This window comes from Rhyacophila brunnea, unplaced genomic scaffold, assembly GCF_057557595.1.
Source record: "Rhyacophila brunnea isolate RB1 unplaced genomic scaffold, BYU_Rbru_1.0 scaffold_3, whole genome shotgun sequence".
NCBI classification, from domain to species: Eukaryota; Metazoa; Arthropoda; class Insecta; order Trichoptera; family Rhyacophilidae; genus Rhyacophila; species Rhyacophila brunnea.
Genome location: NW_028232965.1, coordinates 29367555 through 29498730, shown reverse-complemented (window position 1 = coordinate 29498730; position 131176 = coordinate 29367555). Strand labels below are relative to the sequence as shown.

The window sequence follows — 131176 nt, the reverse complement described above, 5'->3', positions numbered from 1 at the left end:
TGGTTGCCATCGATGTAGGTACACACAAATCCGTAATTTTATAAAGACTTTTTAAACAAGAACCGTAAAACGGGTGAGATTATGCCGTTGTTATTTTCAGTACCTACCTAAGAACTTTGGTAAAAATCAAAGAAATTGCATGGTGCCTATTTTTACGTGGTGCAGTACTGCCGAATAGGTCTGAATCCCAGTAGGATATGAAAGCGCATCCCCATCATAGATAATAATTCTATACGTAATCCCTATTCTCGCATTTCTGAGTGTGCAGTAGGTAGCATATCGTGGCCATTCTGACAATATGGCCTATCTGACATTTTTACAGAAATTCATGTTTTATATGCATTCAATGTCAAATGATCATGCGGATAAAAATATAAAATATATAAGGAAAAAACAATTTATCCTATCACAACATTAAATAAAATTGGCGGTAACATGTCCTTTTGTAAATTTTTTAAACTATAATAAAACACCAACTAAATAATGAAAGGAGTTTTACCTACCAATAAAACTTTTATTATTCATGTTGACTTTGAAGTCCTTGAAATAGGGTTTGCTCTTCTTTCTTCGCGTGAGGTGTTGTTCTCCTAATTTAATTTCCTTTTTCTTGTCGTTGGTCATTCCTCCCTTTTTATTTACTGGTCATACCCGCGCGCCCTTTTTTTTTGTAGGGAGTTTGGAACTCCTTTGTCTTCATTATGATATGGCTGAAGGAACCAGGTAGAAGTTACCTGGACTTCAAAGTCAACATGAATAATAAGAGTTTTATTGGTAGGTTAAACTCCTTTCATTATTCGAATTTGACTTTGAAGTCCTTGAGATATCTGTTGTTATTCGCTATTGACTCTGAAGTCCCTTGAGATGTTGATCGTATTTTTCGCCTTGTGTTCTTCTGTGATGGCCCCCTTTTGCCCCCTTTTCTTCTCGATTACTTATCTCTCTGGTTGCTCATCTTGTTTTACCGGCTGGCAGGACTGACGCTTCTATCGTAGCGTGCTTTGTCTTTGGTTCTTCATTGTTTTGATTGGTTTTCCCTTTGTTCAGAAGCGAAAAAAAAATTGTCAAGCGTTTAAGTGCAGTTAAATTGTGAAATTTGTGCAATAATGGAGTGTAATGAAGCCAGCAACGTCGCGGAGGGACTAGCGATGGAGACCGACTCGACTGAGTCGGAATTGCTGTTGGACGATCTAGTGGGTGAACTGAGGGCAACAGTAATGGGCAACAGTAATGTCACTTGATAGACTTGCTTCCTAGCGCTCGGACCAAACACACGTATCCGCAAATCGCTCCGACCCGAATTTTATTTCTCTACCTGAATTTGCTCTCTAGCCGATAGCCATTTGAACCCAGCCGCCTCGCTCTGAGTTGAAAAGTTTGTTTTAAAATATTCGACTTTTGTGTTCGGCTTTCGCTTCATTTATATTGCCGCGAATACCGTGCATCCTGACGAATGTTCTCGCGAGATTGCTGTGAGCCCAGGAGCGGCTCCGGGATAAGTCTGAAATAAGGAGACGCGCTCATCGTGTAAACAATATATGACAGAGCATTCTATAATTTCCGGCTTGCCCGTGTAAATTGCCCCAGTTCTCGCGGAGTCTCCAGAGATCGCCTCCCAGGATACTCGGGATCGAAAGCTAAGTAATCTAACAAACAATAAAATTGCACCATAGAACCATTACCTTAAATCAATCACTATTTAATACCTAAAGTTCATAAATTACAGTCTCAATTTATCTCACTAAAATCATTTCATACAATTAGTATACTAATTATCTCTGTAAAACCACTTAATTGACCTAACTTCAAAAATTAATTAAAAACGAAGCAAGTCCAACACACTACCGATAGCATACAATACGTTACCTTGATAGAATACCATACCTACCGCCCGCACATAGCTATCACAATAAGAATATTATTCGTACGAAAATGCTAAATTCTACTCTATTCTATTACCAATTCGCTCTTAAATAATTCCATTGCAATCAGTATAGGTACTATAAATTATTGAGCTCCATCAGCATAATTTTCTAAAACCATAACTCGTTATCAGAAACTTTATACTAAACAGCACTCGCCTAGTGTCACAACCTGCAGGTAGGCGGGCGTATACGCATAGTAAATTAATTAGTAATAAGCCGACATGTAAACCTGATCTCTAACTATACGGCTTAGTAAAACGCCTAAACGCTTTCCTTGTCTAGCCATATGTAAATTGTTTGTTTGTTCACAGGTTTTTACGTTCCCCGTTCGGTAGGTAAACATATCGGACGGGACACAAATTGCTACGAACAAGGTAATACGGAATGAAAGAATGATGTATGCTAAAATTGCCTTGTTCTGTACATAAAACCTGTGATAATGTTATTATAAAATGTTAGGTATAAGTTTATTAATATTATGTATCTATGTACTAGTATAAAAGAATAAGAATGATTGCTAACATAAAGAGGACGAACGCAGTAGCAAGAGATTAATAATAAAGTGTATAGAAATAATTAAAATGTTATGTGGAAGACACTAATCGAATAATATTTCAATCCGTAAATTCAGTAATCGCAAATTAATAAATAAAGAATAAAATATTCCAGCGCGTAGCAACAGCCAAATTGATGGCATAACAACACCCAACGGCCAACCAATGCATTGGTATGTGTGTGCGTCGATGTGCGTATGAAAAATGTTTCCCGCTAGAAAAGATTTAGGCGCGCGGGAAAAACAAATGGAATAACGTTATAGAGTCCCCTAAATTCAACTTTTCTGAAATATTATTTGATAACTGTGTTCATAATAATTATACCTGTCGTCTGTAATATAAATCATAAGAAAATTCGCATATTTAATAAAATAATAAAATCTTGACACGACCAGCGCGGGCATCGCCGATTTCTAATCAAATGAATTAAAATCCTGACCTTTATGCAGCTGTGCGGTATAGAAACAGCGGCTAAAATTAAGGCAATGCGGGAATAACATCACCGTTCGATATACTCCTCGACATTGAATCCGAATTTCCTCTGTGAGAAGTAATATTTTGCTATTTTGTGAAAATAGTAAAATATTATTTCATATTACTATATAAAACGTAATTTTAAGATAAAATTGTCATTATAAGTAATATGTATTTGTAAAAGGTAAAGGCAACAGACAGGTTTACGTCGTAAAATCACAAATATTTATGTGAAGGTCGGTGGATGACAATTACAGGGCCTATTATTATGTCAATAGGTACCTAGTAATTAGTTGTAAATGCATATAATTTAAACGCTAATCAAATCGTGTGTTTACTCTTGGCATAAGACAATAACCGCGAGTTTATGCCGGAGGACAAATGCCCTAGATAAATTCATGTAAAATCAATCGAATTAGATAGACGATATTTTATAACGTCAAAACATCTATCCACATGCATATAACATATTATCTCTTGGTACTTGGTCATTTTGACAACTCAGTAAATTCCTATTAAATAAACAAGAGATGACACGTAGTACGAATTAACGAATACATTAGAATCTTGGGTCACCCTTTCTTATTATCTCTTTGGACCAATTAGAAACAGGGATGCTGATATAAATAGAGATACATCCGGGCAATAAATCATCAGTCTCACGGATCAGCCCTCGGGATCAGTCTCACGGATCAGCCCTCGGAAACAGTCTCGCCGACTAGCAGCCTCTCTTCAACTTTGGACCCGCTCCATCAGTATCTCGCCGCTCATCTCTTCTCGTCGCTTCCGGAACTTCCAAATCATCTTGTACGCCGAAGTACTACCCGGTGAAAAAATCTTATCCCGTTTACTTACGGGTAAAATAATTTCTCGCGCATTCGCTTCGTATCAAATCGGTCGCTACATCTACATGTATGTCGCCTTCACCTACATTGCCTGTATATTGTACGCTGAAATTGAAAACTAAACGTTGTATATTGGCAGAGAAAACAATAAACAGAGTCATAACCGCACTCTCATTTAAAGGAAATATCTTCTTTTTTTATTGATAACCCCTCACCGACTGAGCTAAATAAATCGACGAACTACGCAGTAGCGTATCGTTGAAGGGGGAGTTATTACTGGCCCTTTCAAATAAAAATTCAATTCAAATTAAATTTTAAAATAAATTAATTCAGTACATACCTAGTCCTGTACCACAGGTTATCAGTAGGTAGCTCACAAAATATCCAACACTATATATGTGACTTAAAGCCCCTTCAAACAAAGCACCAGCCTTTACTTTATTTATATAATATATAAGCATATACTTATTAATTTAATTCTAGAAAGCACGATCCGACCGCCCGATAAATAATTATTCCATACATACCTACCTACAAAAATAATCGTCAACTTAACAACCTCGCAGCCTTCAAAAAATTTATCTATTCACAAAAGTCTTCGCTCCAAACACAAAGTTACAAATTCTCAGAACTGCAGCCCTTAAATTAACCTTTTTTTTTACCTACCTAATAACAATATCCTGAAACAAATTGGTTTTATATTCTTCATTTCAAAAAATATCTGTTTGGTGGTAATTATTGTATGCGACGATTATTGTTATTGTGATGTTCTGAGGGAATTGAGTTAGCAATACTAGTAACTTGTAGTAATTAATAGTACCTACCAACGTATGCTCTAATAACATTTAGTAACGTCTGTCTACCTACCCTAAATCGCAGCGTTGCCAAACTGATTTGATCCAATTGCTTATTTTGAAATAAAATTGTTAAAGTAGGTAACGTCTTTGTTCTAAAATGGGTAAAAAATCGACTGCAAAATCTGCCGAGGGCTCAACGATTAATTCCACTTGTCAAAAGACGCCTCCGTCTCTGACGACAGTGACCGTGACAGCCGTTACGTTTTTGGTGACCATCATCACAGAGGTCACGAAGGCTTCCGCAGAACTGGAAGCCCTCAAAAATGTCAGTCGGTCAGCGAAGGAGTCGATATCGAATAGTCTGGGCGTAATCAGGCTCGCGTGTCAGGCTGCAGAGCTGGAAAAACGCGAGCTTGAGAGCGCCCTCATCAAATCTAAGGCGCGTGCTGAGGCGACCAGAGATCTGCTCAATCAAGAAAAGCGTCACACAACGCAGCTCTCAACTGATCGCCGACCTGTCACAAGAATCTTTAGCGAAGCACCTGCGCACATGGAGAGTGAACTGTCACCGCAAATCTTTACCCCTAAAAATTCGCGTAGTGCTAGCAACATTTCGCTGCGGCCAGCACAGCCGCATTCAGCCAGTTCCGCAAGACCCGAAACTGTCATTCTCAATAGACCCGTACCGGCAAAGCGTTCCTTTGCGGAAGTTTTCGGGGCTACACGATCTTCTGGGAAGCCTGAGATTACACCTGTCTTGGAGTTCCCGGCTTCGACTGCAGCTGCATCGGGGAAAGTTTGTTCACGTCATGCTGTGATTTTAACAAGCAAAGACAATAATAAGACGAGCGAGGAGGTTGAAAAATGTATCAGAGAAACGGTGGACGTCTCCGGTCTAGGGATCGCTGTCGTGTCATTGGCGAGGGCGACTCACAACAAGTGCATCGTCAAAGTCATGAGCGAGAACGACTCCCGGAGACTAGTGGACGCTGTCAGCGGCTCGGAGGTTCTCACCGCATCGGTCAGCTCACTAAAAACGCTGAGGGTTGTCCTAAAGGGTATTGAGGAAAATTTTGATGGGGAACAATTGATAACAGCACTACGTTATCAAAATGCCTTCATCAGAACGTCACCAAACGATTCCTTCAGGGTTGTGTTCAAAACAAAAGGTCGCATCCAGGGCAAATCCAATTACATTCTGGAGGTGGAGTCCTCCTTGTATCATCAGATGGTGGAAGTTGGTGGCCTGAACGTTGGTTTCCAGCGGGTTCGAGTGCAGCCATGCTCTAGTGTTGTGCATTGCACGAAATGCCTGGAATATGGGCATACTGGTCATACTTGCAAGGAAGCCTTTGCGTGTCGGGGATGTGGGGGGGACCACAAAATTGTGGAGTGTCCCAAAAAGGGAAAGTTGACATGCATCAACTGCGTCCGGAAAACTAGGCGGCTCCATCTGACGGCTCCGACGGGTCACAGCCCTCTATCACGCGCATGCATATTGCACCGCCAACAAGAAGCCAAGTCTACTTCCGCAACTGACTTCGGAAACCAATAATGGCTATACACCTAAAAGTTGCACAAGCGAATCTTGCACGGTGCGAGGTCGCCACAGTCTCTTTCATCGGGTATATGGAATCTAATAACGTGGACCTGGCTATAATCCAGGAACCGTACACTGGCAACACGGGTCAAATCCGTTCGTCGCTTTTTTCAGGTAACTTTTTTCAGAAGCCGAGCAGTCTGTATCCAGTGAAGGCAGCTATTCTTGTGCGTCGAACGTTATCTCTAGCCCACTGCATTTTACTTTTCGAGTTTAGCTCATATAGTTGCGCTGTTCTAGAACTCGACTACTTAGGAGAAACGCTACTGGTCGGATCACTGTACTGCGCGCCGTCGGTGCACATCGGTGAATCGCTGACCGGCATGAGCAGGCTAATGAACACTTCAAAGGGTCACAGGCTGTTACTCGGAGGTGACGTAACGCAAAGAGCATCTGGTGAGGCAGTCGACGTACTGATAGCAGAGGCACAGCCGTGTCAGATTTTTTAGCACAGCACGACCTAAACGTATTAAACGAGGGTTCTGTCCCAACGTTTGAAACGATCAGAGGAACTCGTAAGCTGGAAAGCTATATTGATATTACTGCGTGTTCCAACGCTCTGCTCACGAGAGTTGAAAATTGGAGAGTATGTCGTGATGCAGCGTTGGGATCCGACCACAATGCGACTTTTTTTCATTACAGGCTGCAGATAGCTACGCTGCAAACAAAACTTCAAATGTCAATCAACAGCGACCAGGTTTGTTTAAGACGTCCAAGGCTAACTGGATAGATTTTGGGCTTGCACTTATTTCACAGATTCATGATCGCGGTATCACTGTAGATAGTTTGGATAGTGTCACAGACTCACATGAGCTCGAAAACATTGTCAAAGAATGGTCATTGGGGAATGGAGTCAGCATGCGAGAGCACGATGGTGCGCTCTTCGGGCGAAGGATTTTAAAGAAAAAGTAATCCATGGTGGAGTCCGAAACTGGATACACTGAAGACGGCTTTTAGAGTAGCAAGGACAAAATTTCGAAATTCAGGCGTGGTTCGACGGCCGTTCACTCGACAGATTTTTGAAGCCGCAAAGAATAAGTATGAAACTGCGATTGCGGAAGCGAAATTAGAAAGCTGGAAGAGCTATTGCTCGGCTCAGGGAAAAGAGAATGTATGGTCTAGTCTTCAGAGATTGCTCAAAAGTAAGGCGTTCAAACCGCCTGAAACTCTGACAATCAACGGTCGCATGACCTCTTCGGCTCTCGAATCTGCAGAGGCTCTTCTTGCGTATTTTTTTCCAGACGACAGTATTGCAAACGAAACGGAGCAACAGACATTGATCCGAAATGCGGCCTCGATTCCTTCAGAGGAAGATGACGACGAGAACTTCACTCTTGAGGAGGTCGAAAGAACAATGAGGCTGTTCAATCCAGCTAAAGCTCCGGGACACGACAGTCTTACGGCGGATATCTGTCTTAATTCATTCTTAACTGTTCCTAGCATAGTTGTCGCTCTTTATAATGCTTGTTTGCGAATTGGTCATTTTCCAAAAATCTGGAAGGTAGTTAGAGTGGTGGTCATTCTCAAACCGGGAAAGGACGACTACGCTAACGTCTCGTCTAATCGGCCCATCGGATTGCTGCCCGTGTTCGGTAAAGTACTCGAAAAATTATTTATTAATCGAGTTTCCTGGAAACTTCAGACTAAACATCTGCTCAGCGAATACCAGTACGGTTTCACCCCTCAAAAGAGTACTGAAGACGCGCTTCATGCAGCAATTGATAGAATCAGGGGGCTAATTGCGATGGTCAGCTCGTAGTGGCGGTATCTCTTGATATCAAAGGCGCGTTTTACAACGCATGGTGGCCATATCTTCTTCAACAGTTGAAATCTAAAAATTGTCCCGCTAACATTTTCAGGCTCATCAAAAACTATCTATCCGACCGAGAAGTCTTCGTCAAATATGCTGGAGCATCTGCTACCAAAGAGACATCAAAGGGATGCATACAAGGTTCGTCTTGCGGCCCTGTACTGTGGAACATAGTTCTCGACGATCTTCTCTCTATGCCGTTTCCTGAAGGTGTACACGCACAGGCCTTTGCTGATGATGTATTGCTAATTATGGAATCCAAAGAATTGGTTCTCTAAAAACCATGACTAACAGCGTGCTGGAGAGCGTCGAGGCCTGGGGAAGGAAGGTCAAACTGTCTTTCTCCGCGGAGAAAACGAAGGTCTTATTCTTTACTAGGAGGCGCGTCTCTCCGCCTTCGCTGGTGATGAATGGGCAACCTCTATCTTTTTCTAGGGATTTTAAACTTTTAGGGGTTGTAATCGATGACAAACTAAATTGGTCAAAGCATGCGGACAGCATCTGCAAAAGAGCAGCAGTGAATTCGCTCAAACTAGCAAGAATGGCCAAACCCACATGGGGTGTATCTTCTGAAGCTCTTCGAATTCTCTACACTTGTGCTATTGAGCCTATGATCACGTATGCGGCCAGCATATGGCATGAAGCTGCCAAACGGAAAAACATAGCAAAAAAACTCAATACGGTTCAGCGAGCACTAGCAATACGAATATGCAGAGCTTACCGAACGGCTTCGCTCAATCCAACGCAAGCTCTAGCAGGACTTATGCCTCTAGATTTACGTTTAAAACAAATCGCTCTCATTTACAGAGCTAAGAAGGGCGAGGAGGGCCTCGCAGGTTTTCTGCCTGACGACAGGCTTTACGAAAAACCGGTGGACTATAGAAGGCTGCCACACCCGGCTAGACTATTTTCTGAAGTGGTTTCTTATCCTGCAACGTTGGAAATCAACGAATGCAATAACATGCCGATTTTCACGGATGGGAGCAAAATTGATGGCGGTACTGGTGCAGAGTTTGTGGCATACATTAATGGCGGTGAGATAGCGGCTCGTAAGTACCGCCTTGCCAGCTATTGTACGGTAATGCAGGCCGAACTCTATGCCATCCAATGCGCTCTGGAGTGGGCAGGCTCAGATCCAATCCAGCGAAAGCTCACCGAAAACCATAGTATTTGTATTTATTCAGACTCCAAAATCTCAATCCAAGGAATTGGAGATCCCTTGTCTACTAATCCGATTGTCTTTTCTATTCACAGTGAGTCCGCTCTACTGAGACGGCGCCACCCCGAGGTGCACTTCAAGTGGATAAGAGGACACACCGGGATAGAAGGAAATGAAAGCGCTGACAAATTGGCTCGGCATGGTGCCTCTGAACCCAAGACCGCGATAGCTTATGACAAATTTCCTCTGAGCTACGCGAAAATTACAAATTCAGATATGGTGAAAAACGAATGGAACTCACGATACATAAACTCATCGACAGGGGAGTTGACCCGAAAGTTTTACCTTCAATTTTAGCAGCACGAGACGTCAGGGTGCATAAGGGGCTGTGTTTTGAGATGACTCAGATTCTTACAGGTCACGGAGTCATGTGAGCATACCTGCACCGGTTTAAAATAACATCTGATAAAAAGTTTCCATGCGACGACGGAAGCGACCAGGACGTCTTACATTTACTCCTAGATTGTCAAATCTTTAGCAAGGAGCGGCACAACCTGAACTTTTTATTACAGATGGCAGATGCGGACATTTGAGACCTTCCGGGTACCATGGCAAACGAGACCGGAAGAGATGCACTTTTTAATTTCTGTATCGATGTAATAAAAAGAATAAAAATAATAAATGGTGACATGTAAAGATGATTCATGCCTTTCAGATCCAGTGACTGCAATCATATAAGATAGGATAAGTATATACTTAGAATATCAGTCCTATGCGACATTTCTTTTACCACGGGAAAAAACTCGACTACAAATCGCAGTCCTCAGTTCCCAATGAATACGACAAAATATTCATGAGAATCACCTCCGCATTGCGCTACTAAAAAATTTCCAGGGTTTTTATAAGGCGGTTTCATAGGCCCTGGCCGAATTCAAATTAGCAATACTCGATGCGGGTAGAAGAACAGCTTTCAATAAGGCATATTCTCTCAGCCGGCACAATTTTCATTTGACTAGCATCAAGTAGAGTAGTTTGCGTGCCAAAGTCCTTAAGAAACCTCGATAGTAAATGCGAGGTATCCATAAAGGCATCTAGAAAAAAAAAATGTCACTTGATAACAAGGTATCACAGATTTTTCAACCTTGACCCAACAGGGTCTGCCTGCAGTGGTGCCTACTCAACAGAGGCCGACGGTAAACATCGACTCTCCGGTAAGTTTTTTACGGCCACCCGCAAGGCCTGAAACAGCGGAAAAACCCAACAGGATTCCGTTGCCTGTATTTAGTGTCATAGTTCAGGAGCCTGCTTTTCCGACGCCAGACAAAGCTCGGGTAGCGGAACTTACCAGGCTCCAACTGTTCGACACAGATAATTGGGCGGGGGTTCGCTACGCTGAAACCCAAAAACAATGTTTGGCGGCCCCGTCTTTCGTTGAGTTGGGACTCAAAGATGAATTACGCTCCTACGATCGTTCATCGCAAACGATACATCTAATGGAGCGTACGATCGCCGGCCTCCAAAATGCGATGCTCGCTCAAAAGGAGTGTATTCGGGACGCGTTACAGCGAGTGGTCGACTCTGTCACCGACCACACCATCGGTACGGCTCTTTTTGAGACGGTCGTAAAGGAGTTTGGGCCTTCTTCAGCACTCAACAAAGTGTCTGAGGATGTCACCCGAATCCTTTGTGGAAAACGGGCAGAGTTGGTTCAGACGAGGCGGAAGAAAATCCTCCCCGGTATAAAAGACACCTTCACCCGAGAGGCTCTTAACAAGATCCCAACTAGCGCCGACCATATCTTCAATAAAGATAAACTGGCGGGGTTCCTAGAAAGAGGTGGGGGTCGTGAGAAGGTCTTCGATCAGACCACCAAAGTGGTTGACCAGGGCAGGGAGAGTCAACCTAGCACTTCGTCAGGTGGACACAGGGACACCTTTCTGAAGCAGGGATACACGAGGAGGATACCAGACTAGGTTAGGGGTGGCTTGCCGAGAGGCCCACGCCCATCCAGAGATAACCGAGGTGGTGCGAGGGGCATTTACCCTAGACGCAGGTGACCGGGTCTCCCTCACCACGTTCAAAGGGGGACGCCTCCAGCATTTCCAGGAAATCTGGCAAGCCAAGGGTGCACCACCACCATTATTAAAAATAATAACGAGAACCCGTATTCCGTTTATAAAGAAACCCCCTCTAATAATGCCTTCCGTACAATTCTAGAAGGATTTCCAAACGCGACAATCGCCGGAGATCACTTCACAAATCACGGAACTGAAGAAATCGGGAGTATTGGAATTGGCAGAACCATCTCCGAGCTTCCTCTCAACTCTATTCCTAGTAAAGAAACAAGACGGCAGTCAACGACCCGTCTTCAACCTAAAACGCCTAAACGGTTTCCTACAACCAAGGCCGTTCAAACTGTTCCACTATTTCAAGGTCCCAACATTCCTGCAAAAAGAAGAGTGGTTAGTAAAAATAGACTTAAACCAAGCGTACCTACATGTACCTATAGCTATACAACATCGCCGATTTCATCGGCTAGTTTACCATGGAGAACTCCTTCAATTCACGTGCCTTCCGTTCGGACTGTCAGCAGCACCAAGACTGTTTGCCTCATTAACAAACTGGATGGCCGAACACCTCCGGGGAAAGGGTATGAGAATCGTCACTTACTTAGACGACTTTCTGATGGCAAATCAGTCCAGAGAGATTCTTCTGTCGCAACTGACTTAAATGATAGATTTCATGCAGGCACTAGGCTAGATAATCAACAAGAAAAAATCTTGTCTGATTCCAAGCCAACAGCGGGAGTTCTTGGGTTTCACGTGGGATACTCACAACAATCGGAAATATCTATCAACAGAGAAGTGCACATCACTTCGTCACCACCTGCAATTGCAGATCCAAAAAGGCAGTTGGTCGCTCAGGCAGGCCCAACGCCTCCTCGGGCGACTCAACTTTGCAACCTTAGTCACTCCACAGGGAAGGTTGCATTGCCGACGTCTACAACGTACGAGCGCTCAATCATCAAGGACCCACCCTCACAAATCAACATCGATTCCACCACAAGCTCGAGAGGACATCATGTGGTGGATTCGAGCGGTGGGCTCCTCAGGAAAGATTCACAGGGCAACCTACAATCATTTCCTCACCACAGACGCAGCCGATTTAGGCTAGCGCAGTTAGACGAGTGCGACCTATCAGGTACATGGGCAAAACGCCAATCCACGTAGCACTCCAACCGAAAAGAGCTGTATGCAGTACTCTCAGCCATACAACTCGGGGAGCAAACGCTCAGGGGATCAGAATTGCTCCTACAAACCGACAACAAAACAGAGGTGGCCTACATCAACAACGAAGGGGGCACAAAGTCTGCAACCCTACTAAGTCTTTGCCGACAGATCCTGGAAATTGCCAACCAGGCCAAAATATCATTGACTGCACAATACCTTCCAGGAAAATATAACTGCGTGGCAGACCATCTATCACGCAGCAAAATTATCCCAGAATGGCACCTAGTTATGGCGGCTACAGCTCCCCTATTTCAAAGATGGGGACTCCCAGACGTAGACCTGTTCGCGTCCAACATAGCCCATGTTGTCGCAACGTATGTCTCACGAAATCCGAACGATGCCCTTGCACTGTTCCACGATGCCTTCAGTCGACAGAGGGACTTCAAACTAGCCTGGATATTCCCGCCACCGAATCTAATTCCACAAGTATTGGCACACCTGAACATGGCAAGGGGAAAATATTTACTAGTGGCCCCATTGTGGAAGAAGTGTTTTTGGAGCGCAGACCTACAGCAGAGATCATTGAAACCCCCTACCCGATCCCGCACTTGGAGTCAATTCTAGTGGATACGGTGACAAACCATCCACCTCCACAAGTCCGGGACCTATCACTCCAGTTATGGATAATTTTGGGTGGGCAGAGTTAGTTTCTAGCTGGTCGGTAGAGGACAGATCACTTCTCACTTCCGGCTGGCGACCATCCACTTTGAAGACTTATAGACCTACATGGGACAAATGGAAGACATTGTGCATGGACAATACGACAAGCTATAATACCCCCGAGCCGATTGAAGTGGCTAGATACCTGGGTCACTTATACAATAAGGAAGGTCTTTCATATAACACTATTCTTGTACATAAGTCAGCCATAGCTACTTTTTGCAAACCTATGATCAGTAAAGACATCAGCAGTAACATAGTAGTGCGTCATATCGTCGCTATAGGATTTGTTTCCCGAATATCCATTTTTGTAGAAATCGACATTTTAATGCAGTTCAATTTCTTTTATCGAACTCTACCGAAATCATTTATAAAAACAATATATTTTTATCTAGGAACAGAGAAATTTTTTAAAAAAAACCCGAATACGCCATGTTAAGTTACAATTACTCCGTGGTGTTCTCCCGAATGTCCAACTATTCGTACCTGAATATCCAAGTTAATTTCGGTCGAAATATATCTCTGGCTGAGTGATTATTTCCCGAATATGACTTTAGCCAATCAAACCGCGCTCACACCGTGCATCTCGCTTTCACATTCACGCTGTCTAGCTCTAAAACAATCACGCCCACTTTCATATTTTTCGGCCGTCCTGAGACTTCTTTCAAATTTCGTCTTATTGATATTGTTTTTAACGTTACTATTGTTTTAATAGTGAATTCATCAAATTTGAAGAGATCATTCATAGCTGATACATCACCAGTTTGCCCTGAACTTACAGTAGAGTTGTGGAAGTGAGTATTTTAACCTAAATAACTGCATTTTGTTTTGATAAATGACACAAAATCCCAACGGTTATATGAATTCTACAGTATGACCCGGCAACTACTATGACGTAAAAAATAATCATTATTTCAAATTATTATTATTCAAACATTGTTTGTCTTTATTTTACTTTTAATCTAGGTATTTCTATGAAAATAAAGGAGATGCTATTATTTATTTTTGAATGCGCTGATAGTTAATTTAATTTAATATGTATGTTAGTAACTATTTATTTGGTGGATATTATATACTTAGGATATTGGTACCTACCTAATATTAGCAGCCAATGGTAATTAATTTATACATGCTATTATTTTGTGTTGTTATTCCTTACAATATGTAATAAGTTTAATTGTCAATTATAGAAATATATAGATATAATAATATACAGATATATATAAATAGATTTTTTTTTTTTTGGAAAAAGTATTAATATAAAATTGTTAGCAAGTACGAGTAAGTACCATCATAAAATATTGGAGAAATGACCGTGACGGCGGTTAGTAATTGAAGTAGTATATACCTTATAATCAGCGGCGGCTCCTCTAATACCATGCATGTGCGCTGCACTGCTTTTTCCTAAACATCACTCAATGTGCAACAATTATATATATATAAGTCATCACTCGTTTATCGCAATTTAATCCATGTAAATTTATACCAAAAGCATATACCCAGTAAACAGTCACTGAATTTGTGCACTCGTCGAACGCACAAATATGGATCTTAGTTTGCCGTTCATATTACATTGGGTAATAACAGTTTAAGCCGACACGTGAAAACGATAAATAACTCATAAATACACAAAATTTTATGACCATTAGGGACGGAGCTCAAAATTTACGCGGAAAAATATAGTAACTGAGATTTAGCAGGATTGATAAAAAAATAGATTTTTTGTATTTAAATCTCATATAAATTCATTGAAAATAGGCTGATATTGAATAAAAATTGATTATCAACATAAATATTTTGGATTGATCCTTTATTCCTTCTATATTTGCAAATATTTGAATATAATTTATAAAAAATTAAAATGTTAGTTACGATGTTCTTTCTCATAGTAAGTGAATATGTATAGCATGATGTCATATTTTTAACAATGCAGGCATTGTGCTGGAGTTTTATTGCTTTTTGTAGACGAAGAAACTGACGATATGTCGAGAGTCGAAAAATACGTACCTACCTATTGTTTTGTTTTTTTAATATTTTCTTCCAATATTATTTCTTACATACAATTCAGTATGATTTCTGCGGTCGTCGAATACTCGGCTCTTTTAGGTGTTTTGTCACCTTATTTCGATAGTTTTGTTCATAAAAATAAATTCATAACAATAATATTGTATAAATATATTATATATACTTATTGTTTAATCAGGGAAGTGTATGTGTTTTAAAATGATAAATTTTGAATAAAAGATTTATAATACTTAATACTTATAATTATAGTTCAATCAGTGAAGTGTATGTGTTTTAAAATGATGTCGGTAAACGTAGACTTTATCAATAATAATAATAAGAGTCAGAATAAAAAAGGATGGTCCGATGACATCTGTGGAAATTGAAAAGTGTTTTTCAACCATTAAAAGAATTAAATCGTCTTTCAGAAATACTTACCATGAATCAGGACTGACTTAACATGTCTACCTGTGTTAAGCATTGAGAAAAAACTTTTACAAACAGTTCAAGACTTTAATGAGAAGTGATTGAGGTGTTTGCTAAACAGAAACAACGCTGAATTGATATGCTTTTTAAATAAGGTAAGAAAATTTTGAGTGCACCCCCAATGAAAGCAATTTTGGAAACCACCGGCCGCCACTGCTTATAATATATTTTCTCAGAAGTGATTTTAAAAAATTATATATTCTAATTATATGTTCAATTATTATAATGGTACATTCTTAAATCTTGTGAATTATTCGTTCAATAAAAAAATAGTTAATTACTTAAAAACTATTTTATTACTTAATCTGAAAAAAAACCGAAAAAGCGATTGCCGCATGTTATTATTACATACGAACTTGGGTAATTACGATCACTAAGTATTTAAATAGTAGAGGTAATTATTAACAATTATCGTGTAAATAAATATAACATTTGAGGCGCGTACTTTTTGACTACTCAGTAATCTGTGGGCCGTGCAGCAATACGCTACGGTCTTAAATCCAGAACGTCCATGTTTTGTCCCGAATATCCATTATTCTGAGAGAGCGCTAAAAAATTCCCGAATATCCACAGTGAGTACTTGTAAATAAAACGCATTTTCTGTGCATTTAATGATTTATACCGAGTATATTATTCTTGGAATCTATTCTTAGATAATGTTGCAATCATACAGTATAGAAAGAATGATTGATACATCTACTGATATTAAAATATACGACAATGAAATTTGTTTTTCGTCTCCTGTAAAATTGACATTTGGTCTATTCGGGAAACAAATCCTATAGCGACGATATGTTAAAAGCCATATCCACCCGCAAGACTAGACCTACAAAACCACCGATTTGGGATCCAAGAATAATCGTGGACTACCTCAAGAAAACAACACCACTAGTATACAACCTATATGAAGTTTCACGCAGAACAGCTATATTATTATTACTCGCATCGGGACGACGGGTTCATGAACTTACCCTACTCAGTGTAGCGGATAATGGCCTAGTCGATAATGGCGACCATATAATTCTATGGCCAGTGTTTGGTTCCAAGACACATCAAGGCACCGCCAATCTCGATGGAAATTAAGCGCTTCCAGCTGCCAACACATCGATCCAGTATTTTGGCTACGAAAACTTATCTGCGTTTCCAATGAGAGAAGAGAAGAGGGTAGTAGTATTCCGGCATTATTTATCTCGTCAAGAGGCCCCTCAAAACCTGCGACTCGAGCAGTCATCGGAAATTAGGTGAAGTCAGTATTCGCTGATGCAGGGGTACAGGAATCACCAGGCAGTACTCGATCAGCAGTCGCCTCTCTAAATTGGTTAGAAAACTACCCCCTAGATGACATCCTGCAGAGAGGTAATTGGCGACAAGAAGCTACTTTTAAAACATTTTACCAGAGACCGATAGACACACAGACTTCTACAGCGGGGGAACAACATATGTTGACCTCTCTGTTCAGCCCGGTGCACTGAGCCTAAAAGCAAGGATATGTTATACCTAATTCTCATGTTAGGTTCATCCACCTTATCTTGCAGGATCTATCTTGCTTTACCAGGTGATAACAAACAGATATCTCAAGGGACTTCAGAGTCAATAGCGAATAATGAAAGGAGTTTTACCTACCATTAAAACTCTTATTATTCTTGTTGACTCTGAAGTCCAGAGAACACCTACCTGGTTTCCTTGATACATATCAAATTGAAGAACCAAAGACAAAGCACGCTACGATAGATGCGTCAGTCCTGCCAGCCGGTAAAACAAGATGAGCAACCAGAGAGATAAGTAATCGAGAAGAAAAGGGGGTAAAAACGGGCCATCACAGAAGAACACAAGGCGAAAAATATGATCAACATCTCAAGGGACTTCAGAGTCAACCAGAATAATAAGAGTTTTAATGGTAGGTAAAACTCTTTTCATTATCACCTGGTGTTTGGTATGCCAAATTCCTGTATGTGACAAAGATACATTGACGAGGTATAGACCATCGTGACGCTCAATGTATAGGGTTGAATAGAGAAGTTAATTGGTTCTTTTCCCCTTCTGATGGTTGTGTGTCCATCGTTCTCTGGTAGTTGTCGTGAAATGTCGACTCACTACCAGTGTTGCCATATTTTGAAAGTGGAATTATAGTACAGTGCCTTCAAAATTATAGTATTTCGGCAAAAATATAGTACGCGTTGACTGACCGATAATTTTCTGCATTTTCAAAAAATTATACATGAAGGGTAATTAACGTCTTGTTTTTTCAGACAAAATTCAAATGTTAAGTCAGTGGTTTCCAAACACCTTTTTAAATAGTCAACAGTGTACCTACCTACTTTCGAATACAAAAATGAAAAAAAATAAACAAGGTTTTACTACTTACATTACATTAATTTTTGATGAATGTGCTTGTTTATTAGCACAATCAATTTCAATAGTAGTCAATCCAAATTCATCTTCGTTCATTGACAAATCGCGAGTGGAGAACTACAAGGTTATAAGTGTTTGTCCTTGACGAAACAAAAGTAACAATGTGGTAGCTTAGAATACTACTTCATTGTTGAGTTTCGTCGTTGCACAAAAAAAAACCTCCGATGTGCAAAAATCTTGTTTTGAGATAAAGACAAAAAATAGTTTTAAAAAATCAAGAGAATGATTTTTAATTTAATAGTACTGCAGTTTATCGGAGTAATATTAATTACACTATTTCAGTTGTTAAAATGATCGATACTTTTTATCAGTTTTACAATAAAAGAAATAACGTATTTACACTGTCACATAGGAGGTAAGTGTTGCACAATTTTGGCACATTGGAGATATTTATTATGCGTTGTCATTGTTGTTTTGAGATAAAGACAAAAAACAGTTTTAAAAAATCATTTTGAATTTAATAGTACTGCAATTTATCGGAGTAATATTAATTACACTATTTCAGTTGTTAAAATGATCGATAATGTTCATCAGTTTTACAATAAAAGAAATAACATGTTTACACTGTCACATAGGAGGTAAGTGTTGCACAGTTTTGGCACATTGGAGATATTTATTATGCGTTGTCATCGTTGTACAACATTTTATACCATAACTTTATAAAAAGAATCAATGAGAAAATTGAAAAAAGCCATACTATTTTTTTAAATTGTAGATTACATTATCCTTATTTATTCGATAATTTGGAAAGGCTCATTGTTAGCGGAAATATCGAGTGTCGATACGGGAGAGGAATGTCGCCAACAAGATGGTCCGACCAAGTGTAGGACACTACGCGGCTTTCAATACCTTCAACTATGCAAAGCGCAGGGATCGCTTAAGGGATATTACTAGGACATTTCCAAAGAGTCATGATCTTAAACAATGAGGGATACGAAAACGAAGAATGTATTACCTATTCAAAAGTATTGCTCTCGTTGCTAAAATTGAATAGATACTAAAAGAAAAATTGAAAATGTGAATTTGAATATTAAAAGAAAAAATCTAATATTAACGGAATACTGGAAGTTATCTATTTTTTCTTATCTGGCTTATATTTTAGAGTGTCATAAAAGATGTGATGGTTTCTATCAATTACATCCTTCAACTCTTAAAGGTGCTCATATTTTGATTCAGATATGGATAGAGGCTCAGTATACAATGCAGGTGACTCAACAATTGGACATAATTTGCATCTTTGAGATAAAGTTTGCCACTCTTCAGAGTAATTGAGTTTAAATAAAATATCTCCACTCGGTAGATATTTTAAGCCACGAATGTCAACAACTGCTGGATCACCAACTTTCATTGCTGGGCGAAGTGAAGATAGATTTGTTTTTAAATCGTCATATTTTTTGAAACAATCGTAATGTGTAGAATTTACTTTGTATGGCTGACAAGGCCGAGCTAAATGCATTCGCGCAATGTAATCGGATGGTGAGAAAATTGGCGGCTTAAAATAATGTTCTATAGTTGAATGCACAGCGTCTGCCTCCATCATAGTGTACCTTTTTTCTAGATACAACTGTTCTATCACTTTATTGTGGGATTTTGCGAAATCGCTCAATGCACTCCCAAGAACATTGTTTCTATTTTGATAGTTACAACCATCCGACATCATTACAATTTCTTCGTATTCGTTGGACAATTTCCTTAAATAGTCAATAATGCAAGATGTGAATTTGTTACATTACCATCTGCTTCATGCCAAGCATAAAGAATTACATCTGCATCATTTAACTGATAGATGGTAAAGTTGTGAAGTTGTAATATGCGGATTGCAATATGGATTGTTGAAATATGCGAAATATTTGTAATATGCGGATGACGCTAATATCTTCGGACATAGCAAAACACTTTGCAAATCCATGGTGATAAACATTCTTTTGCTGTTGGCACATTCTTTGGCTTCAGCTTTGGCAATACGACGTTCTTCCTTTTTTCTTTATGTGTAATTCATAATATTCTTCATTTACATTGCCAAGGTTGAATCCGAAACATAAATTACACTGGTCTTTTCTAGGCCTGTGTATTCAGGATTGACAATTTTTCTTCATGTAGTTTTTTACTAAAAACATTTCGATTAACGGCGTCAAGATTATTCTTCAAACACCATTCTTTATATATGTTATGCATATGCAGAATGGATATAAAATTTGACTCCACATACTTTCTATTGGAAGAAGCTCTACAATAGTGGCTGGGTACTAAAGGTATAAGATTGAGCCATTTTCTGACGTCCTTGAGTTTATCTTGTCGATGTCCCTTGGTAAATGATACTTCATATACACTGCTTGGAGTACTGTTTTCTATTATAGTTATTTGGAAGACGTATTATATCATTATGTTTAGTCCATCGTTTATAAATATTTTCTTTTATGCCAAGTGTGTTAAGGAAAAAAATCCGACACACTTTGTATTTTTCTCCTTTTCGTTTGGAAGGTAATTGTCGTGCCCATCCTGTTTGTTTTGCACAAGGATGATGACGTACCCTTCGTTTTTTTTATATTTCGAGTGCATGCGAGTCCTTGGACATACGACTTTTTCTCGGGCCATGATTTAATAGCCCGAAAGAATTTTAATATTTTTTTATGCTGTTCGTCAGAAATATATCCTCAAAGTAAAGAATATTTACTTTTAGGTGTGGTCATAATACGACCACAATGGCCCACAAGCCTTCTTCACGGTATATCTTCTGTTTTTTTCCCTTCACAACTTTCTGTCCGGTATACGATTTTCCGAGAAGTCTTTTCGTTTGGTTTTTTTTTAACTTTTAATATCCAAATTAAGCATTAAAACAAAAAGAAGGACGACGAAATTGATGAAGAATACATGTAAATCATAAAAATAACTTACTTCAAAGTATCTCATCAAGTAGTATAAAATATCTAGAATGACAGCTTATTTATATCACGAATAACACACATTTAGCAACTGATAGTTTACCGGCGCAATGTTAGCGTATAACTCATTAGCTCCGATGTGCCGAGTGCGTGCACAACAATACCTCCAATGTGATAAGTCAGCACATCGGAGATTTATCCACTTTTAAATATGAGACCCATCACATTAGAGGTTTAGTTTTTCGAAAATAACTTTAAAGCAAAAAGTGATATCACATTGGAGGTTCTTGTCAATGATGCAGAAAAATCGTAGAATATTTTTGCATCAAAAACCAATTTTCGTAAAAATGGCACATTGGAGGTTTTTTTTGTGCAACGACGGTTTGTTTTTTCAAGGACGAACACTTAGAACCTTGTAGTATTAGGCTCGCGAAATGGATTCTATCATGGACCCCACATCTCGAAGCGGACCCCCCGGGTTAAGATTTTACAACCACATATTTTTTTTAGACTTTTTTTTGCTATTGATAACATAATGTGGAAAGTGCATTAGCAAACTAACCAAGAACTCTGGCGTAGAAATTATTTAAAAATAATGGAGACATGGAGGACTTTTTTTGTCATTTTGATTTCCTAAGCTCCAATTTTTTATGAATGCCTTCACTTTGTTGTTTTAAATCAGTGAATGTATTAGTGGTCCTTGGATTGATTTATTTACACTTTTTTTTTTAAATTTCAACCAAATAGACAAGTTTAACAAGAAAATTATCGTTCCTAAACAAATTTCAACATTATGATTAATTTGACCCTTTTATTTCATTTTTTACGAGATAGCCATTGCGCTTCACAATAGTATAGAAGTGAGGGATTATATAATTTATTATGCAGAAAGGTTAGGAAACAACCTTTTATAGAACTGTTTTTTTGTGTTGTTTATAACTAGCGGCCGTTTTATAAACTATGCATTTGCAAACTGCAAAATTGTGGCTACATTAATTGTGTTAAATTTTTCACGCCTCCCTTTGCAACATTCCGCGCCTCCCAGTTTGGAAATCGCTGTGTTAAGTAATTAACTGACGAGACCCCGGTCCCGGAATAATCCCAAAGGTACTTTATCTTCAACCGGACCTGCCCTTAGACCGATTAAGAACCTTTGCTTAGCTAGCTCAGTGCTATTTGGGAGAGGGTAGTCACCTAAAGTTCTTGCCCGACACTTTAAGAATACACTATAACGATATTATTTAACTCTATAATGTTTAAGGAATCACCACCTAGTAATAGGTTGGCGTCTAGGTCGTTAATTATTTAATTAACCTCAAATTTAAATTTATTTCCGTAATATATACGTGAATGTCAAAGACAGCTGACTATTTGTCACTTTCTTTTGCATCAGATGTTTTTCGTAAAATACTTCGCAGATTATTTTCAAAATAAAAACTTCTTGCAATAATACTATTTAAATTATTTATTAAATTAATCTCAATAAGTAAATTTATTTTATTTAATTGTTTATTGACAATTATACACTTTATTTTAATTTCAAATAATTACCTAATTATTTTATAAAACTTATTTAACTTATTTATTAGATAAAGTTAACTAATTATAATTATTTTATATTTATTTTATATACGATTACACACTTAAAAACTATGAGCCGCCGATTATAAACTTTGGAGAACTTATGCTCCTAAAAATAAGATCGCGACTAATGACGCGAGACTGTGACGATATGTTGTTTACAATATCCACTGACAGCTCGAATCACACGTCACCCGTTGTGACGTCTTAGAGCGGAATGCACAATCTAAGATTTCGTTCCTAAGGATAAGTTGCCGAAAAGCATGACTTAACTATAGACAATCCTGAGTATAGAGTTAAGAAATCCTTAACCATAGACTACTTTTGTTATGAACACGCTCCCTTCTGTATTACCATTTACCACTGACAGCTGCTGTCAAAATAAATTCGCATGTATCTAACACAGTCCATACACTCAAATTCATTTAACAATGTATCTCAATATGGATATTGATAGTGTTAATTCGTTTGGCATGTACTTGCAGAATATTATTTTATTTTTATACGCCAGCCCGCAGAAATACAAAATACCAGATGAAGAATGACAATTGATGCTAGTGTTACCATGTTAAAAAAAAATCTTGTGGTGCCTGTGGAATCACATATAATGACTTATAACGGAAACATAAGAGTATTATAATTAAATATTAATATGTATTTATAGTTATTGCATTTATAAAATGCAGTTGTCATATTTTTGTCATCGTTTAACAATTATAAAATAATTTACCTAACGACAATTTTTAAATATGGTATTATTTTCAATAGAAATGATCTTAACTAAGGACAGTGTTTCTGCATAGTGTTTTCTGCTAAGGAAATTTTAGTTATGACAAATGTTTCTGCATTCCGCTCTTAAGGCCTATGGGTTCATTCGTAAGAATCAAATTTGACGTAAGCGCCTCAACAATTAGCCATAAGCTTCAGCGCATATCAAAGTAAAAAAACAAAAATCGCTTCGCTCGGCGTCTCCGGGAGTAGATACGAAATCAGAGGTTTTAAAAGTGTTGAATTAATAATATTTTTTTTCTAACATATTTTATAAACATTTTTGTGGTAGGTAGAATAAATTATAATAATAAAAATAGTAGACCTCCAAATAAGAACCTCATATTATTGATATGCTGAATTTGTGAAGTGACACCTTTTCTTGAACCTATCATATTGTAGGTTCAAATTCAGTCCAAATATTTTTCAAAAAAAAATCTAATACTTATGTATGTTTCTGAGGTGTTTCAAATTGGTATATTATTTATATATATCGGTGTGTATGAATACAAAAGTTATTCATTTTTTCATGAGCTAACATTACAAATTATAAGTTTAAAACATTCAGAAGATGGCATAAAAGATGTCTGTTATTATTGCGTTTTTATTGAATTACAAAAACATGACTCATAAAAGAAAGCAATTCAATGAATATTTGTCGAGGCACAATTTTTTTTAAATTTAGTACGCAACAATCAAGATTTAAGAAACCATTATTATAATAACGTGTATTTGACGGCAGTACGTTTTGGTCGCCGCGGAGGATTTCGGAACATTAGTGTATATAAAATTAATAATTGGTTCTTTAATTAGTGTACAGGCTTAACGGTATGTAATGTATTAGAATAACTATTATAAATTATTATTTTTTAATTTTTTTTTTCTTCTCTATTGAAAGCATCTAATATAATTATTATATTGAGGGTTTCTTATATCCATCAACCGTGTTAGTCTAGGATCAACGAGTTCAGGCAATATACAATTCATATACACCTTGTCAGTTGTGATGTAACGAGTAATATTGTTTTTATTATTCAATGAACTAGGTTCTTACCTCAATATATTTTTTACTTGTGTTAAATAATTACTAATAAATGCCTAAGGTGATTCCATTCAATTCAACTCGGCATTAAATATATTAAATTCTAATGGATTTAAGTTTTGTACTATTTCATTTGAGTCGTTTTATGCGATCCTGGTTTCGCCTTTCGACATCGTTAGGCACTATGCGCACTCATCAAATACACACTGACAACGAAAGCAGCTAATTCTCACTTAACAATAAATTAATACAATAAAGTAAGGTAAAAACTTTATCACCTACCTATTAAGTCAAAGATCACTATGAAAAATTTAACAAACAATTAATTATGAATAGTTGAATTGTGGCAGTATGAAAAAAAAGATTTTACCACAAACCATCTGAAAAATACATATATCATAAAACATATACGTGATTTTGTGCCCCAAAAGACTTTTTTTATTATTATTTTAACGATTAATAAAATTGTGACACATGTTTCAGTGGCCATTACGATGACAGCATTAGAAAACGTATTTTACTTTAAATTTTCGGTACTGTTCGGTTAAAGCGGATACAGCGGAAAACGCATTTTGATAATGCCAATAAACATACAACTGGATACGTACGTCCCTTTGAAAATAACAAAACATGGCCACCCAGGTACATAAAAACTGTATTAAGTACATGCAAAGTTTTTCAAATCGCTTAAAGCCTAACCAAGTAGGTACATATTTATCAAAACAATTAAAGTCCACCTATATTTTATCTAAACTGCTCAAGACCAAAATATTTTTTTTTATAAATGGGTCACCGAACGAATACCTTCAGTACTTCCTTGTAGCCATCGTGGTTATTAGATTCAATTATCTTACAATATCTCACATGCTGTAACCATTTCAATAACAAGATAATAAATAATATAATAAATATAATAAAACTACATTTTTTTCAGTTTGACATTCAGTGGTACTATATGATGTTTGATATTTTAGTCAACACAAATTATAGCACCTGGCATGCTTCCTGTGTTCGGAATAGAAGGATACAAATAATTGCGACTTGCCAATTTGATTGTTACTGCAAAGAGAGTAGAGGTCATTTTTCCATGAGTCAAATAATATTGCTTCGGGCTAAATTTTGGGAAAAAAAAGACGTCCTTACCCGTTGAAATTCCAGATCGTACTAACGTTAGAAATAAGAAATTAGAAAAACTGTATAGATTAATCGATCAAATGGTCTCTTTTTGTTAATTTTGCAAAATAATTATATTTCTAAATTGTCTGAAAACAGGATAAATACATGAAAATGTACGACGTGTTTTGGTAATATAGCGTCACTAATTGTACCGAATTTATGGGGTTTTATTTATTTTTTTATTATAAATTATTATTTATAGTATTACGGAAATGTTATATTATAATAAAAAAATATTTTTATTGTGCAGTATATATTATTTTGTGAGAAAAAATCATTCAAAATTGGCTGATGTATACTCAAACTAAAATGGCTTTAAAATCTTTATTTTTCTGAAATTAAAAAAAGTACGTAGGTTAATCAATGAAATGTATTGTTTTACTCATTTCTCTGATACAATATATACCTGCAAAACTATTATTAAGTCCAACATTCATTGTGGCGTGACAGTCGTTTTGACCAATTTCGAAAACAGGACTTACTATTTGTCATTTATTTTAAAAAGTAAAGTGATTCGAAAAATTTTAATGACACAGAACGTTTTAGTTGAATACTATTTATTAGATTTTAAATAAATAAAGAGTTTATTGTGTATCAATTCGTTTTAAATATGCTTATCATTTCCGCGATTCCGAGAAGACAGGAAAAAACGGGTCCAATGGCCTTAACTGGTGACGCGTCGGGAGTATTTCGTAAAAGAAATATATCGCGAAAATATTTAAAAACTATACGGATTCGATCCGCTTTCAGACAAGACCTCTCGGCACTATTGGAAAATCGACGACTGAAGTAGATGGAAATGTATGGCGTTTTATAGGCTCCGAATGGGGATCACCCAAGATTTTGACGTCATGTGTGCAGACTTCCCCCACTCTAAATTTATGTTTTCTTTGAATAACTAAAGAACTACTTATATTTTTAATCTTTTATGTTTACGTATAAAGATTCAAATACTTGCTATCGAAGTATAGATTTTATTAACTTACAATGTAAAAAGGGACCTGAAAGGTCTTAAAAGACTTTTCTAGGCGTGTTCACGCGCGAAAAATGGACCAATGAGGTAGTTTCCTACCTCTTCCACAGAGCTAAAAGCCAAAGTCTTGGACCAATCACAGAAAAGCTGTTTATTTCCCGGCTTTTCCGGAAAATTATGATCATTTAATAAAATAAAAATAAGCAATTTATAAATACTTATAATCGGTACAAGTTTAGTGACAATCGTAAAAGTCCTTATAGTACTTTTGACATAGATTGTCCAAATATCTACTAATTCATTTATTAGGTTTGCGATTAAGAAAAATGAAAATATTTCCGTTCATAATGAAGCGTAACATGAACGAAAATAATCAAAACTACCGTTCGAGTACGTGGGCATAATGAGAATGGCAGAAATCGAATTTGTTCGTTTCTTTTATACAAAACTTCGCGCGCCGATTGTGGTCAGCCGGAAGTGGTTACGATTAGAATTTATTTAATTATATTTATAGAACATCCCAACTTAAAGATATAACATTAGTTCGAATCTAGATTTCTACAAGTATTTATTTATCGAGTTTGAAAATTACCTATTTCGGGTAATTTAATATTGATCTGTCGGGGTTAATTGACAGATCTAAAGAATAATTTTTATTTGTAAATTAGGAGAGCAACCGAGTCCTTGGACTTACATTGTTAGAATTTCTATTTCCGAAATTCCTTCATCTATCTTTTACAAAGGTAGGTACTTAAATTCGTACCCTTTTATTATAACTCAAAACATTAATTTATTATTTAATTTAGACGTATGTCATCAGTACTTACAAAACGTATTCATTAGATTTTAATTACGACAATATCTGATATCATAATTTAATTTTTTAAGATATTTCGTTTTGGCGTCGGTAAATAGATCGCGACCAAATTTGAAAAATAAAATTTATTTTTATATAATTCAAAATCAGATTAAATACAAATGGACATTTATTTACAATGTTTAGCAAATTACATCACATAAGTCGTTTACAATTTATTATCTATTTTTAACCTTAATCCTATACATTTTAATTACTTACATTTCACCTTATAAGACCGTTTGGCCTTCTTGAAAGAAAACTCATCCATAGTTCACTCTGAGTGGCTATAAGTCGCTCAGATTGTACTATGGGACTTAATACATAATTGTTATAGCTTTGTTTAGAGGTAGGCCACGTATTTGCAAGTAAGAATCGACATTTAAGGTCGGACCGAAAAGTTGTGACGTCACAAATTTATCGAAAGAAAATGTCGGCTGATGGCCCACATTTTATGGCCGTGTCATAACGTCACCTTTTTTAGACATGCGGATTATTTTTTTTTGCTTCTCACGGATTATTTTGGCGTTGTTTTTCTTCTATTGGCAACTATTTTTCCGATTTCTCAAAATTATAGTATTTTGAGCGTACTATACCTGTTTTATATCGTACATAGTACGCAGACGAAAATTATAGTACAAATACTATAATTATAGTACGGTTGGCAACACTGCTCACTACGCCAGTTACCTCTCTGTAAGATATCATCTATTGAGTATATTTACAGTTTAAGGAGGCCACCACTGAGCGGACACTGCCTGGTGGTTCTTGTACCCCTGCTTACAACAGTACTGACCTTATCCAATTCCTTATAACTGTCCTGGTGGCTGGTTTTGGTGGTCCTCTTGAAGATATAAATAATTCCGAAATATCCCCACCTTCCTCTCTCCTTGGGTTTGACATGCAGACGAGTTTCCGTAACCAGAATACTGGGTCGATGTTCTGACACGTGGAAGCGCTTAGCTTCCATTTCGATTGACGATGCTTGGCTGTATCTGTCTTTGCGCCAAACCTTGGCCATACAATTATGTGGTCACCTTTATCGACTAATCCATTGTATACTATTACTGAGCAGTGGCGGCCGGTGGTCTTCAGAATAGCATTTTCTGGTAGTGCGTAATGGTTTACCTTCTATACCAAGCATTAGAGCATAGGGCAAGCACAAGTTCGCCCCACTTCCCTCGGTCCAACGCCAACTCTTGCGCCTCTTGCCATGTCTGACCTGCAGCATGTAGCACCGCTGCAGGGTAAGGGAGGGCCGGCCATGGCAACGGAACCCTTGAGGCTGTGTCATAAGGGTACGAAGTGTCACACTCTTTGGCGGCATCAGGAACACTTGTCCTAGCCACGTAAAGGTCGTAAAGCGTCTTTTCATGATAACCTTAATCACCGAAGGCTGCCGTGTCAATAAGCTAAGATAATATCTTAGTTTATGATGACTGAAACGTCGAACTTCTCGGAAGGTAAATTAAATATGTCTTTGTTTATTTATTCTATTTCTAAAAAAAGTTTTTAAACAGAATGATTTAATATCAATAGGTAAAGAAAAATAAATGTCACGGTTTATGGCTTTACGATCTGAACAATGAATGCGTCAGTCAAATATGGACCGTCGTAAAAACGGAGACGTACGCTGAGTCACCTTGTTAATAATGCATAGCAGTATGTTTATTTCTTAAATTTCACATTATTATTAATTTATGTGAAATTATAAAATGAGCTAACATAGCGTGGGCAATATTTATATTGTAAATCAGCGTTCCTTCGAACTCAGATTTATTTCTGATTTAAGTATTTATATGTCATTAAAAGTATGTTTCTCTTATATTATCGTTCTTATTTATTATTCAGCTACGACCTACTACACATGTAGTGCTGCTGTGTTTTTTTATTATATTGAATGTATTTGAGTGGTTTAGAAATAAATGCGGCAGTTTTTATTTTCGTAAAAGTTTGGCGATTCTTATTATTATCGATTAAAAATTAGCTCGCCAACATTGCTATAAAACAGAAACTGGCGTTTTTGTTTCTAGAGTCCTAATTTCGTGCGCCGATCATAAAGTGTGTAAAAAATGCTACACAAAACCCTACCACAGGACATTGGACTACCGTTTAAGAAGTATACAATGGCCTCATTGTAATACTGTGCAAACTGAAAATCCATTTGGACGCAATCGCTTTGCGCTCATGAACGGAGTATTGTTCATAATACTGCTACATGTTCTACTTCGCGAAGTGAGTGATACACATATGAATAACAATGAAAAGTTGAGTGATGTCTTCAAAAATGCAGGCAGTGCGTAGCACTTGGATGGTATTAGAGGAGCCGCCGCTGTTACTGAGTAGTGTGAGGTCATGAACCCTTCGTCCCGCGTCCCGATGCGAGAAGCAGCCGAGTAGTTGTCCTGCGAGACGTTTCATATAGGTTGTACCCCACCGGTGTTGTTTTCTTAATATGATCTAGGTACCATTCGTCCTGGATCCCAAACCGGTGATTTGACGAGTTTGGTTTTATGTATCGAAATTGCCTTTAACATATTGTGTTGTACTACCACGTTGATGCTGATATCTCCAATGATCATCGGTTTGCAAAATGTGGCTATGGCTGACTTATGCACCAGGATGGTGTTGTACGACAAACCCTCCGTGTTGTGCAAGTAGCCTAGGTATCTGGCCAATTCCATTGGTTGAGGGCTATTATGATCCATTAGGTTCGTGTTACACCATGTCATTGTCTTCCATTTGTTCCAAGCTAAGTAAGCTTGTAAGTTTTAAGAGTCGAAGGCCGCCATCTGGAAGTAAGGCGTGCCCTTTCTTCCACCATTCAATTTGATGTTATTTTACCCCACCCGAAATTATCCATAGTTAAATGGACAGGTCCTGGGTCCTTGGAGATGGACGGTTGGTCTACGTACTGACATGCCAATGGACTTCCCATCGTAAATGGAAAGTCGGAAATAAGACTTTGTAGGCCTAAAAAGCGGCTCTTGACCTTCTCAGTCAATTAGCGGAGTGGAATACATATGACCGTACCACTTGGTTATTTTGCGGGATTCTGCTGGTGTAAGGGATGAGCGGAAGCAAGTAATTAGATATGTATTAAGTATTAGGAATAGTGAAATTGTAATTTACTAATATGTGATTTAATAATATGTAAGATTAGACTAGGAATGTACCGTATAAGTCGGTGTACAAAAAACAGCTAGAAACGATTTTTAAATCGATCGTAATTCTGCGAGCTCGTAATTTTCTTAAAATCTGTAAACGCAATTCCTTCTGGATTAAAAGCATCTATCTTTTGACACCTTAACGAGCTGATTCCGAGGAGGTTAATTTTTTTCGGAATATTCATCTGACAGGTGGGGGTAGGAAATTTTCAAAAAAATTTTAATGAACATTTTCCGGATTTTTTTTTGGTATCAAGTACACCCACTTATACGAAGGAAAACAAAAAAAAACTACAGTCTTGGAAATTGTCTGATTGCCGTATAAAGTGGACAAACGGCTGAGCATTTTGCAAACACATGTACTCTGTGGTCGCCATTTTGGATAATCGACCAATCACAACTTTGCAATGGCCGCTGCACGTGAAGAGACCGCCCCTTTATTTGAATAAATCAGTTAGAAATTCACGTTCGGAGAGACATCACGTATCTATGTTGTCTCCGGGAAAAATAAAGATAAATAAAACGTAGCCATTTTGCACACTCGCCGCGAGATAATTTTATTGTGGTGGTCGTGTCGCCTCCCGTCCGAAGTGAAGTATCGTAATAAGCAGTAACAAGTGTCGCTAAATACGTTACCATACTTCACGTCGAAAAAAAATTTCAAGTAATTGGAGATATAATAATATGCAATAAATTAGAAATACACAACGGAATTTACGTATAACAGAATTCTGATTGTTCTAAATAATTAAATATACATGTTTTAAAAGTGAAGAGTGCTACATTTGATACTCACATAGTATACAGTTCTGTCTTTGTTACCAAGGTTGTGTAACGTTCTGTATTTGATCCCAAACAATTGTGGATGACGTCACTAAGAAGTAGTTCAAATTTACCAGTGCTACATACCAACTTCCCATAGCAGTTAAGTGACGAGGATCGCGATTTGATGGCGACACAAGGCGCCCAGAGTTGTCTAGATAATTTTTAAAAAAATCGAGAAATTAACTTAGATAACCCTTCTATAAATAATAGTGTAGCCGTGCGATCACTGCGAAAAAAAATATAAATGAATCGACTCGTAAAAATTTAATTAATATTCAGCAAACTTTTAACCGACCTTTTATCTCGAATGTGCCTGTAACTTTATAAACTGTGTAAAACTTAATAATTGTGTGTACCTGTGTGTTGTGTTGTGTATGTAACCTTACTGTGAACCATAATTAATAATAAAAACCGTTGACCTTTGCGTCGATTAATTGGTGCGTTCATCATTTTTATCATCCCGGCATCCTATATTTACCCAACTGTCAAGACTACCTTACACTGAACGTGCTCTACCACACCAAACCCAGCTTCGATTGACCGCCCTGAACAATTTACCATCACTGAGCTAGTCGAAGGGTGGAAGCTGGTCGTGTGACTCACACGTATCGACCGGCGGCGCGCTACCAAGGGCATCATTAACGTCAGGTCGACCGGAGAGCTAAGGTCGGATCGGGCTGTGCGGCCCCGACTCCCCTCCCTACCCGGACTTCCGGGGTGTCACATCGATACTATAGGTCTATTAGTTATAGGACAATAGAATCAAATTTTATGTTATTAAATTATTGTTTTTTTATTTATAAAAAACAAATGTACAATAAATGGATAATATTTATTTGTTTAATTGATAGGTAAAATCAATCCAAGACCATCAACTATCAGTTAGAATATTATTAATTAGCATCAATGATTTCAAAATGCAAAGACGCTCAAAGGTAGATACTTTTACAGAAAAACAATGTATACCATACAAACATTTTGAATTATTTAAATCCATTACTAATTTCGAAAAAAAGTTATTCAAAATATCAGAGACTGCAGTATAATCACTATTTTTCGACATCACGTCTTCGATTTGGTTTGATAAGGCACTAGGCAAATTCACACCACTAAACGATACCATTTTTTGTAATGACTTGTAAGAGTCACAAATATATAATCCAGGTATTATTGGCACATTAATATCAAATACTTTGCATTGATTTACAAATTTTTCAAAAATTTTGGACTCATAGACTACTTGGGTTATCACAAAGTCAGCTCCTGCGTTGATTTTTTGCTTCAAATATTTGAAATGATTTGGGTCGTCCAAGTGGTATGGATCACCAGCTACGCCAATACAGAAGTAGTTCCCAAATATTTTTCTTGCATAGTCAACGATATCAAATGCATATTTGAAATCATGACATTTACTAGACGCAATTCCATCTAAAAGTAAACAAAACTTGTATTCATACAATATTTAAATATTACATTCAATGACAATGATTCTAAAAGGTTCAGCTTTGATAAAATCTTATATTTAAAGATTAGGGGCCGTCCATATATGACGTCACACAATTTTGGCTATTTTTTAACCCCCTCCTCATCGTCAAGTAACCTTTTACTAACCTGTCTATAGGTATAACATCACATTTTTGGCAATTCCCTTAAATGTTAAAAAACAAAAAAAATGTTTTTTTCAATATTTATCCATAAATTTTGTTTACTTGTGACGTCAAATTTTCTCTGTTACCCCCTTCCCCCCCTTTGTCACAAATCATCACATTATGTCAGACCCCTTCCCCCTAGAGCGTGACGTCATATGCGGACGGCCCCTTACTGCAGAATTTTTGGTTTTGGTTGTACTGACAGTTAACAAAGATATTGAACTATCGGCGTGTTTTATTTCTTTCTATCATATCTGAAAGCTTCGAGAATGAATTATTTCGCAATGAGGTAGAAATGTCGTACTTAATAGAAAGAGAAAATACACAGTGGATATTTAATGCGGCAGGCATGTCTGAGCTTGTGATTTCACATTTTTTTATTTCACAAGATTTGAGAATTCTCGAAATCAAAAATATTGATTTTTTCTAGAATTTTTTCAGAATTGTCGAGAAATCGACATTATTACGAAATTACCTCTTGCAGATATTTTTGTTCAACCTTTTAGACAAATTTAAGAATATCATTCAGACCTTTTTAGACCTTCTGGCAAAAAAAAGTAATTTTCACTCAGAATCGAGACAATACTTGTGTCATGAAAATATATGAAATATAACATGATTTCATTGAGATTTTGAAGAGAAAGCGTCAGCCATTCTTATTTTTATTGCCATAACCAACTTACATGAAATTCATTTTCAAGTTAAGCACGAAGATGCTCAGACCTCATCATATCGATTGATTCGTATTGCATCACTCACAGCCTACTGCGGGAGTGAGAGAAAGAGAAGATGTAAATCACCAAATTTTAAAGTGAGACGCAGTTCTCTGTCGTGCGGTAGGCTCTTTACACAGAAACTGGAGGAATCTATAGACGCCAGTGACACATTACTGGTTGAGCAAACTATTTCTTGAAAGTGAGATCCTACTTACTAAGTAATCATAAAAAAATATATATTTTTTATTTTGGGTAAAATACTCACCTCCTTGTAAAACTAGAATATTTTTAATGCGCAAAGTCCGCATTTTTTTCAATATAATATGTAATGTCTGAAATGACATATCAACGCATGTAATATGCATCAAGACCACTTTACCCATGTCACATAAAATTGAAGCAAGCTTTAATGCAGGAATGGAACCAACATTATTTTCATTTACTTCTAGAAGAGAAAGATCCTTGGGAATTTTCCAAAACCACACTATAAAATAGAGGTGTCATTATTTGATCATCTTTTTCAAAATCGTTTAAATTGAAATCATTTGGCGATATTTCGATCGAGCTAAATTTCTTTGGTGTAATTTCATCACAATATTCATTTAGAAGGTCTATTATTTTTGATTGAATTTCATAATATTTTTGTAACCTATTATTTTCCATTACTTTCGATAAGTTTGTACACTAAAATGATTTGAAACTGGCTGGTAGGTAATTAGAATAATGTAGATCTGTACGCTGGTATTTTTAAGATAAACTATTAATTGCAGTTAACCAGATAATAAATTGTTATAAATGTGCAAACTGTGAATGTATTCATATTTTTTCGAGAACACCGTACATACGAATACAAAAACACTATTTTAATGACATTGACGTTTCCATCGTTCCATAGATTATACGTAAATGGATTTCTTGAGTGCCATCTTTTTGTCACTGAATTATAGTACGTGGTCCAAACAATTATTATAGTACGCATTGTCATCAGCTAATGTTTAGGTTTTTTGTTTCTCACGAAACAAATAACAGAGAATTCGAGCAATTCCAAATCCGGGTCTTGTGACTAGTTGTCCGCCGTCGCGCGCTGCCATCTCGTCGCTGTAGGATTGGCTTGTCGAATAGACCAAATGTCAAATGTTCAAGACATGAAAAACAAATTTCATTATCCTATATTAAAATACATGGAGGTATTTAAATTGTTGTTTTTACAGCATATAAATGCTGTATTTATTACAAAGCAATTTAAATAAAAGGATGGTTCTGGTCCATTTAGATACAAAAAATCATTCTGCATTAAAAGGTCGATTGCGACAGACACAGATGTTCGACAAACCAATCCTATGGCGACGATCTGTCAGTGAACGCAGTATTGCCAACCGAACTATAATAATAGTACATTTTTGGTCCGCGTACTATTAAAAAATACTTTTAAAAATAAGTACGTCAAAAATACCACAATTTTGAAAAATGAAATTCATTGAATTCGCCGGTTAAGGTTCAAATAGACTATATGATGAGCGGGCACATATATGTTAAGAGCGTTTTAGTGTATATGATCAAATCTATGCCATTCCAACCAGTGGCGCACCCAGGAATTATTATTGGGGGGGGGGCCCAAGGAGGAGAATGTAAATTAGTCCTATAGGCTCTTTTTCTTCTTCATATAAATATTTTTACATATTTTCACAATACATGGCGATATACATAGGGACATTTTCAACTAGTCGAAAATGTCCCTCTGAGGCGGACGAAACCGGTCCTAATCTATTTAATAAAAGTGGAATAAGTACTAAAAAAAAAATTATGTTTTATTAAATTAAAACAACAATACAATATTTATTCCGAATTCCACCGTAAAAAATGTTCTTTTGATTTACACCACCACCGTAGTGGGTGTAGTCGTTCTTTTCGCAGAATGTTGAAGATTTTTGGTTTTTTAATATTGAGGTTTCAACATATTAATTGAAAATGGACACAAAAAGTATTATTGCCTTTAAATTATACACAACCTACTCAATACAACACAGCCTTATATCTCGTTTATCGGTCTTTTGTCTATTGCACTCGGTGTACCTACACCATGGCTCCCACATCCTGAAACGGGCCCTCAGGCTAGGGCAGTGGTCGGCAAACTGCGGCTCTTTGGCCCCTTGAGTGCGGCTCTGCCACAGATGCTCTCTGTCATATTTGACATGGCTACAAAAAAGAAGCAAAGAAAATGGAAGAGGATAACCGTAAATACAATGTTGAATAGACCGAGACTTCGCGTTTATTCAAAACTTAAATGGCTTCCAGACCTGTATTTATGTGTCGGGAAAAATTGACGCATTCAAATTTAGAGAGATACTACAACTAAAAACTCGTAATTTTGCGCTAAATATTCTGTCGATGATGCAAGGAAGAAAGCAGCTGAGGAGAAGAGTCAAGAAAAATAAAGTTCTGTATTTAATTAGGTACTGAATAAAATCTTTCAACAATGTTAATATTGCAAGTTTTGTGGTTAGTAAAAAGATTTCCAAGAGAGGAAATCAAGAGTAAATTGAGAAATCGATTTATTGATGAGAACCTGGAATCGTGTTTAAAATTAAATCAACAACATACGAACCCAAACTTTACAAGGAGATGCAAGGCCATTATTCACATTGAGTTTGTCAGTCATTGTCATGATTCAATTTTATGGATACCTTACAATTTAATTTTTATTAATAAATAAGATCATTATTACGTATGATATTCAGTTTTATTCAGTGTACCTACCTATAATTTAATTAGGACTTTAACTAAATTACCTACGTATATAATTTAAGTTTAAGAAATTTGGCTCTCAAAAGAAATCTCAATCGTTGTACTCTTGATATTTGGCTCTATTGACTAATGAGTTTGCCGACCACTGGGCTAGGTTATTTGACGGGCCCCCTATCCACCGCTTAGATTAAAGGCAGTGTGAAACACTACATTAACGTTTTTCAAATTGTGTTTTAGTTCAAATTGAGGGTACTTATACAGTGAATTATTGGCGATTTTCAGTGCGTCATCTACTTTAATAATGGAGCTGTCGACACATAATAATCAGAAAATATATTGGACATTTATATAAATTAAAATGTTCATAGTCATGAAGTATAATACTAATTACTATTAAAGCTTATTTATGAAATGTGTTTATCTCACTTATCTGGTCAACCCGACACGCCGGGCCCCCCATAGCCTGGGCCCCCAGGCTAGACCCCTGTCAACCCTCCCCAGCCATGACCACCACCACCACCACCACCACCACCACCACCACCACCACCACCACCGGAATACCACTCCGGAATTCGGGTGGACACCGAGAATTTCATTAGGGAACGGGTTTCTAAAAAAACCTGACATTAGTGTTTCGAAATTTTTGTATTAGAAATTAAAATCTAAGAAATATTACTAAAAAGGGTGCCGGAGAATTACAAATCATTTTTTGCCGTGTTGTTTGTCTAAGCCCAAGGTATAGTTTATTGGCTTTCGATTTCAATATGTAAAATAATTCTGATGATTTTCATATTTTGGGGGGGGCCAAGGCCCCCTGGCCCCCCCCTGGGTGCGCTACTGATTCCGACATATTATACATACATATTGTATGAGAGCTATGACATCGTATTTACACTCTGTGACACCCTGTGTCACAGGACGCCAACATAAGAAATGGGTTTTTCGACATATATATGAACGATCGTCATAGAGTGTATTTGAAGCATCAGCATATTTTTACGTTTTTAACACGTCCTATAATTTTTGTCGAAATACTATCATTTCTTGGACCACGTACTATATTTCGATGACAAAAAGATAGCAGAATTCAACAATGGCGACTGACAGCCAAAGACGGCGGACGACCAGTCACAAGCACCCCAAAGCCATTTTATAATAAGGTACCTCTTCTGACTGAAAATGTTTACCGGCGAATTTAAAAAATTCCATTTTAAATCAAAGTCGAGGGTTTTTTTACTTTACTTTTTTCGAACATTTTTTTCTCGGCACATCAATTTTTTTTCTATTACGAAATCATTACTTTACATCAATTTATAGTACGGAAATATCTAAATTTTAGCATTTTGTTGGAAGTCTTATGCAGTGACGTCCCAAGAGAAAATGCCGCCCCCAGGCAGTACCAAAATGCCGCCACATTTTTTTATACAGTAGGAATTTTTATCATCTTTTCATGACTCCAATATCTAAGAAATGTGTTGTATGGATACATTATTAACAACATATATAGGTACCACTAAATCTAATTTAAATGCCATCTCTGCTTCAAAAGACAATATTGCGAGTCATTTAAACATACACCTGACAACTTCCTAAACTCGCGAGTGGCATATTTGGATAAATTTTAAATTAGGTATGCACGTGTCATTGCTGTTCACGAAGAACGTGACGTCCAATGACAGCGGAACTAAACTAGACATCGCGAACCCGACAAAAAATAAAGTCCAATCAGAGAGCTTAGTTTTTTTAATGGAAAGATATTTCCGTTATTATTATTACTAAGTTTAGGTAGACATTTCTATAGATTCTCCTCGATTTGCCGCCCTTTGAATAACTGCCGCCCCCAAGCGAAGCTCAATCTGCCTACCCCCGCGGGACGTCACTGGTCTTTTGGATAATAAATACTTTTTTCCGATATTCTAAATGTTTCAGGCGTACTATTTAATATCATACATAGTACGCGGATCAAAATTATAGTATAAAATAAATATGTAGTGCAATAATAATTCAATACGTTAGCGGTTAGAGCATTAACCACGCAAGTCACGTTTAGACTTTTGTTCAGGAGAGTGATTTTAGTGTAGATTAAATGTTTGAAAATCTATAACTTTTTTAATAACTATAATAATTAGGGTCTGTAAACGGTATCATTCATATTTAAATTTATTTTTGACCATAGTATGGATAGAAAGACCAAATCATTTAGAATTAATCAATTAATGGACTTCCGTGTTTTATGTTCTAACACATAATGTAGAAGTCCCACTAAGCAATACTCACCTATAGATATTACACGGAAGTCCATATAGGTATAAATTATATAATAAGGATTTTTTTTTTTAATTTACATAAGTACAACATTATTTGAAATTTATTATTGCTCTAGAAAAAAATCAACGCAATGATAATTATTCCTGGTCATTCTCCGGGACATCAGCTGATGAGGAATTATGTGGAATTCTACCATAAAATTCTTGAAATTCCCGAGATATCCATTGTTTCATAGTTTGCAGATCTTAACCGGACACGGTGGTTTTGCCTCCAAGATCTGTCAGCTTGGCATAATAGAATTTCCGACTTGCTTATGTGCCGAATTGCAGGATGCCGATCACATCCTCTGGGAGTGTCCCCATATGTCGGTTGAAACGGAAGAGCTTCTCAAGTCGATTCAACCCTCAGTTGGACCGGTCGGCCATTGCGTCTTGTTTTCTACGAGGGAAAATTTTTCAGCTTTTAAAGAGTTTGCAGCATTTTACGACGAGCGAGAAGGTCTTTTCTCATCGAGAATTGACTGCAATATATTATATCAAATAAGGGATTACGCACACTCTAGTGCACGCCAACCAAGGTCTTGGGAAGTTGTTCCTGGGACACTTTCGGCACAATTTTTTATGAGCGCCTAACGTTCGTTACGCCACGGTATACGCCTGCATAACGGGTATCGAAACGTGGATGGAAAAGAAAGTTTGCAGATCTTTGTAATTTGGCCGTGCTAATTGAACGTTTTGAACATGTGGAATGCCAATGTGAAACAAAACATTTTGCGACCTTGTTTTTCTACGGAGGTCCTCAGTTTGGAAATCTTCATCGGAGAACTTCGCCTTATAACGTAGATAATCAGCGCTATCTTAAGATATAAATAAAAAAGGTGTGCCATCAATATTCTTTTTTCGAGCCACAAAAGGAGCTGAAGATGATGCATACAAAGACCAATAATTGTTTTTATCATTTCAACTCCATGTTAATAACTTTAAAAGGCTTGTTTCTTTTACACGTCCCTACAAACTGAGCCCAATCCCATGGAGTAACAATTATCTGCATACCGTTCAGCATCTTTTTTGACGTTCAGTTATAAAGTGGTCAGTGTCGATCACCATGTGTGTATGGCCTCGTAATAGGAATTCATGATTTACAGCGTAGGAATGGTTTTCAGAAATTAGGTATATGAAAAACAATCATGATATTCTTATTTTGGCCAGGGCAATTAATTATCATACCAAATCGTCAGCTCTTCAATATTTGCTAAAACATTGCTAGATTCCCATTTCATCAAGCAGCAGCTGACCTTATTGCAACCCCTTCCACTTTTCATTTCATCCACATCAGTGTTGTGTCTCACCAATTGCATCATCGTAAATTGTAAAATTCAGATTCCACAATTTTCTCAGATGGAAACTATATGGAGTAGGTAAACACTTCTCCAAGTCAACCATTATTACTTTCATACTGGTAAATTTTTCTTTTGCAAGAGTTTTATCAATCTTATTTAATTGCAGTTGCTTCCTGTATGTGATCTTCCAAAAGGTGTCTTTGAATTTCTTTTTCTTCAAAAGAAGTATTAACATCTTTAAGACTCATCTTAGGGTTATCGCAGGCGTATCATTGCTTGGCAAATGAAACCCGAATTAAATTTTTATTTTATTTACTTAATTGAAAAACCATTTGAATAGGTATATGGCGATAGAGCCACCATTTTGGGTTCATTCATGTGGTTATATTCTTTGAAGAATAAATCAAACATTTTTGTAATACTTATTTATGTATAACTAGCTGTATCACCCGGCGCTGCCCGGGAGTTACGTAGAGTGCAAAAGATTGAATTTAAAAAAGTAAAAAAATATAATATTTTAGATTTTTATTTTTTTGTACATTTATTGCATTTAAATATCTAAAAAAGTAGTAAAAATTCAATTTATTATGGTAAAACTATCCCCGGGGTGCCACGGGTTAAAACTAAAATTTAGGACCCCGACCACGTACTCGTTAAATCTGAAATTCGAGACCCCAACTAAGCACTCCGGCTCGTCGGCCTCCGCCTACTGTCTAAATTTTATCGAAATCCGACTCCGCGTGTGGATTTGTACAAAGCAAAACGAAAATTACAGTGTAGATAATAATATGTACCTAACTAACGTTTGTTGGACTTCCGTGTTTATGGAATTATTATAATGGTTTATTAACATTTTTCTTAGAGCATAAACATCTTAAAAAGGACACCCGTTGTTTATGCACTAAAGTGAATTGGACTTCAGTGATTTTTTAATTAGCTATATCGGTCAGTGTTTCTTTCTGCATATTTAACTCAGAAACGGTAAAAACTGGACTTCCGTGGTTTATCCTCTAATGTACAGAATTATAATACGGTTGGCAACAATGTCGGGTGCCCGTGAGCTTTTTTTAAGTAGCATAGCTGATAACCATTATAATTTTAAAATTACGTCATAGTATATTTTTCTATCAAGAAAACATTTTACAAAAAAAGCAAGACGTGATGTGGGAAAACACTAGATAAAATATATGAACATATTAAAACGATGATAGTATAGCTTTATTCAGAAATTTAGATTTTGTAAAGATGGCAGCTTCAGTGTTGCCAACCGTACTATAATTATAGTATTTATACTATAATTTTGGTCCGCGTACTATGTACGATATAAGACAGGTATAGTACGCCTAAAATATATAATTTTGAATATCTGAAAAAATATGTAAAAAGTCCTAAAATTTCGATATTTCCGTTCGGTAAATTGGTGCAAAGTACTATAAATTCGCAATATAAGAAGATTTGGAGAACTAAGAAAAAAATGGTAGAAAAACGTAAAAAAATCACTTGACTTTGGTTTAAAATGAATTTTCTTGAATTCTTCGGTAAGCGTTTTTGGTCGGAAGAGGTACCTAAATAAAAACGGGTCTCGGAGTTTCTCAAATTCTCCGTTATTTTTTTTTCTGAGGAACAAAAAACCTGTACATTTTCAACAGATGACAACGCGTACTATATTTTTTCCCCAAATACTTAATTTTGGAGGCTCTGAACTATAATTTCATTTTGAAAAGATGGCAGCACTGCAGCTTACGTATATTAGCTATGATGGCAACACTGGTTCCCGATTTGCTGCACGAAAAGTATATTAGTCTATGGCTGCACGTATATTGTCTATAACTTACTGTCAAAGGATACAAATTGTAGGTTAACTCAGATCATCCCCTACCGCACGAGTTAAATATTTATTGATTTGGTATTATTTTGATGAAAATGGCATCAGATGGAGTGTGCGCTATTAAAGAGGAATATATTATTACTAAACATCGTATATTAGAATTAAAACAAACCCAAAACGAAACAAATGTATCACAGAATCAAGTTGCAACTGCCGCTCAGTTAGATGAACCACCAGAAAAAAAGATTAAGATTGACGTGGAAATAAGTAAAAGCTCTGTTGATGAGAAGTCTTCAAAATGTGAGCCAAAGCGGAAGTCGAGGGGTCAAAATAAAGGACGACCAAAACCTATGAGGGAAGCATTAGAATTGCGCGCTTGTCCGACGATTGTAAATGTTCGCGAAGGAGAAACGCAAAAGCCGTGTCTGCATCCTGGGTGCAAATATATTCACGATCCTTTAGAATTTTTAAAAAATAAGCCACAAGACATTTCAGTAGGATCTGGAGTATGCTATGTATTTGAAAGCAAAGGTGTATGCCCGAGAGGTCTTTCATGTCGTTTTGGGTCAAAACATATTACACCAACGGGTGGTAACGTAGTAAATTTGGAACGAGAGCTTCTTTGTAAGAGTAAGACATCAAATATTGCTCCATTTGATGTTCTTCTGAGTCTTCAAAAGAGAAAATACGATTTGTCACTTTCAGAAAACTTAGTTAATTCTAAGAAAAAAGAACGAACACATTCAAATGACAAGAAAAACCAACAGCCGTCTTCCAGTGAGAATAATGATAAATCAATAGCGACTGCCGCAGCTGAGAATATAACTCTAAATGATAAAATTACTGAAAGTAATGGTGAAAACATTCTTAGCATTCAACCAACAGCGGGAACCGTCACTGATGAAGATATCATAAAACTGCGTGCTGGTGAGAAAAAGTCTATTGACTGGAAAGACAAACTATACCTCGGACCCCTAACGACACTTGGTAATCTACCTTTCAGGCGTATATGTAAAGAGTTTGGAGCCGATATAACATGCGGCGAGATGGCTTTATGCGATTCTCTGCTAAAGGGAACCAAGCAAGAGTGGGCACTGGTGAAACGTCACTCAAGTGAAAATTTATTTGGTGTTCAAATATGCGGCAGTAATCCTTATGCTATCACTAAGACATCACAAATCTTACAAAAGGAGATAACTGTGGACTTTGTTGATCTGAACTTGGGATGTCCTATTGATCTCGTGTACCGTAAAGGAGGAGGTTCCGGTATGCTACTCAGACTCAATACTCTGGAAACATCAATCAAATGCGCTTCAGAGGTATTGAATATACCATTTACTATCAAAACTCGTACTGGAGTATATCAGGACACTAAAGTGGCTCACACGCTTGTGCCTAAATTCATAGAGTGGGGGGTATCAATGATGACCATTCATGGACGGTCCCGCGAACAGCGGTATACGAAATTTTCCGATTGGGATTACATAGAAGAATGTGCAAAAGCTGCAAATAATGTTCCCGTCTTCGGTAACGGCGATATCATGACTTATGATGATTATATTCGGTCTCGTCAAGCCGCACCGCATGTTGCAGGAGTGATGATAGGTCGCGGTGCCCTCATTAAGCCGTGGGTATTCACAGAAATTAAAGAACAAAAACTATGGGATATTCGTAGCTCTGAACGATTTGAAATATTAAAAAAGTATACAAACTACGGGTTGGAACATTGGGGTTCAGATACGCAAGGCGTGGAAACCACAAGACGTTTCTTATTGGAATGGTTATCATTTTTACACCGCTATGTTCCCGTGGGCATTTTGGAAAAACCACCTCAACGCATAAATGAACGTCCACCCTTGTATATTGGTAGAGATGATTTAGAAACATTGATGGCATCATCCAATTGTGCGGATTGGGTTAAGCTCAGTGAGATGCTGGTCGGGCCAGTACCTGATGGATTTCAATTCTTGCCAAAACACAAAGCAAATTCATATTAATACTTAACCCACATAGAAACAGCTGCTGAGAAATAAAACACATAATGTACTTGAAAAACAAATAATTATTATCATAATATAATGTATTGAACAGACAACATATTATTACATTAGTATTGTATAATATGACTCAATTGTAAGTACTGTACACAACCATAAGTATAAAAAATAAACGGCTTATATTTTGATGATTTTGTACTGAACAAAATACTAGAAACAATGTACTAGTAACTATATAATAAAATCACAAGTTTCTTTTAACCCTCAAATACATAATTGGATTTCAATGCGAATACTATAGACTGCAATTTGTTCTTCTGCATTGTATAATGTAAATAGTTTTTGCAAGCAAACAATAATACCCTATTGACCTGATGAATAGTTTCGATGACAATTTTATTTTCTACCTGGAACTTATTCTGAGCAATTCAGTTTATATTTATCACTAGAAAAAATATTATTAAGCCAATGTGTTAAAAAAGTTTTTGTCTATTTTATAGAAAAGTATACCTACTGAACAAATGTTAATTGAAATTTTTTCACCTTTGTACACAATATAGAATCAAATACTATGTCTATTTTTTTTGTTACAATAACAAACACAATAAAAATACTGCTGAAGACTCGTAAGATTGACTAGGTGTTTATTAATCCTATCAATTCAATGAAAAAAATAGATGCATTTGCATGCATCATAAGTTAATGAATGTTGTTGATCAACTTTGTTGAAATGTGACTCTCAGTATCACCACGTGAGAACCTGGTATATATTGTGTATTAAGTATAAGACAAAATATAATTTATGGATGATATAAATAAGTGATGTATGTAAATAAAGAATGTTTTGTGAATACAAAAATTGCTATTACCATTCATATAATGCTTATAAACTTAGATTTTAAATGAACATGAAAAAATATGTTCTATCACAAAAACTGTTAATTTTTATAGCTAAGTATATTACGTATGTAATTAAAGGACATTCTAGTTTATAAAGTCTATAAGGATATGAACAATATGTAAAGTGTAAGTCTGAACATTTAAATTTAGTAATTTTATTATTGCGCCATGTTCTTTGAAGGCAAAAAATAGTACATATAGGTACAGTATATTTATCTCACTATAAATCACCCTCATTCTGCTAGTCATAATTCGCAGAGCAAAATTCCCAGGAGAAACTGGTTTGTGAGAAAGGGCACACGCCTTAGTGAGACACATACACTATATTAAATATTATGTAACATGTACATATTGATAGTGGTGTCACCAAATATAATCATTAAGGCATTTCTTTTATTGTGAGAAAAAAAACCACATGTATAATATACCTACATTCAATCCAGAAAATACATGGAATTCTAAAATACGACTTATGGCGACTTATTATTTTTTGTTGATTTTTTACACATGTCTAGGCGAATTATATTTATTAAATCCTAGGCCAAAAAGATTTATTTGTAACAATTTCATTTCATGAATAAAGCTTCAGCAGCTAGAGTCGGACAACTAACTAGTCATTTTTATGAATCAAGTGTCATTTCCGTTATCAGTATTACAAAAAAAATACTAGGCTTTTAGTAATTCAGGACATGGGAGCGATATATTTTTGCAGAGTTTTATGGAGTTGGAGCATGGAATGTTTTGACTACTCCATTACACTAAATTCCTATCACATAATATAATTTGACAATTTTCTGCTGGTGAAATGATAAATGACAAACAATGAAAGACGACTGTCTGTCCACAATTAAAGCTTTACGGAATACACTATAAACAGGTGATTGGGGCAGACCAATTTTCAAATTGCTCTGCTCTGACATCAATATACTTGCTCCAACTCTGCTACATTGCTCCTAGTAAAACTAGAATATAATTGTGGATAAAATCATCTTTTTTCGTTAGCCTTTTATAATTTAGAGCCGAAAATAGTCAAAAATCTGGAGCAGTAAAGCAGCAAAAAACTTCTATGCTCAAACCGCATTGCTCGACTGCTCTGTGCTCCACTCCAATTGCTCTGATTATATTATGTGATATGATACAGTGATTCCCAACCCTTTTCCTTTGGTGGAACTCTTGGGACATTTTCTAGAATCACAAGAAACGCCTAACTGGTTCACACATATTATATCTGGGATAGGAAAATTACAAAATAGACGTGAAGAATGGTGACAAACCAAGGAAAAATACCGCTCAACAGCCCTTTAAGTAGATTAAAAACTTACTTAGTAGTTTTAGATTTGTCTCAAATTAAATAATGTATTTGCACCGAAGGCAACATTTTGATGGGCTGGTTATTTTAACATACCTTTTGCCCTAAGTTATTGGAGGCCAATAAATCACTACTGTACTATCACATAATGATATCGTGCAAATTTAAACGCTTTGACAGAAACAAAATGGACAGTGCGTACTTAGCAGGCGATGACTTTAATTATTACTGACAGTTGAATTCCTTGATTAATACTTAAAACCTTCATTTTTAAAAATAGGTCATGTTAAACTTTTTTTTCATTGTTACCAAATTTGTTGTAGCTTTTGCGAATTCTCGCAGAGCTCCTGATATGATTCGCGGATCCGGTTGGGAATCACAATGATTTTTTCAACTCCCAAATTTTAAAAAAAAACCTTGTTTTTTTTAAATTTCTGAACATTGGTAATTTAATTTAAAAGTTTTACTTGAAACTAGAAGTGGCGCTGTAGCTGGTATTTTGATATTGGAATGGAGCAATTAAAAAAGTGGTTTGCTCCAAATTCTTGTATTAATAATTCTATCACTTTGATGAGACTATTTATCATATTCGCATGTATCATAATATTAGATGTAGCATATTATTCGACAAATGAATAACCAATTTATTGTTGTCAGACTCTATGTACTAATAATTACTATAAACTAGGAAGCTGGTTGCATCACAGGTTTACTAGCATAACATTTTAACAAGCAATAAAAAAAAATACTTTTTAATATTGTTTTTTTGTCCAACTTGCTGCTTATGTTCGACCCCATTTTGACCAATATTCTTGAGTTTGCATTTCAATTATTCTCGATAGGCACCTGTCAAAAGCAAATATTTCTTCTTCACCAGTGAAAATACTCGCACCAGCGTTCTCCTGGGAGTCAAAAAAAAAAAAATTGACAATGAGGTAACAATATGTTTGGAAATACTGTAAAGCAAGGTTTTCTTAACTTGACATAGCCGTGATCCCGGATATAAGCAAAAATTTTCATAAACCATTACATTGCTTATAAATCAACATTTATCAATAATTTGTCATCGCATGTACTGCATTTGTGTAACTGCGACTATAGACTAATATATTATACTGAGGCACAATAAAGATTGTCAAACTGATTTTTGTCTCATTTCACCACATGAGTGAAGATGTTGCTAAGTAGCTTTTCAGAAATATCTAAAGCAACCGAGCAATTATTGCAATATTGCTTATCATTACACGTCCGTGCAGCCAAAAATAATTAATGTATTAAATTTTTGGAGGCAATTTATATTTTCAGTATGAAATGCCGTAACCAGGAATATCATTTCTGGGACCAACCAAACGGCAAATAATGCTGCCGTAAAGCATGGGATTTCAGTATTCTACTTGAAGCGCCTAGTTTCAAAAGCCCCTAAAACAGTTTTTGAACTTTTTTGAGTTAGATATGCATTTAGATGGATATTTTTGTTACCTATATCATGGCCAAAGATTGAACGTTAAAAACGCCAAAAACCGTCAATAAGTATGATCAAGAATTAGGGTAAATTTCAAAACCCGTTAAATGGAAAGCCAAAATACTCTTTAGAATGTAACGAATTAAAAAATAAATACATAAAGCTCACAGACTTAATAGATATGATTTTTTCACATTTTTCTCAAAATTACCTAAAATCGTTTTTCTCATAACTACCTAAAATCGTTTTAGGGGCTTTTGAAACTAGGCGCTTCACTTAATGTTTCTGAATGTTGGCAATTAATTTGTATTGCTGGGCGCTTTGATGAAAAAAAATGTCTTCTATTATTTTACCATATAAAAATACTTACTGAGTTTTTGTGTATTCCTAAATCATCCATAAGAACTCTGCTGTTGTGGTCGTCAAAAGTTTCATTATTTGATGCAAAAAGTTGTGAAACTGGTACATCGGCTGATACTACTAACTAAAACAAAGGATATTAATGATACTCATTGCACACTAGATAACTATTCCTTCAATAAATACCGGGTTAAGTAATAATATAACTAAGATTACTAACGTAAATATACATACCCTTGTTTTACTGTCATATAGATTGTCAATCAAGGTAATGAAGCGTCTGCCTGATGGAAGTTTTGCTGTTATCTGTGGTACTTCCCTAATGATGATTGTATGAAATGATCGAGCTAACATCAAGTAATCACTGGATCCCAAAGGCTGAAAAAGAAAGTAAAATTAATAACAAAATATGAATGGGTTGAATGAAACCGTTTCATTGGCTATATAGGTAATATGTAAGAGACTGAAAAAGATTCATAAAATAAAAGTATATAATAAGAAAAAGAGTGTCAGGTAATCTGTTTGACGATTCCATTTGTCCAGTGTTTTAAAAAGACACATGAATGGTGTTTTCAATGGATAAAAATAATTGCAGATAAAATTTTGCTGTACAAAAGCCATGCTGGATAACGTTAATAGAATATAAAGCTTACCCTTTCACATAGCTCTGGAAAGGTTGTATCTAATACTTGTCCGCATGTTTTATTGAACTTTACATTTCTACCCATGATATTTATAGTTTTCGGTCTTACTACATCATTTTCCATTGATATTAGATATTTAAATAATTTATCGACAGGATTATTTTCTGTCTCTTCCCTGGAGACCCTATATTAATAGAAGTAGTAAAATGAAGTCAATAAATATATACTAGTATGCATACAGGTAAAGGTACATCACAATTCTAGTTTTAACACTCAGTATATGTATGTCTAGTTTCAAGGTATCTTTACGGACTTATAAAAAGAAATTATATAAAAATTTTAGTATTGGCAACATAGTTTTAACATATAAAATAAATAAGACAAAAAATGTTAAATGATATAAATTATAATATTTTTTATAAGAGAGAATAATAAGAATAATAGTTTTTTGTTTACAATGCACTATATTCGAGTTGAAGTTTATTTATTACCATAATTTTGAAAAATAAATAAATTAAGCTGAGCACACTTGAAATACAAATAATAATAAAAAATGACAAAATCGAATCAGAATTTTAAACATACGGGGATAACAGAGATAATTTATAAATTTTATCAATCTATAAAACAAAAGATACTTCACACACTGTCTTCTATGTCAGTGGTGGTGGAGCTGGACTGCGAAATCTTTAACGTGAGATCTGGCGGCGGCGCTCGTGTTGTATCTTGTCTATGGTTTTCGATTTCGAAGTATTGTAAGTACTGAAACGCGAGAGGAGGGGATCTAGTTCTCCAAGTAGCCGCCTGTCACCGTAAAGATTTCGCATATATCGTATGCCATGTTTGACATGCAAAGACATTTTATTGGCACATGGAGGAATTGTATAAATCACAATATTTAAAAATAATCAAAAAAACATACACAAAATATGTTCCTTCAGATTCACTTCCGGCTGTTAATCTTCTATAATCTATTCCTGAGTTTAAACAGATTACTTCACAGTGATCTTTAAGTACTTGTATGAATGGGACAAAATTTGAGCGCTGTAGGCCATTTTTATATAAATCGTCAGGAGCCCGGTTACTTGTGGCTACCACTATGCATCCAATATCAAAAAGCTCGGTAAAAAGTCTTTTGAGAACCATAGCATCGCCTATGTCAGTAACCTATAAAAAAAATAGCAGTCAGTTTGATATAATAATATGTATTAAGCGGTATAAAAATGCATAAAGTAGTGTAATACATACCTATGTTTCGTAAAGACTAAATTACTATTATCGCTCATAAGTGGAGCATATGGATTTCCACAAACTGAAAGTTTTCTTAACATAAATTTTTGTACAAAGAATGGTCATTGGTCATTCGCCCAACCGTGTGCTTGCTTGCATGAGAAATTGTATTGTTAGAACAGGTACCTACTTGGTATTGTTTTTTTACACTATATTAGGGCATCTATTGAAAACTTCAGGTTTTAAATGTGTTTACAAATAAGATCGCTACAGGGTGAATATATTAGATAACAGGGATTCTTACCAACCAGCAGAAAATATTGGATTTTAAAAATATCATACAAAAAAATAGTACAGCATTTAAAATATTTTGTTTAATTTTTCGTTTGTGACATCTGTTGATTGAGTCTTTTGTCCAATATTTATTTTAGTAAAACAGTTCAGTGCACAAAATAAAATGATGTACTTAATCATGTTTCTGTGATGGAAAACACTTAAAAATATGTGTCACAAAGGTTATTTACCTTTTTATTATCGACATTATGAACAAACATTGTTGATACTTTTACAAACTTATGAAGCGATTTTACATACGGGGAACCGTTTTATTAAAACTTATCATTTGTATTTTTAAGTTTCGGAACAAAAAATCGTAACTTCTGAATTTCGGAATAAGTTCAAGAAATTACACTTCTTGTTAGAAATCAGAAGAATACGGCATTTATTTGTCAATAATTTTCAGGTGATATTTTATGGATTATCATATGAAAATAGGTAACGCTATTTATAATACAATCGGTTTTTTAAGTCTTTATGGTGTAATTGGTTTTTTATTTAGCACTAAACTCAAAATCCTGAAGAAAAATAAACGAAAGTTTTTGTTTATTGACCTTTGAACCTCCCTATCTTGCTTTAAAATTGAATATATTTTTTTTTACTTTTCCGTCTTTTAAATCATATAAAAACATACTTTTTAATTTATGCTCAAAAATGAAATGATTTAAACAAAAACTTTTTGAGTTATTAATACAGTACACTCTCAGTAATCCGCCGCTCGCTTATCCGACAACTACTATAATCCGCCGTTATTTTTACTGGTTGAAAGCACAAAATCAAGCTTTATGATCCCCCGGTATGCGTATGTCAAATTCAGTAGTCCGCTGTCTAGCCCAGTTCCGTTGACCATTAAATTTAACCGGAGTCAATAATATTATTGTTTTCTTTTATTTAGTCCTATAGGTTAGTCCGCTGTGTATTCTAGCAACTGACGCATGTGTTTCTATTCGTTTCTTCTGCCACAGTCTTTGTTTGAATAAGTTAACAAAATAAAGTCTTCTCGAAAGCGTAAACATGACACATTAACATTAAAACAATATTTGGAAATTTTACGGAAGATAGATAGCGGTGCTTCATTTACTGACATTGCTAAAATGTACAATATTGGTTGGCCGCCCATGGTTTAATACATGTAGGAATAAACTTAGCTTATTTAATGTGTATAATTTAATAAATACTTACTTGATTTTGATTATAAAGAAAACCATTACATAGTTGCTAGTACAAATATCTCAATAAAAACTATTTTTAAGAAATATGTCGGTACTTACCTGTTTTAATTTTTAATTTTTACCATTTGTTGTTTTGTTTTCACTAATTGGACAATAATTGTCTGGTTTTTGGGGTGGCGGATTACTGAAAGTGTACTGTATTTGATTGTTATAAGTCAAGTTTGTATTCAATATTCAAAAATAAAGTCAATCACCAATGGGTTAATGGTGGTCCTAAAACATTATTCAATAAATTATTTCGGTACAAGTCAGTTATGGGGAAGCCAGGCGGGAACCACGCTAGTAGTCATAGCCGATTTTGGCAAAATTCATGAAATCAAGAATGAAAACCTAACCTAACCTAAACTAACCCAACTTAACAAATAATTTAGTATATCGGCTATTTTCAAAATGTGTTTGCCGCTGGCTTTCCCATAATCGACTTGTACTATTATTTCTTATCAATTAGTACCTACTCACCTGAAACTCATCAAAGCAAAGAAGATAACATTCTTCTAAGATACTTTCAGCAACGGGAGGTATAGGATCAAAAGACGACGGTTTTCGTTTTTCATGATTGACAACTTTCTTTTTAAGGTTATGAATACGCGTATGAACATCCAACATGAATGCATTAAAATGGACACGTTTCTTCTCATTCATCTGAAATTGAAGAAATGAAATACAAAATTATATTTTCTAAAAATAAAATACGCAATTTAACTCATTTAGTGCTGACTGGCACCATTTTTAACACAATATTTAAATGTGGTAAGTAATTAAATATTATACAGGTCAGCAGTGATTGTATTAACAATGTAACGTATAGTAGAGATATAGGTAAAACATGTAAACTCACGGTCATAATAAAGCAAAATGATTAATTCATTTTTACAAGTGCATTATTAATGTTTGTTAATTACAATGAAATATTGAGATCTTTTGTTTAAAAAAATTAACGTGGTTATAGTAACTCATCAAACCAAATAAGTAATCACATTACACTTCAATAGTTTCCGGGCATTTATGGCTGCGGCGGTACAAAATCTTACCTGAACGGAATCAAAGAAGAGATCCATCAGCATCGTTTTTCCACCACCAACACTTCCATGTATGTACAAGCCTTTTGGAGCGATGACTTTCTTTCTTTCAGAAGAGAAAAAGTTGAAGATACTTTTCTTTTGTTTAGGGATAGTGTATGTTTGCAGATCGTCATAAACATGTTGTAAGCCTTTAATTACTTCAGTTTGATGAGGATCAGCGACAAGTATACCATCTTGAATTCTTTTATTATAAATCTCTACAGGACCCAAACCATTGATACTTTCTTTGGGTAATATGTTTGTTCCGAATTGACATATTGGGGTAGTATGTATTTTAACAATTTGTCGAATAAAAAAATTCGCTGAAGTTTTACAATATAAAAACGACACAAGAGCCATAATTTTGGGATATAAGGTCACCTAATAATAAATACAATAATCATTATATAAGGATATTCACATTCACACCATGGTCAGACTAAAATACTGTATCCGTCACAATGACAGTTGTTATACGTCAGGGCATAGACTAATCAGGGTTACAAGCGAGAAAATAATTTTTAGTCAGCCAATTTCACGATATTCAATAGCCAATCCGCTAAACAAAGTCATGTCAAGATTAACAAAAGTAAAATTTTTATTATTTTAATAATTTTACTGAAAGTTAGATATAGCATTTTTTTATTTAAATTTATTTTGAGGTCCAATAATAATAATTATCATAACCATGGCCGCGCCAAGGGTGGTTGCCATACCTATCTGGTGGTTCAAGATTGTTTCATCGACAGGCTAATGCAGACCGATTATTTGAATTTGAAAAATATTTTCAATGTCGGAAATAGTGTTGCCAACCGTACTATAATTATAGTATTTGTACTATAATTTTGGTCCGCGTACTATGTACGATATAAAACAGGTATAGTACGCCCAAAATACTATAAATTTGAATATCGGAAAAAATATGTAAAAAGTACTAACATTTCGATATTTCCGTTTGATAAATTGGTGCAAAGTACTATAATTTTGCAATATAAGAAGATTTGGAGAACTTGGAAAAAAAAATTGCTCGAAAAACGTAAAAAAATCCCTTGACTTTGGTTTAAAATGATATTTCTTGAATTTTTCGGTAAGCATTTTTGATCGGAAGAGGTAGGTACCTAAATAAAAAGGGGATCTTGGAGTTTCTCAAATTCTCCGTTAATTTTTTTCTGAGAAACAAAAAACCTATACATTTTCAACAAATGACAACACGTACTATATTTTTCCCCAAATACTATAATTTTTAGGATGCTCTGTACTATAATTCCACTTTGAAAAGATGGCAACACGGAAAATATAAGAACATGGTGGTTGGGGAAGGGTGAAGATGGGGCGCAGGTAGGCTATTAAGATCCAACATAAATAGAGCCCACTAAACTTCAGTCTAACTAATGTCAGTCATACGCATTTGTTTTCATTGACCTAAGACTACAAATTGGAGATATTGTCAGTTAGTTTTTAAAATTCAATTAAACCCTGCGTAATCAAGCCATAATAGATAATAGTCCAAAAATATTAGTCTCTCAATAAAATTGGTACCTAAAATGATGCCATTAAATCATACATTATTTTAGATAGAACAATATTTTTTATCTAGTATGGTTTGGGTAGGCAGGGCTTAATGATTTTTAAAAAATTAACCGACGTCCTAAGTATGACTGAAAGGGCGCTCTATTTTTATCAGATCGCGGTTTAGTTGGCCAGGATTTAATTAAATCTTAAAACTTACTAGCACCATCTGCAATTTATATTCTTAATTCAATGAAAACAAACAAGAATGACTGAGAAAGTTAGTGTGCACTATTTATGTCAGATTTTAACAGCCTACCTCCGCCCCTCGCAACTGGTATATGGTATACGAACATAATAAATGTTCAGAAATACTTTTGTCTAACTGTCGAACAGTTTCAATACAATGTTAATTCATTCACCGAACTGATGTATCTTTTACAAAACGGCATACGGAACCTATGATTTGGGTTCATCGAGATTTTGTACATAAGCATCTCGCCGTGGCTGTACACCGAATGCCTCCCTACCTTAAGTTGAACAAACTGATTGCCAAATTTGGCAGGTTGCAACTGACAGCCCGCGTTTGTTAATTGTCATACTTGTTTTCTTCCGTGTTTCATTATAATTAAGTGAATTATTTTGATTAGGTATTGTCGAATGGTATTATCTATTTTACAAACTGATCCCATAATTGGTGCCTCATTTTATTCAATCATGACTGTTTTATTTAAACTAAACTTTGCTTTCGTAGATGAAACTAATCTACAACACCGAAAATTTCGTAAAAGCAATGACGCTTTCGAATTCAACAGTCTCGTTCACATCAGATGCAGATTAATGAAAATCTAATTACTTAATATAGGTACCTATAAATTATATTTTTAACAACTCAATTCATATGATTGTGCTGGAATCGATTTATGCATAATACATGGTATAGGTATACTATCACGATAAGCATTTTACTTTTATTTGTTTACTTCCCACGTAAAGTAATAGTTAGGCCTATAATACGTCCCGGATTCACACATTGGTCCCGGCCGGCTTGGTATTTTGTCCCGGCTGTTATTCCGCATTACTATTATGAATGATTGGCAACAATACATTTTCATGATTGGCCGTAGACAGAAGACGCATTTTGTAAGTGTTACTAACGACACTTCAAATAGAAAAGAAGTAAAACTAGCGTCTGTTGTTGTTAGATACATTTTATCATTGGAAGGTCTGCATGTAAAACTGCTGGATTTTGAGTCTGTTCACGGCGAGACATCGGAAATATTGACTGAAAACATAATTTCAACATTGCGTCGTCATGAGATTGATAAAAAGATAGCTGCATTTTGTGGTGACAATAAACTTACAACACAATGTTTTAGAATATTGTTGACTCACCCAATTCACATTATATTCTGACATTGATAAATTTAACCAATCAAATGACTCCTCTAAGCAAGGATAATAAAGTAAATTGTTCAAACAATATAACATCATAAAAAGTAATTTTGTCAATGCAATACTACACATTCTATTGACAAGAGTCGCCCTTCTCTGAAGCTAACGATCACGGATTCAATTGGCTACTAATATTAGATGTTGTTTTTGATCCAATGCAGCACGCTATAGGTTTACTGAATGGCTAGCGACCATTTATCATTAAAATGTCTGTTAATATAACCTTCAAGCGTGAAGACCGATATACTTTACTTAGGAATGAAATGAAATTTTTTTGCTGCAATATTGTTACATATTAGATAGTTTATTTGTAATGATTTTCCAAGAATTTTTTCTCAAACTTGTAACTCTCGTTTCAATCGCTATTCTAAATCATTAATTTTTTTTGAGGGCGTCTTCAAAAGATCTTGCACTTGAACGGAATCACAATAAGCGATAAGAAATTATATTAATATTCCTTATAGCTTATTCATATGTTGGCAATTGATTATCTTTGGGAAAAATAATTAAAAAAATAGTTTAGTATTTTAAATTAAGTTTAATTGTGAAAAAAATAATAACATGAATATAGATTATAAAGCAATTCAATCATACATATGACTGTAATATTCTTGGTAAACTTGGATATAAGTTTCCTTTTCAGTGGGCGACATTTTAGCAATTATACCGTCATCAATGCTAGTTATAGGTATGGATTTTCCATTCACCATAACTGTTGGAGCATTATCGTCTGAATCAGAATCATTGCTATCCATTTCGGCTGTAAAATACACAAAACAGGTATTATTAATAGAAGTTGCAAAAGAAGGGACCTATCATTCCTTTTTTGGTAGGTACCTACCGAAAAGGTTTTACAAAACCGAATCACTGCCAAAGACAAGATATCTCATTTAATAATCTATAGCATATGAGATATTTCACATATCTCGTTGGTACCTAATGATTCCGTCTTAATCAAATAATTTTAAAATAGGACACGTATTGAAATCTATCCAAATCATTTTTTTTCAAGAAAAATTGTTTTTCGGGATACAACATATAATAATTATTGGTGAGTTAATTAGGATTTATTTTGAATAATTAAAAAAAATATTTTTTTTACAAATTATATTTGGCATGGTAGGTATCTACTACTATTTTTTTATGGTAGCCAAACGGTTAAATAATAAATTCAATTTATTGCTATAATACAGCAGCTAGCGCGTCGGCTTATAATGTTGTGGATCCCAGGTTCGAATGGCAAATACACATACTGTTTTTAGAGTAAGATTATGCAACTAATAGGTTGAGTAAAACGGCTAACATCCATTTTTCGTATAAACAAAAAATCTGTTAGTACAAACCTCCACTCAGTGGAGGCCCATATTATGATCTTCTTAGGATCGGACATGGTCAAAAATAAAATATGAAATAGAATATTACCGATAGTTGAAACCTCTTCTTTTTGTTTAAAAGGGTCTTTCATTTCATCATCGCTTGAATCAGAACTTTCCTGCGCACCTTTAATTGCATTTGCAGCATTGTTTCCTAAAAAATAATAGATAATATGGTTTTATGAGAATTTTATATAACTATCTTTTGACACTAATTTATTTATACTGCCTAAACCAAAATACCTATGTTATTAAGAATAAAATGGCTAGATTGACTGAACGATGTCATAAGGTGCTAACCTGAATTTTGCTTTTCATGAGCTAGCAAAACAGACATGATATCATCAGTTTTATCCTTTGTATTTGGTTTTTGACTGGCTGCATTAGATGCTGCTTTCTCCAATATTGCGTCGGTAGAGTGATTACTGTCATTCTGAAAAAGATGCAAAATATTAGAAATGTATACAGAATATGTTCTGCTGAATTGAATAATTGTAAATTAATAATGTCAGTCGATATAAAAAAGTTTTTTTAAAAATTTGTGTACTCACTTGGTTATCTGTTCCAGCAATTGTACTTTCAACCATCCATACAGGTCTTTCTTTTCGCTGTTGCGATTCTTGAAGTGTGTTAGCAGAAGATACGCTCCCTGCGATATTAACATCCACTCGAGCTTCCTCCGAAACAAAGACACCGCGGCGGGTGGCTTCACCTGACCATACTTCATTGCCCCCGGGCCGTTGACCGGGTTGTTTGTTTATTATTCTACAACAGAACAAGAAATTAAATTAAATTATTCCAATAAGATTGTCCATAACTTCACAATAAGAATATGATATCAAATCAGGGTAGACAACTTTGGCCAGAAATTTTTGATGAGAGCAGATAAAATGTGGAGGGATCAAAATATTTGGTTGTTTGTGGTTTTCATGATTTTATAAGTTGGAATGAGAAATACTGAAAATCATACCCTCTGATTGCATTTATATCAACAGGTTCTGGTTCCAATATCTCTGGAGCCAGTTTGATTCCTTCCACTTCTCTTAGAAGAATATATAATGGTTCCAACTGCTCATTGAACTTGGCTAAAAGCAATCTCGAATCTTTCTTGGGGAGGGCAGATTGATCTTCTTCAACAACTGAATTACAAAATGTACAATGAAATTCTTGTGACATGAAGTCAAACAGCTGATCAGCCTGTAAAAGTAAAACATACGATTACATCGAACTAAAGAATTATTTCTTGAGGAAATATTTGATTTTTTTTAATGGACGATACCGAATTAAGAATTAATTGTACCTAACCACTTCAACAGTAACCTAAATTAATTATCATTATTTAGACACAATTTTCTTTGATTTATTTCTACAGAATTTAGATATTCAAAGCAATAATTTCTAGTATTTCTGTTTCAGAAAAGCCATTAATCTTATGAAAAAGTATTTACCTCTAAATCTGTAAATGTTTTGCAACATCCGGGACATTTAAAACTAGCACGGCTTGTGGCATCTCTTTCTTCAGTCTCCATTCTCTTTCTCATAAGATCTAATTTATATTTCACAACATTGACAAATGTTTTGTAGTTTATAAAATAATAATTCACTTTCTGCGCTTTGCCATCAGGACCTGCGGATAGATGTGAGTTAATAAAGATATGGTAATTGTAAATATCTCGGGAAAATAATACAGATGGAGATGCCAGGTTATCATTGAGACACATGAAACGCAGACGGGGTCCTTAAGAGCCGTCAAAAATTTAAAGACTATACCTACTTCTATATTTCTGATTAAGAATGTGTCTGAAAAAGCAAACCAAATATTTGTTGAAAACTTTACATCATTTTAAATCTAGCTTCAATAGGTAGTAGATTTTTTCGACATCACTAAACTAAACGAATGTACATTTTAGAACAAAGTAAAATTAATCAACTTAAAAAAATCTAAGATCGGGGTTTCACTGTATTAAGTTTATTTTTACAATTATCTGGATCATTAGTATTATTCTTATCCCCAAAATAATTGAGTTTATACTGTAGGATATATTTCAAAATTTTATGTTATATTTGTGGTTACTAACCAGTTTCCATTTTTAGTCGTACTTGGATGAATTTGTCATTTTTGAGGGTGGCTATTCTAGCCCTCAACATTTTTCGTTCAAATTTCAGTAATTCACAAATATCATCTTCTTTCATACCTGCAAAAAAATTATATTAAACGTCAATTTAGTCACAATGATGAATTTGTTGGACATATTCAAAGTAAAAAAACATCTCACATGGATTCCGCACGAGCATATCGACTATGAGTGCATCTTCAATACAGTAAAATCCACGAACAACCAGCCTAGCTAACTGCTTAAGGCTACTTGGTACCTCTGTGACGACTCTTTCTTCAGACATTGTATTATGAATTTAAGGATTCCCCACGCCAATCTGCGAAAGTCAATTAAGTATTATGTAGTAGCAAACTAATATTTCGATGTTTTCAGTACTTCGATTAATAATCTCTCTAGCTCACGGTCCCTCAACCTTTTCATCAACGGGTGAGTTTTGAAATGAAAAATATTTGCCACATATACTTAAAGTAAAAAACGAAAATTCAATATGTAAATACTCTTTCAATGAAACCATATAAATATGCAGTACACTGTTTCAGAATTTGTGAAAATGGAAAAAAATGAGTTCATATCAAAAGTTACATGAGGGACATGGAATAAAATCTTTAGAAGGTTCGATTTCACCATTAAAGTAATGATGGTCCGATGAAATATCACAATATACTGATAATGGGCCAAAGTTTGAACAAGCAGCCAAAAAAACAGCCTATACAGAAAACAAATTAATGTTAGCATGTGAAGTGTGTGAGTAAATACAGGCTGGTGCAAAAAAAGCTTAATCATTTGTTTTCTCGGTACCTACCTTTAGGATGAAAAATATAATTCTTGAATTATTAATTAAATTATATTCTTGAATTTTTTAGTCATATGACTCATATGTAAAAGAAACAAGGGTTATCTGCAAGAATACAGATCTAGAAAGTATTAAAAAATATGTTTTTTTTAAAACTGGTCAGCTTCTTTTGTGCCAATCTGCATATCATCGTTGAAACTAGAAAAATGTGTTACTCCGTTTTAATCGAAAATTGACTTTGAATGCCATCTAGTGGTCGTTGTTAATATCTTCCAGACTTGAAAACAATGTAATTCCAAAAAACTGTAACATTGTTAAATCATGGATGATTAAACTCCACAACCATATATTTGTATGCGAAACCATAATGTTTTTTGTCTCTCCTGTCGAGTAGCATTTTTGGAGTTACACAATTTTCTATTTTCAACGACAATATACCTACTATCATAATAAATTCATCTGAATTTCACTTTTCTTGACAATGTACAAAACAAACTCATATCTCCATATTATTGTGAACCTGTGGAGTAGATTTACGTAGAATAATATTTAAATTAGAATTTTATTAATTGTAATAATTTATTGGTTTACAGTTGTTTATTAATACAACTTTGCAATTGAAAGTGAAAATAGTTAATGTAATTTATTCTTGTAGTAACAATTTATTATTTCATTGTTATAGAATTTATTATTATATTGGTTATTATTACACTGTCTAATTCATTTATGAACCAACTGTTCTGTTATCAGTTATACGGACACCATCTTCTTATAAAACCTTTAACATCAATAAGAAAAAGAGTTTAAGGTGAGTCGGGGTAAGCGTGACATATAATTTGATGAGATGAATTTCAACCTGGTTCATGATGAATAGGTATGTTTTAAACAGTTGAAAACTTTACCATAGGATCTACAATATCATTACAATTAATATGTACAGAAGGAACCCACTGTATATCTTACTATAATACGACATTTTAATATTTTTTGATCACTAGTCAGTTTGTCACACTTACCCCGATATTGGGGTAAGTGTAACTAAATTCACCATTGTTCCAAAAGTTCTTCAAAACCATAACGTATTACATGCATAGAAAGGTAATATATCATTTAATGGATATTGATTCTTAAATTAAAGATTTTGTATAGATTTTCAACAAAAATTATCTATATCATTTTTTTTGGTGTAAGTGTGTCATACTAATGTATGTAGAGCTAGTGATGTCCCGAAACAAAAATTAAGTTTTTTATTAGGTAGGTACTTAATTATTTAATGTGGTTATCTCAGCAACAGGAGTGGTAGGTAAATGAATCAAAGGCTTTTGAAGATTGACTTATAATTTTATTTGTCTCGAAAGAGCACAAATACAAAGTATACAATACAGGAATGCAGAGTAACCCTAAAAATAGTCAGTACTTACATGACACAACATGAAACGATTTTAGATAGTTTTGATAAAAATGAGAAAAGGGCATATCTATTGAATACGTAAACACTATGTAGTTATTTATTATTTGATTTATACATTATAAAGAGTATTATACCTATTTAATATATTTTACTCACTTTTTACATATTATTTTACTAAGAGAATAAATTAAAAATCAAATGATTTTTATTTTAGGGGACTTTGAAACTAACCTACCATTTTAAGGGCTTTTGAAATTGACATGTATGATTTTAGAGTGTTATGAAATTTGCATTGTAGCAATGACGCACGAGGAAATAGCAAAAGGCGTTCTGTGGTTATTTTTCTTGGAGAAAAAATAAATGTAAGTCGAAGTATTTACTAAATTTAACAATATAATTATGTTTGCGACATATATTTTATTACCGTATACATATACATAATATGTAAGTATAATGAAAAATATTACAAATAATAAAATAGATCAGTAGGTGTTTATTATAAAAAAACTGGAAGATATTTAATACATTTTCGTTGAAAATGCTCAATTAACGAAACCAGTTCTGATTATTTACAAATAGGTTACACATTTTTAAAATTTGAAATGTTATAATAGCTTCACCAAGAATTAACAGGGTAAAATATTATTTTTTAGCTCGAAACAGTGAGCATTAACAAACAGTTGATGAAATTTAATACACCTAACATGATTATTTTCGTATTATTACAAATTTAAATAACAATCAGCAAAAATAAAATGTGGATACAAATAGAGAGTAAGATATAAAAGAAAAAATAATAATTAATACACAAAAACATTAAAACTCTAGTAACGTTTTGGGTCTCATTCTCGAATCATTCTTTCGTTTTTAATGTACTTAAAATTCAAGTTAAGTGCTTAACTTACAAAACTATTTATTCTAACTTAATTATTTCGAATTGCAATATTTGAAATTGCATGACTAGGTACCTACTGAATATTGTAACCAGAGATTTTTGTTTTGAAAATTATTTCGCCTCTTCGTCCAGTTGATGGTTGAGGCGATATGCAGATGACATCCTCTTCTTTCACTTCGTAAATGTCTTCTACTCTTGGAAATGAAAACATAATTTCGTTTTCTTTTTTAATCGTCTCAAGTTTTCGAGCAAACTTTGTCAGAATTCTGTCATCTTGCTCAAGTTTTATTATAACTCCGACAAAATGTTTCACATTTTTTTTTGTAGCAAATTGTACTACAATCCACTTTCCAATCTCTAGCATTTCTGAATTAGATGCAACTGCAGTATCATCAAACTGATCAGACAATTAATTGAAGGATCGTTTTCCTCATCGCCGAGCAAATTATTAATATAGTCTTGCATATTATCTTCGCTTTCGTCACTTGATGTCCATGACAAATCTTCTTCTGATGACATGGGTTCGTGTTTTTTTTGTTTTGGTGTACTTTTATCGGTTTCAATACCTTCTTCTGCGTGTTAGTTTTGTCTTGCAATGGCTTTATTTTCTTTTCTATTGCGACATTATTTTTCATTCGCTCTATAACATCATAACATGTAATCACTTCTGCTCCTGGGGCAACCATTTTCTCTTATTCTTTATATGCGCCTTACTACTGATAGAATTCAGCAAAAGTGTTTCAAACAAAGTTTTTTCTATATTTTCTGCAGGAAACTTATTTATTTGGTAATTGAACAACTTTGCAATCCAGAATTATAGGCTTAGAAGAACATTTTTGAGTCGAACAGTCCCCATACAAATTGCCGATTTTTTTTTCTTCTTCGGAAAATTCGATTTATAGCAATTTTCGCGAATTCGAAATCAAATTTTCAGAGTCCCTTGGATTTTGAATTATCTAGGTTATACGGGTATACAAATTCTTATATATAAACATTGTATTTCAATTACGAACATGTTCGATCTTCGATACTTCGATCGATATAAATAATGCGTCATGTCCCATCACTAGTTAAAATATTGACTTTGCAAATTCATACAAAATATATGGGGGAAGTGTGACACAATACAAAGGCACACTTACCCCACGTGTTTACTTTCGTGGGGGAAGTGTGTCTACTTGATTAAAGGTTTCAAATGCTTATAATTCAGTAAAACGATAACACCACGTGAAGCAGCGTATCAAAACACATATAGGTACTCACCAATTTTTACAACCACAATGTGCAGATTTCCATAAAAAATATTTTAGTAACAGCTACCATCTCACTCGTCGACTTCAAAATGTCGTCTGGAGAAAATTCCATGTAGTCACCTCAAAAAACATGGTATCGACACCATTTCTGATTATTTTTATAAATCGGTGATTTTGCTATCACCTTTCCATAGATGGCATCATCCAATTTGTAGTAGATACTGAGATATCTTAGTAGCTACACTTACCCCGACTCACCTTATATAAGTTGTTAACAGTCCAAACTATTTGATTGAAACCCGTTAGGTACACTTATTTCAATAGATTAATATTTTAAACCTCAGAAGCAGAAATATCGATCAACTTGACCATAAATCTGGTGGATTAATTTTATCAAACCAGGGCATGAAATGGACTGGACTACACTGGAACTCGGCTTCGGTTCAAGAAATCCCAGAGATTATTGCTTCGTCTTATGGAAACATTAATTTGACCATCTGAGCAAGGTAGGCCAGATAACAAAAATCCAACACTTATTTTTATAAAATAAGATAAATGTTGATATTTTCAGAAAATTATCGTGCAGTCTGGTTCGTAAAATTTTCCATTTCGAGCTTTGTGTCAAACTATTGTGGATCATTCAATATGGTTGAAATGTTGCTTGATATAAATATGCATAAGATTGATAGAGCGTGTGATCAACGTTACCTCTAATTTTTCTAGTATGTGGCAGGCAAATCATAAACTCATCAAAGCAGTAAATTTTGTACATATTCACCATTTTTTTAAATAGATAAATCAACTCGTCAAATTATATAATGGCCTGGTCGTAGTAAGTAAAATCTGATACTTATAGCATAATTCCAAATGGAATCAAGCAAGATCCACCACAATTTGCGGCACTGTATCTTAGCTCTTAGAAGGAATATTGCTTGTAACATTTTGACTTTTTCGAATCGAGGTTTAAGAAATATATATTCGAAGATTGGTTCAGTCAAGATCTTTTTCAGCTTTCATTCCAAAAATAACCTTTCTCTGTCTGAGCAGTTTTCACACCAAAGACATTTTCCATTTTTCATTCAGAATACGAGGGTGGGTCAATAAGTCCTTAGAAAAGCCGACAGGTGGCGCGACTAGTACTGTAAGCGGTTTGTTTTCATGCAGCGGCACTACCGATTCAGTATGCTGCGAAGTTTCAATCAGATTGGTCGGGTTGTTGTGTGTTTCTCGTACATTTGAAAAAAAAAATTGCTTGTGGAAAATGTAGAAAATTGAGGTTAGAGCTGTTATTAAACATTTTAATATAAAAGGGTTAACAGCAAAGGAAATAAAAAATGAGTTGGATTTAGTTCACGGCATATCTGCTCCTTCACTTGCAACTATTTATAACTGGTTAAATGAATTTAAACGTGGTCGTACATCAACAAAGGATGAACCACGCTCAGGACGTCCTGTAGAGGTGACTACACCAGAAATGATCAATAAAATCCACGATATGGTGTTAAGTGACCGAAGATTAAAGTTGAGTGAGATAATTGAGGTTACAGGGATCTCAAAAGGTAGCGTCATTTCTATTTTACATGACAAATTGGGCATGAAAAATATTTCTGCAAGATGGGTGCCGCGTTTGCTCACAGTCGACAATAAACGCAATAGGGTGGTGGCCTCTAAAGCCCTGTTGTCGCTCATGCAACACAATCCGGATGAATTTTTTCGTCGCTTTGTGACTGTAGATGAAACATGGATACACCACTATACTCCCGAGACGAAAGAACAGTCAAAGCAGTGGATTGCGAAGGCAAACCATGTCCAAAGAAGGCGAAAACCGTAAAATCAGCTGGTAAGGTTATGGCTACTGTATTTTGGGATGCACGTGAAATTATTTTCGTTGACTATTTGGAAAAAGGAAAAAAAATAACAGGGGATTATTATGCATCTTTATTGGACCAGCTAAAAAACAAAATTGAAGAAAAACGGCCTCATTTAAACAGGAAAAAAATCCTCTTTCATCAGGACAATGCCCGTGTTCACACATGTTTACGATCAATCGCTAAAATTGAAGAATTGAAGTTCGAATTGGTCGACCACCCACCGTATTCGCCAGATTTAGCCCCCAGTGACTTTTTCCTTTTCCCAAACTTAAAAAAATGGCTAAGTGGACAACGTTTTTTTTCAAATGAAGAAGTCATCGATCGGACAAATGCTTATTTTGAGGACCTTCCGAAAACTTATTTTTCTGACGGTTTAAAAAATATTGAGAAACGTCTAACCAAGTGTATTGAGCTCCAAGGAGATTATGTTGAGAAATAAAAAAAAAATACAGAAATAAAAACTGTTTTAATGCTTTTTTCTAAGGAATTATTGACCAACCCTCGTATCTTGAGAATTGGGAATCTTGAAATTTTATCAAAATATATCTCAAGGAAAGAGAATCACAGCTCATTATTGCAAACATGGTATTGCTCCATTGATTATTAGAGTTTCATATGGATTTGTAAATAAAAGCCCTTTGTATTATATATCAAATATATTATATTTTCCTTTTAAAAAATGACACTTATGCAGTATGACTCATGGTAAGCGGGTGAATTGTTGTGGTTCAATTTTTATTTGCTGTATATAGGCAATCCTTTATAATACTTTCATATTCTGTTTACATACATAGTATGAGAGACCACTAAAAAAATACTATAAAAACGAATAATGTTATTATTAGGAAAAACAATAATTGACAATATTAATACTAATTTACATCTTCAGTCATATTAAACGAAACACACATAGGACTATAATAATATAAATAGATTTATTGAAAGATCAAATAGAATTAAATATGTACATATAAGTTAGATTATAATAATTACAAAAACATGCTTAGAATTGGCAACAATTTACATAGGTACGTACTTAAATAAATTATTCACTGAACCAAAATCAATGGTATAAATACAATCTGGTTTTTAATATATTAGAATTAGACAGTCCTTGGGCAGAAAGTCCACAATAGGTAGCGTAGTGAGGCATGGAATTTACAAAGTGCTTACAAGTTATGTTTGACGCATACAAAAAGGAGATGCCCAGTTTAGTAGTGAAATGTTTACCTTTAATTATCTCGTAAAATAGATTGACGGCATGTTTTATTAAATTTCTATCTGGTAACTCTGATTGAACTCATAAAGAATCGACTGGACAAATAATAAAGATAGGCAAGTGGCGTGAGAACCGTCCGCATTTTAACAGAACCTCTAGCAGCAATAAAATGGGCAGCCCGCACCCAGTGTCATTGAGCCTTTCCAAGTGTGCTCTGCAGTATTAGTTTGCATTGTATTTTAGCTGAGTGGTAGCACCACTCGAAAAGCTTGCGTCCGCGCTGTCGCCATGCCACCTTCTGAGGGCTTTATGCCTTAGACCAAATATTAGTTTACAATGAAATTAATGAGATTATTATTTTATTGGAGATTCTAATGTAAGGAATAACATTTAAAGAAATAGTTTCTACTGGAAATGACGGCTTCAATTTCAGTCTTTCTACTGTCTTTTCTTGAAATAATAAGTAAACTTATAGACTAACTACTTTACTTAATTTACATTATTCACAATAGATTAAATAAATTAGTAAGTTATTACGTCAATGTTACATTTAATGGGGTAATTCAATACACTGCTTAATGAGGTAAAGATTCAGTTACAAATACAAAATAGGAATGAAGTAATATAAGTACACTAACTATTATTAAAATCTGAAAATTTCTTCTTAATCCCGATAAGTTAACGAATTATTTTTAATATTCATTGTGCATGTTTATAAACCATACGAATCATAAAATAAACATTAACCAAAAGGCAATTTATTTAAATAACAAATTATTTTTTTAAAATAGATGATTTAGACCAATGTTTCTTAACCTTCCATCCGCGGACACAAAAAAATCAAAAAATGCTTTGCGGACCATCAACATTGGAATAAATATTTATATTTACAATATTTTTGAAACAATTGTCGAAATATAATACAACCCCACTTCAAATGTTAGGTTTCTAGGTACATAACTATTTTTGAACTGCAGAAAATTTTTGCGGCCCACCCAAATATCTTTGAGGACCATCGGTTAAGAAACTATGATTTAGACTACCTATATATAGGGTTACCATACATCCTTTTTTTGAGGTCTTAATATTTTTGTGGGGCCAGGTTTTAGAAATATGTAAGTTTTTACTTACCATTTCTTATTTGAATTTTGCTTGTAAAGATTGCTGCAGTGGTCAACCAATAAATTGTGTAAAGGGTGCAGACGCACTTGTTCACCAACTGTGGCGTGGGGATGGGGGATTTAATTTGTGCGTCAAATGAAGAACTATTATACCCCCCCCGTATGTTCAGTTGCCGCAAATGTTAATAGTAACATTTTATATAAACTGTGAAATAAAATATCGTTCTAAATAAACTATGGCCAAACGAAAGTGCAAATTCAGACCAACGAGAGAAACAAGTTAACAATAGTCTGTCAGAAATATTCTATTTATGCTATACAATTTCAAAGACATTTCGTCTCATATCTAATTAAAGGTAATAAAAAATTACCAAATAAATACAATGTTTGAGAAGTATAAATAAATGGGGACAGAAGATAAATATCGATATGGTAAGAAAAAAATATGTAATCCCTTAAATATATTTTTGTTTTAGCCTAAAAACATGTGTCGACTTTTAAAATAACAAGGATATGGTAACCCTAGATTATAGACAATAACATTGATTCAATCCAAATTGAAAATAATATCAATAGGTACATTATTTTAATAATCCATACATTGGCAGTTTCAGTGACAAAAAGATAATTAAATATAGGTGTGCCTACATTATTTGGTATAGTAAATATAATTATGGTAACCAAATTAATATATTTACATAGAATGTCAACAATTAATGATGCGCACCCGCACCCGAGTAGGAGATGCAAGTCCTTTCAATTTCAATTTCACGTTGTATCTTGTCGAGAGCGAGCTGAATATCTCTGAAGTTTGGTCGGTTGGAAGGTTGGTGATGCCAGCACTGACGCATTAAATCATAAACACATCTAGGAGTATTATCCGGGCAAGCTAGCATATTGCCATCTTTTAAAAATCTGACCACTTCCTCATGTGTCATTCCAAAGTATGGCTGAAGGGCAAATGAAAAAATTTCCCATAGACAAACACCATATGCCCATACGTCTGATTCAAGAGTGTATTTATTGTATAATATACTTTCTAAAGGCATCCACCTGACCGGTATGGCATCGTGTTCATCACCCTTGTAATAATCTTGAAGATATATTTTGTGTGATAACCCGAAGTCGGCAATTTTGACTACCATGTCATCGTTTATGAGACAATTTCTCGTAGCCAGATCACGATGCACAAATTTGCGGTCGGACAAGTAGACCATACCGCAGGCGATTTGCCTTGCAATATTTAGCAAGTCCGTATGGGTGACCTGCATACTCTTCAATAATTTTGAATCTTCTCTGGGTTCCAGCATAGGCGGAACTGTATATCCTTCAGTGACACTGCTCGCTCTGAGGAATTCGTTTAAATCTCCGCGACCCATATACTCAAAAAGTAAGCACATGGGCTTACCGATGGCGCAAACACCTAATAACTTGACAATATTAGGGTGATCAAATTCTGCCAATAGGCAAGCTTCTCTTTCAAAGTCCACTTGCAAATCTTGGGACGCTTCGTCTTTAAGCATCTTGACAGCTACCAAAGTAAACTCTTCATCGGTCACTAGACCGGGAGCTTTAGCTTGAAACACCCTTCCAAATGCACCCTGACCTAAATCACATATGTAGATAATGTTATTTCGTGGGAATTCCAATTTCTCTAATTTAGGATTGAGTTGTGCTCCAGTACTGTGATATGCTAGATTGCTAGGCAATTTATCCAAATCTATTCCGACATCTGGCCGGCGCATAATTGAACTGTTTACTGAATAGCGATTTTTAAGTGCATAGTGACAGAATAGAGCGATGAGCAGAACAACCAATATTACCCCAAATCCAGCAAAAGATGCAACCAGAATGAATATAGGGGTAAAGAAGGACTCCATTTTAATGCTCTCTGTCATATCAGAAGAGTTTGCACAAAGAGGAATGTTACACCGTTCCCATCGAACATCCAGATCCATCGTGTAACACCATGGCATTGATTCTTCTCCACCCGCATTACGACAATAATTGACAGAATTTTTGACTTCTTGAAAAACAAGAGGCGGCCGTATGTGCTCATGAGGTGTTTGAGATTCCCACGGCTGGCAAGTGAGTCCGCTTTGTGTTACATTGACAGTTCCTTGATAATATCGCCCATTTCCGCGTCTGCAGTCGGTGGTGACCTCATCCCACTTCATTTCGGCTAAGCCTATGTTGGAACAGACAGCCGGTTTGCCCTTGCCGGCGTATTTGGGCAAAGTATGACAGTCGGGAAGTAGGAAATGACCTTTTGATTTAAAAAATACACCCCTTTGCTTGTTATCTTCGATCAGAGCCCAGGCATTAAAACAAAATTGCATTTTGACGACGATACAATCTTCGTAGCACAGAGGCAATGCAATCAATGAGCCGTCTTTGAACATACATTTGGGGAAAGCGTACGTACAAAGCAGTTTCTCAGCGGCACTACGGCATGGATCTTCCAAGCTCGAAATCATTTCATCCCAAAGCCCTGCAGCGATCTTTTCATTTTCCCATCCACTTCTTTCACCGTGGGCAGCATTATACCACACAGAGCCATTCAGATGATATTTACAAACATTACCATTGTACGGAGCACAATATCCGGGCGTCGACTCAGTCTCTTCGGCGGCCGATGTAATTATTAATGCACAAAGTGATGCCACCGCCAAAAACATGATCGAGGACATTGTTTAACTCAGGCGTGATATAATCTTCATTATACCAGTTTCATTTCACCGGCTTACTAACTTCCATTGGCTCATTTATAAAAATTTACTGCACAAACCACAATAGTACTAGTGGTACCAGCCATTACCATTTTATTTTCATATCGATTTTACAGTGTTACCAGCAAGCAGTGAGACGGACCTCAAAAAATACGATTCAAAATATTTGCAAACAATAATTTATTACAATAAAATACGGAAACTGTTCAATAGGTAATAAATAATAATTAATAAGTATTATTTTTCCAAAAATTTTCACAAAACCCGATTTAATTGATAAGATGATAATTCCCTCTGGTGATTTTGAGAATGAAGCGTTAAGAATTCAAAAACGTCCGATTTTATATAATTTGTTTGGTGATTGTTATAGGTATTATGTTATATATAATGTGATTAGGGATAATCGGATATTCACAAAAATTATTTTGTCATTTTAGTAGGTTTTGAACATGGTGAACACTTATTAAGTTGGTAACATAAACTAGCCGATGAGAGTGTGACATGAACTTGGCTATTTGTGTGTAGAAGAAAACAAAATTAGTATATTTACCATGCGATGGCGGCTATAGATAAAGTGAGAGTAATTGTCGTCGGTGATTCAGGTACATAATTCACGTAATATGAAAATATATCAGGAGAATATATCTCATTTATAATATTTACTTGGATGCTAACCCTCGCACACAACACTCACCGCCACTATTGACAGCTGGCAAGGGTAGCCAACGTAAAGGTTACATAGAAAATGTCAAAATTATAAACAAATTAAAAGTTTCAATGTTGACAATGAAAATTTCGATACATCTTGCCCATGTACTGTCTTTACTTTATTAACATTTTTTCTTGAAAACATGTCATACAATATTTCTCCTGCATCTGTAAAATAATCTTTCTTTTTACAGTTTTTTTACCTACGAGATGAGTGATATAATTTATTTCCCCACTTACCCATTAATAATGACAATTTATAATAGCTACATAATATGGTTTTTATATAATTCTTTTAGGTGTAGGTAAAACTTCGTTGACACATCTAATATCACAAAATGAGCCTTTGACATCTCCTGGTTGGACAATTGGGTGCTCTGTTGAAGTAAAATTACATACTTATAAAGAAGGAACGCAAGCACAAAATACATTTTTTGTGGAGCTATGGGATGTTGGGGGTTTCAATAACCACAGGAACGCTCGGGGTGTTTTCTATCAACCTACTCATGGTAAATAGTATTGTTAATTGTTGTCTAGTTTTTTCCTCGTTTATTTTCAATACTGCTATTTTAAAATGTTCATATTATGCTGGTGAGTTGGCTAACTACTTTGTTCGTTTACTCTATAAACAATGTGTCTTCAGTTCGGACGTAGTCCAGAGACTTGTCGCAACACCGATCGGAGTCTCTAATAAAAATGGACATGTTTTGATCAATTCCTCTAAATTTTATTACTTAGTTCCAACTTTGAAATCTATTCTACTTCTCAATGCGAAAGTTTTACCGTAGAATCTCACTGTTCCGGCACTATATAAAACCTGATGGTGCTGGATTGTTGGAATATATGGAAAACTGGATATAAAATATATGAAAATCATATTTCCAACATATAAGAAAGAAAAAAAAAATGGGCAGTAGCAATACATAATGTTTTATCATTATTTGCCAAAATAATCACTCATCGACAATTGTTTTCTTAAACTCAAACCAATTAATAACTCTCCCTCGATTTATGCAAAACCGAAATGTCTTGACCAAAACCCCAAGATGATGCTGGATTTCTGAAATGCCAAATTAGTGTGATTCTACTGTAATGAATTCAATAATAAGTTATATAATTATCTAATAAGTTAAATATGGTATACCATAATGCATATTAGGATAACTATTTATTTTCAAATGTTGTTGATGGGAGGATTGATTTATTTGCCTTCAAAACCAACTATATATTTTTTTGCAAAACTATACAGGAGGTAAAAATGTCGAGAATTTTAATAGCTGTGTCTTAGAACATAAAAGTACATTTTTTTTGTTTTGAAAAAATATTTCGATATAGGATGCAGTTATTAAATTACCTTCTGAAGTTTTGCAAAAAAACAGCCCATTTTGAAGGTGCACATATGACGTCACATGATTTTGGCTATTTTTTAACCCCCCTCGTCCCTTTGTCACAAATCATCACATTATATCAGACCCTCATCCCCCCCTAGAGTGTTACGTCATATATGGACGGCCCCTTACAACATAAATTATTAATTAAAATATAAGTACACTGTACTTGGTTATTACGAGGAAGATGGGACCGACTGAATTTGCTCGTTGTAAGCATTACTCTTTATATCGTTATATATATTTTTCGCGTCACATTCTATTTAAGCATAGAATATAAAAAATCTGAAAACCATTGTGAAAATTCCCGAAACAAGCATGGCATTCATAAACTACAAAAGAAGTTGTTTATTGTAATGAGCCGCCGGCGCTGGTAGGTACCTGCTGACTTCACAAAGCTTGTATTTTTTACATGCAATTTCAACCATATGCGTGGATACTTTTTTTTAATGTTGTCAGCGAAAACACCAATTAGGAACTTAGACTTTTAACTAGTGTTATAAACGTAATCCGATCCTGGCGGCATCGGTCTAGTTTAACTATCGGGTCAGATTTTATTGCTTAGGGTCGAAAATATTGTTTTTAAACGATCGACACATTAACAGTTTTGCTCGGTATACCCGAGAAGTAGCTTGTTATAAAAGTGAATAAATGTATGGAGAAAATCATAAACTAAAATGTCAACGAATGTTTCCTCATTACATCCGAGATCTCGCTATTTCTGTGATCGTAATAACCAAGTTCGACTGTATTTACTATTATAACTAGGCTGAAGATCAAAAGATTCGAGTATAAATGGATTTCAAATTTATCACATTTTTGTTTTATCGACAATTGATATAGGTAATGAATAAAACAAAAATTAAAGCTGTTATTCAGAAATTTGTCCTACATCTTCAAAATAAATTACCAAATTACATGAAGGTGATAAAATGTATACTCATAAAAAATAAGTAATTATAAATTATAATTACTAAGAAATCGTTTAACAAAATATGCTGATTTTATGACTGATGTTCGCCTTTGGGTTTTTAAAATATTAGAATATATTTTTCATGTTTTTAGGTAGATACTTATCTACTTATTGATTAATTATTGGTAAATTTTGTTGATTTGAATGTTTCGTATTGCTGTCATGAGAAATCCCTATTGGTAGTATATTCCGCTTTAAAGGAATTTATTATTATATGTATCAAACAGGACAATATTGAAATAACATTTTCTATTAATTGTTAGTAATGTGTTAATACCTCAGATTATATTTTCTTCATACAGTCCACAGGCCAATTTCATTCACAAATTTGAAAACCATCAACCGAGTGGTATGTCAAACATAATTCATAGGAAAGTGTCCCAACAGTGGTATACTTGAAACGGATCAACATTGGAGCATAATATTGAAAGCGTCTCTTACATGCTTTCCACCTAAACTACTAAATGTTTTAACTATAATAGTACCTACTTGCATGCAAACAAATCCAAAATTATTTGGGACAAACTATATATTATAAAACCTTAATAAGTAAAGGGTTATCCAACTCGTGGTACGAATTACACAGTCCTGTTATTTGTATCCTGTGAAATATTTTTATATTTATTTTTTGACATCATTAGTTGAAAGTTTACCATTTAACAACAATGGATCGTTTCTCCACTACACAACGCATACAAATTGTGCATTCATACTACCAAAATGGCAAATCTTCGACGGTCATACTGCGAAAATTAAGATCAAAATTCGGTAGAAATCATCACCCAGCTGAAGGCTGTATTCGTAAGCTGATTAAAAGATTTTAAGAGACCAGTAGTGTTTAGGACACCTGTACATGTTCGTCTAGCCCGTTTAAACGAAAACATTGCCACTGTACGCGAAAGTGTGGCCGAAGTGCCAGATACGTTGATTCCAAGAAGAGAGCAGCAATTTGACCTCTTGTATGACTTTATGATGAATTTTTTTTAAACCCTTCACCTACACCCGTATAAGATCCAGCTCATGCAAGAGCGTAGGTGAACAGACTACGGGCAGCATTGTAGATTCGCTGATTGGGTCTTGAAAGAGCAGGCAATTGATAACGATTTTTCAAGTAAAATCATCTTCAGTAATGATTCACATTTTCACCTCAATGGGTATGTTAAGCAAAACTGCCATATTTGGGATGAGGAAAACCCACAAGTGATTTAAGAGTAATGTTACATGCTGCGAAAGTTACTTGGTGTGATTTTTGGGTTGGAGGCGTCATCAGGTTGTACATCGAAAATGATGAAAGAGCATCTGTTAAGGTCAAATGATAACTGACTTTTTGGTGCCAGAATTGGAAGACTACAATTTTGGAAACATGTGGTTTCAATAGGATGGGGCCACATGCCATACAGCTCGTGAAACACTGGCTTTATTCTGTGAAAAGTTCAATGGCCGTTTAATTCCTAGATTTGGTGACTTTAATTGACCATAAAGATCGTGCGATTTGAGACCGTTGGATTTCTTTTTGTGGGGTTAGACGGAAGGAGACAATCTGTAAACTCTTGATGCGCTTAAGGATAAGATCCGTTGCGTTATGGCTGAGATAGAGCCCGACTTGTGTGAAAAAGTCATCGAAAATTGGTGTAAGCGGATCGTGAGGTGCAAGATGGTTCGGGGAGGTCAGTTGAATGATATTATTGTGTTCTATGTGCAATTGCAAAGACCAAATTATCAATTGAAATAAATATATTCGCAAAATGTTAACGATATGTGTTTTATAAAAAAAACAAATTCTTACCAGAGCTAGAATAACACTTTATATTATTATAGAATAAGGCAGAGCTAATCTCCTCGACTAATCGACCTCTAGTGAAGCAGGGCAATTCAGCTAGTTTCAAATAAAATGCATTTGGCATAAACACCCGATACTTATACCAGATTAAATTGTAAGCAATGTATTGTTATTATCATTTTGTGTTAATAGGAATCATTCTTGTCCATGATCTTACAAACCGTAAGAGCCAAATAAATTTGCAGAAATGGCTATCTGAAGTTTTAAACCGTGACCCTGGAAATAAGCCAAATAATTTTGATGTGGATCCTGAACAATTCGTAGGAACTACGCAAGTAATATATTATTCTTCATTATTTTTTATTTCTAAATAAGGTGGCAAATAATGTGAAAACATTAAAAGAATAACAATACTTATTTCTGATTGTTTGAATTGTTTTTTTTGAATAATATTGAATAAACCTTCTGAAGACTGCTGACAGATAGATATTTATATCTTTTCAATATTACTTACCAGCTTGTTGTTTCTATACACAGCATTGTCAACCTATATATTCATGTAATTAAATGACTAATACCCCGTTTACATGTGCATGGATTTACTGTTGACAGTAAGTATTATCGCGGCCATAACAAGAAAATGTATGGGTAAACATGTATTATTCTGCAGTTGGCAAAATTGCATGCATGAATCAAAAAAGTTTGGAAGCTTCTGAATTTTCATGCGACATAAGAATTTTTTCGATCTGCGCAGTAGAACGATAGTTGCGAACCTGCCGGCAAACAAACGAACTACAAACGAATTTTCAGGTTGACCGATTTACACCACCTGTCAAATAGTATGAAATAGTACTATAAAATGATATCGCATCTCGCTCATTCTTAAAAATAGATTGGAGAAACAATGGGCACTTTTACGTGTAAACAGTTATCGTCACGATAGTTTAAAATGTGCACTATTGCTGCCAGTAAATCCATGCATGTGTACAGGAGGTATAACTTCTAAAGAGATTCATAATTTGATTTACAGATTCCTATTTTAGTAATTGGTACTAAATGGGATTTAGCTGAAGAGAAGCAACGCCATAATCAGCATAGAAGAACAGCCTGTAGTATAGCCGAACAATGCGGTGCAGATGAGATATTTGTTAACTGTCATCAAGTGAGGTACTTTTATCATATATGACGCTTATAAACATTGTATTCTGTGAAATTGATATGACAGAACGTCCATTGACGTCCTGTACCGTAGAACGGAATACGACACAACGTTTATAGAAGTCGTATTTCGGATTAAAACAATATGTTCCCTGTCTACTTGTGTCACAGTGCGAACATATTTCCATTAGTATCATATCTTAGTGTAAAAATCCGTATTGAAAGATGCAAGATAGTCACTTATTTGTTTCCTCTAACAACGGTACAATGCCTATACATGTCACGACGCTATGCATTTCTCATTAGTAACTCCGATGTGTTATACTGTGAGCACAATCCAACAATAGCTGTTCAGCAAACAATCTAACGATTGTTTGACTCAAAGGAAATGTTTTATTTGATAATAAAGAAACTAGATTATTATTATTTATTTGATTAGAAATATTTAACGATTAGTTACCTGCTGTATGGTTACATAAAATTGAGTTTTTTTTACAAATATATTCAACATTATTTTTTCGTGAATGCTTTGCGTATGTACGTAATCTGATTTTTCATGTAAAATTAGTTTAGAATATTACTTATCGATACACACTTATTATACAGTCTTGTGTAGCTACAGTATTGATATATTGGTACTTAAATTTTATATTGAATTTATGTTGTGCATAATATATGTAAATATTCGACGTCTATTTATGTTGTGTCATATCGCGGTGTTCAAACGATAGGCAATATGACACGACGTGTATTGTCGTTGAGGAGAATTTTCACTCATTTCTATATATGGCTGGCTCAGGACCAGACATGACTATCTCACATTAAAGTGATTCTGAGATAATAGGAGTTTAAGGAAGAACTTGTTTTTTATTTCTCCATTGATAACCACACAATTTTTTATATGTATTTTTATTTTTAACAGAAACATAAAATTTATAAAACATATAAGTCACTAATCTTTTTTGGCATTTTTTTTATTTTACATTTTTATGAAATGATTGTGATTTAGTCATGGGTTAGTCATTTTTGGTATTTCATATATTATTTTGCTTTCCACTGTTGGTCACTTTTACACATTTATTTTTGGTGATAGAATTTTCCGTTTAAGGATAAGCAAAGAGAACCCATATAATATGACACATGCTATTATAATGGTTGTTCTTCTTCTCCATTATTACATTCTACCTAAACCATCAGCCAAAGCTGCATTGTTGCCTTTTAAATTGTTGTAAAAGTTGTGATATATAAATCGAAAAGTAAAAAAAATAGTAAAACATTCTTAAAACAATAATTTCAATATGTGTCATATCAGTAACATTTATTAGCTGACACGTGTCCGCAAACGTGTTAATATTGAATTTATTATAAATACCTACCTAACTTTTGTAATTCTGTACTGACTTGAAAATTAGTTGAAGAAAGTGCTGGCTGACACATGTACCATCAAATGGGGTTATTCCGCCTACTAAGTATAATTCCGCTTCGAAAAAAATATTTTGTTTGTATGGCCACTTACTATTTCTTATTTCTCCCTCTTCTTATTTTTACACTCGGGTAGACAACATATTTCTGTATAACCTTATTCTCAATTGTCAGTTATTGTACATTTGTACAGTTGTACATTTTAAACATGCAAAACTTTACGTTAGTTAATATAAAACTTGACTTGTAAATGGTGTGTGCATATGCAGTTACGTCAACTGTCGAAAAATTATCTACCAGAAATACAAAAGGTACTATATTGATATTTTTACTCTCCATTCCATTATATGTTAGCAATTAGAATGCATAGTTATATTTGAATAAATTGAATTTTAAAGACTTAAAATATGCCAGGCGGACTTGTACCGAAGAGCAACATGAAATTTTGGGGTTATTTTGCCAGGGGTAGGGTCGTCAAAACACTTTTTAAATAGTATTATTTTTTAATATCAATAAATAAAATATATTGTCTATTATTTATTAGTGGAACGCCAAAATAGGTATAACAACACGATTATTATTATTTGTTCGTTAATAAACCAATTTGATAGAAGCTTGATGAAATTGATATTGGCGTCTTATAAAATTGTGTAAAAAGTACTAAAATATAAAAATACAGATAATCATCACAATTATTGTATTGGTATCTATTTTGTCATTAGATGTAAGAGGCTTCATTAAATCAGTTTTTGTATTCAGTTACAAAGATACTTTTTATTATATTTCTTTAAAAAAAACAGAAATAAGCATAAAAAACAATAGTTTCATACATATTCCTACCTAATTAATATGTACGTTAATTAAATTTGTTGGAACATAATATCATAATATTATGAACATAGTTTATGTACAAATAATAATTAACTATATTTTTTACACACTCCTAACTTCAATCTGCAAAATGTATGCACGTGTCAGTGAAACATGGGTAATACCACCTAGAAAATTTTGACGATGCAAAAACACAAAAAGATGAATGTTGATAGATTATGATATTTAACATGTTTGGAGCACGTGTTATGAGTATTATTCTACTACATTGCTGTTCCCTCGTAATTGTGATAATGACATAGACTTTTTTTTTTTAAATAGGCGTTTACTTAGGACTGATACATATTTGTATCAGTAAAATCAATGTATCAGAATGTAGATAAATAATATTTACTATTTTTAATAATTGCAGTTAAGTATATAATCATAAAAACCACACAACAATGGATACGTAGTACAAAAAGAAATCAGAAAATACAAATTAACAACACGCCGTAGATTTCACCCATTGACAACTGTCACAACAATGATAAAAAATATGCATATTATTTATGAAAAGTAAAAATGTTAGGAAAAGAATTAAATTTATATTTTCTCAAATCCCGATGTTATAAACACGTGAAAGCGGTGGACATAAATTAAGATTGTATTTTATATTGGTATGGTTTAAAAAATTGCCTCATTTTTTACTTACAGATCTCTGGCACCTGGGTCAACAGGGGCTGTAAAGCTTTGTAGATTTTTTGATAAGGTAATCAGAGCATTATTTTCACGTAAACCTTTTCTATACGCGTTAACTTCTTTTGAAAAAAAAAATCTCCATGAATCCCTTGTTATAAATTATTATTTTATTTAAAAAAATGTTATTTAATGTAGTAAAATATAACCTACCTATCGATGAAAGAAATCATTTTTCAATATTTGTTTTTTTTTCAGGTAATAGAGCATCGCTATTACTCTAGAGACGGAGTGAGCCCATTCTCTGATAAGAAGAGGGTGACGTCACCATACGTTTCCCCATATTCAACTCCACCATCCAGTACATATACTTCTCCATTATTGAGTCCAAAATTTTATCACATGGATTGATATCAATTGTAAGTGTACCTTAGGTTTTATTGAAATGGTGCTGCTTTGTGGAAATTGAGTTGTGGACTACGTCTTTATTCAAAAGCATTTGAATACATGTGTATTAATTAACTTCCAGCCTTAAAAATACTGATTACTTACCGATTTTATTCGTGAATATTATTGTTTTACATACCCTGTAAGATATTATTGGTCAATGTAACATAAAGGCTGTGATCTAGATCAATTTGTAAGACATGGTTGATATTAGATCAGAATTATTATTATATATCAATGTTACAATATTTCAAAAATATAATAAAAATTAATTAAATTGATAATCGTTTATTTTTTTATTCAGATGTTTTGTCATAGAGATATAGCTTCCCCTGTTAAGAGCAGCGCATAGGGTAAATCAACATTTTAGTTAGAAATAGGATCACAACATTTTTAACCTATCATAAGTTCAGTGCATATCTGCAGATCTGGCCTTCTTAAAATATATTTTATCAATATAACATAATATAATATAGCTTTGACTTGTTTACCTAATTATCCTAAAATGTATTCGGAATTTAAATTAGTCAAAATATCTAAATATCTCAATTGTGCAGGTAGCTATCTGTTATGGCAGTATACCTTATAATGTAAGCCCTGCAGTGTCTGAAAAAACATGGGAAGTTTTGTTGTCATACTAAATCCCGGCTAGACGCTCATGTTTTACAGCGAGCTTTCCTACGCAAACCGGTTTGTATCCGGAAGCCCGTGTGTATGGACGGGAAAACTGTAGCTCGCACAAACCGAAAAGTGCTGTAAAAGTGTTTTTTGCACAAACTATACCCCACAGGCAAGTCGCTGCCATCTAGCCGGGGAATTATATGCATTAGTTAAAAATGCATACATATTTTGTATCTTGTGGGTTGAATATAACAGTTTTGGTAGATCATAACATTATTGTTTATCAGTCAATTAAATATGTCGGTTTATTTGTAGTGAAATAAATTTATTCAGATTAAACAAACAATATAAAATGTTATGTCAAAAAAATATCTGGCCAACAGAGTATTATAGTCGAGCGCAGCGGTAAACAACTTTCAGTTTTATATTATTAGTGTTTGTATGTATTTTTTTGGTATACATTTATATTAGTTTTTTAGTCTTGTTCTGTTATGTCCGTGCGAGAGATGTACTTAGCATCTTACCAACCGTGCCTTGGCTACTGATGGCCATGTCATTGGTTTTGAACATATCAATGGTGCACCTGGATGCAACGAGCGGACAGACTATCATGTGTTCTGCAGTTTCCTCGATGCCACATTATAATTTTTAAGAATCCCCACTTCTCAGGAAGTTTTGGAGCTGCCTGCAGTGGAAAGAATAGTGTGGCGGAGCGAGAGATGCGGCTATACAGTATTCTCACTGGCGCCGGATGAGAAGCTACCACCATGCAGGACTTCACAGTTTGAAGAATGATGAATCGGATACCTAACTAGTTTTTTATCATCAGGTTTTCACTTTTTTTGTCTAATCTCGGGATTCATAAAATACTAATGCCATAATACGGGGCTTGAAAATTCTGTCTGGGATTACAATCCCTAATAATTTTGTCACATAGTTTCACATCAAGATTATTATATTCTTAGGCATAACAAAATATATATATATATATATACTAGCTGACCCGGCAAACGTTGTTCTGCCATATAAATTATTTCTAGTGAATATTTTGGTTGTTAAATAAAAAATAACGAATGTATCTTAAGTGTGTGGGGATGGGATATATGACAGAAAGAGGAATAGAGCGCTGTAGACGATGACCGCCGATAAAAACAAAAAAACATCAACCATTCATTTTCTCAATTCAAAATGAGTAATGATGTTCATAATGAATGAATTACCTGTGACAGGATCTCGTTGTTTAATGTTTATGCAATATCCGTCTTGTCCCTTCCAGAAAATTAGCGGATATTGGAAAGCGTCGTATGAACTGTGTGTGTCAGCGATGAACTCCAGATTATTGTTTCTTCTTCGAATCATGATTTCTCGCGTCGATGTGCGGTCGCCAACCATGATTCCAGCAATGTCGTCAACAACAGGCGCATTGAATCGAAGCACGTGCTCTCCAGCTGGTGTTTTATCAGGATTGATGACAATAGCGTGATTGTCACTTTGCAATTCGTGCATGTGTGCTTTGAAGAATTTCAATAATTCATTGTGCTCATTCAACAGGGCGTCTAGTTCGCCGACGATGCGCCTGGCATTAGGCGAATTGAGGCTATTGTAGCCGCAACGTGCATCTACATGATTGATGTCCTCACCGGCCATGAAGTAGATTTGTAAAAAAATTATGTGGTTCGTTTGGCATTGGCAGCAATGAGCCTACTTTGTGGTATATTTGGCCTTTGATTTTGAACGTAGAATGGAATTGTTAACCATTTGCCGCAGTATTGTAAACTATTTCTGTTGCTCCGAACGAAGTCTTTTGGAAGCATGAATTGAATGTGCGAATGAACTTCAGGAACAGGTTTGAATCTGGAACCGTGCCGATGAGCAACCCGTTCAATGGTTCTGGTGGTATCTCAATTTCTGGTAGTTGCACTTTTCCTGATGCGCAACACATCCCGGCTGACTCATGTTTGAATTTGAGCGCATGACAATGGGGACATTCTTTGTCCATAGCACCAATCAGTACTTTCGGATGAGCGGAATATTCAATTTCTGGCTCGTACTCGAATGCGAGACGAAGGAACGAAGCGGATGTAAATGTTCGATGTACTTGTTGGCGTTGTCGGTCATTTACGTTTTCATCACTACGAACCGGCGCACTTGGCTCCGTTTCAAATGTCGTTCAGCTCGTGCCTCTTGTGATTGGGATGCACGCAATTGCGACATGCTTACACGCACGTTTTTGTTATCTTGTTGGATTTGTTCGTCTGTTCTTTCTGCTCTACTATTTTGCATGTTTGTTGCTTTATTCGTTCGACGGCCCAAATGGCCCCCCTTGCGTCTTGATGGCATTGTGCACTGTAATACACGCACATAAAAATAGATAAATTAAAATAAATCATACAAAATTTTGCACGCACTGCGTTGTGATATGCCGAATGAAATGTCAAAATGACGCGACGCTTCTCTTGAATTCTTCTCGGACGTAGCGCCATCTGTCATTCAACAACATAAATAATTTCGTTCTGTTTGAAACACGAACGACGGTTAAATTTGTTCATACAAAAATAATAAAATCGCGATTAAAAAATGGGAGGGTGGGGGTAGGAGAGTGAAAATTTGGGGTTATAGGTATTTTTTGATGCAAAATAATAAAAAAAATACAAAAAGAAATTTTCAAAAAAATAAAAGAAAAAAAATTCTGGATAGAGATACCCTAATCACCTAGGCGTATGAAATATACTTGTTGACCTATTCTCATACCTATCAAATATACATAAAAAAAATTCATAAAAATCGGTCGAGCCATTTCGGAGGAGTTCGACCACAAACATCGTGACACGAGATTTTTATATATATAGAGATATTATATTATGTTACTTTACAATAGGTTATTGAGTTTCTACAATGCCCATACTTTTACATAGTCAACTTGAAGAGATGCGTCATCACCATTGTTGACATCCAAACCCCAAGTTGCCAACCATTTTACACGTTGATCGTAGAAAGTTTTCATGGCCTATAAAGGAAGAAGATAGGTTTCAGATTTTGCAGTCATATAAGACAAGTCAAATTAGCTGCAACTGAATTCGGTCAGTCAATTTATAAATCAAAATGTGGTACTGGTTTGAATTGTGCTATAATAATCTGTATTATGTGTACTTACAATTGGAGATTTATTATTCCAAGGTTTCTCATCTGGATTAGATATATTATCATCAGGGAAAAAACTATTTCCACCAACAGCTAAGTTCAGAACAATGTAGAACTGAAAAGAAAAGCAATGTATCTTTTTTAGTGATTATTTTTTGCAAATAAAGTGCCTTTTTGGCATTTACAATATTATATTAATACTAGCTGACCCGGCAAACGTTGTTCTGCCATATAAATTATTTCTAGTGAATATTTTGGTTGTTAAATAAAAAATAATGAATGTATTATAATTGTAAGTGTGTGGGGATGGGACCTATGACAGAAAGAAGAATGGAGCGCTGTAGACGATGACCGCCGATAAAAACAAAAAAACACCAACCATTCATTTTCTCAATTCAATGTATTTCATTAAAGTAACAGACATATTCATTGTTTGATCTCTTAAAAGTTAAATGTAAAGTGAAAAAAAGTAATATATTTTTTATCATAAAGTAGGAAAATGAAATAAAGAAAATCAATATTAATTTCGAAGAGCAATTGAGAGTACGATATTTTTTGTCAGTCCGTCTTTAGCCAACACAAATAAACTCGATGGTTTGCCCACGCGAGAACATGCCACGTATAATTGTCTGTGTGAAAAACATGGTGTGCCCAAATCTAATCCGCAAACAGACATCGTTTGGCCTTGCGACTTATTGATTGTCATTGTGAATGCCAATCTAATAGGAAATTGAACGCGTTTGAATTTAATTGGCACGTCTGTGAGAATCATTGGAATTCGTGGCAGCAAAACATTTTCGGCTCGGAATTTGCCATTCAAAATGGTGGCTTCGATAATGTTTATCATCAATTTTTTAATGACCAATCGCGTGCCATTGCACAGCTGTGGTGGGTTCAAATTACGAAGTAAAATAACCAGAGATCCAACTTTCAGTCGTGTGTTTTCAGAGGGTGTGTTGACATGCCTGGCAAATCCAGTGAGTTCAAAAACTCTGTTGGATAATTTACAGCTTCGTTGCCATCGCAAACTGTATCTATCGATTTGTATGATACCAAATTGCCTGGCAACGACTGCTGTATCTTGAAGTTTAAATCGTCGACGTCCACATTTTTTGCTGCCAAAATGGCTCTTTCTGCCAGCTACGCATGATTTATGTATTGTGTTCTTACATTGGGAAATATACGGTCAATGAGAGCATTTTGCGAATCAACAAATGGAAATCAACTTTTCCATCGCCGATATCTAACAATTGATTCGAGAATGTGTCAGCGGATGGAACTTGTAGCATTTGGACGTGCATGTTTATAAAAATAAAAAGCTGGACTTTTTCAACATTACGCCACAGTTGCGATGATTTCAAGCAAGCATTGAGCAATCTCATCAGCGTACGTACGTTGAACTTGGAATGATGGGAAGTGTTTGTCTGAAATCATCTGAAAGGAGTAACAGAGTGCCGCCGAATAGTTTGTCATTGTTTTTTTTATCTTTGAGTGTTCTGTTTAACGCCTCAAGAGAATGTTTGTGGGCCATAGTGCATTCATCCCATATGATAATTTTGCATTGTTTCAGCACTGTTGCTATGGACGATTCGAGATCCAATAAAGTTGCTACAATGCCAGATGATGCAACGGCCAATGCGATGCCATTATTTGATCGTATTTCGGCGAGAATTAGCGAAATGAGAAATGTTTTGCCAGTTCCACCTGGTGCATCAAAAAAAAAAGAATCCACCTTGTCCCGCTCAGTGTCACTTTGCAATTCGTGCATGTATGATTTGAAGAATTTTAATAATTCATTGTGCTCATTCAATAGGGCGTCCAGTTCGCTGACGATGCGCCTGGCATTGAGCGACTTGAGGTTATTGTAGCCGCAACGTGCATCCACACGATGTCCTTACCGCCCATGGAGTAGATTTGTAAAAATTTATGAGGTTCGTTTGGCATTGGCAGCAATGAGCCTACTTTGTGGTAAAGGCCAAGCGCCTTGAATGGAATTGTTGACTATTTGCAGCAGTATTGTGAACTATTTCTGTTGCTCCGAACGAAGTCATTTGGAAACATGAATTGAATGTGCGAATGGACTTCAGGAACAGGTTTGAATCTGAATCCGTGCAGATGAGCAAGCCGTTTAACGGTTCTGGTGGTGTCTCTATATCTGGTAGTTGCACTTTTCCTGATGCGGAACACATCCCGGCTGACTCATGTTTGAATTTGAGCGTATGACAATGGGGACATTCTTTGTCCATAGCACTTTCGGATGAGCGGAATATTCAATAACTGGCTCCTTTTCGAATGCGAGACGAAGAAACGAAGCGGATGTAAATGCTCGATGTACTTGATGGCGTTGTCGGTCATTTGCTCTGCGCGTGTTAACTACGAACCGGCGCGCTTGTCTCCGTTCCAATTGTCGTTGTTGATTTTGTTCAGCTCTGCCTCTTGTGATTGAGATGCACACAATTGCGACATGCTCACACGTACATTTTCGTTATCTTGTTAGATTTGTTTGTCTGTTCTTTCTGCTCTACTATTTCGCATGTTTGTTGCTTTATTCGGTCGACGGCCCAAATGGCTCCCTTGCGTCTTGCTGGCATTGTTCAATGTAATACACGCACATAAATAGATAATAGATTAATATAAATCGTACAAAATTTTGCATGCACTGCGTTGTGATATGCCGATGAAATGTCAAAATGACGCGACGCTTCTCGTGAATTCTTATCGTACGTAGCGCCATCTGTCATTCAACAACATAAATAATTTCGTTTTGTTTGAAATACAAACGACGGTTGAATTTGTTCATACAAAAATACTAAAATCGCGATAAAAAAATAAGAGGGTCTCGATTAAAAATGGGAAGGTGAAAATTTGGGGTTATAAGTATTTTTTGATGCCAAATGAAAAAAAAATACAATTTTTTTTTTCTGGATAGAGATACCCAAATCACCTAGCGGTATGAAATATACTTGTTGACCTATTCTCATATCTAACAAATATACATAAAAAATTTCATAAAAATCGGTCGAGCCGTTTCAGAGGAGTGCGACCACAAACACCGTGACACGAGATTTTTATATATATAGAGATGGCAATATATAATTTTTGTCCACCTAAAAATAGGGGTTTGGATAGGATTACGCTTATTTTACATTTACCTCTTCATCAAACGGTGCCATTTTACTTCCAAATCTCCATGGATTTTCCAGTTTTTCCGAAATATTACCAAATCCCCCATATTTCCAGAACCCTTCTTCTGGTGGTTTTACTGTTCCGATCTCCTTACTATCAATACTGAACATAATATGATCTGAAATATAAGTCTTTTAATAGTCACAATTATTCAAACATAATATAACTCTTACTATGACGTATTTATAATATTCAACAATCATCTCTTCTTTATCAAGAGTCTTAGGTAATGGAGAAATATTCATAGTACTCGATAATAATATATCTATTAAATTCTGTATACCTACCGGTAGTCCATTCGAGTTGGTATTTTTTAAATGATGTATGATATCCTGCTGGATCATTTTTAATGAAGAATGCTTTTATCCAGCTATCCACCTGAGAATAAGGTCCAAAATGCAGTGCTGATGCGATTTGCTCAATACCTATGTTGACTCCGTTCAGAAGTAGGTTTCGATTACCACGGGTCTCAGCTAAATCAATTTCACCGGATGATGGCCATCTTCCGTAGCTTTCAAATGCAGGCAAAAGCCATATAGCTAAAATGGAAAAGATTATGATAAATAATTCATAATGTTGAGCAAAATGATGTGCTTTTGATCCAGTGTAAGAACCTAATGGATTGGGTTAATGATATAACTATTCCTTTTAAAAAATAACTTTTTTACATCTCCGACAATTCGGTCGCCTTTAATTTATGTGATAATTATTAATGCCGGCCATGGTCTCACTCCCTTGAGGTTCAACTTTTGAATCTAAAACTCTTTTTCGTATTGTGACCTCATTTCTTACCAATTCAAAGCTACCCATTAGAAATAACAAAAGGAGGAGGTGCTGATTCCTTTATTTGGAACCATTGATATATCTATGGATGCACTATTCCATACATATGAACAGGAAAATGGGTACCCTTATCCAGAAAAGGTTAGACATCCGACAGAAATCTGTAAAAATCACCCTTATTCTGGCCTTATTGCAATGTCGGTTAGAGTTAGGTTTTTAAGTGCACACAATATGTATTAAATACGATGAACATCTAGCATTTGGATACAGACTCATTGGGTAGAAAAAAACCATAATGATTAATGACATCTCCAAATTAATGAAGTTGAAAATTGATTAATTTTTCTGTCACTTTCATCTGTATTTATCTGTTTATTACTAAAAAAAATGTAATGATTTCGCTTTCAGATACAGATTGGCAGACTAAAATTTTGTATTCATTTTATTTTTCACATACTTCGTCCATAATATAATATCAATGTGTGGAATGGAAAGTTTCCTTTTGAGAGGACATGAAAAAGAAATCAATGGATTGGATTTCCTCACTTGTGACCTCACCGAGAATTTTACTCGGGGCCCCCGTATGAAAGGCCAGCACCTATCACACTGGACTAAGAGGATCGCCTTATATAAAAATAAAAAAAATATTTGAAGGTATTTACCTGGCCATAGCCAGTCTCCGGCAGGCATCTTGGCTAAGATTTCCATTTTACCATAGCGGAAACGGAATGATTCTACTGTCCGCAGACGAGCGCTTTTTATAGGGTTCAGAATGTTATTTTTTGTTCCTGTGCGCTCACAACCATACCATGTTGGGTTTGTGCACCTGTCAATAATAACATAAGTTCTTTAATATATTTTTCAGTATTTTGTCAAAATATTATTATCCGAATAGTTCACTATCTGGACATCATGCGCTCTAAAATTTATCGTTGATATGAATATTATGTTATCCGATAGGTAAAAAGGTTTGTTGATCCCCTTGACTTCATATGTCAGGGGCCATCTTGTGAGTTGTCAAACATTAGAATAGGTTACCTACCAATTCTAAGACTCAAGGCACAATTTGACTACGGTAGTCTATTGTCAGTAGTGTAGTAGGCTGGAGTGCACTGGGTCGGTGATCCGGACCATTTTTGACCGAACTGTGCACTTCAACACTTCTTCGGACAGTACTCATCAAAATTTTGAATCACGTGAAAGTAGAATGTGAATTAATCTTAAACAGTAAATTGGTTGTAAAAGTCTGAAAGAAACGATTAGTCAGTTTAATTTCGAAGTGGTTGTGTAAAACATATTGCCTTTTTTTACTTTGGCGATGCGCGTATGACAACCATTATAGGTTGCGAGTCAGGTGATGGGTACAGGGGTGGTTTGGACATGGCTCGGGGGCTTGTACACGTGCCAGTCCGGCAGTGAAGTACAGAACATGTTATGAGCATTGTCAATCTGTTACAAAGTTTTCGTACCTACCTAATGATCGAAATATTGAAAAATGTGTTTTAGGAAAGGGGGTGATCTTGATAAAAAAACAGTGACTCAGCACTATTTTATTTAGCACTATATCATAAAATATAATATATACGTATTATAATATATTCTTTATAACACTACCACAGGCCAAGAGGCCTAATGACAATAGTGTAGTGAAACAGCAGTGTATTTAGCAATATAAGTGAAACAACACAAACACCCATGCTTTGAGAAATATTACAAATATATTGTGACCTTACCGGAATTGAACCCTGAGCTCCTGGATGATGGTTATCATGACAAGCATGGGCCCAATAAGGGGGTGGGGGAAGCTGATCAGGCTCGAGTGGCCTGGGGTTAGGAGGGCCTAGCGTGGCGGGTCAACCAGTTAAGTGAAGTAAACAGACATCACAATTTTGCAATAATAGTAATAAAAGCCGCATGCAACTCTATTTTATTTAAATGTTATTAACACTTTGAAAGATGTGGCTGTGCGCTGCACTTTGATGTGATACGATGATTGATATAATTAAATGACAATTCAGGTGTAGAATTTTATTTTATAATTATTTGTAGCGTGTTTCCTGACTAATAAAAATGGCAATTTAACCAATATGGCGAAGGGTTGTGTGTTACTTGGCTACCATAAAAGGGGGTTACGATCAGTGCTTTATATTATTATGATGTTGAGTGCTGATAACTCAATAATTCGTAATACAATAAATCGCTAAAAATACATGGAATACCCTTAATTTTACCTCGCGGAACCCTGGATTTATGCAGAATACCATTTGGGGAACACTCTGTAGAACATCAAACTGCCCTTATAGTCGGCTATAGGTAAAGGTTGTCCGCTCCAGAATGTGTTGGAGGACCATATAGTGAAAGGGCATGTATACATTTATTGTATACATATAATATATATAAATATTTACCTAGAATATGGTTGAGATCCCTCAATATTGAGAACTCCTGATGTAAGAAATTCTTCTCCAAATTGATCAGACAGCAAAGAAGGTTTGATGAACAGCTTTCCATTCTTCGCGAAACTGTTTGACCTGTTGTTGCAATACCATTGGAATTCCCAGTTCTATAGAGTAAATAAAAAAATGGTATAATATTGTTAATTAAAAATATTATGTAGAAAGTTACATTATACGGCTTATTTTCAGCATTTTTTTCTTTTGTACTCAGCAGCGGAAGTTACTTCAAATTCTGTCTCCTCCTGGAAAAAAATATCAGCCCCTGCTGCACATGCTGGTACGGCGACAAATTTAGTATAATTATTATGGTTTCGTCATTCCGCAGAATATTTTGAATGATCAGTATTTCTATAAATGCAATGATGAATAGTGCCAACTCTAATGTATTAGTACCTATTTTGAATTATTATTTATTATTCATCATAATTTCAATCAATTTTAACGTGGGCGTTCGTTAAAATTACTTGCGATATTGCATCCTTACATAATATTTTAACATATACCCAATATTCTTATAGAAAATACGAAAATAAAAATCACGTGAATCGAAAATGTGTAGGCGTGTAGAAAATGATAAAAAAAGGTTCATTGAGGCATGCGGTATCGATGTAGCGCGGTCCGCGCCAGATGACCTCATTGTTCTTGTGATTTCGGCAGATTTTGCTAACTGACAATGTTCGTTTAAAGCAGGGGTAGTACCTTTCTATACCTACCGCCCACTTTTGTATCTTTGTTAGTAGTAAATTTTTTTAACCGCCCACCGGTTCCACAGTAACGGTGATTTATAAAGTAGGGAAGTAAATTTACTTTTAAAATTTAGAAAGTAGAATTACAGCAAGTTATATACATACTTACCAAATAATTACTTACCAATTACTTTATGTCAGACTTTCGCTAAGTTTGGCAGAATAAATCTTTCTAAAACAACTTACTGTAGTAAAATCTATCTTTTTATTTATACTTTGGATACATATAAGCATGAAGACTGATGAAATTACATTTAATTAATTAAACTGTGAACTAAACTTATGCGAGGGCGATACAAATGGTAAATTTTCTGAAATTTAAATTGTCACAGGGAATTTTATGAAAACATAATGATAATATAATTTTAAAAGCCCTACACCATGAAAGCTGGAACGTCCATTAGTGGGCGGTAGGGACCGGGTTGACTACCCCTGGTTTAAAGGTTCAAAATATGCTACAGATGGGAGCATCAGTCTGATAAATTTTAAATACCAAGAATACCAAATACCAAAACACATTTTTCTTGTAGCGGCAGCTTACTGTAACAACGTGATCATAATGTATTTGAACCTATAGTGTCGTGATGATCTTTAAATTTCTTCAATATCATAGCCGGTAAGTGGGTCAGTTTTTTTTATATGTGATCAATTATTATCCGTGCAATAAATTTTATTTACCAGGTACGGTTACGAGTTTCGATACATTTTTAACTGGTACATATACTATAAACAATTTGATACAGACAAAATATATCATACGTACGTACAATGACGTAGTATATTTTATAGTGTATCAGTATATGGAATGACGTAACGATTAAAAAATAAACATTTAACTTTATGAAAAAAGTTAAAATCAATTACTCACCCCACCTCCAGAGAGAGTATTTTCGTGTTCCCACTTGGCGTTGTCAAGTTTATCGAAATTGTCTTCGAAGATTAGATCGCCTGCGCAGATTTTTCTTGGAGCATGGGAACCACTGGCAGTAGTCACAGTTTCAGAACATCTTCGATATCTTGCGGCACTGGCGCTTTTAGTGACAATAGTTGACACCAGCAGCAACACAGCCAAGATACACTTCATTTTCCTTAAATTATACTAACTCCTTAAAGACTAAACACACAAATTGACAATAACATAAAAAGGCAATTCGGCTTTACTATTACTAGACTACCTACGTATTAAAAAAAAGATTATTGTTGTTAAAAATGCATTTCGTAATTTAAAAATAAGCCATGCGATTTTGAAAGTTTTTTTTTATTTTCCCCTAAGCAAGCATCATGGGTGGGCGTTCACAGAAATATTATATTAGTCTCAAAAACAGACCACAGGCCAAAAAAACTTGAAAAACCCTGAACTAGAAGACACCTAGGCCTTGAGTCATAACGTTATCCGCGGGGTATGGGATCACCACCGCTGGTCTAAGGTATGCTCCTAATGGTAAGAGAGCAGTGTTATCAAAAGATTTATAAAGTTATACACTTATCGATAAACAATATTCATTTTTGGATAGTTGTATTTTTCGATTTAGTACGCCCTTGTTATTATTGAATATTATAATATTATGTACCTACTTATACAAAAATATCTTTCAGCATAAAACATGCGAAACTGATCACAGTCCTTTATTGGCTTATACAGAAAACAGATTTAGATAATAATATATTGTAATCTCAATAATAACGAAGACACATGAACGGGACTTTGCAATATAATGCATCTTCATAGAAACACAATATAGAATCATTCACTTTTCACCCACACGATATGCAATGTGAGTTGTTTGTGGTATTATTTAAACTAACACGTGAATAGAATATGATAATAAAGTTGTAAATACATGAACGCGAAATTGCAATAAGCACTATTATTATAAGTAGACTTACATCCGTTTACGAAGGAACGAACTGTGTATGATCGTAACTAGATGTACTAATATAATATGAGCCGGATTATTTTCAAGGGCCCTTTTTGATTCTTCAAAATGCTACATCCATTAGTAAGTTAATAAATGCCAGATTGAAAATATAATAAATTAAAAATCTCGATGGCTACCACATTATTTTACGATAAAATGGCATTTAAATTTGTTGAGAAGAGTAACCGTTCATGAATTTTTCATCGGTTTAAGCGTCTCGTGACATTTTTTTTATAACAGTTTTAGTTGACGGAGTTTTCAGTTTCCTATATAAAAATAAGATAAATACACAAACATGTAAACTAGCCGATAAGACTGCATTAATAAATAATAATTATAATATAATATGTTCAAGTATTTTTGACAGTAAAATAATTATAATATGTAATAGAAAAATGCACTTTGCATAACATTTCGCAATAATGTTTATTTATTTTCTTATTATAAATGGTTAAATTTAATTTTTACAATGACACAACATACGATTTACCAGAAAATGATATCTACTATAGACTTATTTGTGGAGATATTTTATTTGTCAATAATAATATAATAATAATAATAACTACACTTACTGATTTATATTTATTCCACTTCAGATTCAACTAATTATGGTTATTTTATTAAATGGTATATACAATTTAATCACCTAACATTCTCGATCACTTTAGATAGTAAACCATTATTTTCTGTGATATATATATATATTTAATTATTTACACTTTGACAGAACTGATCGTCGGGGTGTTTCAAAGTGTTCTGAACGTGATTTTAGTATTTAATCACGGAAGCCATTAGTGAGAATTCAACGGTTCTCAAAGATTGACAAACTATTTTTAATTTTTAATAGTACCCACCAATTAATAAAGGAATTCGGAAAATCTTTGGAAATGAGTAGGTAGTACACACATAAATTAAGTGCTTACATGCCTACGTTATGAAAATTAATATGAATATAATTTTATATAGATATAAATGGAGATAAGTAGGTACGTTGTTTTGTTTCCATGTATTTGAAATACTGCATATACTTAAAAATAAATGCATAATACGAGTATTATGTTCTTCGTCAATGACGGAAAACATCTATCAAAAAAGACTACTTGAATCATAGATAGTAGTTATTCGCCGCATTCAAATTTTTGATCACCAAAGGCACAAATTGTTAGCAATAAGCGCTCGTCCAGCGTACGCGCGTTCGGCGGAGCGTCGAGCGGAGCGCGCAACTCAAACGTATAACCGTGTGTGAAAATGTTCGTAGAGAGTGTCTTTTTTGCTTATACATTTATACGGTTATACGTTTGAGTTGCACGCGCCGCTCAATGGTCCGCCAAACGCGCCTACATGGACGGGGCCTAAATCGTAACGCTGTGGGCCATAAGTCAGCAATTTCCAAACTGTGAGGCGTGAAAAGCTTAACACAATTAATGTAGCCACAGGTTTGCAAGTTGCAAATGCATAGTTTATAAAACCGTCGCTAGTTATAAACTACATAAAAACAGCCCTATAAAAGGTTGTTTGCAAACCTGTCTGAAAATATGGAGACTAATTTTATAATACCCCACTTTTATACTATTGTGAAGAGCGCTGGCTATCTCGTGAAAAAATGAAATAAAATAGTCAAATCATAATGTTGAAATTTGAGGCAAATTTGTTTAGGAACGATAATTTTGTATTTAAACTAGTCTATTTGGTTGACATTTAAAAGAAAGTGAGTGAATAAATCAATGCAAGGACTACTAATGCATTCACTGATTTAAAAGACAAAGTGAAGGCATTCATAAAAAATTGGAGCTTTGGAAATTAAAATTACAAAAAAATAAGTTCGCCATGTTTCCATATTTAAATAATTTCTGCGCCAGATATATTGAAGCAAACAACAATCTATTTACTGAGTTCTTGGTTAGTTTGCTAATGCACTTTTCACTATATTTTATTAATAGTAAAAAAAGTCTGCTTTGTTTCAGCACTATTAAATATTTTAAATATGTGGTTGTGCGTTGCAATTTGATGTGATACCTATACGATGATTGATATACTTAAATGATAACGCCCGTGTATAATTTGGGAAACACTACATTCGAGCATCACACTGCCTTTAACCTCAGCGATAGGTAGGTGGGCCTACCAAAGATCCTGGCCTGGGGGCCCGCTTCAGGATGTGGGGCCCATGATAGAATCCATCTGTCAATGAACGATGATGAATTTGGATTGATTACTATTGAAATTGAACGTGCTAATAAACAAGCACATTCATCGCATGAAAAACAAATTAATTTAAAAATGAATATAATATAAGTAGTAAAACCTTGTTTATAGGTGTCTGTATTATTTAATGAAATAAAGGGGGGAGGCGCCAAGATTAGATTTTTTAAAAGGGAGGCTTAGTAACATATAGTTTGTAAACCACTGCATTGAGTAATAGTGGCTTATTGGAATTTTATGATTTAAAAAAAATCTTAGGAGATAGTACCTATTTATTAATGCATACCTACATACATACAATTAGTCTGCGTACCCTGTTTTGTGAATCGCTGAGTTTTATATTTAAGAGTTCCTATTATGAAATGCTTGAAGGTATTTATACAATGTAATACTTACATCGAAATGAATGGCATCTAATTGCAGAAAAATAACTTATCGAGTCCAGCTCGTTGTTTACGTAAAACGATTCGTATAATCTGTCCAGTAATATTATTTTATTATATACACGTCCTGAATTGGTTCAGATTGTTTTAAATTAGTAATCGTTCGTGACTTTGTTATCATGAATGATATACAGAACGAAAGTGTAAACAGATATACATAAGGAAGATTTAGACTCTTTAGATTTGTAATTTTACCACCTGCTTATTGTTGAGATACCTATACATATTACAATATATAACGGTTGGATCTAGGTGCACCTCTCTATTAAGCCGTTTCATTTCTAGGAAAATCTAGTTCGTGTAGATATAGGCGCGCTCTTCTTTACCCATACCTCACCTAACAACTCCACCGCCACTATCTAACCACTTCACCTACTTGTGATGAATTTGTTGCATGTGCGTTATTTTCGAAAAGCTTTATCATTATGTAATTGGTGCGTAGGTTGTGTGTGTTATTTCACCAATATTGATCTGGTAGTTTTATTAGTTATAATATTATATCAATCAGACAGACGGATAGACAAACATAAAACAGAAAAATGGAAATAGTTAAAATGATAATCAAAAACCAGATGTTTCGAAATCATAGAGACTGCATTTTTATTATTAGTATATTATTTACCTTTGAATGCATATTAATCGAACTTTCATTTTTTCCAAAGTGAGGGTTTAATCATACAAATATTGGTTACGATTACAGACCCAATAATTTCATAGTATTTAGACTATTTAGAGATTTCACACGTTGTAATTAGTAATTATAATACTTGCGGATAGAATTACAGAACAGATAAATAAACATAAATGTAAAATACATCGCCATGTAACAAAGTTTTGAAGCAGGGTAATTTATGACGGTCAGGCCGTAAAACCCAAGTATAACAAAGCTAGTGTAAGCCAGTTCTCATTAATATTGTGTGGTTGTATAGAATACATCAATTAACGCTATTTGTGAAAATAATTGTCTTGCAGGTATTATGTTCAGAAAATTCTCGTATTTAAATAAATTTTACTAGTCAAGGTAAACGTTAAATAATCATCAATATATTCGTTACCTACTGATATTAATTATAGTGTACCTGTGTGAATACCTAACCACAAAAATATCCTCAATGTACTTAATAGCGGTTTTATAGTATTATCAAAAAAGCTACCAATTATTCCCACCGCAAGCACCACCTGCATCGGTTTATAAGTCTATCCGGCACACTAATTATTGTGACATCATTATTATTGTTTATTTATATTTTCAGTGTTGTTGATAGCTGGTAGGTATACCTAATACCCCATTTACACGTGCATAGATTTACTGCTGATAGTACCTACGTATTATCGCGTCAATAACAAGAAAATGCACGAGTAAACACGTATTATCGTGCAAGTTGCAAGATTGCATGCATTTTCACACGATAGTCAGAACTTGTGAGATATCTGCGCCTGCGCGGTTGAACGATAGTAGCCAACCTACTGGGAAAAAAACCGAACCACACCGCTCAGAGCACTTTTTGACGTTTACCAATTTTCACAACCAGTCAAATAGCACAACAAAATATGACAACAACGCGTCTCGCTTAGGTTTGATGAATGAGATTGGCGAGGTAACCAGCAATTTTACGTGTAAAAAGTTATTATCGCGATAGTTGAATTTACACACTATTGGTGCCAGTAAATCCATGTACGTATACAGGCGCTGTAACGTTTGAAGAACAATATTTAATATAACGTAGTTTTAAGTAAGTATTTCTATGATAGATTATTATTAAAAAAACCCGTTATTAAAAAAAAAAAATTTTTCTTTTCGATTTTTTGTAGATTCGAACTTTTTACAGAAATCAAACACCCATATTTACTGCCCAATTTATTATTTAGCTGCGTACCTACATACTAATAACGTGGTCAATTTAAACGAGTATTTGATTGGGCGGAGATATAGATACTTTTTATTGATTACTTTTCTAAGAACTAAAAATTTTCAGCAATTATTAATGGCTTAAAAAAATGTTGAATATGACGCGCATAATCTCTCAGAGGTTGAATATCACATCTCATATAAATATATATCTTAAAAAAGTTAAAATATATTATAGATGTCATCGCATTATTGAATTTAGTCATTAAATTTCTTAGAATTCATTATTCGTACGGTTTATATTAGTGAAAAGCGTGTTATTGCTACTTAGAGGCTCCAGACGTAAAACGATTTTTAGGTTACATTGTTATAAATAGTGCTCATCTCTCCCATGGTTACCTTAACTTAAAGTCATGTAAATTCAGTCAAAGCACATTTTCGTGCATGGCGACCTTAGTCTTGGGTAACTGCTCCTGAGAAATTCCCAGTTATACAAATAAAAATGATGTTTCACAGCCAAACGTACGGTTCCGTGATACGCCCGATTAAGACTGGGTGTTGTGCGGGGCGGATGTGGTTTGGTGGGGCCTACTATAAGTCATACTATAGTGCCTTCTTTACTCATTATAATAATATTTTCCACGTTATAGAATGTATGAGGCCAGTGTCTGATATTTTTCTCGTTTATGCCTTTAGGATAAACCCTCACTGTCTCATTGAGTCTGAGAACAGTTTAAAAAAACGATTTTTTTTCGGTTAGGTACATGTTCAAACACGCGCGTCACCATGATTTTACTTCCTACTTCATTTATCGTTTGTCAATTTATGGCTACGGCCGTATGTTGTAGCTTAACCACTGGGAAGTACCAATAGAAATGGCGTATTTCAAAAAAATACTACTTTATTCTTTAGTCAATAATTGTTATAAAACAATCATTATTCGTAGGATGTTTATCACATTTGAGTGGTCAAAGACATAGCTTATAATCAGTATCTCTAAAATTAACTTCAAATGTGTTAATCGTGCCCATTTTTTGAATAATACAATGCCTGTCTTGTCAAGTTTGGGTTCACAGAGATTATAAATATAATTTTTTATCGTAAATATTTCAATAAAATAATGTCAACATAAATTTTTCTAATGGTTTTATAAATGCGTTTAAAAATTAATAAATCTACAAAATCTTAACACCCCTGCACATGGATGTACAGAAATATGACTATATTCTAAAACATTAGATCGAGAGATTTAAAAGAATACTATTTTATGTAATAGAAATACTTTATGCAGTCATCAAATAAATGTTTTAAATAAATATAATGGATAATAAGGCTTCAAAATTATATAAATAGATTATCTACAACGTTTAAGAAATTTCCAGGGCTATGCTCTGAAAATACCATAAAATCTCCATTTTGACCTAAATGTGAGCCGCCATTTTTGAAATGCACAACAGTCACTCTTTGAAATTTTCATTAATCCTAATCATATATATATATATATAATCATAAATTAATCCAAATAACTTTGTTATTTTCATTAAAAAAATGGTAGGTATGGTCCCAATATTGTAGCTTAATTTGATATAAATAAAAAGGATTTCAAGTTATTTACATTTATATTTTTATAAAAATCGATGTTTTTTAAAATGTAAAAAAATATTAAAACGATGAATTAGTCAAAAATCTACACGGTCAAAAAATTTAAAACTTAATAAACTAAATTTTAATAATAAATATGACCATAAAATATAATGTAAGTAATAATAACGTAAGTCGTGACATAAATATGTAACAAATTCACATTTTTTTTACAATTGTAAGTTCATCTTTGACTTAATACAGTTGAAATTATAAATTATCAAAAAAATGTCTCAAATTGCAAGCTTTGTATTTTCCCGCTATGTGCATCTGCTGGTATTCTGCTGGTATAAGCATCGCGCTTAACAAGAAGGGATGGATAAAAAAAAAACAAAAATCTATCCGGTTTGTCTGTGTAGGTATTATAATTAAATTCTGAGTACCTACAGTGTGACTTATACCTCATGTATAGGTAGGAGTGGGCGATACGCTCGAGGAGTGATGGCAAATACGTGGCACGCGTGCCCAACTTGGCACGCTAAAAGTTTTCGACGGCACGCCAAAAAAATAAATTCCTTTTATGTTTTAATTCAAAAGGTTTATGCCAAACAAATTCACACTTTTAATTAAGTACATAGATGAACAACAGTTTCCACAAAGGTTGCAGGATTTAAAAAAATTAAAAGTAATAAAAATCATCAACTATCCAGACATATTCAATACAGAAAATTTCTTTTCTTACCCTCTTGGTTGGATGCAATTAGAAATATTTGAAATATAAATTTTTGATTTTCAATATCTGTACGTGGGAGGTAAACTACACTATGTCAAAAATCGCACTTTTTCACAATGGCTGTTTAAAGTTTTTTCATGAAGTTTTTGTTAGAAAACCAATGGTTATCTTATACCACTTGTTATGATACTTGATTTAGTCATACTTGAGGTATTTTTCTACGATATTCAATGAAAATTTAAAAGAAAATGTACTTGTTCCCCAAAAAATACATAGTGCTGTTTACCTCTGAAAAGTTTTACACATTCAAATGACATGGTGCAGTATTCCCTCAAAAACTTTTATAGCAACCAAATATTGAAACCAAAATACCTACCTACAAAATAACTAATTGCTACATTATGGATTAGACAAAATTTTCTCCTACTAAACCTCACTCTTCTGGCTTCTTTCCCTTCACATGTGTAGGAATATTGCATTATATTATTGTGTCCATGTATGTATTTCCCATGGGACTTGTGAATAGCTTTTTATATCAATTTACCACAGATCCACTCTCCACAATCATAATGAATTCAACATTCTACGTAAATACAATATAAATTACTACTCATTCATGCTAGTCTATCAAAATGTCTATATTTCCTGGAGGTACTAACTAATCCAACATACCATTTTCATCAGAGAAAGTTTATTGTATGAAAGTGAAAGAAGCATTCGATTTGCCTAATATTAATAATTCCAGCATTAAAATATAACAAAATAATTATTTTTAAATTTTATTAAAGATTATAATAATATTATCTACATGAAGAATTAGACAAAAAATATTTCCTGATTGGGAACAAAAATCTGGAGACTGATCTTCTTTTTGCAGCGTCCTATAAAATTCGTGACACTCACTAGTTAGGTACCTACCTATAAATGGTAGAAGTGCCATCAAATCGTTATATTTTTTCGAGGAAATAGGCTTTAAAGTATTCTTAAGTGGCCCTAGAAAAGCTGAAAATCTCCCAGCCTTTCTTTTTAATAAAATGGTTTTAAATAATTCTTCTTCATTAAAAGAAGTTTTATAATGGAGGTCTTCTATATTTTTCTGACGTACCTACCTATTTGGAGATGAATGCACTGAGATAGTAAAAATGCTTTCTTCTCATTATTCACTTTCCGGTTAACAAAAAGTGAGTAGGTGTACCTACCATCAAAGAGAACTTAAATTTTTTAAAATTAAATCACTAAATTCTGAATACGTACACGGAACTCATTAGAACAGGCCCATTTGAATTGCTGCCAATCCCATGGTGTCATTATGGAGAGATCATTATTTTCTTTCTTTTTCGTTTGATTGTGACATAAAGTGTAACAGCCTCCATTTAATCGAAAATTATGATTGATTCTCTTTATCTGCGGCCATTTACGCATGATCCAGAAGAAACGTGATATTAAAATAATATTTTTGTTTTGCCAATAATAATTATTTGACCATACCGTAATATTATCAATGGAAAGTATTGGTACTACTTGCTCTGCTCATCTCAATATCGTCAAAGCTATCTCCTCACCACCTCGGCCTTCCTTTGTTTCATCTCACATCATACAGTGGGTTGTGCCAGTTGTATCGTATATAGTGAAATTGAATGTTCACAGCTTCCTCATGTAGAAACTTGTTCCACATGTCAGTAGACACAGACACTTTTGCAGATCGGGGATAATGAACACCGCATCTTCTTGGTGTCACATTCCTCGGAAATAAACTATAATATAGTGTAATATGCCTTTCATTGTATTCGTTTCTAGTAGGATTATGACATTTTTGCGTATATCACTAGAAAGAGCGTCGCGAGGTATACTACACTATGTCGATATCTCAATTTCGCCAAAAATATAAATAGTGTAGTTTACCTCCTAGGTACAGTTATTTAATCCTATTTGGAATGAAAATTTTGTAAACATGCGAAAATGTATTGAAGAATTGGTATGTCATCGGCTTTCTCAAATTGATGAATTGGAATTCCGAATTGAAAACATAATATTAAAAACATGGAAAAGCATCCCTCATACTTTTATATCTGTTAAAAATCTAGCAATCTCATTGTTGATCATTTTTTCTTCCACGTTTCATGTGAAAGTATTTTTTCAATGTTGAATCATGTACATTCGAAGATAAGAAAAAGGTTGACAAAGGAAGATGCAGCAGCATGTATTAATTTACAATCAATCGACGACATAATATTTGTCTGATATAAAAAGTCTCGCAAATAACATGAAAATACCTATATGAATAACCTGTTTGGTTATCAGGAATACAGCGGAAAACACATTTTGAAAATACCCGATATACTGGATTATTTGTTAGTTTGGGTTAGTTTAGGTTAGGTTAGGTTGGGTTAGGTTAGGTTAGGTAAGGTTAGGTTAGTGAGGGGCCTCCGAATTCCTGGGCTAGCTCTGGAGTTGGAAGTGGAGGTTCATCGATGTAGAGGAACAGGCAGTGGTCCCGTGAAGGAGCGTGAACACAACGTCAATAAAACACTAGATAACTTTTGAACTGGTATATTGTCAATGTCTACATGAGTTTAACTTCATGGCACTCCTTGAATTATAGCTTATAGTAAAATGTCACAATTAATTTAGTAATCGAAGATCACAAAAAGTTATAATAATTGAAAACTTCAATTTATTTAGTGTCCGAAGATCACAAAGTTATAATAGTTAAAAAAGTTAAATTTATTTAATTTCCGAAACTCACAATTAATAAAATAAAATTTAGTTATTATTAATTAATTAGAATGAATTTAATTTTTACTAATTAATTTCGCAGACGAGATCGCACGAGTCCCGGGGCACTGAAGCGAAAGGTTGAGAGCCGGGTCTAAAAAAATTACAAGTCGAAGTACTATGCGCGCGCCAACTGTCAAAGTGACAGATATGTATTCGCCCCCACTACTAGGTATGAACCTCAGTAGGTATACGAGCCACGGCGGGTGACTCTCGAGGGGGGTGACGGAACTCCATACGTCCGAATCCACAGCTCGCGACTCGAAGATTTTTGTATGGAGAATAGCGAAAAAGTCACGCCGCAGAGTGTCGTAGAGACAATCTCTGGGACCGGAAGAAGACTGAATATGGAAATCAAAAATCAGGCCTTTTTATTCAATTAGGGATGATCGCATTACTTCGTCCGGCGTTGGGGGTCGTAAAAGTTTGCATAACGGTTTTGCTATGAAATAACCGCAAAATCATACGGGAAATTTTTCATTAACATCGTATGTAAAATTTATCGATACCCGGCGGTCAGCGTTGGGCTCGGGCGTAAAACCGCCGATTCAAAAATTTCTTTATGTATGTACATCCAGTACCTGTCGGTACCACGACTGAAATTTCAAAAAGCATTGTTTTCTTGTTTAAGGGTTAACCACGCGAAAAACGCACGTACAGTAGGGTATCTGGTATCAAGAGATTCATCTTTAGATCTTCTATTGATACAGTATATCCCCCGTGTGGTAACGTTCCTTTTGAGATCTTCTCGCCAAGCTGCCCTGATTCCCATCAAGACTGTGGGCAGTGTCTCTGTCCAACGCGCGTTTTGATGGCATTTGATGGCTGCTTTCATTTGACGATGTAACCTCTCGACCATGCCATTTGCTGCGGGATGGTACGCGGTGGTGTGAATGTGAGTTGTACCTGCCAGACGATTTAGTTGTCTGAATAGCTGTGACTCAAACTGTCTTCCTTGGTCCGTGGAGTAAAATGCTCGTGCCACTGTCTCTGCTTCTTGGTGTTTCAACGGGAAGGCTTCTGGCCATCTAGTAAAGCGGTCTACACATGTTAAACAGTATCGATATCCCTCCGACGGTGGTAGGATGACAATGTCGATGTGGACGTGCTCAAATCTAGTTTATGGTGGCACAAACGTGCCTAATGGTGCTGAGACATGGCGTGTAATTTTATTTTTCTGACATTGAATCCAACTGCGAGCCCATCGCTTGCAGTCCTTTTCGATAGAAGGCCACACAAAACGCTGTGTTGCGAGTTTCGTGGTTGCGGCAATGCCAGGATGTGAAAGTCGGTATATTGCATTGAATGCAGCTTCACGGAACGGCTTGGTAATGAAAGGTCTTGCATATGCAGTAGACACGTCGCAAAAGATAGCTACGTTAGCTTCCGGAATCTGCACCTGTTTCAGTTGTAAGGCGGATCCGTCGCGTAAGAATATCTTTAGATCTTCATCTTTTTGTTGATCAGATGCCAGGCTTGCGTAATCGAGTGGATTTTCGGCAATCGCTTCTACTCTGGAAAGAGCGTCGGCAACGACGTTGTCCTTGTTAGAGATGTGGCGGATGTCGGTTGAAAATTGTCCGATGAAGTCTAAATGCCGAAACTGTCGTGGAGTACATTTCTTGGCTTTCTGCCTGAAAGTAAAAGTGATGGGCTTGTGGTCCGTGTATATGACGAATGATCGGGCTTCTACTATGTGTCGGAAATACTTGACTGCCATGTAGATCGCTAGAAGTTCACGGTCGTAAGCTCCATACTTCTGCTCGGCTGGACTGAGTTTCTTGGAGAAAAACGCGAGTGGTTCCCATTGATCGTTGACCAATTGGTGGAGTGCTGCGCCAACAGCGGTGTCTGAGGCGACACTGATGATAGCTAGAGGTGCGTCATTTTTCGGATGAACTAGCAGTGTTGCATCAGCTAAACTTTTCTTGCATGCTTCGAATGCTCTGTTAGTCTCGGGAGTCCATGGAATAGGTTGCTTGCCTTTTACCTTACCCTGGAGAAGTGCGTGCAGAGGTGCTTAAGTACCTGCAGCATTGGGTATAAACCTTCTATAGAAGTTCAAAATACCCAAAAACCGGCGTAGGCCCTTGACATTCTCTGGTCGGCTGTACTCCCGAATGGCTTCCACCTTGTCGGGTAGTGGACAGATGCCATCCGCAGATACGAGATTTCCGAGGAACTTGACCGTTGAGGTACCAAAATCACATTTCCTTGAGTTTACCACAACTCCGTACTCCTGCAAACGTGTAAAGAGCGTTTGTAGGTATTGGAGGTGTTCCTCTTCTGAGCTTGAAGCGATCAAGATGTCGTCAATGTAGGCATAGCAGAAGTCCATGCCTTGTAGTACTTCGTCGATGAATCTTTGAAAAGTTTGCGCCGCGTTACGGAGACCAAACGACATATATGGGAACTCGAAGAGGCCAAAAGGTGTCGTAATGGCAGTCTTCCACCAGGTCGATGGTGGAAAATACCTTCCTCCCGCGGAGAGCTTGGGCAAAATCTTGGATGTGACGTACCGGATACCGATCTGGTATGGTTCTGGCGTTCAGACTTCGGTAGTCACCACCTGGACGCCATTGTTCGTTCGATTTGGCGACCAGGTGTAACGGTGATGCCCAACTGCTACTTGATGGTCGAGCGATTCCAAGTCTCATCATATTCTGAAACTCCCTCTTCGCAATCTGTAATTTATCTGGGGCGAATCGTCTTGGGCGAGCAGCCACTGGTGGTCCCGGTGTTGTGTCTATATGGTGTTTCGTTGTGTGATGCGGCGTTTTGACTGTGTCATCAGGACGTGTGAGGTCTGGAAACTGTTGCAACAGGTCGTGATACACAGACCTGCCTGAAACGGTTTTGATCGACAGAACCTCTCCCGTACTGCGGTTTCCGGAAGTGTTGAGATGAGTGGTTTGGTCTAACAGACGTCTATTCTCGGCGTCAACTAACAATCCAAAATGGATTAAAAAGTCAATTCCAATGATGGGCTTACAAACATCGGCAATGACAAACCTCCATGTGAAGTCTCGTCGTAGGCCCAAGTTTAATGTCAGCGGAAGGTTTCCGTATGTAGCGATTACTGTTCCGTTCGCCGCTGACAGTTCGTATGTTGTTTTATTTAGACGTCCTGGAACCTTAGAACGTGGATACACACAGAGATTGTCACCTGTGTCGACTAAAAACTGTGTTTTCATGTTGCTGTCGGTGACATATAAGCGGCTTGACATCGGGCTGAATTCGCTGGCCGCTATCAGTGATTGCCCGGAGCGTTTCCCTCTTGATGGCTGCAGGGTTGTCTGCACTTCTGTGCAGCTGCTCCGAACCTATGATAGTACCAGCATTTGCCTTGGGTATCTTCTCTGTTGCGACTGGATGAACGTGTACGGCTTCATGAGCGGTTATTGAATCTCTGGCCGTGGTTTTTTACCCGTGGGCGTGAGTCACGGCTGTGGATGCTGGCGATTTCATCACGGATCCTTGTCATTTTCTCGTGCAATGACAATGTAAGTTTCCGCATCCTGGTCTCAATGAGTTCTTCCATAAGTTCATTGTTGCTGGTTGCGGCGGGGCTGTATGTGTCGTCATATCCTCTCGGCATTGTTTTGAAAATGTTGAATTTGCGGTTGCGTGGAACGTCGGGTTCACCACTGTTGGGTCACTCTAGTGTAGTGTTCGATGTGTAGGTTGAGGATGATGATAATGACGAAGTCTACGACGTAGCAGGGTGAGATTTATTAGCAGCGTATCGGTACAATAGTATATTATACATGATAGTTACTAGCTAAGTACTCTGATTCGAGTGACATTGAGATAAATTGTTGCTCGTTATTTATACAATAAAAATTAACACATAATAACAAATTCTGTTACATAATCATATTGAACTAAATATAGAGTCAGCGTTTTAAATTGAATAGCGAAAAGAAATATTATTTGTTATTACAGTTGTAAGAAAATACTATGAGAAATGTTTACTCAGCTCATACACCGTAATGGTATAATGTGCTGTGATATGATGTAATAATACACCGTCTCTTATTTCGCTTAATCGACTTGCTGGTCTAGCTGCGTTGTTTACTGGAAATGGATTGGGGATATATTTCTGCAAAGTTATTTGATATTTTTATAAACAATAGATATTCGATCGCTTATTATTCTGCAGCTACAATGCTATTATAACACTAAAAAACCCAACCAAACGTTTTTCTTCATTTTCTCGAAATGATGAATAACGCACAGATCTACTTTTGATACTATACGACTCAATTAATCGTCGGTCCGTTGTCCGGAATGCATGACAGTGATGCCGTCATACGTGCGAGCGAGAAGGGTTCCCCATCGTTCGATATGGATCGCCATTTTTGAGATCGATACTGGGCACACATGACAGTGACGCGGTCATACGTGTGAGCGAGAAAAGTTCCCTATCATATGAACGGGAACGTCGCTCTTGGAGCCATCTCGAGAATCGGCGGTTTTATATCGAATCTGATTTCGATTAAAATCGGGGCAGATCGCGATTTTAATTATCAGAAAAGTTTTACAAATCCATGACAGGCCACCATAATCCGACCATCCTAAATCTAACAACTGATAAAAGCGACACAGATGACGTCTTTAGGAGACCGAGGGCGATCCTGGACGACAAACCGCCATAGTTCCCCTCCCATCCCAACCACAGATCCCACAACCCGAGCGACCAAACCTTGTTTGAAACGATGTTCGACCCCTCCCCGAGGATAATAAAAGACGAAAGGCAACCCTCTGCTCGTCGCTATTGCGCGGACGGAGGGAACTTTCCTTCCCCGATCCAGGGGGATATAAAGTATAAAAGATTAAATACTGCTCGGGTGATACACTCGAGCATCGATGGAGAAAAAAAAAATATGAAAACCACTGATTTACAACAACCAAAGCTTACACAACAAATGAACCCAGAGATGAAGGAGATAGGGGGCCCAGCCCCGGAGCTCCAATTTAATGTAAAAAGCTATACACAAATCAATCAATTAAAATCGCATCAACGATTACCTATGTGTTGCTCTGACTTTGTGATTGCACATATTGTACAAATGGAAGACGTCGCAACAGGTTATGAGCATATGTTTACAATTACTAACACCGTGTTTGCGCGACACATAGCGCTATCGATTTACATATACATATTAATCTTAATATTACCCTACCTACCTACCCTACCTTATTACCGTATACAATTAACGCCCGTCCATATATCTCGCTTTATTATCCATCTAACCCATTGCATATTACATTATATTATATTTCATATTACAAATTATACAAAAAAATAAACCATATTCTACATTTAATCTACATTTAATAACCCTATACCTAAGCATGTATTTAATTGAAACTTTTAATTATATTTACTTGTCACCTATATATACATGATCTGTGACCGACTTATTTCCTTCCACAGTTTACCTTGAGAGGTGGTGGAACCTGACAAGGTAAACTGTGGGACTTATTTACATATTTATGTCATGTTTAGCTTTGTCAAGGGTCACCGTCGTATGTCCAGGGGCAGATTTGGCTATTAAGGTCAGACCAAAATGGTTGGGTCTCCAACTACTCCACCAGGGGGGCAACCACTCAGGGTCTACGAATTAGGTTCGTGTCATTAGGTTAGGTTTGGTTAGGTTAACCTAACAAATAATCCAGTTTATCGGGTATTTTTAAAATGTGTTTTCCGCTGTATTCCTGATAACCGAACAGTACCAAAAAAACCTCAAACAAAAATTAGTGTGTTATTAAATGTTTTTATATTTCCTTATTTTCTTTCATTAATTTTATGTGTATCATATTCAATAAACAATATAGTTACCAATGTACATAATTGTTTTTTTTATTATATTCAATAAATATGATTTAGGTTAAGGTATGTGTAAAAAGGAATGGCATGCGCCACGAATTAAAAAAAAAACGGTTTATTTTGGCACGCCAATCAAATCTTATTTGCCATCCCTGCCCTGCGCTAGAGTGTGCATAACTACATGGTTCTAGGTATTTATTTTTGGCAAAACAAAAGAAAAAATGAGGCAGCTAAGAATATTACTTCATTGTTATGTTTGTTTTGTAAAAAAAAGTCCAACTATAATTATTATTATTTTTTTCTTTCCTATAGATAATTTTTCATTACCTCGTATTTGTATACGAGGGGGCTAGTGTTGCCATATCTAATAGGATTTTGAGTATGCCTTAAAAGTACGGTATTATTTTTTTTTACCATGCAACATACTGCGTTTATAATTTCAATTATTTAAATCAGCACTAACGACTATTGATTACAAAATAATGCCCTTTTAGCAGCGGCTAACATAACCTGTTTTAATTAGCAATGATGGAATGTGAATAATAATTATTAATTATTAATTATAATTTATTGTATTACAATCTACCTTGAAAATCTCCATTGTTTTAGATTGCATAAAAAACAGCCAATTGTTGTGGGTATTAGGTACCATAATGTTTTATATTGAAACTTCTAATGTTGTATGTTGAGCATAGGCAGTGTCCAGAGTTACTGAACTGATCGCCGCGAGCCGATTAAGCGAATTGAACGGTCTGCTGACTGTATCTGCATACGCGGAAGTGACTACCGGAAAAATACGAGGCTTGCAATTTGAGACATTTTTTTTTAAAAATAAATTAATGTTTTCAGATACATATTTATTAATTAATACAGTTGAAATAAATTGTAAATTATCATAAAATTGTCTCAAATTGCAAGCTTCGTATTTTTCCGCTAGGTGCATCTTTAAAAAGGGCCCAGTAAAGGCTTCACCTTAAGGGCGGCACTTTGATTGGGGACGCAACTGGTATAAATATATGGAATTCATTTATAAAAAATAAATTATGATTTATTTATTCTCAACTATTCTGATAATAGTGTACAAACAGTCCACACTCTGAAATAATCAATCTGGAGTGGAAAATCTATTTCATAGTTGTCTTCCAATTCCCAAATTGCCAGTAATTTTTCACACTGTTTGTAGTAATCTGTAATCGCCGGTTATATAATTAATTATTAAACCAACTGCTTGCATAGGTATAATATAATGTTTATAATGAATGTTTGAACACTGTTAAAATATTTCAGACAACATTTAATAGATGTCTCAATATTCCTAACGTATATATATATTGATACCGGGAAGAATAGGTGGGGAACTCACATGTAGGCTGGCAGCATTCTTCACGAGTATCACCTTGATTGAGGGTTGTGTGGACATCAGGACATATAATTCAAGATAAAACACGTCTTTGATTTGACAATTTCCCTGCGCAGGGACGTTTAATTACATTAACTTTTCAGACATTGGTTGGATTACATCATTAATTACACTTGCACAGGAGTCTTAGATTTAGCTATCGCACAGTCATTATATGGGAACACGTGTTTAAACACATTAGCCGTATCGGCGCGAAAGTGTTTTATCGAAGACGCGACACATGGTTTTTAGGTGGTTATAGGGATTACTATCGGGCCGCTTACACAAAAGGAATTCACTGATTTATAATAATGAAACGAGCGCGACTTTACAGTTTACAGCGTTAAGACCCCGGGCCGCACCGAAGGTGCAACCCCGGATGTCCGCTTCCACTTTGGCGGGAGAATGAGTACTGTCCACCCTTATCTGCAACGACCCTCTCGGTGGTGAGACAGCGGGGAGGGGTACGAAGGGAATCTTTCGGTCAAGTCAAAACCTAACGGTGATCTTTTCTGTCGGCAGGTACAATTTTGTTCGCCCGTCGAGGGTATTATTGTTTACTTAGCTTTGTCAGAGATTCTAAACATTCGTCAGGGGCAATGGTGTTTTTGATTAAATCGCTGATCTGGAATTTGAAACTGTCGGGCACCAGGGCCTTCCTTTTTCTTTTGGTGACAATATGTATATATGAATATTATGTGAATATTGTCAATTAATTATTTTGTTGTACATATTATTGTATAAATATTTACCATCAACCTACAATTTTTATATCGTACTCCAAAGCGTAGGGTCCGGATTCCATGGATCGCCTAGGACAGCGTTTCATAAACTATGGCACGGAACTGTTGAAGGAGTATTATTTAGAATCTATTTCATACTAATTAATTATTATCATCAGCTAATTGTGCCCACGATGGTCGAGTGGTGACGTGTCTACTATTAACATCGTGGGTCATCAAAGTTCGAATCTTGGGTCTGGCAAATTCACATTCAGTTTTTAATGTGTGATTTGAGCCATAGCATAGAGCTAATATGGGTAGTGGACAACGTCTTAACGTAAAAGCTTTTGAATACATAGGTATTGTGTATTAATTAACTTCCAGCCTTAAAAATACTGATTACCGATTTTATATTATTATTAGAAGATATTATTGGTCAATGTAACTTAAACGCTGTGATCTAGAGACATGATTGAAAATATCTAGATCAAAATTAATATAATAACCTAATTTCAAAAATATAATCAAAACTAATTGGATTGATTTTTATCTTTTATTTTCTACTTATATATTTTAACATATATGTATGTATACCTGCCCTATTACGCGACAGGGGACATTTTAGTCAGAAATCGGATCACAACATTTTTAACCCGTCATAAGGTCAATGTATATCTGCAGATCTAGCCTTCTTAAAATATATTTTATCAATATAACACAATTATATGGCTTTGACTTGTTTACCTAATGATCCTAAAATGTATAAGGAATTTAAATTACCTAGTCAAAATCTCTAAATATCTCAATACTGCATCTGTTATTGCAGCATACCTTACGCCGTATGCCCTACAGGCCTACACTATACCTACAGTATCTGAAAAAAATTGGAAGTTTTGTTATCATACTTACAGACCTACAAACTTATCTAAAGAATGTATAATAGTCGAAAACTACCCAATCAAAACTCGCAACTGGACAGAATCTGACTTTTCCAATATGGCGTAGGTAGTTCGTAGTTCCATTTTTGATCTTTCTTTAGATACATATTTGTAGGACTGTACAATATGCATTAGTTAAAAATGCATACATAATATGTTGTATCTCGTAGTTTGAATATAACAGTTTTAGTAGATCATAACGGTTCCTTAACAAAACAGAATATGACAACACAGAACAGTGACAAAACAGAACAGTGACAAAACAGAACAGCCAGGGGTAAAATAAAACATTTTGTCTAGTAAATAAATATAATTTAAAGAAAACCATAGTATGTACTTAAATAAAAAATATCGAAATAGCAATAGTATAGGTACCATTAATATCCTAAATTTGGAATTGAAAAATATATGCGTAAATATTAAACTTTACCATCGAAATCGTCAGTCATGCAAGTGTTAATAAATATGAAATTTTTTTGGTATAAATTTATATTAGTTTTTTAGTCTTCTTCTGTTGCGTCCGTGTGAGAGATGTGCTTACCATCTTACCAACCGTGCCTTGGCCACTGATGGGCATGACATTGGCTTTAAACATATCAATCATAATCTTCTCACTGGTGCCGGATGAGAAGTTACCACCACGCAGGACTTAACAGTTTGAAGGACAGTAAATCGGATACGAACCGCAGTACCTAAATAGTTTTTTACTTTCATGTTTTCATTTCTTTTGCTTAATCTCGGGATTGATAAAATACTAATGCCGTAATACGCGGCTTGAAAATTCTGTCTGGGATTGCAAACTCTAATAATTTTATTACATAATTTCACATCAAGATTATTTTATTTTTAGGTATAACAAAATAAATATATATTATGTGACTTTACAATAGGTTATTAAGTTTCTACAGTGCCCATACTTTTACATAGTCAACTTGAAGAGATGCGTCATTGTTGACATCCAAGCCCCAAGTTGCCAACCATTTTACACGTTGATCGTAGAAAGTTTTCATGGCCTATAAAAGAAGAAGATAGGTTTCAGATTTTGCAGTCATAAAAGACAAGTCAAATTAGCTTCAACTGAATTCAGTCAGTCAATTTATAAATCAAAATTTTGTACTGGTTTAAATTGTACTAAAATTATCTGTATTATGCGTACTTACAATTGGAGATGTATTATACCAAGGTTTCTCATCTGGATTAGATATATTATCATCAGGAAAAAAAAAATTATTTCCACCAACAGCTAATTTCAGAGTAATGTAGAACTGAAAAGCAATGTATTTTTTTATAGTGATAATATTTCATAAATAAAGTGCCATTTCTGGCATATAATATACTACATAAATTATATGGTGATATACAATTTTTGGCCCCCTAAAATAGGGGTTTGGATAGGATTAGGCTTACTTTAAATTTACCTCTTCATCAAATGGTGCCATTTTACTTCCAAATCTCCATGGATTTTCCAGTTTTTCCGAAATATCACCAAATTCCCCATATCTCCAGAACCCTTCTTCTGGTGGGGTTATTGTTCCGATCGCCTTACCATCAATACTGAACATGATGTAATCTGAAATATAAGTGTTTTAATAGTCACAACTATTCAAACATAATATAAATCTTACTATGACGTATCTATAATATTCAACAATCATCTCGTATTTATTAAGAGTCTTAGGCAATGGAGAAATATTCATAGTACTCGATAGTATATCTATTAAATTTTGTATACATACCGGGAGTCCATTCAAGTTGATATTTCTTAAATGATGTATGGTATCCTGATGGATCATTTTTAATGAATAACGCTTTTATCCAGCTATCCACCTGAGAATAAGGTCCAAAATGCAGTGATGATGCGATTTGCTTAGTACCTATGTTGACTTGGTTCAGAAGTAGCCTTCGATTACCACGGGCCTCAGCTAAATCAATTTCGCCAGATGATGGCCATCTTCCGTAGCTTTCGAATGCAGGCAAAAGCATTATAGCTAAAATGGATAAAGATTATTATTATTAATAACAATTTATAATATTGTGTATTATGTAACGGGGTAAACATTATGTGCATTTGATCCAGTGTAAAGACTTGGAAGGAATGGGTTGGGAATGACTAAAAACTATTCCTTGTAAAAAAAATCTTTTTTTACCTCTATGTCAATTTGGTTGCCTTTAATGTTTCTGATAAATATTAAAGATCCCCATGGTCCGCTAAGCACTCCACACTCCGCTAAGGTTCAACCTTTGAATCTAAAACCTTTTTCGTGTCGCGACTTTTTCTTTTAGTAGTTAACCAATTACAAGCTGCTCGTTAGAAATAACAAAAAGAGGAGGTGCTGATAATATAATATAATGTAATGCAATGTAATGTAATGTAATGTAATGTAATGTAATGTAATGTAATGTAATGTAATGTAATGTAATGTAATGTAATGTAATGTAATGTAATGTAATGTAATGTAATGTAATGTAATGTAATGTAATGTAATGTAATGTAATGTAATGTAATGTAATGTAATGTAATGTAATGTAATGTAATGTAATGTAATGTAATGTAATGTAATGTAATGTAATGTAATTTACTTTTACTTGAATATCTACATAATAATATTTCTTCTCTTTCTTTCTTTCTTTCTTTCTTTATTTCTTTCTTTCTTTTTAACACTACATCGGGCCATAAGGCCCAATGATAGTAGTGTAGTGAAAGAGCAATGTATTTAGTAATAGAAGAGAAACACTCACGAACACCCAGGCTCTGAGAAAATCAAATAAACATATTGTGACCTCACCGAGAAGAAGAAAGAGACCTCAGAGAGAAAGGCCAGCACCTTACGCACTCGACTACGAGGACCGCCTTATTAAAGATAAAAAATATTTGAAGGTATATACCTGGCCATAGCCAGTCTCCGGCAGGCATCTTGGCTAATATTTCCATTTTACCATAGCGGAATCGGAATGATTCTACAGTCCGCAGACGAGCGCTTTTTATAGGATTCAGAATATTATTTCTTGTTCCTCTGCGCTCACAACCATACGTTGTCGGGCTTGTGCATCTGTCAATAATAACAAAATTTCTTTAATATATTTTTCGGTTTTTTCTCAAAATTTATTGCATAGGTCAGCCAGTTAAAATATATTATCCGAATAGTTCACCATCTGGATATCATTCATTCTACAATAGTTTATCGTTGATAATCTGATTATTGTGCTATTCATTAGATAAAAAGGTTTGTTGAACCCCTTAACTTCATACGTCAGGGGCCATCTTGTGGGTTGTCAAACATTAGAATAGGTTACCTACCAATTAATTCTAAGACTCATGGTACAATTTGACTACGGTAGTCTATTGTCAGTAGCAGGGCTCGAAATGGACCGGTGCGCACCGGAGCACCGTTCCGGTTCGTGGAATCTGTAAAGTTATCGCTCCGTCTCGTGGTTACAATATTTTGATCGTCTGAGCTAGATATGCCATATAACAAAAAATCTAGCACACTTATGTTTATAAAATACCCATAAAATTTGATAACCATGTTAATATCCTCAGAAAATTTTCGAGCGCTCCGGTTCGTAAACTTTTCCATTTCGAGCGCTGGACTACTGACTCAGTAGTATAGTAGGCTGGAGTGCACCGGGTCGGTGATCCGGACCATTTTTGACCGAAGTGCACTCCAACACTTCGGACGGTATTCATCAATATTATATTACACATAATAATTTTGAATCACGTGAAAGTAGAATGTGTAAATTGTAAACAGTAAATTGGTTGTAAAAGTCCGAACGAAAAAAAATAGTCAGTTTAAGTGGTTGTGGAAAGCATATTGCCTTTTTTTACTTTGGCGACGCGCGTATGACAACCATTATAGGTTGCGAGTCAGGTGCTGGGTACAGGGGTTGTTCGGACACGGCTCGGGGGTTGGCACGCGCGCCAGACCGGCATTGAAGTACAGAACGTGTTATGAGCATTGTCATTATGTTACAAAGTTTATGTACCTAATGATCGAAATATTGAAAAAATTGTTTTAAGGAAAGGTGTGGGGTGTCGGGATGAAAAAACAGTGATTCGGCACTATTTTATTTAGCACTATAGGTATCATAAAATTTGTATACCTACATGTCTTAATATTCTTTATAAAACTACAACAGGCCAAGGGGCCCAATAACAATAGTGTAGTGAAACAGTAGTGTATTTAGTAATATAAGTGAAACAATCACAGACACCCAGGCTTTGAGAAAAATCACATAAATATATTGTGAACTTACAGGAATCGAACCCTGAGCTATAGAGATACTGAGATGATAATTATCGTGACAGGCATGGGCCCCATGCTCAGGCTCTAGCGGCCTTGGGTTAGGGGGGCTCAGCGTGGCGGGTCAACCAGTTAGGGGAGATAAACAGACATCACAATTTTGCGAAAATAGTAATGAAAGTAGCCTGAGACGCTATTTTACTTAAAGGTTATTAATATTTTGAAAGATGTGACTGTGCGATGCACTTTGATGTGATACGATGATTGATATAATTAAATAATAATTCAAGTATAGAATTTTATTTTATAATTATTTGTAGTGTGTTTCCTGACTAATAAAAATGGCTATTTAACTAATATGGCGAAGGGTTGCATGTTACTTGGCTACCATAAAAGAGGGTTGCGATTAGTGATTTATAATATTATGATGATATCGAGTACGAACAACTCAATAATTCATGTGTTCAATTGAAAAATATAAAAAATCGCTAAAAATACACACAATATCACCCTTAATTTTACCTCACGGAATACCATTTGGGGAACACTCCATAGAACATGAAACTGCCCTTATAGTTGGCTGTAGGTAAAGGTTGCCCGCTCCAGGATGTGTAGGAAGACTATATAGTGGAAGGGTGTTTCGGCACCTTTATTCACTGTATTTTTAATGTTTCAAAACCAATTAGTTGAAAAATTGTTCGCGATTACATACTACAAGTTAATTTTCCTGAATCATCTCAGATGAAAAAACATATCATGAAAAACTATTGCGTTTGATATGTGCATTGAATTCTATTAGGCACCATTTCTTCAAGTGAATGTGAACGCGAATTTTCGTAAATGAATCTAATTATTACCCCAATAAGAGTTTCGTTGAAGACCAAAACAGTTTCGGCACTTTTGGTCATTAAACTCGTCGGACCACATTTGACATTTTTCGATCATTCGAAATACATTGATCGGTGGTGACTCAGTGGAAGAAGACATTCGGCCATAGACTCTAACTATAAGAAAAGTAATCGAGACGATTTGTTAGATGAAAATTGGACTGAACTTTTGAAATCACCATGGCCCCCACAAAGGGGGGGCTGATAGGGCTTTAGCCTGAGGGATCAACCAGATAATTGAAATAACGTACATCACAAATTTGCTCTAATCGTAAAAAAAACAATCAAGTGTAATTGAATTTTTTGGTTAATGTTTGTTGATACACTGAATACCTTTAATTTTACCTCAACACCATTTGAAAAACGCTACTATAGAGCATCACACTCCCTTATCCTTTGTGATAGGTAGAAGGCCCGCTTCAGGATGTGGGTATCATGGAAATCATTATATACTTTTATTCAAATACATGACGTATTTACAGTAGGTAAATTGTTTGGCAAGAAGTGAGTTCCGGCACCTTTTTTTTTTAAAGAAAAAAGCCATGTATATACATGTTATATACATATAATAAATATAAATGTATATATTTATTTACCTAGAAGATGGTTGAGATCCCTCAATATCGAGAACTCCTGATGTAAGAAATTCTTCTCCAAATTGATCAGACAGCAAAGAAGGTTTGATGAACAGCTTTCCATTCTTCGCAAAACTGTTTGACCTGTTGTTGCAATACCATTGGAATTCCCAGTTCTATAGAGTAAATAAAAAATGGTATAATATTGTTAATTAAAAATATTATGTAGAAAGTTACATTATACGGCTTATTTTCAGCATTTTTTTCTTCTGTACTCAGCAGCGGAAGTTACTTCAAATTCTGTCTTCCACTGGAAAAAAATATCAGCCTCTGCTGCACATGCTGGTACGGCGACAAATTTAGTATATTATGGTTTTGTCATTCCGCAGAATATTTTGAATGATCACTATCTCTATAAATGCAATGATGGATAGTGCCAACTCTAATGTATTAGTACATATTTTGAATTATTATTTATTATTCATCATAATTTCAATAAATTTTAACAGTTTCTACGTGGACGTATGTTAAAATTACTTGCGATATTGCATCCTTACATAATATTTGAACATATACCAAATATTCTTATAGAAAATACGAAAATAAAAATCACGTGAATCGAAAATGTGTAGGCATGTAGAAAATGATAAAAAAGGTTCATTGAGGCATGCGGTATCGATGTAGCGCGGTCTGACGCGTGATGACCTCATTGTTCTGGTGATTTCGGCAGATTTTGCTAACTGAAAATGTTCGTTTAAAGGTTCAAAATGTGCTTACGGGATGGGAGCATCACTCTGATAAATTTACCAAGAAAAACGACATTACACACTTTTTTCTCGTAGCGGTAGCTTACTGTGACAGCACGTGACAGCGCATAACGTGATCAAAATGTATTTGATCCTTTAGTGTCGTGATGATATTTAAATCATTTCTTCAATATCATAGTCGGTAAGTAGGTTAGTTTTTTTATAGGTGATCGTGCAATGAAGTTTATTTACCAGGTACGATTGCTTTCGATACATTTTTAACTGGTTTACTTACCATAACTATAAACAATAATAATTTGAAACAGATAAAATATATCATACGTACGTACAATGTCGTAGTAATTATAGTATATTAGTAGATGGATTTACGTAATGATTACAAAATAAACATTTAACTTTATGAAAAAAGTTAAAATGAATTACTCACCCCACCTCCAGAGAGGGTATTTTCGTGTTCCCACTTGGCGTTGTCGAGTTTATCGAAATTGTCTTCGAAGATTAGATCGCCTGCGCAGATTTCGCTTGGAGCATGGGAACCACTGGCAGTAGTCACCGTTTCAGCACAACTTCGATACCTTGCGGCACTGGCGCTTTTAGTGACAATAGTTGACACCAGCAGTAAGACAGCAAAGATACACTTCATTTTCCTAAAATGATACTTTATTTATGCTAACTCCTTAAAGACTGAACACACTAATTGACAATATCGTTAAACGGCAATTCCACTCGACTATTCTACTAGACTACGTAATTCTTAAAAAAAACAAGTTATGATTATTGTTGTTAAAAATCCATTTCGTAATTTAAAAATATACCATGCAAATTTCAAAGTTTTTTTTTATTTCCCCCCTAAGCAAGCATCATGGGTGGGTGTCACCATCGCTGGTCTAAAGTATGCTCCTAATGGTAAGAGAGCAGTGTTATCAAAAGATTTATAAAGCTATCCACTTATCGATATAGAATATTCATTTTTATATGGTTGTATTTTTCGATTTAGTACGCTCTTGTTATTATTGTATAATATAATATGTACCTAAACAAAAATATCTTTCTGCATAAAACATACGAAACTCACTACAATCCTTTATTGGCTTATATAGAAAACAGATTTAATTAATAATATATTGTAATCTCAATAATACCGAAGACACATGAACGCGAATTTGCAATATAATGCGTCTTCATAGAAACATAGTGTAAGAATTATTCACTTTTCACCCACACAATAAGCAATGTGAGTTGTTTGTGGTATTATTTAAACTTACACGTGAATAGAATATGATAATAATGTTGTAAATACATGAACGCGAAATTTCAATAAGCACTATTATTATAAGTAGACTTACATCCGTTTACGAAGGAACGAACTGTGTATGATCGTAACTAGATGTACTAATATAATACCTATCAGCCGGATTATTTTCGAGGGCCCTTTTTGATTCTTCAAAATCTGCATCCATTAGTAAGTTATTGAATGCCACAATGAAAATATAATAAATTGAACATCTCGATGGCTACCACATTATTTTATGATATAATGGCATTTAAAATTTTTGCTAAGAGTAACCGTTTATGAATTTTTTATCGTTTAAGAGTCTTATGACATTTTTATTTAAAGAATCTGTTTTAGTTGACCGTATTTTCAGTTTTTATAAAATTAAAATAAGTTCACAAACATGTAAGCTAACCGATTAGACTGCATTAATAAATAATTATATTGGTTTATTGGAGGATAGGTGGTTGCCATTCAAATATTTTTGGCAGTTAAATAATATTTCGACCATGTCTCTTATGGGCCTCCATAGAGTAGAGTTTTGTATTGACAGATTTTTGTTTTTTACGAGAAATGGATGTCAGCCACTTGCTCAACCTATTAGGTCCATACCCTGACACACACAAATTGAAAAACAATATGTGTACTTGCCAGACCCAAGATTCGAACCTGGGACCCACGGCTTTATAGTCCAACGCTTAAGCCGCGCGGCCACCGTGGGTGTCTGTAATAATATAATATATTATTATATATGGTTAAATTTGATTTTTTACAATGACACAACATACGATTTACCAGAAAATGATATCTACTACTTACAGCATTATTTATGGAGGTCTTTTATTTTTCATATAATTAATAATAATAATAACTGACACTTACTGATTTATAGTTATTCGCCTTCAGATTCAAGTAATTATGGTTATGTTATGAAATGTTATATAATATTTAAACATCTAACATTCTCAATCACTTTAGATACAAAACCATTGTTTTCTGTGATACCCTTTTTTAATTATTTATACTTCGACTGTTCGTCGGAGTATTTAAAAGTGTTATGATTCTGAACGAGGTTTTAGTATTTGTTCACGGAAGCCATCGGCGAGAGTTCAACGGCTCTCAAAGATTGACAAACTATTTTAAACTTTAAAAAGTACCTACCAATTATTAAACGAATTAGAAAAATCTTTGGAAATGAGTAGGTAATGTTTATATAAATTAATTAGGTGCTTACATCCGTTATGACAATTGATCTGACTATAATTTTATATGTAAATGGAGATAAGTACGTTGTACCGTATTTAACATCATTGGTTGTATCCAAAGTGGAGATTGTATAGGTTTTATTTTTAACTAGAAATGGGTTAGCCACTTACTCAATAAATTAGGTAATATCTAGCTCCAAACATACATTGAAAAAGAACACGTGAATTTTCCACACCCACCACACCCACCACATCCACCACATTATAAACCGACACGTTACCGCCACCGCCACCGCCACCGCTAATAGAAACGTGAACGTATATTAGAATTATTTCGCTGACTCATCACGAACAGTTTCGAAAATCGTTGAGTTTTTTCTTAGCCAACCATGTTCGATCCTAACAAGATCATATATGGGCTTCCACATGGTGGAGGTTGTATTACCGGCCCACGTGCTCGTCGTAGGTCAAAATTGAGTTTTTATTGTATTTTCAAACCATGATCCTGGAAACTCCTTAAACGTTGTAGATAATCTATTTATATAATTTTGAAGCCTTATTATCCTTTATAGTTATTTTAAACATTTGATGACTGCATAAAGTATTTTTGTTACATAAAATAGTATTATTTTAAACCTCTCGCTCTAATGTTTTAGAATATAGTCATATTTCGGTACATAACTGTGCAGTGGTGTTACGATTTTTGACGTTTATTAATTTTTAAACGCATTTATGAAACCATTAGTATAATTTATTACGAGATAATTTTTGTAAAATATTCACGATAAAAAATTATATTGATAATCTCTGTGATCCCAAATTTGACAAGAATTAGGCATTTTATTATTCACAAAATCGGCAAGATTAACACATTTTAAGATAATTCTAAAGATACTTATTATAAGCTATGTCTTTGACCATTCAAGTGTGATAAACATCTTATGAATAATGATTGCTTTATAATAATTATTGACCTAAGAATAAGGTAGTGTTTTTTTGAAATACGCCATTTCTTTTGTTATTCCCCAGTGGTTAAACTACAACATACGGCCGTAGCCATAAATTGACAAACTACAATTAAAGTAGGAAGTAAAATGATATTGACGCGCGTGTTTGAACATGTACCTAATCGAATTTTATATTGCTTTATAATAATTATTGACCTAAGAATAAGGTAGTGTTTTTTTGAAATACGCCATTTCTTTTGTTATTCCCCAGTGGTTAAACTACAACATACGGCCGTAGCCATAAATTGACAAACTACAATTAAAGTAGGAAGTAAAATGATATTGACGCGCGTGTTTGAACATGTACCGTTTAAAAAAAAAAAAAAAAAAAATCGATTAGGTACATGTTCAAACACGCGCGTTAACATAATTGTACTCCCTACTTCAATTATAGTTTGTCAATTTATGGCTACGGCCGTATGTTGTAGCTTAATCACTAGGGAATAACAAAAGAAATGGCGTATTTCAAAAAAACACTACCTTTTTCTTAGGTCAATAATTATTATAAAGCAATCATTATTCATAAGATGTTTATCACACTTGAATGGTCAAAGACATAGCTTGCTATCTCAATCAATTAGGTTCATAATGTGGGTCCAAACTGACATTGAATAACAACACGTGAATTTTGCGGACCCAGGATTTAAACCCGGAACCCACGACGTTATAAACCGGTGAGGTAACTGCTGTAGAGTCTCCAACCGTACTAGCTATGGTAAAATACTATTTTTTTGATTCCGTAAAAAATGAAACATAATAAGTACTATTATACTACAATTTACGCCAAATATGCTAAAAATACTATAAGAATAAGAAGTGGCAAGACAGAATGGTCAAGGTGATGTTTATCTAGGCCATATTATGTTCTAACTGATGGGCAATCAGTAGACGGAAGAAAAAAGAGTAAAAAAGAGTCAATATCACTGATTTCCAGTACTTCGTGTTCAAATCAACTGGTATTTGAATTTATTAATCCATTTATGAATCCATTAAATGAGTTGCTACCTTCTTTGATCATATACCTACCGATAGTAGAAATTCAAAATCGCTACCAGGCAACAGGAATATAATGACTAAGCGCGAAATATATTATGGTGCATGTCGCGGACTATCACGTGACGTCACAGTTAGCTGCCGCTACGGGAAAAAGTGTGTACCTAATGTCGTTTTTCTTTGTGTTTAAAATGTTATCAGACTGATGGTCCCATCTCGTAGCACATTTTGAACCTTTAAACGAACATTGTCAGTTGGCAAAATCTGCCAAAATCACCAAAACAACAATAAGGTCACCTCACATTGAACCGCACTGCGTCGACAACTGCATGACGTTTTGAACGTTTTTATCATTTCTAGATGTCTACACATTTTCGAATCATGTCAAAATCACGTTTTTTGTTTTATTGCTGTTACTATGGGTCTGGTGGTTTGGTTAAGCTTAATTTTGTGTATGTTTGATTTGCATTGATTCAATGAGTTTTTTTGGTTCAAACGGTCAACAATACATTTCTCTACAAAACATGTCTTCCCAGATTGTTTTGGTAAAAGAAAATAGATGTCACTATAAAAATGTTCATTTAAAAACGCGTACAAAAACAGAAATATTGCTGCAAAGATGTTTCAGCTGCGTATGTTACCTAACCGATTTTTTTTAAAACGGTACATGTTTAAACACGCGCGTTACTATGGTCTTACTTCCTACTTCATTTATCGTTTGTCAATTTATGGCTACGGCCGTATGTTGTAGCTTAGCCACTGGGAAATGCCAATAGAAATGGCGTATTTCAAAAAAGTACTACCTTATTCTTAGGTCAATAATTATTATAAAGCAAACATTCGTATGATGTTTATCATATTTGAATGGTCAAAAACATAGCTTATAATCAGTATCTTTAGAATTATCTTAAAATGTGTAAATCTTGCCCATTTTTTGAATAATAAAATGCCTAATTCTTGTCAAATTTGGGAACACAAAGATTATAAAATATAATTTTTTATCGTAAATATGTCACTATAATATAATGTTAACATTAATTTTACTAATGGTTTTGTAAATGCGTTTAAAAATTAATAAATCTAAAAAATATTAACACCACTGCACATGGATGTACCGAAATATGACTATATTCTAAAACATTAGAGCGAGAGGTTTAAAAGAATACTATTTTATGTAAGTAATAAAAATACTTTATGCAGTTATCAAATGTTTAAAATAACTATAAAGGATAATAAGGCTTCAAAATTATATAAATAGATTATCTACAACGTATAAGGAATGTCCAGGATCATGCTTTGAAAATAGCATAAAATCTCCATTTTGACCTACGCTGAGCATGTGGGCCGTTAACCGGTGGATCTAATTCCTTTTATAGATTTGAAATGTATTTTCATAACCACTTTCAAAACCGAATATAGTTTGTATTCCTGTACGATAGCCATAAATATAAATTAGAATTAATTTGTTTTTAAATAGCGAATACCATTATGCTTATTTTGACAGATACCAGAAAACAAAATTACTAGTAGGTAGTTAGAATTTTAGTTAAATTTTAAAATGATGTAAATTTATTTTTGTGTTTTTCAAATCTTTAAAAAAAATCAATAGGGAATGATATCTTTTAAATAATATTATATAATTGGAATATAATATGTAGGTGCCATATATATTTTTATTTAAACACTGATTAAATTATTAATGCTCTGCTGTACAGATGACTACATTAAAATTATTGAATAAAATATTCCCTACAAGTATTTATAGGAAGAACTTTTCACAATTGTCAAATAATAATAATTATTATCAGTTAAAATCAATATTAAATAAGTTTGACAACAAAAATCTATTGCAACAAAAATTATTAAGATGTTATGTGACAAGATACCAGAAATTATTCATTCACTGTCATACACCGTGCAAACAATTATTGAAGAATCCGCTAAATCAAGGTGGTACTCATGCACCCTTACCGCAAATTCTATACATTCAAAATCCTATCACATGGACTATAAATCAGTTTGACATGAAACTATTGCAGATTGTTTGGGATCCAACGTTCAACAAAAATGATTTCTTTCGAGGAAGCAGGCAGGTGAGAAAACAGATTTATGAGGTGCTTATAATTTAGAAAGTGATGCATAATATGGGTTTCCATGGAGTGAATGTTATCTTAACATAATTAAAAAAAAATGAATGGTTTTTAGTCATTCACTCCACCCTTTAGCGACTCACGTTGACCTCTTTGATATACATCTATATAACGACGTCAGCAGACACATTTCCTTTGCTGCCCTCGACTTGCACATCCAAATACGAAGATCGATCACCCTTGTTTTTCCTAGATGTATTCTGCAGGCTTCAGATGATTGAATTAGGATTAGCACACTGGTTAAACCAGTTCTGATTGGCTATGGCGACTGACTATTCTTCTTCTGTAGAGTTTCGGTACAGAGGCACATATTATGTCATTTAGTATCGATAAAGATAAATTACAATAAAGCGAATCAAGATTCCTTTTATTTTATAAACTCTTTATATAAGTACCATGGTACAGGGTTGTTACATCAGTTCCGTGCTATTTCATCTCGAGACAAGAAAGTGTGGCAGCAAAGTTTTTTTTATTCAGACACGTTTTAAGCGTCATGGAGGCGACCTTCCACATATCGCGGCTCCATACTATACATACGTGTTGGGTGGATATAGGGAAGGGATGGCGAACCTATGGCACGGGAATATTAAATTTCATTTATAAATTACTAATTTATACCTATATATTTAGTGTTTCTTTTTATAAAAATGTTTTTTAATATTATATATAAGTAAGTACTTACTTATATATAATATAAAAAAAAAATAGTAACATAGCCATACTTATTTTCTTCGGTTTTTCGTATTATGTTTACCAATCGATGCGCAAATGGAAATGTCGAAATTCATGCATACAAAATTGCAGGTAAATCCTTTTCAAAAATAATCATTACGTTTAATGTAAATATACAATTGCATAGGCTGGTCCTTAGGATCGGGCAATTAAAAATAAAAATATTCAATCAACAAACCTTATGAGATTAATTATCGGCAGTCATTCAGAAATAACAACTGTTTGTTATTTTGCCTCAAACATAATATCTAATAATGGAAAACCGTTCAGTGATAGAGAATATTATATGAAAGAAGAGCGGTTTATTAATAATAAATGCTTCCACGATCTCTTTGAGAAATTTGAAAACAGGGGAAAATTTTCAAAGAATAAAAGATATGCATTCAGCTAGAAATAAAATGATAGATAGAATATAAAAAACTCAATTGTAATTTTTAAACTTTTCTAATACTTGTATAATTTAATAAAAAACTATTTTTTTAGAAAACTTTAAAAAATTTTGAAATTTGCAATTTGAAAAACTGCTTGGCACGGGCTAAAAAGATTCGCCAACCCTGTTCTAGAGTGTGCGGAACATGGTTGTAAGTGTTTATTTTTGGCGAGAAACAAAAGTAGCAATGAGGCAGCTTAGAATACTACTTCACTGTTATGTTTATTTTGTAAAAAATAAACATTTAGAAAATTATAGTACAAACTATATGAAAAACGACAGATTTTTTAGTTCCCTAGATGGCTGTAACGTCGCAACGACCGATATATTATAGAAGTCGAACAGTAATAATTATAATTATTTTTTTCTCTCCTATAGATTTATTAATATTTTTAATTACCTCATGATGTTTTGTAACTAGAGGACTGGTGTTGCCATATCTACTGAAAATTCAGTATTACTAGTAGGTATGGCTTAAAAGTATGTAATTTTTTTAACCATGCAATATACTTTTATAATTTCAAATTTACAATTATTTCAATCAACACTAACGACTCTTGACTACAAATAATGCACTTTTAGAAGCGCTAGCCACTTATACAGTTTTAATTATCGATAATGACATGTAAATCATTAATAATTATAATTTGTTGCAGGTAATAAATATACCTTGAAAATCACGATTGTCTTAGATTCCATAAAACCCATTATATTGTAATGGAAAATTATACTTTCAAATTTACAATTATTTTTTCAATCAACACTTACCTTTTAGAAGCGGTTAGTGGTTATACTGTTTTAATTATTGATGATGAAATACAAATCATTAATATTTATTATTTATTGTAGGTTATTATACCTTGAAAATCACGATTGTTTTAAATTCCAAGTTTATTTGAATGGGTAAAACCATAATGTTATATAAATACTTTGGACGCTGAAGACGCACATGCGCGTAATGACCAGGCGGCCGATCGATGTAATTAACGTGCATTTTAAATGTGCTAATTAAAAACTCATTATCTACTCAGCAGCGAATGCGTTAAAACTTCTAATGTTGTCTGTTGAGCATAGGCTGTGTCCAGGGTTACTGAACTGATCGCCACGAGCCGATTAAGCGAATTGAACGGTCTGGTGACTGCATCTGCATACGCGGAAGTGGTCAAAGATCTTAACCCTTTCAATACCGGCAAAAAAAAAATAGAAAACCCTCCCACACCGGCATGATTTCAGAAAAATCTTTCATTTCATAGTGTTGTACTAAAATGCTTACAAAATATATATTTATGGGGACATTGGAATAAAACTCAGATTTTTTTACATTGCAATCAATATTTATTTATTGTGTGGTATTTTTGCCAGCAAGATCCTTTGTGAAGAGGCACATAGCACTCTTGACAAAGGTATCTGGTCTCTCCTCGCCTCTTATGCGCAGCACATACTTGCAGCATACAGCACATACACAGACTCGCGATGGATACTGTTTTTTTGCAATCGGTGGATGCAACCTTCAGAGTATGTCTGGATAATATTCCAGACAATCTATTATTGCCGGTGAATTCATTTAATTCGGGATTCGGAGAATCCGAACTGTCACTCTCGCCAACTGTCTCCAACCCTCGCCAATTGTCTAAATCTATCTCTAACTGTCTTCAACTGTCTCCAGCTGTCTTCAACTGTCTCCAATTCTCGTCAACTGTCTCCAACTGTCCCCAACTCTCGCCAACTGTCACCAAATGTTTCCAACTGTCTTCAAGTGTCTCCAACTCTCGCCAACTGTCTCTAATTGTCTGCAACTATCTCCAACTCTCGCCAACTGTCTGCAACTGTCTCCAACTGTCCGCAACTCTAGCCAACTGTCCGCAACTCTAGCCAACTGTCTCCAACTCTCGCCAACTGTCTCTAACTGTCTGCAACTATCTCCAACTCTCGCCAACTGTCTGCAACTGTCTCCAACTGTCTAAAAATGTCTTCAACTGTCTCCAACTGTTGCTAACTGTCTCCAACTGTCTGCAACTATCTCCAACTCTCGCCAACTGTCTCCAATATCTCCGATTCTCCGATTCGGAATTCTCCGAATTCTTTAAAAAACATAGGATATTATTGCTAGAAATGGTCTGGAAAAACAATAAACTCTTAGATACTTATAAGTATTAGAAATAGAATGTAATAAACATAAACGTCAAAACTGTTTACACATGTTGAGGTTAGAAATATGACAGATGAAAAAAACTAGAAAATGAACGTTCCAAGTAGTATTTAATTCTTACAAAAACATAGGAAATTATTTCTAGAAATGATTTAAACATATAAGCTTACCTTTTTGTTATCCTTCTTTTTGAATAGTGACAAATTCTGTTGCGAAAGGCATAAAATATTTTAGCTGTCACTTGAATGAACACGTAAGCACGAATGGTGAAATCGCGACATCACCCGAAAAAAACGATGTTTTGTAAACAATATTTTCCAGTCGATAATAGTAGTATCTACTAACAAATGATGCAGAAGTGTGGATTGAACCTTTGCTTACTTGACTGCATCAAAAGTTTTTTGAAAAAGTCAATAGATGGCTGAAAATATTAAATTAATTACGGCCCGGAAAAAAACCGGAAATTTCCGGGTCCGGTACTAAACGGAATAAACATTAATCACGGAAATTTCCGGGTCCGGTATGATAAGGGTTAAAAATCCCAGAAGAAGTGTGATGTCTCCACTGCTAGTTTTTGGCCCAAGCAACTTACAAGTGGCTTCACCGAAACAACTGCGCTTCTTACAAAACGAAGGTTTAAACAATTTAACATGGCTACTTATGTTGTATTATTAGAGATATTTACCCGAATATAGTGAGATAAAGTGACGTATAAAACTCTTCTCTTGTCTCAGGTCGTGAGATAATTTTATATATAAATTTATCTAAAGTTTATATTTTCTAACAAACATTATTTATACTTATAGTTGTCATTAGTATTTACGATCCAGCTAAATTACACTTCATTTCGCCAACCACTAACGCACTTAGTGAAGTCCTGCACGGGTAAGCAGGTTATGCGTTGCATAAGGGTGGCACATAATAAAGGTCGGTTTTTTTTCAGGGCGGTACTTTTCTCGTGTCAATTGAATTATCTTTTGGTCGCAGGGCCCCTGTAACTAAAAGCCCCTGAGCTATGGTCCATTTAGCCTTATGGCATATCCAGGTCTGTAGGGATGCATATTATGTTCTAAAAATACAAAATTAGTATTGATTCAACTAATATTTTTTCAGAGAGAAAATTTTGCGACGTCGACATGGTTTTTATAGCATTGAAATGGGTGTCACATCATTGTCCAGAAGACCTCATCTACGCGGAAATCTTTGCGAGATTTCGTCGGGAGTATACCCAATGTGTGACACCAGAGTGGACGATTGCATACTTTAAAATAATGAAATTTGGTCTAGTCGATCGATAGAAATTGTTTACAAAACTATAATGATATTTACTTTAAAATTGAACCCTTCCTTCCTTCATCATTTCACTATGATCGGTTGAGTGAGGACGCTTACTGCTTATACCGTTTTTCCACTGTCTGATCCGAGATCGGATGTGGCTATTTCTATAAGGATGGCATTACAGACAACGTATAATGGGCCATCCATCGACTGAAACCGTATGCGGTTTGGAACCGTGTGCCATACTAAGCTTATCTTTTCTATTCTTAGAAATATATTTTCACCAACTATATTATAAGCATTTGATCGTATCCGTTTATACCATACACTTATACTTACAAATTTAGTGAAAATGGCACACGGATCTAAACCGCATACGGTTTCAGTCCATGGATGGCATCTTACTTGTGTCCGGATATCGATACCAAAGCCGTATCACAGTTCATTGTGAGGTGTTATATTGTAAATATATGGGCGTATAGTATTGGTATCATATTAATATCCAAATAAAACGCTTACAAAATTCGTAATAAAAACCAATGGAATACAAAGGGAAAGACAGAAGAACATAGGTAGGTGAGTAAATTAGAAATACAACCATATCGTATTATTTATATAACTCTATATACTATACTCTATAATATAAACCTAGTAGGTACTCGTAAGTATCAAGCCGTAACTATCAAATAACTGATTATAATGACAGCGTTATGGTCAGATATTTGTATCAATTAAAGTTGTTGTTGATTCTCATAAGTTTTGAACATTACTTTCTGCAATGTTCTATGAAAAACGCATATGTTTTTGATCTCGATGCTATAAGGCCATCTTTTCCCGATAAAACAGTTCACCGTAAACTGTGCTACGGCGAAATGTAATATCGCATCTCGGATGACTGACGACCGTGGAAAAGCGGCGATACAAATGTAAAGGCTGCGGATGGATGAATGTGGAAAAACGGCGTTATTGTAATGGAAGTAAAAGAATTATGTAGAAAATATTATTTTTTATGTTTCTTCGAAACATTTGAGACGGATGATTATGGACTAAGGAAATAAATTATATTTTCACAGACACATTAGTTATTTTTATTTCATTCAATTACTATGTAGATAAGGTTAAAATCAGTGATGTCCCGTGGAGGTAGGCAGGTCATGCGTTGCATATGAGCGGAACATTACAAAGGGCGGCGAATAAAGGAACGAATACAAATATTACCATTTTTGAGAGCAGTGACAGTTTTTAATGAAGCAGACGACACGGTCGCTTTATTAGAAAGTAACGATATCATAGTTTAAACAATAATTGAAGCATATAAAATAATAACTATTATTGCATTGTAATACCCATTGAAATGCATATTGTAATGTCGGTTTCTTGCACAGGTAAATTTTTCACAAGGGTGTCCTTAAATCTGTCAGCGCCACAGACCTCCACGTACTTAAACCACCGCTGTTTGAGAGTAAGTTTTGTGGAAATGGTCTATTTCTCATTAAACGGTGTGTACGTCAATTTAAAAAAATGGTGTGTTTGTCCGCTTAAGATAGTCGAAAATAAATTATAAAATAGCTAAGTAGGTATCTAACAATTTTTCAGACAATTTGTAACTAAAAATATAACACGACGGCATTGCACTTTGATTGGGACGTCACTGGTATAAATATACGGAATTCATTTATAAAATTAAATTATGAATTATTTATTCTCAACTATTCTCATAATGGTGTGTAAACAGTCCACACTCTGAAATAATCAACCTGGAGTAAAAAATCTTCTTCATAGTTGTCTTCTCCCCAAATTTCCAGTAATTTTTCACACTGATTGTAGTAATCTGCAATCGCCTGTTATATAATTATTATTAATTATTAAACCAATTGCTTACATTGGTATAATGTTTTATAAATTATTCGTAATTATTACAATACATAAAATGAATGTTTGAACACTGTTAAAATATTTCAGACAACATTTAATAGATGTCTCAATATTCCTAACGTATATCCCTTGAAACTGAATATTATGTGAATATTGTCAATTAATTATTTTGTTGTACATATTATTGTATAAAGATTTATGTAACAGTTATCATTAGTTATATTAGTAACCAATCATTTTTTCTATCGTACTCCAAGGTTTAGAGTCCGGATTCCATGGGTCGCCTAGTACAGTGTTTCCTAAACTATGGCACGGAACTGTTGAAAGAATATTATTATGAATCTATTAATTCATTCTCAATTACATATATTAAAGTTGTTCCCGCGATGGTTGAGTGGTGACGTGTCCACTTTTAAAATCGTGGATCATCGAAGTTCTAATCTTGGGTCTGGCAAATTCAAATATAGTGTAGTTGTGATTTGACCCATATGATGGATCTAGAGAGTTAAGTAAGAGGCTTATATACATTTATTGCAAGAAAAAAAAAACAGTTACGAAACCTCTTTCTGATGCGGCTAAACTACTATCGATAAACATTGCTTTGCAGAAAATTGGACGAAAATAAGAATCAGAACAGAAGTACGGATCGGTTTGTAAGTTTGGATAATTAGGAGAAAATCATGAAATATGACAAACGTTACAAATGCCCATTATAAATGAGAGCATAATTAATTCCGGTAATGCTACATATTTAGTGGTAAACGATGAAATGGATGGAATAGATAGGTATA

The 131176-nt window shown here is 34.8% G+C and overlaps 8 protein-coding genes across 9 annotated transcripts; 3 read left to right on the top strand and 5 right to left on the bottom strand.

The window, feature by feature from the left end:
• The first annotated feature begins 41787 nt into the window (after positions 1-41787).
• On the top strand, positions 41788-46204 carry Dus3 (Dihydrouridine synthase 3). Its single transcript, XM_085953324.1, has one exon. The coding sequence runs from the start codon at positions 41918-41920 to the stop codon at positions 43823-43825; it is 1908 nt and encodes a 635-aa protein (XP_085809450.1). The 5' UTR covers positions 41788-41917; the 3' UTR covers positions 43826-46204.
• Positions 43873-52839, bottom strand: LOC147068203 (AFG1-like ATPase). The gene is made up of 7 exons (XM_085953325.1): positions 52330-52839; positions 51758-51940; positions 49423-49667; positions 48510-48684; positions 48091-48234; positions 47867-47980; positions 43873-46936 (listed from the first exon to the last, which is right to left on the bottom strand). The coding sequence occupies exons 1-7, from the start codon at positions 52717-52719 to the stop codon at positions 46817-46819; spliced, it is 1371 nt and encodes a 456-aa protein (XP_085809451.1). The 5' UTR covers positions 52720-52839; the 3' UTR covers positions 43873-46816.
• A 3004-nt stretch (positions 52840-55843) lies between these two features.
• On the bottom strand, positions 55844-70825 carry TfIIEalpha (transcription factor IIEalpha). Its single transcript, XM_085953311.1, has 9 exons — positions 70656-70825; positions 58973-59129; positions 58775-58891; positions 58145-58323; positions 57667-57893; positions 57248-57461; positions 56997-57129; positions 56746-56850; positions 55844-56083 (listed from the first exon to the last, which is right to left on the bottom strand). The coding sequence occupies exons 2-9, from the start codon at positions 59094-59096 to the stop codon at positions 55908-55910; spliced, it is 1275 nt and encodes a 424-aa protein (XP_085809437.1). The 5' UTR covers positions 59097-59129; positions 70656-70825; the 3' UTR covers positions 55844-55907.
• Positions 64722-70825, bottom strand: Nrk (Neurospecific receptor kinase). Its single transcript, XM_085953309.1, has one exon. The coding sequence runs from the start codon at positions 70064-70066 to the stop codon at positions 68090-68092; it is 1977 nt and encodes a 658-aa protein (XP_085809435.1). The 5' UTR covers positions 70067-70825; the 3' UTR covers positions 64722-68089.
• LOC147068200 (rab-like protein 3) lies at positions 70593-79774 on the top strand. The gene is made up of 6 exons (XM_085953314.1): positions 70593-70707; positions 71113-71322; positions 75147-75289; positions 75985-76121; positions 79062-79116; positions 79302-79774. The coding sequence occupies exons 1-6, from the start codon at positions 70662-70664 to the stop codon at positions 79452-79454; spliced, it is 744 nt and encodes a 247-aa protein (XP_085809440.1). The 5' UTR covers positions 70593-70661; the 3' UTR covers positions 79455-79774.
• Positions 79775-80415: 641 nt separating this feature from the next.
• LOC147068199 (beta-1,3-glucan-binding protein-like) lies at positions 80416-96442 on the bottom strand. 2 transcript variants are annotated; one of them, XM_085953312.1, is made up of 9 exons: positions 92918-93078; positions 91292-91511; positions 89630-89784; positions 87884-88047; positions 86726-86977; positions 86405-86556; positions 83266-83367; positions 82967-83118; positions 80416-81098 (listed from the first exon to the last, which is right to left on the bottom strand). In XM_085953312.1, the coding sequence occupies exons 2-8, from the start codon at positions 91505-91507 to the stop codon at positions 83002-83004; spliced, it is 1158 nt and encodes a 385-aa protein (XP_085809438.1). In that variant the 5' UTR covers positions 91508-91511; positions 92918-93078; the 3' UTR covers positions 80416-81098; positions 82967-83001. The 2 variants fall into 2 exon arrangements, with proteins under 2 accessions (XP_085809438.1, XP_085809439.1); XM_085953313.1 differs by lacking the exon at positions 92918-93078 and adding an exon at positions 96317-96442 and having other exon boundaries at positions 80416-83118.
• A 15280-nt stretch (positions 96443-111722) lies between these two features.
• Positions 111723-117936, bottom strand: LOC147068198 (beta-1,3-glucan-binding protein-like). The gene is made up of 7 exons (XM_085952623.1): positions 117721-117936; positions 116548-116702; positions 113707-113870; positions 112557-112808; positions 112239-112390; positions 111981-112085; positions 111723-111833 (listed from the first exon to the last, which is right to left on the bottom strand). The coding sequence occupies exons 1-7, from the start codon at positions 117934-117936 to the stop codon at positions 111723-111725; spliced, it is 1155 nt and encodes a 384-aa protein (XP_085808749.1).
• A 1989-nt stretch (positions 117937-119925) lies between these two features.
• LOC147068197 (m-AAA protease-interacting protein 1, mitochondrial-like) lies at positions 119926-128530 on the top strand. Its single transcript, XM_085952622.1, has 4 exons — positions 119926-119929; positions 123722-123864; positions 126158-126304; positions 128348-128530. The coding sequence occupies exons 1-4, from the start codon at positions 119926-119928 to the stop codon at positions 128528-128530; spliced, it is 477 nt and encodes a 158-aa protein (XP_085808748.1).
• The last annotated feature ends 2646 nt before the right edge of the window (positions 128531-131176 follow it).

Bases quoted from the DNA above. Each gene is read 5' to 3' on its own strand.
- Dus3 (XM_085953324.1), top strand. From the start codon at position 41,918: ATGAAAATGGCATCAGATGGAGTGTGCGCTATTAAAGAGGAATATATT.
- LOC147068203 (XM_085953325.1), bottom strand. From the start codon at position 52,719: ATGGCTCTTGTGTCGTTTTTATATTGTAAAACTTCAGCGAATTTTTTT. The intron at 48,685-49,422 runs GTATGTTTTTTT...CTATTAATATAG, and splicing joins TCTGAAGGAACATATTTTGT to GGTCTCCAGGGAAGAGACAG. The intron at 47,981-48,090 runs GTATGTATATTT...CCTTTGTTTTAG, and splicing joins TATATGACAGTAAAACAAGG to TTAGTAGTATCAGCCGATGT.
- TfIIEalpha (XM_085953311.1), bottom strand. From the start codon at position 59,096: ATGTCTGAAGAAAGAGTCGTCACAGAGGTACCAAGTAGCCTTAAGCAG. The intron at 58,892-58,972 runs GTGAGATGTTTT...ATTTTTTTGCAG, and splicing joins TATGCTCGTGCGGAATCCAT to GTATGAAAGAAGATGATATT. The intron at 57,894-58,144 runs GTAAATACTTTT...TTACTTTTACAG, and splicing joins AAACATTTACAGATTTAGAG to GCTGATCAGCTGTTTGACTT.
- Nrk (XM_085953309.1), bottom strand. From the start codon at position 70,066: ATGTCCTCGATCATGTTTTTGGCGGTGGCATCACTTTGTGCATTAATA.
- LOC147068200 (XM_085953314.1), top strand. From the start codon at position 70,662: ATGGCGGCTATAGATAAAGTGAGAGTAATTGTCGTCGGTGATTCAG. The intron at 75,290-75,984 runs GTAATATATTAT...TTTGATTTACAG, and splicing joins AATTCGTAGGAACTACGCAA to ATTCCTATTTTAGTAATTGG. The intron at 76,122-79,061 runs GTACTTTTATCA...TTTTACTTACAG, and splicing joins GTTAACTGTCATCAAGTGAG to ATCTCTGGCACCTGGGTCAA.
- LOC147068199 (XM_085953313.1), bottom strand. From the start codon at position 91,507: ATGAAGTGTATCTTGGCTGTGTTGCTGCTGGTGTCAACTATTGTCACT. The intron at 86,978-87,883 runs GTAAATACCTTC...TTTCCATTTTAG, and splicing joins CGGAGACTGGCTATGGCCAG to CTATATGGCTTTTGCCTGCA. The intron at 86,557-86,725 runs GTAGGTATACAG...CTTATATTTCAG, and splicing joins CCAACTCGAATGGACTACCG to ATCATATTATGTTCAGTATT.
- LOC147068198 (XM_085952623.1), bottom strand. From the start codon at position 117,936: ATGAAGTGTATCTTTGCTGTCTTACTGCTGGTGTCAACTATTGTCACT. The intron at 112,809-113,706 runs GTATATACCTTC...TATCCATTTTAG, and splicing joins CGGAGACTGGCTATGGCCAG to CTATAATGCTTTTGCCTGCA. The intron at 111,834-111,980 runs GTAAGTACGCAT...CTTCTTTTATAG, and splicing joins GGTATAATACATCTCCAATT to GCCATGAAAACTTTCTACGA.
- LOC147068197 (XM_085952622.1), top strand. The intron at 123,865-126,157 runs GTGAGAAAACAG...TGTTGAGCATAG, and splicing joins TCTTTCGAGGAAGCAGGCAG to GCTGTGTCCAGGGTTACTGA. The intron at 126,305-128,347 runs GCATGATTTCAG...ATTTTTTCAGAG, and splicing joins TAGAAAACCCTCCCACACCG to AGAAAATTTTGCGACGTCGA.